The sequence below is a fragment of the Podarcis pityusensis genome (genome assembly GCF_964106645.2).
Source record: "Podarcis pityusensis genome assembly, chromosome: 4".
Lineage (NCBI taxonomy): Eukaryota > Metazoa > Chordata > Lepidosauria > Squamata > Lacertidae > Podarcis > Podarcis pityusensis.
Genome location: NC_138027.1, coordinates 80,797,398 through 80,904,162, shown reverse-complemented (window position 1 = coordinate 80,904,162; position 106,765 = coordinate 80,797,398). Strand labels below are relative to the sequence as shown.

Genomic DNA, 106,765 nt, shown 5'->3' with positions numbered 1-106,765 from the left:
CGCAGGAGATGGGAGGTAGAGCAGTGGGAGAACGAGAAGAGAAGGGCTTGATAGGAAAACAGAGGGAGCATGCAGTGGCTGAAACCATGGATCAGGAATGCAGGGGACAGAGAAAAGATTCTCTCATCTTCAGCCGATTAGGTATATAGATGTATTTCTGACCTTAAATAAATAGGCAACATGTTTGCTGTGGGGCTCTAGAAGTTTCAATTATAACGCAAGCTTCCCATCAGCCTTATCTGGATGCATGGAGGGCATTAAGCTTGTCTGACAAAAAAACAAAACAAAGGGCATTTCCAGACAACTTACCGTATTTTTCTCCCTATAGGGCACCCCGGCCCATAGGGCACACCTAGTTTTTTTTGGGGGGGGATAAAGAAAAAAAAATATTTTTCCCCCCCAGGCCGAGCTTCCCCCGACCCCAGCCCCCAGAACAGGCTGCTATCCGCAAGTTTGGGGAGCCCGGCGGGAAGTCGTGTCAGGCTCCCAAAGCTTGCGGAGAGCTGCCCAAAGCCCGGGGTGCGCCCCGCTGCGCTCCCTGGGTTTCGGGCTGCAGGCTGCTGTCTGCAAGCCTTGGGAGCCCAGCGCGACTTCCCGCCGGGCTCCCAGATAGCTTCCTGAAGCCTGGAGAGTGAGAGGGGTCGGTGCATTCGCCCCATAGGACGCACACACATTTCCCCTTCATTTTTGGAGGGGGGGGAGTGCGTCCTATAGGGCGAAAAATACAGTATTTATTCTGATTTGTTTGCAGGGTGGCTGGCTATTCAATGGGCATTTGTGCTGATTTGCTTGTGGAGAAGTTAGATGACACCTCAAAGCAGGTGTTATTCCACACTGCCTGGTGCATTTTCCTGTCACTTCCCTTATCACAAAAATGTCCAAGCTTTTGGGGAAGCTGGGTTTATTGCAGGAGACCTCCCAATCAGCTCTCATTGCACAGCCTGAATTTGCTAGTATGACGGACACAAAATGCACTAGCTATGAAGGAGGCATCTGTTAGTGGTTTTAGGAATTGGGCAGGGGGAGAAGCCTAAAACAGGAAGAGCCTGGATTTAAGACAGAATTATCCCCCATCCTTCATGTACATGGGCAAGATGGTCAGCCTCTTTTTGAAACAGGTTAAGAAGAAAGTTGAATTATGATGGAAAGTCTCCCTGCCAGGGCAATTAATTCCATAAAATTCAAAGGCACAATCCTGCAGCTCACACAGCGAAATGAAATCCTCAGTGACTATTAAGCTAAGTGATTCATGTAGAGCAGGTGATCTGATTTACAAAGGAAGATCAACTGATTAGGCAAATCTCCAGTCTTTCTTTCTTTCTCTCTCTCTCTCTCTCTCTCTCATTCATTGCTACTGGGCTAGGCTTCACCTTCTTTCCCCTTTCACATAACCGCTGAGCAGTGGTTTCTATTTATATTTCTTTTAATAATGCCATCCAATGAAAGCAATGGGTCTCTTTAAAAAAAGAACAAGTGTCCTTTTTTGTTGATGCCAGCAGTTTGTAATTTTTAGACATAGACACTTTTATTATGAATAAGCAGAAAACCATCTATAAAATAAACACAATGGTGACGGTCACCTTGATAAGACACTAAGGGTGCTGCTCTTGGTTGGCGTGCGATCAGTATAGCTTTGTTAAAGCTAATGAGGTGGTGCAAAAATATGCTAATAGCTTATAATGAATGAATTGCACATTATGTTGTCTATTGCTTTAAAAAGTATCCTGAGGATAAAAAGTAACATTTAGACGGTGCTAAGATAGTAGTGGTCATATTTAATTCATTTCATGTCTTTGATTAAATCTTGATACTGAGAAAAGTAATTTCTTACAGAGCTTGTTGCTCTGGGTAATATATATACACATAAATATAATAGCTGCAGTTAAGCCTTTTTTTAAATTTCCACAAGAGAGAATCAAAGATCTCAGTGTGAACCGAGCCATCATAAGCAGTTTAAGATGGAATGGGAAAGAGTCATGTCTGAAACCTTGGAGAGCCATTGTCAGCCAATGTAGACAGTATTGAGTTAGATGGAGCAATGTCTGATTCAGTATAAGTCAGTTTCCGATGCTCGTAATTTCTGAAAGGCAATATCGACAAAATCACACGGCTCCAAATCTAATGCCATAAATTTTGTCAATCAAGGGAACCCAGAGATCCTTGCTTGCATTTGCCAGCTCAACAGGTAGATGACTTTCCATCCCATTCCCTACTAGATGTGACCCAAGAGATCCGTTTTCAGGCGGTCCCAAGGTTGCTACTGTCAACTAAGGAGCAGCACCACAGTTTCTTGTCAAGATCAGTGTGGCAATGCTCTGAAAGAGTTTATTTAACTTCCTGGCAGTTTCCCCAATACAAATCTGTTATTAGACCTTTGAGGCAAAAGAGGGAACCACTTTGCTTTGAGGGAAACTGGGCCTGCTGGGCAGGCCGGGTCGTCCTGTTATATACCTGCTGGGATTGACAAGGCATTTGACCATCACCTGAATCTCATAGCTCTCCTGACAGGGAAGGTTTCTGTGTGTACCTGTGTGCCCATTGACACCATGCTGGTGACCGCTGCTATGACCTCTTCAGAAGCATCAGGTGGGTAACGTCAGGAAACAGAATGCTGAACTTCTAGCAGGTTTAAATTTTTATCATATCTATGTATACAATTGATTTCTTGTCGTTGAATAAATTATGTATTTACTTTGGAAAATATTGTTCTTTTGTTTTGTCTTGGCTAAGGGGTTAGGTGGGAACTGCCCTCCTTTTCTTATCTTACCAAAGAGTTCTGGCGGCCCATTTACTTTATTCATTTATTACTTTTACATCTCCCCATTTGATCAAATAAACTTTAAGGGGGTTTACCACAGGTGAGTTCAGGCAAAGTATGGATTGGGCAGTGGAAGGGAGCATGCAAGCCCCACACCCAACATCTTCGCACACGCCATCTTAAACATGAGCAGATTGAGGGCCCTTGCTTTAACATGGGGAAGGTCAAGCATGGACAAGTGGCGAGAATTTTGGAGATGGGGCTTACATGCGCCCGCCCACGCTTTGAACAGTCACATGTTCAGGCAAATGTCTGAAAAGGCCATAGCTGTCAAGCGTCCCTTATTTGGCGGGACAGTCGATTATCCCAGTGCCATGTCCCGCTGCTGTCCCTTATTGATGAGGCTTCATTTGGCTGCTGGCTGGGCTTTCTGCCTTTGGCTTGGAGGGGCTCAGAAGTTGAACATACCTGTGCCTGGAAAATCCCTTATTTTGGCTGCTGATCCCTTATTTTCGAGGCTGCTGGTCCCTTATTTTCAAATCTGTAAGTTGACAGCTATGGAACAGGCTATTGTGGTGAGAAAGAACCCTGTGTTAAAAAATATGCCAAAGTTTTAAAAAATATTACCTAATGCCCATTTTGGATATACCTCACCTTTGATGTGCTGCACATCTGAATGTCCTCCAAATGTGTCAATTATTATGGTATATACATACACACACACACACACTTGGAAGAAATGGAAAGGTTTCCAGGCTGACAGACACCTTGCTAGCATACCTGTTATTTCCCTGCTGAGAAGGGTTGGCTCAGTTTTGAGGGGGGTGGGTGGGATGAGAGGGATAGAAAGTAACATCCTGACATACATTTGTTCAGTATGATCTGGCATTTCTGAAACGAAGAATCCATTTCTGTGAGAAAGGTTAAAAGCTGTTCCTTCACTTGATAAATTAATTTCCTTGGCAAAATAAAAGATTTCGTGTGTGGTGGTTTTTTCGTTTTGTTTTTTTAAAAAAAAACCGAACACCACAAAACCCTCTTATAATCCTGCACATTTTCATGAGTAAATCAGAGACATTTGATTGCCCATCTTCTTCTGGTTGTTGCCATTTGATTGCCTTATGATTGTTCATTTCTTCCCTCTGATTGCTCTAAAAGTATAAGTGGGGGGGGGGCAAACATTTGTGAGCATTTAAATAATTTTGGAATCTACATGATCATTTTCAATGGTGATTGCACTCAATCCTGAAAACTTAGATGGAAGAACTTGAATCAGGGGTGAGAGGATTTATGGCCTTGCAGGTGTTGTTGAAATAAAATTCCCATGATCCTTGTCTGTAGGGATATCGCGGAGTGGGGAGTGGGGTCCGGAGGGAGCACACTTCCCCGCCAGCAGGCAGCCACGTCTGCCTGCACGCGTGACCTTGGGGTGCAGGGAAACCCCCCCCCAGACAAGCCACAGCTGTCTGTACATCGTTCCACCTCTGCCTGACCTTTCACGATCTCAGCAGTTTGCGGTGTCCTGTCTGTAACCCTTTTCCATGAGACTTTTGTCTCCATTCGTCATACACTGTGCAAGGGGAAAATGACGCTGTGGAACAGGTGCCAAAATAGCTTTTTACCACCCCACGATTTCGGGACGGAAGATGTGTAAAGGTCACAGCCCAAAAATGTATTTGCCTAGCTTGCATGTTTGTCTCAATAACAGGAGGCTCCACAGGAATGGTGGTAGCTTGCTCGCTTCAGACCACCTGTGCGCAGCTCACATCATGATCAACACCTGTCTTGGGCCTTCACTTCACTTGTCCATTGGCCATGATACCTGATGCTAATGTGAGATGTAGGAACATCTGGAACAAGTTCCCCATCCCTGATTTAAGCCAAATGTCTATCCAAACAGGAAAACTTGGCATCCTGTGTAAAGTACCCACCCCTCACCCTGTATTGGGGGAGGTAGCAGAGGTTTAAACCTCCCTGTCCTGCACATCGTGGTTGGCTCACGGCATGCACATGGATTAATTTTTTAAGAAACCTGATATCTCTTGAAGCATCAATTCAAAAGAAATATGGAGTTAGTAATCAGGCTCATACTCTGAAACAAACCTCAGAAGGAATGTGTCATCTTTGTCATTGGATCAAGTGCACTCAAGGAAGTACACATTGAACCTATCAAGGCTCTTTGTATTAAGATCGTTGTCATCCCCCCACCCCCCACCCAAATTTCCAATAGGTGGGACATTTTTAAAAATAAATAAAATTAAGGCACACCTTCCTCTTATACCAGAAATTGGTTTCTTTTTATCGTGTGTAATGGTAACACACACACACGCACACTATCAAGCTTCCCCTTTTGTGTCTGCATGAATCAATGTTTGCGATTGCCACGAATGACAGACGAGGCCGCTTCTTCAAAGTGGTTGCCAATTCTACTGCAGTTTTACATTGGGTATGATTGGATGATCCCAGTTTCTGAGCATTGAGAGATCTCAGTGCCTTGGGTTAGGTTTCCTTGGAAGGGAGCTCATTTGAGATAGTGGTGTCTTTATGTATTGTTTAGTTTGTTGATTGCGTTTATATCCTTCGTGCTTCCTGCATCTAGTACCTCCTAGCTTGTCCCCTCCTTGGACTTCTAATACTTCCCAGCTTGTCCCCACCACCAGGATCTGGGATCTAAGTCGTTGCCTTCTGTGCCCTCCCTGTGGGGGGCTCTTGAGCCAGTGATTCCTGCCACTCTTCCTCACCCAGCCAGTCCTTGACAACCTGTCTCTCTCCAGTCCTAGCCCAGCAACCTTTAACAATTCCACCAGGAATGATGATGCTGTGGCAAGGATTAAATTACGCTCAGACATAGTGCAATGTGGGTGCTTGCAAATGATGTGATCCAAAACTGACCTGCACTGATTCATAGCAGAGGGAAGATTCATGCCAGTGACTTTTTAAGTCACATCTTGGTCACTTAGCAACTAAGCTACATCAGTTCTCATAGTTATTATTACTTTATTAACATTGATTATTGTTGGTGATTATGCCAGACCTAATCATAGTCTTAAAATACAAAAGGGGCTGTTATTTTCTGCCAGATAGGGTGTATATACTAGAAATATGTGAAGTGCAATGATAAGCACCAGAAAATTTGAAGCCACCAGTTTGGACCACTGCTGTGAAATCCCATGGAATTGAATACATGCAAGAGAGGAGCCATTAAAACAAAAGATGGGAGCTAAATTGAAACTGTTTTTACTACCTTTCCTCATGTTTGCTTTCATTTCTGTGTGTCTCATTCACATAATGAGTGTATTGACACTTATTATGCAAATGAGATGATCTTGCCAGAATGGTGTCTGTTCCTCCATGAGTCATTTCAACTAGGTTATATATTCATCAACAGAATGACTGGCTATAATAATAGGAATGGAAAACTTCCCAGGAAATGCTGCCAGAAGGTGGGTGGCTGCATCTTAAACTGGCTGACCAGGACACTGTCTAGAAAGCAGTGTTTCACTGCCAGTGTCCAGAAGTCCAAGAATGTCTGCCAGTCCAGCAGGACTTTGAAGGCTCCACCACTGACTCAGCTACATGACCCATGATTAAACCCTTTAAAAATATATAATAATCATATGCTATGTTAATGATGATGATGATGATGATGATGATGTTTCAAGTTGTCTGGATTCAAACTCACAACCACAAAACTGCCAATAGTGCCAAAGCCCTGCTACTGCCTTGCTGACCTTAAATTTTGCAGTTTTTATCTAGGGCCCAATCTGCACTATACAATTAAAGCAGTATCTTACCACTTTTAGCAGCCAGGGGTTCCCCCAAAGAATCCCAGGCATGGACGTTTTTGTAAGGGCGCTGTGAGTTGTTAGGAAACCCCTGCTCCCTGAGAGAGCTGAAATTTCCAGAATTCCTTCTTGAGTTCACTGCCAAACCACTCAGAATTGTAGCTCTGTGAGGAGAATAGGGGTCTCTGGAGAACTCAGCACCTCTAAAAAAAGTACAGTTCCCATGATTCTTTGGACAAACCCATGACTGTATAATGTGGCATGATACCGTTTTAAATGGATAGTGTAGATGGGGCCTAGATAAAAACAAAAGCAGAGACTTAACTGTCTTCAGAAAGCATTTTTATTTGTTTTGGAAACAAAAGCTGATGATAACTGCCAATTTCTCTTTACTAAGGGAAATTATCAAAGTTGGGGGGGAGGGACTCTCAGTTCTGGATATATTCCAAATGAGATTCATGCAACATTTCGCCGGCTAATCCTCTTAAAATAAATAGATAAATAAACAAATTACTGGAGCAACTCCAAGAGGGACAATTAGTAACTAAAGGGTAATTCAGGACGGTGATGCAACCTGGCAAAAAAAAGACAAAATGGAGTGGGGGGGGGGAATGGTGGCAAATTATTAATAGAAATGTTAAGGTGGTTAATAGTGTGTAAGTAGATTGGAGTTAATAGATGCATAGCAATGGATACATCCAACAGCTCAAGACTTCTCATTCTATTTAGAAATATATAAATCATTTCTGCAATATGATTACATTTTCATGTCCAAAAAATTCATAGATAATTTGATATATTTATCCCTCAGGGTGCGAGTGTGATCTGATCATGCCCCTGTGATTTGCAAATTGGAACTGAGATTGGATAACCTACAGCTTTATAGTTTGGAATGGGCAGAGCAATCCTATGGCTTAGTTACACCAGGAACAGAGATTTGCTGCCACTGTGCTGGCAGAAGAGCTGCTGTATCTTGTGCGCTCAGCTCAAGAGGGACAAGAAAAAATACAGAACCAGAAAATCCCCAAACAGCAGAGATGACCCAACATCTGTGGAAATCCCTCCATAACCCACCACCAGCTGCCAATGATGATGCCCACATGCCTCCCCTATGCAGAAGAGCTGATGAATGTCCAGTGAGCGGGACACTCTCTTGCACCTATCCTAACACACACCGTGATTCCACAGCACCCAAGTTGGTCAGTCCCAGCAGTATAAACAACACCCCCTGCAAGTCCCCAGGCATCCCTAGAGACAGGGATTTGAATTCCCTGATGCTCTTCACTGCCAGTCAGTGTAAGCAATGCTGCGGATCCTAGCAGCAAGGCTTTGCTCCTTTGCAGCCATGTCTTTCACACATGACATCAGGTACTGGGAAGGGAAGCATGGTGTGGACAAAATGGCCTCAAGGACTGAAACAGGACTCCTGCAAATGCCTCATTTGGCCCATGGGCTGGAGTTCCTCCACTGCTGCCCCAAAGCATACTATGTTCCCGTTGGAGGAACTGGACGCGGAGGAATTGGTTAATTTCCTTCATGAGCACAGTTCACCTCATAATCTGAGGTAAGTCAACCAGTGCAAGGTCAGCCGAGCCAGTTGCTATGGCAATGGTCCAGTGCCATCTCTATATGTGATTTAAGGCATGCCAGCTCATTGGGTCTAGGGCCTTGTGAAGTGTGTCAGGGTCAGTCCTGAGAAGCGACAGAGTCTGTATTACATTTTGAATTGCTGGAGCAACAGAGATACTTCATACTTGTACATATCTGTATCTGTATATGCAAAGCCTACAAACTGTATGTATATACCAGTGTCTGTAACTGTATTACTGAAGCCTAATCTTCTGCAGCAGTAAATTATTTTGGACCTTAAGTTGCCTCTCTGTGGTGACTAGAACTGGGGGCAACTTCCGCTACGTGAGTATCTCGCCTCAGATTCCCAACAAGATATTTTTTATATTAGAAGCACCGTTTTTTTCTTAGTAATTCATTGGTGATCACTTATCTCACATCCATTGTCTGGGCCAGGATCCAAAATACTATTTGTACTTCCTCTGAAAGCTTCTGGAAGGAAATTGGGGTGGGGGGGAGAGAAACCCTTGAGCTTTCAGACATGGATATTTTCAGAGCCAGCTCTGCCTAATTTGTTACCCCCCCCCCCCGCTGCCTTTGCAGCACAGGAACACAAGTAAAATACTTTTATTATTTCATATTGTAGCCTTAATAAATGGAAATTTCACTAGGAAAATGGAAGAACTGACTGGGGTCCACAAATATTAATGCACCCACCTTGTTTATTTTTACAGCTTCCAGCAGCTACAGCTTTGAATGTATTGTTGCAGCCTTGACTGTAACAAGCTTATCCTTATGCATGCAGGTTATCTCGTTTTTTCCTCTTTTCTTTGGGAACAGTCATTATGTAGCTGATGACTCCACATCAGTATTGTCCGTTTTAAATCACACAAATAGTTTTTAGAGAGTCAAAGCAAACAGTATACCTCCCTTGCCTCGAGCTACAATAATCTGCTCTGGAGAGCTAGAGAAAAATGTTAACGTGAACTCCCCATTTCGCCCACTGCACCCCGCTGCTACCTGCCCTCCTACTGTGTTCTTTTCTAAGGCCTTGCTGATTTGACTGTATTGTAAAACATAAAGAAGAAAAGGTTATTGCATTTAAAGAAAACCATTTCCCTGCTTCTTAACACTGAACCAGAAAACTGAATAAAATATTTTAGCATTTCCCACCACCACGGCCAAGGAGTGTGTTTGAGCTTTGCTTTTCAGCCAAAACTTTCTTGCTTTTCAGTTCCCAAAACAGCTCCCCACCACAATTAACACTCGTGGTTTATCCTAAATGTTACTGGTTGCAAATACTACTCCTCTTTCCCTCTCGACTTTTCTGCCATTACTCCCTGTTCCTCCCTGACCTGCTAAGCTGCTTTTAATAGGAATGAGGCATAATAGATAAAAAGGCCATTTGATTTCTGCGTTTGTCTGAGATTCACGACCTGCTGTTATTCTACGAAGTTCACTGCAGGGGGCTGACAATACTAGATGCGGCATTTAAAGTGGTTTCTCAGGCAAGCACTGTTCCTTTTTCACTGTTAATTCCCCCCCCCCTTTTTTTTTAAAGGTCTAACTAGAGCGAATAGGCCCATAAGGGAGTCAAAATGTGAAGTGCCTACAATTATCTTGCAGGATAATGGGCTTTCGCAAAACAGGGACCAATTTTTAAAAAAAATACTGTTCTTGGGAGAACTTCCCACGAACAGCTTAGTTATCGTTGTTCTCAAGTCACCATATATCGTAATCTGTTTATTACATCACGAATGCTTGCTTGAGAAAAATAATGTTTTCATAATTGTCATTCATTGAGAAGGCAGTATCTAGCATTTGTAGTCTGTCCCTTTCTGTGCTGCTGGGCTGCTTATTTTGGAAACACTCTCTGCAAAGGCAGCAATTGTGAAAATGTTTATTCAGTGCTAATACGTCAGTGCTCTGTTCATCTGTAGCTGTCAGGGGGGAAAAGGGCTTTGGAAATAAGGCTGTGTGCAGGCTTCTATGAGATACATGTATGTTAAAGGTAAAGGTAAAAGGACCCCTGACCATTAGGTCCAGTCATGGCTGACTTTGAGGTTGCGGTGCTCATCTCGCTTTGTTGGCCGAGGGAGCCGGTGTACAGCTTCCAGGTCATGTGGCCAGCATGACTAAGCCGCTTCTGGCAAACCAGAGCAGCGCACGGAAATGCCGTTTACCTTTCCACTGGAGTGGTACATATTTATCTACTTCCACTTTGACGAGCTTTCAAACTGCTAGGTTGGCAGGAGCAGGGACCGAGCAATGGGAGCTCACCCCGTCGCGGGGATTCGAACCGCCGGCCTTCTGGTCAGAAAGTCCTAGGCTCTGTGGTTTAGCCACCCGCGTCCCTACATGTATGTTATAGGCATAGTATTTTGAAGTTAACAGGTTATGTTGGGGGGTTTTATGATTGCACTAGATACTGCGGCACCTGCTCCTTTAGAGCACAACTCACATGTTGCACAAACTTTCTTCCTCAAAATCTCAAAGCCATACCCCCTCTCCTGCCTCCCCACATATTTTGCACTTCCTGGAGCTTACGGAGGCATTTTTGTGGATCTCCTATTCTCTGCACCACTCAGCCAATCCTAATCCAATAGTATAGCTGTCACAAAGAGATCCCTCCTGTGTGTTTCTAAGCAGAAAAAGATCATGTGAGTGATCCAACTGCTGGAAAGTCAGCCCTATGCAGAAGGCTCAGACGCCATCTCTTCTTATGAGACCCGTCCAACACAGCCAGCTTAGCAGATATAGGAGTCTACTTCAAAAATAGCCCCATGTGGTAGCATTAGACTATAGCAGAACCATATATTGGTTCTGAGCTGTTTCCCTGGACTCCTCGTAGATAACCAGAGAAGCAACAGGAAAACTGGAGCCAGCAGGCTAACTGAAATCAGAATGATATTGAACAGCCTTTCCCAACCTGGTGCTCCCCAGTCAGCACAACCCTAAACATCTAGAGTCACCAGGTTGGGAAAGGCTGGTGTACAAGACAACTTGTTGTTGTTTAGTCATTTAGTCGTGTCCGACTCTTCGTGACCCCATGGACCAGAGCACGCCAGGCACTCCTGTCTTCCACTGCCTCCCGCAGTTTGGTCAAACTCATGCTGGTAGCTTCGAGAACACTGTCCAACCATCTCGTCCTCTGTTGTCCCCTTCTCCTTGTGCCCTCCATCTTTCCCAGCATCAGGGTCTTTTACAGGGAGTCTTGTCTTCTCATGATGTAGCCAAAGTATTGGAGCCTCAGCTTCAGGATCTGTCCTTCCAGTGAGCACTTAGGGCTGATTTCCTTAAGAATGGATAGGTTTGATCTTCTTGCAGTCCATGGGACTCTCAAAAGTCTCCTCCAGCACCATAATTCAAACAAGACAACTAACACTTGATAAATGTACAGCAAAACATGGGAGGTTTCCAGTATAGGAGAGCAGCTTTAGACATACAACCTATTTATCACCTAACTGCCTAAGCCAGCAGTTCTCAACCTGTGGGTCCTCAGATGTTGTTGGACTACAACTCCCATCATTCCTGAGCTCTGTCCTTGCTAGCTAGGGGTGACGGGAGTTGTAGTTCAACAACATCTGGGGACCCACAGGTTGAGAAAGGCTGGCCTAAGCTTTTCGCTGGCTTAATTTTCCAAAAAGCCTTGGTTACCTTTGTCTCTAGCAGGGATGGGAAATTGTGGGCCTCCAGTAGTTGTTGGACTATCACTTCCATTAAACCTGATCAATATGCCCCTGGGAAGCCATATACTCACTAACCCTGGCCTATGCAGTTATATGATGATCACGTGTGCAGTCTCCTTGACTAGAAATAAGAGGCGAGCCACACTTATGGAACCACTGTGGTAGCAATATATGCATGGAAAAGTGTTCGAACAGCAATTCAGCAATTTTAAAGGGACCAAATATTCCCCTACACACAAAAAAGTATTTACTTAAAAGATTTCTAACACACTTTTGTCTATAATTTCATAGAGGTGTAAAATGCAAGTTACAAAACATCGTGCAAAACCATCACACATCAACATGTAAATTCCCATGATTATCTCCGTGTGTGTGTGTGTGTGTGTGTGTGTGTGTGTGTGTGTAGAGCATGTCAGACTAGGAAGCACATGAAAAGCTCCAGTGTGGTGTAGTAGTTAAGAGCGGTAGACTCGTAATCTGGTGAACCGGGTTCGCGTCTCCGCTCCTCCACATGCAGCTGCTGGGTGACCTTGGGCCAGTCACACTTCTTTGAAGTCTCTCAGCCCCACTCACCTCACAGAGTGTTTGTTGTGCGGGAGGAAGGGAAAGGAGAATGTTAGCCGCTTTGAGACTCTTTCGGGTAGTGATAAAGCAGGATATCAAATCCGAACTCCTCTTCTTCTTCTTTGTTGTCTATGAAATGCTTTGCAAACTCCTGCAGGTCCGGACAGGGGTGGATTTGGGTGAAAAGAGGAAGCTCGTTCTACATCAATAGGGCCTGCTTTGGCATCCCATAGACAGATCTAACTTTCCTAAACAATGAAAATCAGCACAGGAACTCCGTGACTGATTTAGTGGGCTGGTGGGAGGGATGTGCCTCCAATTATCATATCAGCACATGCCATAAAATGTTAACAAGGCCATATCTTGGCGAGTGGCAAGTACATATGCTACAGCTTCTGAGTAATGTAAATTCTTAAGTACAGGAGCTCATTGTGACAGCCCCCTATTGCCACACACCTCAAGGAAGTGAAAAATGCAGTATTAATACACAAACAGAGAGAGAGAGAGAGCATTCTGTATCATTGTGTAGCATAATATCCCATTTATTAGGATCAGCAGACTACAGTGGTACCTCGGGTTAAGTACTTAATTTGTTCCGGAGGTCCGTTCTTAACCTGAAACTGTTCTTAACCTGAAGCACCACTTTAGCTAATGGGGCCTCCTGCTGCTGCCGTGCTGCCAGAGCACTATTTCTGTTCTTATCCTGAAGCAAAGTTCTTAATCTGAAGCACTATTTCTGGGTTAGCGGAGTCTGTAACCTGAAGCGTATGTAACCCAAGGTACCATTGTATTACCGAATAGTGAGCTGCCACCTGTTAGTGTAGTGGTTAGCATATTGGACTTTAGCTAAGCAGACATGGGTCCATATTGCTTATCCGCCATGAGGTAATTCTGACTTCAGATAACTGAAATGCACCCCCTGGCTTTTTAAATAAATTCAGACCAATCTCGCATAAAAGTGTCACCATTTCAACTGCTGAAGTGAAGTGGGAACCCCATCAAAGAAAAAGAAACCAGTATCCAGCCTCTGCTCTACTATTATTTTCTTCTTTTCCTCACTTCCTCTAGGACAGTGTTTCCCAAACTATGTCTCCAGCTGTGTTTGGACTACAACTCCCATCATCCCTAGTTAGCAGGACCAGTGATCAGGGACGATGGGAATTGTAGTCCAAAAACAGCTGGACACCCAAGTTTGGGAAACCCTGATCTAGGATAATCAGCTGCAAACAATATTCAAACCTGAAAACCTTATTATTACATTCATGTACCAGGGCAAGCTGGGTTCATCAATTACTCTGGTGATCTGGTGGGTGATGTAATCACTGCTGCTCTGGGGGGAAAACCCACCCAGAACTGTACACACACACACACACACACACACACACCAACTATATTGGTTCTGAGGCTTGGAAATCACAGCCTTCCCAAATTATTGACATAGTCACAGCTCTGTCCTGGATTGCAAAATGCTACTTCTGAGCAAGGGTATTTGTCTTGTTGTTGTTTAGTTGTTTAGTCGTGTCCGACTCTTCGTGACCCCATGGACCAGAGCACGCCAGGCACTCCTGTCTTCCACTGCCTCCCGCAGTTTGGTCAACCTCATGCTGGTAGCTTCAAGAACACTGTCCAACCATCTCGTCCTCTGTCGTCCCCTTCTCCTTGTGCCCTCCATCTTTCCCAACATCAGGGTCTTTTCCAGGGAGTCTTCTCTTCTCATGAGGTGGCCAAAGTATTGGAGTCTCAGCTTCAGGATCTGTCCTTCAGGGCTGATTTCCTTCAGAATGGATAGGTTTGATCTTCTTGCAGTCCATCGGACTCTGTCTAGCCTGCTGCAATTATTTCCATTGTACTGATAAGGGAATGAGACGGAGGACTAGTAACTTGCCCAAAGCCAGGCAGCAGGTCTATGGATTTAAATCTGAGTTTTGAATCTAGGTGTTTTAGACTGAATAAAAGTTATCCACTAAATATTGTGGCTGGAGTGGAGTGAATGTGTTTGTGTAAATGTCGAAGCCCACCTTTTAAAGGAAACTTGAGATGTTACAAAAACTGAGTGTATACAAAAAAATGGAATTTGTCCACTAATGGAAGAAAAGGATGGCAAGAATTTCCTTACACAACTCGGTGTAACTGACATTTTCAAGTCTACTTTCTTTTGAAATTGGGTAACTGCTGAGTCAAGCCCAGCATCCAACGTGTTGATTACAGTTTTGTACAGCCACTTCGACCTGCAGGAGGTGAATCGTTCTGCCATTTATCCTATCCATTAATCAATTCTGGCATCCTCCAAGAAGAAGCATAATTAATCATACCTCCCTGGGCCCTCTGTTTTCACAAACAGCATTGATCTACTGCTCCTGGGTTCAATGAAGTTGGGAAAATGATACCTGTGATTCAAGATTTGTTTTCTTTCCTGACAAGACATCACATTCATGAAGTCTCTCTTTCATTATGCCTGTAATTATACTACCCATTTGTTTAAGATGATGGTTCTGTTTAATGATAATGATCCTCATAATTACCACTCCCTCTATTAGTGAAGTGGGTACTCAGTGTCAGGGAAGCCAAAGGAAAGGAGAATGGACAATGGGAGGGTGATATTGAAGCTATGCAGGAAAGCAGGAAAGGTCTGTAATGATAAAATAAGTGGGAATCAAGGAAAATTAGCTAGCCTCAGTAGAAAAAATAAGGGCAGGGTGAAGAGAAGCTGAGCAGAATGCAAGCAGAATTAAGTCAAAGTCAAAGTTTATTTGTTGTTGTAACCATCCTGGTCATGTCATCCAAAAATGAAATAAAAACATTCTATCTATGCATGCTGTGCTGAATATTCATAAATGCACTGTTAAAATACTGTGATAACCAGTTTCTATATTACATTGCCAATCAGACTTTACAGTTCTTCACTGCAACCACGAATCTTGGTTCAGTGAATAGTGGTGACTGTGGAACCAGAGCTACCTTCGTTCAAATGAAGCTCACTAGGTAAATTTGGGCCAGTCAATGTACAGTGGTACCTCGGGTTACATTTGCTTCAGGTTACGGACGCTTCAGGTTACAGACTCTGCTAACCCAGAAATAGTACCTCGGGTTAAGAACATCGCTTCAGGATGAGAACAGAAATTGCGTGGCAGCAGCAGGAGGCCCCATTAGCTAAAGTGGTCTTCAGGTTAAGAATAGTTTCAGGTTAAGAACGGACCTCCAGAACGAATTAAGCTTCTTAACCCGAGGTACCACTGTATTTCATTCTAACTGCTACTTCACAGGGCAAGATGACAAATGATGGAGACATTGTTGTTCCGCATAACAAGCACACGGTTGCAGAAGCTCAAGTAGCACACAGTGGCCATCTTGTGGCCACTGGAAGGTGGACAGAAAGGTAGAAAGCCATGGGCAACTTCAAATAAACCAAGACGACTTCAATAACACTTAACCTAACACCACTTGCAACAGATGGGAATTATCATTGCAACCAGTCACAGTGAATTTTTATTTACTTTCCCCAATATGGTATAGCAAGACATACAATTATTGAAGTATAAAGGTACCCCTGCCCGTACGGGCCAGTCATGACCAACTCTAGGGTTGCGCGCTCATCTTGCTCAAGAGGCCAGGAGCCAGCGCCGTCCAAAGACACTTCCGGGTCACGTGGCCAGCGTGACAAAGCTGCAACTGGAGAGCCAGCACCGGTGCCGCACACGAAAACGCCGTTTACCTTCCCGCTATAAAGCGGTACCTATTTAGCTACTTGCACTTAGGGGTGCTTTCGAACTGCTAGGTGGGCAGGAGCTGCGACTGAATGACGGGAGCTCACCCCATCGCGGGGATTCGAACTGCCGACCTTATGATCAGCAAGTCCTAGGCACTGAGGTTTTACCCACAGCGCCACCCGCGTCCCTGTAGATAAGGTACTTATTACTTATATGTCTTCAGACCATTTTCTTGGTTTTGTACCTTCATGGCTTATTTGAGATAGTGTCACCATATCAGATTTGGTACTAATATAATGCTGAGGAGGACAGGAATTTACATGGGTGGGTACTGAAGTAATGTTGCCTTTGCTTATCAGAAGCCTCATTCCAAAACCCCTTTTTAATCATGTAAACTTTCTAAGGCTGTTCCTGGCAAACATGTCCATTCTTATATGAAAGCAGAGACTCTTCTAAGAATCTGGCAAATAACATGGAATTTGCCATCTGTTGCATGGTTGCAGCCACTAGAGTTCCTAGATAGAGGTATCGTACTGCCAATAATTTTTCTAGAGATTTGCAAAGTGTAAACAATACCTTAGGAAAGGAATTTTAATGGAACGAGTCAGCATCTTCCTTCTGTTGAAAAGTGGCACACACTTATCCGGATGAATAACGAGACACAGCATTTTCCTACAGGTTGCATGCACACACACTGCAGAAGAGCGGGACTACTCACAGTCAGACCTTCCATACCCAAGTACAGAGTCCCCCTGTTTGGTCATGTGAACAAGGCTCCCAAACTGAAATGACATATCGAGTAGGAATTTGGCTATACCGTATTTCTGTGCACCTCCAGCCTTTTGGATCTGTACTGTGCTGCACACAAAATTATGCTGCCACTTTTTTCCAGCCACAATCCCTCAGACTTTAGCAATTGCATGAAACTCAGCATATGTAGGGACGCGGGTGGCGCTGTGGGTTAAACCACAGAGCCTAGGACTTGCCGATCAGAAGGTCAGCGGTTCGAATCTCTGCAACGGGGTGAGCTTCCATTGCTTGGTCCCTGCTCCTGCCAACCTAGCAGTTCGAAAACACAGCAAAGTGCAAGTAGATAAATAGATACCGCTCTGGCGGAAGGTAAACGGCGTTTCTGTGTGCTGCTCTGGTTTGCCAGAAGCGGCTTAGTCATGCTGGCCACATGTCCCGGAAGCTGTACGCTGGCTCCCTCAGCCAATAAAGTGAGAAAAACGCCGCAACCCCAGAGTTGGCCATGACTTTACCTTTACCTTTACAGGATATGTAGCTTTCCCCAGAACGACAATGGTGAAAATCTTAGCCTGTCGTGTTCTGCTTATTACTCAGCAGTGGATAAACGCAGAATATGGGATTTCCCAAATGCATACCTGTTTGTATGTGTACTTCGGTTAGATTCAGTGGAGCTCTCAGGAGTAGTTTTTACATTTGATATCTCTCATGTGTAAGGACGAACCTTCCTGTCATTTTGCTTGCTTCAATGTGACAACCTTGGAGCCTTATTTCTGCAGGATGTTTTGAGGTTGTTTTTTTAGCATATCACACAGGAATACAGATTCTATTGCCTTCATTGGAATCTGAGCAGTTCAAATGACCTGTGTCGTCTTCTTTTTCTTAATCAGTTTGTGTTTTAATCTAAAATGCTACTTGCTGCTGTATGCATTTATTTCTTCAGCTAAATCTCCACAAGGTGGCAGCAATCATTTTTATAAAGATTAACTGCTTGTAAACAGAAGCAGTGTGCAGTTTTGCTAAGGAAAATGCAATAATGTTACATTTGCATTGCTGTGGGAAGAGAGATGATCAGCTACTTCTGGGAAATAATTCTCAATGTAGAAAACTTCGATTCATCCCTATTTGGATCATCTCCCATAATTTTATTCTGCCTTGTTCCCATCCATGCATCTTACATAATGCTATTCAACTATCCATCATTAAAATCAAATTTCAGCTGTTTTAAATAAATGCAAACTATATGTATTTGTATTTTGTGACAGCATTTTATTTATTTCATCATAATTCTTTTTCATTATGGAAGTGTATACAGTGGTACCTTGGTACTCAAACAACTTTGAACCCAAACACTTCAAACCTGGAAGTAAGTGTTCCGGTTTGCAAACTTTTTTTCGGAAGCCAAACATGCTCCGTTTTGAGTGTTACGCTTCCGATTTGAGTGCCACACTTCTGTGTTTTGTTTTTTTAAAATGATATTTATTACTTTCCAACAATTTGAACATGCATAGAGAAAGAAAATAGACAATACAATACAATACAAAAACAATAACTAGCACTAAACAAAACAAAACAAAACAAAAACAATTTAAACTAAGAAAACAAAACAAAAACCATTTAAAACACATCACGTAATTTCAATCTTTCATTCCCTTATTTCCATGACCTCCTCACACCTCCCTTTTTGTATTCCACTTCTATTTAGTTGTTTCAGCAATTCCTTTCCATCTTCCTCTGCTTTCCATCCTATATTTATCTTAACACATTTTAACCTTATTTTTCCCTTTAATTCTCTGTTAATCTATTTATGCTTAATTCCTTATAACATTTCTACTAAAGCCTGTAGCTTCATTCCAACATTTTTCTAGCATTCATTAATTTTACAATATTTCTGTAAATAGTCTTTAAACTTTTTCCAATCTTCTCTTCTCTTCTTCCACACTTCTGTTTTACGCTGAGGTCTGTCTGTCTTTGCTATTTATTTTGCGTTTTTGTTTTTGTGGCTCTTTTTTTGTGTGACTGTGTGGAACCCAGTTCAGTTACTGATTGATTGTGTGACTGCAGTACAGTGTTTATTGCTTTCATTTTATGGATCAGTGGTCTCGTTAGATAGCAAAATTCATATTAAATTGCTGTTTTATAGCTTTTGCATTACTTTCTATGGGAAAGTATGCCTTGGTTTTGGAACGCTTTGGTTTTGGAATGGCTTTCCGGAAGCAATGACATCTTCAGCTAGAGAGTGACAGGATAACTGATGGATGCTCCAGTCCTGACAAGTGAATGAACTGCTAAGGCTTTCATGCACTTTTATTTGATGATGTTTCTATTTACACTAGCAATTCACCTCATGGCACTTCATTGCAGGTTTGTTTGCATTTCCGATTAAAAGCTTCAGATTACATTAACCTGCGAAGTGAGAAGCAAGCGTCACAAAGTTCAGTGGAGCTTACCCTCAGGAAGCTATGCCCTAGGACAGAAGGTGTCCTTCAAAATAGATGAGCTTTTATGACAACAGGGGGGGAGTCTTCCTTTGTTTTTCAAAAATTCTCTACATGGTTGCTTGCCCCTTGGGAAGCAAGGTCTCCCTGGGGGCAGACAATGGACTTGTAATTAGGGAATTTACCACTACACCACTAGTTAGTATAGCAGAAGCCTTCCTTTCTCTCTTTCTCTCTCTTATTCTGGTGGACCGCAACTGTGCGAAGGCACATTCTTCCTCCTTATGGAAGGGGCAGTTCTTCCTCCTTATGATCTGCATCAACGTAAGACCACAGTGGTCATTGTTTCTTCCTTGGGCACCAGCAATTGTGGGCACAGTGTGTCAGGAACAATAGCATTTTGGTCCTGTCTCTTTCTCCCTTAGGTGAGTATAGGCAAGAGCACATGGAGGAGGAAACTATCTCCCTTCTTTCTGGTGGGTAGCATCAGTATGTACAGGCTGCTGCCTGAAGGTACAGGATGAAACTAAACAGATCTGGGTCTAGGTCAGTAGCTGGATGAGATGCCACCAGAGAACCAAGCTGTACACTGCCTTCGGCACCAGGGTGGAAGAAATGCAGAATACAAATCTAAGAACATGATAATGATGGGGGTGGGGGAGTGGTAACCACCAGCACTGAAAGAGGTGTCAGTGTATGGGCAGATACCTATACATAGATCTGGGTCTAGATTTGATACTGGCTATGGATGCGGGTGGCGCTGTGGTCTAAACCACAGAGCCTAGGGCTTGCCAATCAGAAGGTCGGCAGTTCGAATCCCCGCAACAAGGTGAGCTCCTGTTGCTCGGTCCCAGCTCCTGCCAACCTAGCAGTTCAAAAGCACATCAAAGTGCAAGTAGATAAATAGGCACTGCTTCGGCGGGAAGGTAAACGGTGTTTCCGTGCACTGCTCTGGTTCACCAGAAGTGGCTTAGTCATGCTGGCCACATGACTCAGAAGCTGTACACCAGCTCCCTCAGCTAGTGAAGTGAGATGAGCGCCGCAACCCCAGAGTCATCCGCGACTGGACCTAACAGTCAGGGGTCCCTTTACCTTTACCTTTACCTTTACCTTTATGGATCCCACAACTATTAGTAATATTATTTATCTTAGTAATATCAAGCACTACCGTGCTGCTGCAATTGTGGACACATTCAGTGGGGAGTAAACCTCAATGAACACAGCGGATCTTCCCTTCTCAGTAAGGTTTGCACTGCACAGCTACAATCTTAAAGACGCTTAATTAGGGAGTAGGCTTCATTAAACCCAGTAAAACTTACTTCCAAAGAAACACAGGTAGGGTACATTATCAAAGAGCAGTCCTAGCCACATCAATCCAGAAGCAAGCCCCAATGATTTCCGGCAGAGATAGGAGTGGTTAGAGGAGTATACTAAATTTTGTACTTCTAACACCTACGCTGTTACTGCACTAGCTATGTCAGAACTCCCACAACCTAACCAGGCAAGATTCCTATTGAAACTATGCATATAGTAATTAAAAGCCTGGAGATGAAAGCCACGTATGTCACCTGTTATCTTCATTAGCTCAAATCGCTGCTGCGGTTTTCTTAATCTAACATAAAATTCTTGTTTACCCATTTCATTGGCACTTTTGACATGTCGGAAGATACGCCTCGCTCTGCAGTTTCATGTGATGCATGAACAGGAGATGCTGGAAATTTGGTTGTATTAAAATTGGGAAAGGCTCCCTGCCAGCCAGTCTATTCAAGAGTGGGAGGTTTTGGAAGAACCTTGAAAGACTCTGTGTAGAACAGGGGTCAGCAAATTTATTCAGCAGGGGGTCGGTCCACTGTCCCTCAGACCTTGTGGGGGTATGTCCTGGTATGTCCCACAGAGGAACTTACGGTCTTCAAATAAAAACATCCTGAAGGTCCCAGGCCACAGAGAGGTTAGGCTGGCCTCAACTAGAGCCAGGGCTTTTTTGGCTGCGGCTCCAATCTGGTGAAACGCTCTGTCACAAGAGACTAGGGCCCTGCGGGACTTGACATCTTTCCGCAGGGCCTGCAAGACGGAGCTGTTCTGCCAGGCCTTTGGTCGGGGTTCAGTCTGACTCCCTCTCCCCTTTCATAAGAACTTGCATGAAAGTGGCCTCCCAATTTTTCTCACAGGCCCATATAAGTTCAGCACAAACAGTTGGGCCTGGTGAGCATTTAAGGTCCCCAACCCTAATCTGCGGGTTGCCATCTGATTGGATTTTATTCTGATCCTGATCTGATTTGAGGATGGATTTTAATTGATTGTCTGATTTTATGTTAATGTGTTATAGATTTGATGTTAGCCGGCTTTGGCTGGGGAGGGCGGGATATAAATAAAATTTATTATTATATTATTATTATTATTATTATTTATTATTATTTTGAAGGGAAAAAATGAACGAATTTCTATGCCCCACAAATAACCCAGAGATGCATTTTAAATAAAAGGACACATTCTACTCATGTAAAAAACATGCTGATTCCCGGACCATCCACGGGCCAGATTGAGAAGGCGATTGGGCCGGATTTGGCCCCCGGGCCTCAGTTTGCCTACCCATGGTGTAGAACCTAGAAGAAAGAGCGATGTTCACCATGCTGTTACTCATCCCAGTTACTGCAATTTTATAAAATTGTGATATAATTTGCTTGCTAAAGAGAACAGTGTTAGATAATTCTGTACAGGTTATTTGGAAGGTATGCCTTCCTTTTGCATTGTTTGCTCCTGCTGTAAGAGAGTGCTGCCCAAATTTGAGTCTCCAGCTGCTTTTGGACTACAGTTCCCATCTTGCGAGCTAGGGATGGTGGGAGTTGTAGTCCGAAAAACAGCTGGAGACCCAAGTTTGGGAAACACTGCTGTAATAAGTGCCTGTCTTCCCTTTAGGAGAGTCATACCCAGTACACCTGTGCAGCAATGTCTCTAGAGCTGTTCCAGATGTGTTGCCTAATAAACAAGGCGTCACACCCTTCATCGCTGACATAGATAATCTGGGGATAAGAGGAGCATGTCCTACTTCTGTGACACAGAGATAGCTCATCTAAAGTGTATGCTATTAGTTGCACGTCATATCTTCCTTTATAAAGGTAAAGGGTAAAGGGACCCCTGACCATTAGGTCCAGTCATGACCGACTCTGGGGTTGTGGCGCTCATCTCGCTTTATTGGCTGAGGGAGCCAGCGTACAGGTCATGTAGCCAGCAGGACTAAGCCGCTTCTGGAGAACCAGAGCAGCGCACGGAAACGCTGTTTACCTTCCCGCTGGAGTGATACCTATTTATCTACTTGCACTTTGACATGCTTTTGAACTGCTAGGTGGGCAAGAGCAGGGACCGAGCAACAGGAGCTCACCCCGTCGCGGGAATTTGAACCACCGACCTTCTGATTGGCAAGTCCTAGGTTCTTTGGTTTAACCCACAGCGCCACCCACGTCCCATCTTCCTTTATACCCTGTATTAAATAATAGGTCTTCGTTCTTCACTTTGTTTTTCTCTTTCAGTATGAAGAGAATCCTCATGGGTTCAGAGATAGTCAGTGGTATGGAAAACAAGTCCAAAGTGGAAAGGTTGAAGGAACTGGGTATTTTTAGCCTAGAGACTGAGTAGGGACGTGATAGCACTTATCAAATACCTGAAGGGTGTGCTGCCTGCCCCAAAAGGGCAGGATTAAATCTAGTGGGTTTATATTGCAGGAGGAGAGATTTTGGTTGAACATTAGGTGTGTGTTTGTGAGCCGGGCTATTTATTTGCTAACGTTGCAGGCACTCAATCTTCTCCTTCTCAAATTACTTCTAGGACTGTAATTAAAAAACAGGTTCCTCTTGCGGCTGGGCTGAACTTCGCCTCGGAAATTTAAGATTACAATCCCAAACATAATTAATGGCGCAGGAAATGTCATTGAAATCAATGGGAGAGAGCGACTGCAAGAAAACACCACACCTCTACCGGCGTGTTTGCGACTCAGTAAAAGAACATTTGAGTCTTTTTGAACGGCGGCGGCAGCAGCAACGCGGCCGCTGTTTCACGTGAGCCAGTCTCCAGGTATATAAAAAAAGCACGCTGTCTTTAGCAGCAGTAGCCCCGCCTACTAACCTTTTGCGCGTTTGCGTGTCTACTGTCAATCAGCGGGCTGAGACCGCTCAGATTGGCTTCCCACGAGGGGGCGTTCCCGAGGGTTTAGGAGGCGGGGCGAAAGTGGCCTAAGCGTCCCACTCGCTGCGGGTCGGACCCGGAAGCAGCTCGGATGCATCTTATGTGCCGCTTACGCGCGTGCTTGGCAGCAGCTGGTTCGAGCCCCGCTTGGCGGCTAGGTAAGAGGCGGGAGAGCGGAGTCCAAGCCGCTCGGGCGAGGCAGGGCCCCGCGGTGAGCTCGTGCAAATCCTTTCTCAGGGATGGTTTGGGGAAGGGACACCTGTGTGATCGCAGTACTGATCTCAGCAGCAGCGGTGCTCTGGCTGCAGTATGGAAAAGGTACCCAAAATCGCCTTTCGTGCGCCAGATTTGCTTATCTGCAGTTAGCCACAGGCCAGATATGGAGAGGGGCCTTTTTTGCGGGGGGGGGGGCGTGTTTAAAAGCATTTTAAAATGGAATCTGTTAAGTTATTGTCTGCTTGTAGCTCGCCACGCCTGTTTAAAAATAATTGCCACAGGTGAGGTAGTGCAAGCAGATTCGAAGATAAACGGATAAGTTTGGGTGCATGACATACTGGAATATATAAGCAAGATATGGTTTAGGGCTTGAGATTAAACGTATGGGTGTGCATATTTTTAAAACCTATTGCAGTCATCTCTCTGTAGTCACCGAAAATTTAAAGAAACCCATCAGGTCAGAATGTAATGATCATGCCCGGAGACTGAAGCCCTGGACCACAGAATAAAAAATCGACCAGTCTAGATTTTGTGAAGGGTGACTCGCCACCGAACAGTTGACAGAAAGGGCTGATTATACGAGGTGTGGACAGCTCTTGACTTCTCTACGCGATTTATTGGTAGGTAGGTAGCTTAATCCATCAGAAGGTGATGTGAAAGCAATCTATCCGGTTACACCTGTGATGACCCATTTCACTGGTGCAAGTCATCACAAATTACGAAGTAGTTCATAGTAGTTTGTATGGCGAGAAAATCCTGCAGGGAGGGCTAGAATTGCTTATCTTTCTTGCTTTTTAAAAATATGGCGTTTTAGCCTTTTCAACATAATAAAGAGGGCCATAATTTCTGTATTCTCGTCGTACCTTCTTGGCGCTAACCCAGTGTTTAAAAGGTTTGATAGCAGCAGCAGCATTTCTTGCGACGTAACATCCAACGAAAACGCCCGTAACAAAAAAATACATGCGTGTCTTTGTTGTGGTTTCACGGTGGGGAGGGGAAAAGTACGAGTAGCACCTCTTGTGCCAGCTGATTCTCACGTTCGCTTTAGGAAAGGTGATGGTGGGGAGCACGGCCGGATCAAACTGCCCGTCGCTTCGGATTCGTGGTAGTGTTCGTCGAAAACGACAGCAAGCTGTCAAGCAAAGCAAACGGAAGGCGCTTTCTTTCCTTTTCCACTGCTTGGATTGGCGTCTTATCCCTGTCTGCGCTTTTGGGGAACGAGGATTGGAGAGGAGAAGGGGGGGGGGAGGCCGTCTAGCAATGTTGGTGCTGGCGTGTGCGCGCTCCTTCCAACCCGTTTCCCCGTATCTCTCCGTGGTGTTCCTGGCGCGTGGAGAGAGGTCCCTCCTTCGCATTCCTGCCTGAAACCCCTGTCTCCACCATGCGTTTTTGTTTGAATGCAGCATTCCTCATTGGTTTTTTTTTTTGGGGGGGGAGAGGGGCGCAAGGTACGCGACGCCTTTTCCTCGGGAGGAGACCGTTGCCTATTGTTCTCCCCTTCCCCCCCCCCCACTGAAGTTGTGCGACAAACCCCCTCGCTGCTTTGTGTGTGAACCTGGGCGACTGGCGCGCGCGCGTGTGGATGCGAGTGTGCGCGCACACGAAGGGGAGGGGGCAGCTGGAGCGCAATGCGCGCTGCTGACGCCGGGCCGGCTTGGGCCCGCCGGGGAGCGAGCGGAGGGGGGAAAGAGGCCGCGCCGGTGCTTCTCGGCAGCAGCCGCCGCTTCTTCTCCGAGCTCCGTGGCCTCAGGCCTCCGCGAGGCGATGGGCCTCCAAGCGCAGCCCCCTCCTCTGCCGCCACCGCCACCACCGAGCTCCCGCCGCCTGAGGCGAGGAAGCGACTGCCGCAAACGAGGCTGAGGAAGGCCAGGCCCGTCAGGCCGGCGGCGGAGGCCCCGTTCGTTGCGTGTGGAAAGTTTCGGTTGGCGGACTATAAGGAGAGAGCGCGGCGAGAGCGGGTCGCGTGAGGCGCCGCCGGCGAGGGAAGGGATGGGATCTCGGCCGCCGCAACCGCCGCCTCGCCGGGGCCGCTGAGAGGGGGAGCTGCGGGAGGAGGGGCTGCGGCGAGGCGGGCGGGCGGCCGACCCCCGCCGGCCTGCCTGCCTGCCATTGATCGCCCCTTCCCGTCCGAGCGCGGCCATCGCGGCCGCCCGGGTGGGCGGGCCGCCTCCGCCAGGATGATCACCAACACGCGCGGCTTCCTGTGGTCGGACCTGGAGACCCGGGCTCTGCTGGAGATCTGGGGGGAGGCGGACGTGCAGAGCGCCCTGGACGGCAACTTTCGCAACAGCCATGTGTACCGGGACGTGGCTTGCCGCCTGGCCGAGCTGGGCTTCGAGCGCACCCCGGAGCAGTGCCGCATCCGCATCAAGGGCCTCAAGCGCCAGTACTACCAGGCCCGGGAGGGGCTCAAGAAGAACGGGCACGCCAGGAAGATCTGCAAGTACTACGACGAGATGGACCGCATCCTCAGCGGGAGGGCCGGCGCGGCGGGCCTCGACGACAGGCCTCTGAGCCCCGCGGCCGGCGGGGAGCCCGGGTGCCGGCGGAGGCAGCATCTGCAGCAGCAGCAGCACCCCGGCGCCCTGGCCGCCTCCGCCATCCTGGCCGCCGCCGCCTCCGCCGCGCCCCCTTCCGCCAGGCCCGGCGGCGGCGGCGGGGCTTTGCTTCGCGAGGTGGACGCGGAGGAGGAAGACGAGGACGAGCTGGACGAGGAAGGCGGCGAGCTGCTGGAGTCCCCTCCGAGGGACAACTTCCACGAGGAGTCCGGGGAGTGCTCCTCCTACGCCGAGCACGCCATCAAAGTGGAGTGCCCGCCCTTCGCCATCCCGCTGCCGCCGGCAGAAGGTGAGTGCAGAGAAAGGAAAGAAAGTCGAGGGAGGCACAAGTCTCAGTCTCTGTTATGGCACCTGCCACAAAGAAACAGCCCCGTTATCTCTGCTTTTCTGAACAATGTTGCGCGTTGGGGTGGGGGCATCCATAGAACAATCGCATCCCCTCACAGGCGCACAACACACACGCCCTGTTTTTATTGCCCTTTGCCGATGTCTCTCTCCAAAATATGAAGTGTTGGGGGAAAGCTGGTGTTCTCATGATGACTTCACCCCGAGAGCAGCAGCGCTGTGTATTTCGTTTGCCCTGCTCTTGTCTAAAAGGAAAGGCAATGCCCCACTCCCCACTTTCAGTCACTCACCCAAACAACTCTGGAGATTTCTCCGCCTAATCTTTCCTTTTGGAAAGGGTGAAAGTAGGCTTTGTGTCACCTGGGTCAAAGACCCAGTTTGGCAAAAGAAGAAGAAGAAAAGAGCCCAGGTGTTGGCATACACACACACACACACACACACACAGGCTGGGAGGCTTAACCCAGGGCAAAAAAAACACAACCCTGGCTTGTCCCCCACTCCATCCTCATAGCTGTGGCACCGCTGTTGCCTGTTAACATTGTCAAACGGTCCTTCCTTTGGTTATTGGCAGGTGACTTCTGTTTTAAAATGAATCCCTGTTAACGTATTAGGAGTGGGCTATAAAATATAACCAGGGAGCTTCTTTGTCCTGGATATACCACCTACATAAAAGGCATATCCAGTAGCGACAAAAATACAGTGGCAGATCAAGACTTCCTTTTTGTGTATGGCGACAGTCCAAAGTTCTGAAGACACTACACCACCCCACATTCCACTGTTGTGAGGGTGGGCACATGCTGGGGCCCAAAACCCAGTAAAGGGTCTGCCATCTCAACAGCGCTGCAATTATCACTTTTGCATCCTCTTTTTTAGTTTAGAAGCACCAACTTGGGCCAAGCACACCAGTCCTTAGCTGGCATTGTCCATCCCCTCTTCCCTTCTGTGATTGGGAAGAATCTATGGTCATTTACATATGGTCATTTCTGTATTTAAACACAAATGGCCAGCTCATACACCTAATGCAAGAATACTGCATGCAGTGTAAATCAGGTGTACAGTGCCCCAAACTTGAAATTCTTTTGCATGATGATGATGATGATTTTAAAGCAGGAAGACTGTTAGGCTGACAGGCCTAAAGGCCACCATGCATCTTTATTTGACAACATATTCTATAGTATTTCTCTTGTAAATACACAACTTTTCATCTGGGTTAAAAACAAAAGCCCTCCACCCTCATATTTATTGTTCACATACACAACTCAGGCTAAATTTAAATTTCCACAAACAAATTGAAGTGATATCATGTAGGGAGGTCTGTACTTCCTTCGCATGTAGGTGTGTGTATTATTTTTAGAAAACAATTCTAAAACAGAAAAACTGGAATCTGTGCCTTTGTCTTTTTTCACGATTGAGTTTTATTTGAATTGGGCAGAGCTAATACACATACATAAATCTGCATATATTCCACACAAAACTGGCTTCAAATTGGTGTCCTTAGGCTAATAGTCACACTTGAAACAAACTTTTTACACATAAATAACATCAAAGGGGAGAGGTTTACAGTTGTGACCTTTTGCAATGCAGATCTGAAAGCAGGGCATTAAGGCTGCAGTCCTGTGCACACTTAATCTGGAAGTAAATTCCACAGAATATAATGGGTCTTACTTCCAAGTAAACATGCATAGGCTTCTACTGTAAAAAGTTGAATTGAGCAATTATCTGCAGTACACAAATGCTTGTTTAAAAATTTTGGTTGTTCAAGTTCCATACGTACATACATAAATGTTATAGAAACATATAAATTATGTCAATATGAAAACTACCTGATTACTGGAAATATTTTTGTAACTAAAGTGACATTCTTCACTATTTAATTTTCTCTTACGTTTGGTCAAAACATGAAAAACTAACTTATCTGCTTTTGTTTTAGGTTTTAAACAAATTAATGCTCACACCAATGCACCACCCTTATTATCTCAGGCTAAAAGATCAAAAAAACGCCATGCAAACTTAACACTGGACAAAATGATGGAGAAGTTTCTGCAACAAAGCATGGATACCGAAGAGAAATTTTACAAATATGAAGAGCAGAGGCTTAAAATCGAAGACAAACGGCGTGAAGCTGAGCACGCCAGAGAGCTCCAGATGTTGCAGATGTTGGGACAGATGTTAGCAGGGATTTCTTCCACAGTATCACAAAGGTCCCAGTATATACCTAGCAATCCTTCACAGAGATCAAATCACCGATCATACGGAGATAATTTTAACTTTAATTCTATGTCAACATCACTTTCGCCACCCATAGGTACTACATTCTCTTGTATAAATGATTTTGGGACCCGGTAGCTAAGATTTTTGTGCACATTTGTGGTGAATTTTTCTAAAGCCAGTGAAATAGTACCCGGGGGGTTGGGGTGGCTGTTCATGGGTATATGTGAAAAATGAATCAAAACACTGGGCATGGTTGATAAGTCTACATAGATAATGGTGTTTATTTAATGTTATGCTCTTTTGCAGAGTTATCGTGGAACAGATCATGATCACTGATGTAGTTTACATAGCCCTTTTTTAAAAATGTAGAGCAATCAGTTGTGAATTTAGTGGATTAAAAAGGGAATTTTGTTCATCTTTAAAATAAAATTCATATTGCTTGATCTTTAGTGTTTCATAGAAATTCTGGAAGTAATAGTTTTTGCACTTGAAACAACATCGGTAATTGCCAGGGATGGTCTAAAATCATAATATATAAGTACTTATAGTAAATACTTTTAGAAGGTGGCTGGTTTTAGAGCAGTTTTTATATTTTTCGTATCCAAGTCTACTTCCATCTTACTAGGGAATAGAATTAGTCTTGGATATTCTACTTCTGGGCTGGCAATCAGCGTGAAATCGCATCCTGGTCAGCAAAATATTTTCATTAGTACTTGCACTTCATGGTCCTGAGGCTGTCTTCTGCAGTAGATTTTCCTACCACACTTGAATAGTATTAGGGTAGCCTTAGTTTTAATTTGCAAGGCAAGTGAGTTCAAATGTCAATATAGCTGTTGCCTTAAAAATGCAGCATGGGCACAGTTGACTTTGAAAGAGGCAACTTCCCAAAAATGAGATTGCCTTTCAACTTCTTTTACCCAAGTCAGAAGGGTCACTCCAAAATGCTTTGCAAGCACATTATCAGAAGCTCAACTGGAGTGCATACCACAGATCAGGAACTAGATAGACCTTTGGTCTAAATATGTTTAATACTCCCATCCAACTTCTCATTGAAAACTGAGTAATAGTGCATTTTATCTTTTCTTGTCATCTTGGTATTCACAAGGAACACAGTTTGAAAACTGGCTGCAAGGAGTCTTCTAATGCTACCTACTTGCAGACTGTTTTGGTGTTCTTCAGGACTAGAGGTAACCAAGATGCACGAGAACTATGTATTTGTTAGGTACCAACTTGTGTTTAAATGTAGGTTCTATTCACAAAATCATGCTGTTGTATTTTGGGACCTCAATCGCTAGTGGCTTTAGACCAGGGGTCTGCAACCCGCAGCTCCGGAGCCGCATGTGGCTCTTTTACACCTTTGCCGCGGCTCCGGGGCGGATACTAGCGAGGGGAGGAGGCACATTGTGCGCCCCGACACTCCCCACTGTGGCGGGCGCTGTACTGGCTGTGACGTCGCATGGGGGCGGTGCGTGCGTTAGTCACGCACCGTCCCGCCGTCACCTTCCCGCCCGCTGTCAGATCGCGGCTCCGGAGATATATTTGTTTTAAATGTCGCAATGGTTTTGCGGCTCCCAGTTGTTTTTTCTTCAGAAACGGGTCCAAGTGGCTCTTTTTGTCTTAAAGGTTGCAGACCCCTGCTTTAGACCCTTTTGATGCATGGAGACTTACTTCCAAGTAGGCATACATAGGATTGTGTTCTAAGTAGATAATTTGGAGGAGATCTTTGCCTCTACAATACTACTTCTAAATAAAACTATACTCCAACGTTTAATCCCCTTTATGAGCATAAGGTAAAGGGATCCCTGACCATTAGGTCCAGTCGTGGCCGACTCTGGGGTTGCGGCGCTTATCTCACCTTATTGTCCAAGGGAGCCGACGTATAGCTTCCGGGTCATGTGGCCAGCATGACTAAGCCGCTTCTTGCAAACCAGAGCAGCGCACAGAAACGCCGTTTACCTTCCCGCCGGAGTGGTACCTATTTATCTACTTGCACTTTGACGTGCTTTCGAACTGCTAGGTTGGCAGGAGCAGGGACCGAGCAACGGGAGCTCACCCCATCGTGGGGATTTGAACCGTCGACCTTCAGATCGGCAAGCCCTAGGCTCTGTGGTTTAACCCACAGCGCCACCCGCATTATGTTATGAGCATAACAGGGTGTTAATACGTAACTGATCTATTTTAAGTGATAGTGTTTGCTCACCCTTAATCATATTCTGGGTAAACTGGAGTTTCCTTTCAGGCTTTCAATAGTTGACATTGATCTGCTTTTACTATCACTTTATCTAATCTATCTTATGAATTTTGGACCTTTTATCCAATTATCTAAGAATATGCTATTTTAAAAATACAAGGAAAATGGCAAGAAAAGTTATAAATCTTTAGAAAATTGTGTGTGTGAGAGTGGAGAGAGGGAGGGAGGACACAGTACATAAGTTGTACTGTGAAGGCAGTAGCAGCAATGCAGCTGTTTCCATTTCTTTCTCTGTGCGCATAATCTTTCAGTGGCTCTCACCCTTCTGTCTACAAGTATGGATTTTTTGAATTTCGTCATGATTTGCACTTTGGTCTGAATATCGTAGGATACACTATTGTTTTTTTAAGTGAGCAAGCTTTTCATTCTTGGGATAGTGCAGAAATGTATAAATAAATGTGGGGAGTTTCTGCCATTGATAGAAGCCCCAAAGGAAAGGAGGAGGGGTTTTAGCATTCAGCATGGTTCTCTATTCACTGCAACTGTTTACCGTGACTACAGACTTCCTTTTTGGATTTACGACTAAAATGAAGCAGTTACACCTAGAGTGATCCATGCTGGGGTCTCTAATGGAGTTGGAGATATGTTACAGATGTGTCAACATGTTGTGTAAATAACATCAGCGGAAGCGGAGTGCATTAATTAAAGAATTGTTTCCATTGTAAAGGATGAGATCAGAATATTGACCTGAAAGGACTTAATGTTTACTGGAAAAAAGTAAGTTTGATTGTGGAAGGGGTTGTATTGAGAATGAAGAGATTTTGCTGGTTTTGCAGCCACTGGGAGTTTTCTTGTTTGATGCTGACTTTTGCAGATACGTTTTTCGCCCTGTGGATACTTTGAGCTCTTTGTTAGATTCATCTGACTGTGATAACTAAGCACAATTTGAACGGGCAGTTTAAAAAGTAGACATCGCTTCAGCAGAAACACTAATGAAGAGCAGCAGTCTGATTGGTAGTTACTAATTATGTGATACAATTGTCAATTGGAAGCGTAATTGTCAAAGTAGGGTTTTTTTAAGCTGCAGAAACATGGAAGGATATTTTGTTGCTTATTTTGAACAAATTTTGGGTCTTTTAACACCCATTCATGTCTAGAAAACCAGCATTTTATTTAACTCCTAACCATTGACTCAGTATCTATTAACTATGTGCTTTTTATTACAAAAAAATGTGAGTGTTAACTAAGACCATTTTAATCTTTTTCTAATTTGCAGTTTGAGATATAAGTGGCTTAGGCCCGAGTTCATAATTCTTGTCAGCACAAGTTCTTCTTGCTCAGTGCTGTTCTTCCGGGTGTAGGAGTTAATTACATCCTTGTATGAAAGCTGGCCTGCAACTAATAAAACTGGATGACTGGGAAATCTTGGAGATTATCACATGAAAGTTATTAGGGTGGGAGCTCAGGCACCACCACCTTCCTCTCACTTGTATTCCCACCCCTCATGCACACACACATTGGCCCTTTGACATTGCCAGTTGGCCATACAAGAGAAATAAGCATCTGTATGATGGTTTGATATCATGGCTACTTTGAGTGTGCAGTGCAACGCAGATGCGAAAAACCAAGTTGGTGCTAATACTGTTCTTACAGTTTTCTGATCAGATCTCTGCACCAGGCATGCTGGTTTGCCCTTGCCACCCGACATTACGCAAACAATGTAGCCAGTTGAATCAATTGAGCCTTTGTGTGCACAGCTCTACCTGAAAAGTAGACCTGGCACTGGACCTCGAACCCAGATTTCACAGAGGTGTAGATTGTGGTTTTGTTCATCATGGGAAGGCTAGTGGGGAGGGCTCTTTGGTACGTTCCTGCTCCCTTGTTGAGGAACATGGAAGTATTATTATTTGAATAGGGCTGGTTAATTGAAGATGCAAACAAGAATATTTAATACTCTAATTTATTGGAAATATTAATGTTATCAGTGAATGTTATGAAAAGTTTGAATTTAAAGTAATTATTTAAATGTCTTTATTTCTTTTTCAGTTATAGAAAGATCTTTCTCAGTGCACAAAACACATTCTGTAAAGGAAATGGAGAATATATTTCAACTGGTGCGGAATGTTATTCCTCCTCTAACTGCCAAAAAGCATAAAGGCCAAGATGGACGAATAGGAATTATTGGAGGATGCCAAGAGTAAGTTAAAAGAAAATGCATAACATCCTTGCAAGCAAGTTTTCAAGTATTACTAGGTTGCAACACATTTTACTAGCCCTCCTTGAGCATACCTTTTTTTAAAAGTTCCATTTGCACCTTAAAAGGTAAAGGGACCCCTGACCATTATGTCCAGTCGTGGCCGACTCTGGGGTTGTGGCGCTCATCTCGCTTTATTGGCCGAGGGAGCCGGTGTACAGCTTCCGGGTCATGTGGCCAGCATGACTAAGCCGCTTCTGGCGAACCAGAGCAGCGCATGGAAACGCCGTTTACCTTCCTGCCGGAGCGGTACCTATTTATCTACTTGCACTTTGACGTGCTTTTGAACTGCTAGGTTGGCAGGAGCAGGGACCGAGCAACGGGAGCTCACTCTGTCGTGGGGATTCGAACCGCCAACCTTCTGATCAGCAAGCCCTAGGCTCTGTGGTTTAACCCACAGCACCCCCGTGTCCCTTATTTGGCACCTTACCAACTTGCAAAAAAGATATTTTAATCATTTCCTTACTTTTATTAGGCATGGTTTCCTGCCTGGTTGTCTAGAGGCAATTATTACATTCCCACATTCTTACTTGCACATTTAAATCAAACACCTGAAGATGTCTTAAAAGTCATTTTAATCCTCTTTTTTTTTTTTTTACTTTGAGGCCAAATGTGTGCATATGTCATGTGACCGTAGCTCTTAGGGAAATAAGGAAGGTGTACCATTTGACCCTTGAGAGCTTAGCTCTTAACTGCATCTTCAGCCATAATTCACATTCCTTTTGAGATCCCATCATTGTGCAAATGTTTGGCTTTCATGAGAAGTGTTCTTTGTGCTGACTGTTAAGGAAATGAATTTGTTTATGTGTGTGTGCATGTGTAATACAATTCTGTGAGCGTAGAAAAAGGGCAGAATGTGCAGTTAGGTATAGAATTCAACTTTCCAGGAATCTCAGCTTCCACTAAAGAGAGTTAAGTTGCTTTCCCTTAGGCCTGCAAATACACACTTGACATGTGTGAGCGGAATGAAGAGCCCAGAAGCCAGAAAGAATAACCAGATGAGATTCACAATGCTAACCTAGCTGCTTCCCATTAGTCTAATCAGAATAAAATAGGGGAAATAGGAAAACAGAGTATAGATTTTAAGAGACTGTGATTCAATTTTCAGAATTTATATAAGTAAAAAAACTTTAACTTTTTCCAATGCTGAATTTGGATGCAAAATAAACAAAACCCTGCATCCCCTTGATTTAAGGGTAGGGAAGTTGTAACCTCAGGCTCTTCATCACGGCCTCTGGGTCTTCATTCCCCATTGAAAAATAAATTCCTAATATTCTGCTACAATGTAATACACTAGAATGTATGATGGTAGTATTTTCCCATCTAGTCAGTGCCAAAGATGCGTCCCAGTCCTAATACAGCCCAGCATAGCACAAGGATTTGAAATCTGGAGACTTGTTTGTGTACTTTCATAGAATCACAGAATTGTAGAGTTGGAAGGAACCCCAAGAGTCATCTAGTCCAACCCCCTGCAGTGCAGGACCCAGCATGAAGATGACAGATATTTCATAATGCTAAGAAGAAACTATTATTTTAACATTAGATTTTATATTTAATAATGCCTAATCTAAAAGAGCTTCTGCTTGGCCTAACCAAAAAAAAAAAAGTGCACGTCTGTCTTAATTTGAGCATTCAGTGCCCAGAGTGGTTTCCTCCTGGTTACGTTCAGGTTCCACAGAAGCAGCTGTACAATCACGTTTGTCTCAACTTCAGTGAGAGTCTGGTTATTTGTGAAAAGGCTGACTTAGAGTTGTTATCATAGAATAAAGTCTGCTCATCACAGCTACCAAGTATGAGCCTTGGAAGCAAGCCAATGAAGAGACAAGATCTGTTACTTTGCAGCTACCACATTAACTGAACATAAATGCCCTTAGCTATTAGTAGGCAAGAGTCTTCTCTGCAGGCGCTCGGTTGTGATAGTGTCATAACTCATATTTAAGACTTCAAAATATATGCATAATTTGGTGGGGGGGGTAGAGGGTAATTTTTAGTCAGTTGTCTTTATCCCGATTCAGCAACCAAACTTGTTAGCAAAATAAAGATGCCTCCTAAGTTTATTTTTTTTTTTTTGCCAGGTATACAGGGGCACCGTATTTTGCTGCAATTTCAGCTCTCAAAGTGGTATGTGCTCTCTTAACTTTTCGTTAAAATGGGTAAGGAACATCGCATGGCTAGTTTAAGGTTGATGGGAGTTGTAGTCCAGCAACACCTGGAGGTCCACATGTTCCTCACCCCTATTTCAAAGGCACTGATAATTATCCAACATTTTAAAAAAAGGTAAAGGACCCCTGACAGTTAAGTCCAGTCGCAGACGACTCTGGGGTTGCGGCGCTCATCTCGCTTTACAGGCTGAGGGAGCTGGCGTTTGTCCGCAGACAGTTTTTCCGGGTCATGTGGCGAGCATAACTAAGCTGCTTCTGGCACAATGGAACACTGAAACCAGAGCAGCACACGGAAACGGTGTTTACCTTCCCGCCAGAGCGGGTTGGCAGCTGGGATCGAGCAATGGGAGCTCACCCCATCTCAGGGATTTGAACCACTGACCTTTTCTGATCGGCAAGCCCAAGAGGCTCGGTGGACCACAGTGCCACCCGTGTCCCATTATCCAACAGTTAAGGGTACTTAAACCCGGTGAAAGCAACCTCTTATGTGTGTTGTTGAATCATAGCTTTCTGAGGGTTGTATCTCTGAATTTCAAGTGTACTTAAAATGCTTTGGAATCAGACCGACTCGAGTATGTGGATAGTAACTGATTGTCCCCTTAGAAGGCTGCTTTAATAAATACTAATTGTCATCTTAATAATAAAGTGCAGAAAGCCATCATACACAGCGTAGAATTCCGTCTGTAATGTATTTCGCTACTGTGATCTCAACAACGGAATTCCAGTGGGGAGGAAGCTACCCACGCACATATCAACAAAATGTTTTACTGTTCGAGGTATTGCTAAAGCCAAGCTATCCGTGTTTGAGAAAAGAGATATGAATGTGCTTTTCATTTCGATTGTTAAGGAATGTTGGAAATGGGCTTTTATATGTAGAGAGAGTACTTATATTGGATCCTAAAAAAATTTGTTCCATTGATGTCCATGAGACATGCTCAAGTATATGTATTTAGGACTGGGGTAACTAGTGTGAGAAATGGACCTAAAAATCGCTTTGTTCTGTAAGTCACTAAGTAAGAATGTCACGGGGAGACTCAAGCTAGAAAGCATGGAACTGGCTTGTTTGGGTTGTAATGACTAGCCTTTGCATGATGACGTATTAGTATCAATGGATAACTGTATGTTAACTTTCATAGGGTGCAGACATATCCCATGTATTTTGTACCAAAGACGCAGCAACTGTAATAAAGTCTTATAGCCCAGAGCTGATAGTTCATCCTGTTCTGTAAGTATCCTTTCCATTTTTTGTCTTTTGCTTTCCTCCTATATCTTTCTCACATGACTTAATGGATCATGTATTAGTTGTATTAGGGTAGCAGCTCAGAACTAGGTTACCAGGATCAGGTGAAGGGCGCCAATCCTTTTGTGACCCTACTGGCTTTGAACCTGGGTCTTTGTATCCTATACTCAAGCATTTCATGCTGTGATGCTCGCATCCTGTCCAGAGGACGCGTCTCTGGATCTGTCTTAATGGCTGGAATTTCAAATATGTTTTTTTCTTTTAAAATTGTATATGGGGCAATCCCGCATGTCTGCCACACTTGCCATGCTTTGACTCACACTAGCCAGCTTCTGTTCTGCTGTAACTAAAACCAATCCAGATGCCAATTCTTCTCTAAACTTCGAGACAACATTTTAATGACGTTTTAATTGTATTCACATAACTTGCAAATAGTGCCACCTTCTGCCTTCCAAAAGTGGTGGTGCTGAAAGTCCCAACTGCAGCATTAACCTTTCTATCTACCCAAGCTGTGTCCAAACCATTAGTTAAGTCTCTTACTACAATGTTGTTGTTTTTAAAGTGACACAGTAAAGCTTCAAGAAAGCACCAGTAGAGACACAGAAGGGACTCTTCCACAGCAGCCAGTTGAATGATGCCATATGCTAAAATAAGCCTATGTGCATAGATAGGTATTACACCCAACTGGAAATCTTAAAAGTTTGATTGCTACAGCTGCTGCTTGAAATATATAGTCAGGAATTTGAGATGGGGGGAGGGAATAAAATCAAAACATTGCCAGAAAATAAAATATGAAACAAGTCACATGGCATATAGGGATTGGAACTTGAGGGGACAGGAAGTGTATGTTACCCATGGGAATTCCTCCTTCTTCTAAAACCAAAAAGGAAACATGGCAGCCAGCCATGTGGGAATTTCATCTCCCTTTCCTGCTTTCATTTGTCAGCTTTCCAGGCAGATGGAAGTTCCTCGGGTTCCCCACATACATTCACATAATGCCATCTCCTGTAGAAAAGGAAAAATGATAATTTTTGTGAACCGCTGAGGGTTTTTGCCAAAATGATACATTATCTATATAAATGTATGGATATGGCATGCTTTTATTCAGGAGAAAAATGGTTTAGCAATTAATAATAATAATAATAATTTATTATTTATACCCCGCCCATCTGGGCACTCTGGGCAGCTTCCAACCAAATACTTTGAGAAATTGGTTGTGGTTGTTTACAGAAGGCAGCTTGGGGAGCTGGCACCCAGTACACTTAAGCTGAAAATTGCACTTCCTTGCAAATGCAAGAAATCAGATTTTTGGAAACAGGCCAATCTGTGCTCTACTCTGTCTAGTGACAGCCCTGATGCTGTTCATGAAGTGGAAAAGTGGCTGCCACGTCTACACTCGGTTGTTATCGGACCTGGATTGGGTAGAGATGATGTACTGCTTGAGAATGCCAAGGTAAATTGGACAATACCCTTTTTCACGAAACTAAGTTTCTGTTTTGAATTCATCGCTGTTGGTGATATTCTTGATGTTGGAAATTGAGGGCGATTATAAAATGGCAGGATTAGCAGCTAAAGTTGATGAAAGTTGCCTTTATGTGAAACTCTTACAGATAACTTAATGATCCCCAAGATCCGCAATGCTCCTGTGTTTCTTTGTATGGGAGAGCTCCACCTCCCTTTGGAATAGACACAGAGGCACAGTTGAGCCATTGTAACAAAACAAAATATCAGTAAATGTGGTTTCAAGATGGATCATAATATCCAAGCCATCCTTTGCTTGCTAGTGTTTGATAGAGCTCAGCAACAAAGGCATTGGTTTTATTGCTGACATAGTCCTGGCGGTGATAAAAGTGACCAACGGAAATAGGTCACAGTATTTCCCCCCACACACTAAAAGGTGAGCAAATGAAGAAGCATTTATCTAGAGAACTGTCTTGCTTGTACTTTTGAGTAGGACCAGTCTGCATTATAAAAAATTGAGAAATGGAAATGCAAGGGCAGAAGTCCCATAATAATGACATCATATGATTAGCACCACTTTATAGCTGCCTTCTTCTGGGTAAACTATCAATATCGTCTGGCCATCTCACTTTTAAAAAAGGAACCATTACATGTTTGTAAACCTCCCCAAATCCCTTAATGTATATACCATACACAGATGAACCACATGGCCCAGTGATGACCTCTGCTGTTCTTCTGATGCCCTGAACCCAAACTGCAGTTTCTATTAAATCTGTTTCCAGAACTGGGTGCACAATATAAATCATGACACAACAAATTGTGCCAGGAAGGAAAGTATGGTTGTGGGAGGTTAGGGCTGGAGATGCTGTGTAGTACTAGAGACTGACCTCTCAGGTCAGTGGTCAGAAAACAAATATTCAATAAAGGCAGTGCTTCATTAATGCAGGGGTCCAGTCAGGCCAGCGCCTGGCATATTGGGTGGTGCCTTTTCCTTTAGCAGAGTCACTTCTCTAGTACACCACTGTTGCTCAGAGGTATTAGCACTCAGGAAACAGGAAGGGGTGCTTCTTCCCGTGCCTCTTAACAGTAGTGGTGCACCAGAATGAGAGACACCTTTCCCAGGTAAGTGCTGTTCTTCCCATTGTTGTACGATGAGGAGAGGTTCCTTCCATCAGCCCAGCAATGCTATGGGGGATAAAGTCATTGTCTCTGTTCTTCAGTGATCTCTGAAGAACACAGAGAATGCTATTCCTCCCACTCTTATTTGTTCTTCGGAATGAACTCTGAAAAGCAGAGAGAGATCTCTCCATCACATTGCATTTCTCAGAGGAGAGGTTCCTTTCCTCCTAGCTCAGCACTGTGATAAAGAGAAAAACCCTCCCTGCTGCCTGAACGCTTGTGCATGTGCAAACATGTCTTTGCATGTGCGAGCTTTGGCCGCATCCTCTGCTGGCCTGCAGCCCTCTGAGGTCTGGCTAACAGCAAATGTGGCCTATAGGTTGGAAAAGATTGACCAGCCATCCCTGCATTGGTAGTTTTAAAGATGCAGGGGTATGCGTTTTGGGTTTCAGCCACAATTAGAGTAACCCAGAAGAGAAACAATTTTGTAAGCATGGGGTTGTATTCAACTAGGTCCTATTTGGAGTAGAGTAGACAGCTGTTTTCCGAGTTTTTACTTTGAAACTGTAAGAGTTAATTGAACAACGGGAAGAGGTTTCATTTTCAGTTCTTAAAAGTCTGCTCTTTTTTAAAAAAAACCACAGGGTATCATAGAAAAATCGAAGGTCAAAGGAATTCCTATCGTAATTGATGCTGTAAGTATTATGTTTTCATTAGCTTATTTGCATGATGTTGTTCTTGCCAGTAAATGTTTCTCTCTTGCTGCCCGACGCAGGATGGTTTATGGCTAATTGCCCAGCAGCCATCTCTCATTCAGGGTTACCCTAGAGCGATTCTTACTCCGAATGCCATGGAGTTCAGCAGACTGTATGAAGCTATGGTGAGTTCATACTATGTTTTCAGTGATACTTAAGGAAAGCAAATTAAATCCAAGACCAAATTACATTTATAGCTCAATCCTATGAACAGCACTGGGTTCAGTGGGGCCTACTCCCTAATTATGATGTTCAGGGTTGCCGCCTTAACACTAATATCTATGTTTAAGTAAAACCTGCATGAAACAGCACCCGCCTGTAATAACTGATTAGTCCAGAGGTGGGGAACCTTTTTTCTGGCAAGGGTCTTATTTCTTTGGGGGTAATCTGTGAGAGGTCACTTGCTGGGGGTCTCTGGGGCCGCTTGATAGTGTTGGACAGGTACGGACCAAAAATAGACTCTTTCTATTACCTCTTTTCCACTCCCTTTCTCTCCCCCCCCCCCCCCGCATATGCTGCTGTTGCTGCTAATTCAATTTATAAGATTATTTATAGATTAGCTTCAACCAGAGCCAGGGCCTTTTCAACACTGGCTCCGGCCTGGTGCAATGCTCTGCCTCATGAGACCAGGGCCCTGCAGGATCTGATTTCTTTCCGCAGGGCCTGTAAGACAGAGTTGTTCTGCCTGCCCTTTGGCTTGGAGCCAATTTGATTCCCTCCCCCTCTTTCTTTTTCCTTTCTCCTCCTATGATGAGGCTGCATTTTAACATTTTAATATTTTACTGTTTCAATATTTTAATGTTGTATTTTAATCTTGTTTTTAAGTTGTATTCATTCAACTTGTTTTTATTATTGCTTGTTAGCCGCCCTGAGCCTGGCCTTGGCTGGGGAGGGTGGGGTATAAATAAAAATTATTATTATTATTATTATTATTATTATTATTATTATTATTACCACCCTTTATCAAAAGATCTCAAGGCGGTGTACAGCATTAGAAACACACTGGAAAACGCCAATGATAAAAACATAATAAAAACATAGTCAAAAACCATACTGACAGACACAGCCTATAGTAGTAAAATAATCGTAATAAATGACAATCCTCTCTCACACACTTTCACAGGCCACAGATTATTTAATAGCCAAAGGCCTGTGGAAAGTGGAATGTTTTTGCCTGGCATCTAAAGACATGTAATGATGGTGCCTTTCTGAAAGGAGCATTCCACAATCAGGGAGCCACCACAGATGATAGGAAATGAGACCACAGGTTGCCCATTCCTGAATTAATGGCTGGGTAGTTTTTCTGATAAAATGTGTGCATAAAATGATGGTAACGTACATTATTTTACATCACTGAAAGACGTATTTTGATTCTGTATGATTCCCCACCCCCCTCTGTCTTAGCTTAGGGACCCTGTAGATAGCAATGATCATCACGGATGTCTGCTAAGGCTCAGCCAAGCCTTGGGGAATTTGACGATTGTTCAGAAAGGAGAACGTGATCTTATTTCAGATGGAGAAAAAGGTAAGTGAAGAATAAACACAGCAAACAGAATGATAAATAGAGTTGCTTGGTCCAATTATAGATAGATAATCCTGAAAAACAAAAACTAATGCTGACAAGCATATATTCAATATTTAACATGATAAGCAGGAGGATAATGTTTTATTAGATGGATAAAAATTGTTGACTAGTGAATTTATAGTGAAAGTGTCAGTATTAAATATGAATATTTTACTCAAATAATGGCAGCAAACATTATGATTTAAGATGTACACAGAAAATGTTAGCTACTGGGGTTGTGGGGCACATCAAATGTGTGATAAAATTACATGCTAATAAGAATGTTCATCTAACCACAAAGGAGATTCTTTTGTGTATTTATTTATTTTTCCTAAGTAATTAGTCCTGCAGAATTATACAGAAATTAGTGAGTAATTACAGAAGATAATTACATAACATGCAGCAGCAAACACACAGGGTGCTTTCATATGCAGCTGATGTAAGCTGTTGCCTACAAATCCTTATGGCAGAACAAATCAGTGGTTCCCTCTGCATGTCCTTTTAAAAAGAGAGATTGTGTTGTTCCTCACTTATGCTCACAAAGCATGAGGCTAGCCCCTCTGCACAAAGTTCCTCATAGCCAATTGTGAAAAAGAGGCCAAGAACTGGCAAAATTCAGGAGTTGGACTTTGACAACTAAATGCAGTCGTACCTTGGAAGTCAAGCAGAATCTGTTCCAGAAGTCCGTTTGACTTCCAAAATGTCAAGGCGTGGCTTCCGATTGGCTGCAGGAAGCTACTGCAGCCAATCGGAAGCCGGGGAAGCCACACCAGATGTTCGGCTTCCGAAAATTGTTTGAAAACCAGAACACTCGCGTCTTGGTTTCAATCATTTGGGAGCCAAGGTGTTTGAGATCCAAGGTACGACTGTATACACTGTGCATTGTGCCTGTAAGTTGCTTTGAGTCATTTCCATAAGTGACTAATAAATGCAAATAATAATAATCTAGAATATTTATATGTGTGCACAAATAATGGACCCTTCAGGGATATGGCAGAAATTCTGTTCTAGTCCTTGCAGCTAATAGATGGCACTGCAATCATGTAACAGATAAACCTTGCCACTTCTTAAATCTGGGGTGAGCCCTAGGAACCCTACCCACTTGGTACTACTCATTACATCTCCAGCCTCTCCCCTTTAAAATACAGTTGGAAAACTTTGGTGAATTAGCGAGCAATCCTATACAGAAGAAGCTGGCACTGGTGTGAAAATTTACGCCAGATCCAAACGCTGTTCGGGAGCGCGGCTGCCACTGGCTGAGCCAGCCTAAGCCTGATATTTCCCTCCCCCCTTTTGTAGTGCTTGTATGCAGTCATGAAGGAAGCAGCAGAAGGTGTGGTGGACAAGGCGATCTCCTCTCAGGTTCTCTTGGAGTCCTAGCACACTGGGCCTTTCTTGCTGGACCAGAAAAAACAAACGGGTAAGGTGCTGGTCATACCTGAGCATTTTCAGCAGCCTAGTTCTTCACTGGAATTACACTGGGGGTGGGAGGGAAACTACTGGGGAGGAGGTGGTAGATAAACAATAAAATGTGCATTCGGGCAGCAGAAAAATTAATGAGAGATTCTTGTCTGTTAGGCAAGGCAGTATACTTAAATGCAAATCTCTCCCAAGAAATTGAAGTATGTTTCCACACCGAATACCTAGAGTGAGTTAAGATTTCTGAAGCTCCTTGAAAAATCCAGTCCCATTCCAGTTTTAATGAAGATTATTGTTTCCTTTTTAGTCAGAACCCCTTCCTAGTGGCTGCATTTGGAGCATGTTCACTTACGAGGCAGTGCAACAACCAAGCCTTTCAGAAGTGTGGACGGTCTATGACAGCCTCTGACATGGTTTTAGAAATCGGAGCAGCCTTTAATAAACTCTTTGAAACCTAAGACCAAAGCAGCAGAGGAAGGAGAAATACACAACACGGACAGCAACGGAAATTACAGTAGGATATCCATGCGTAATGCACCCTTTTTCAAGTGCTGTTAGCGGTCTTGGTATACTAGGTAGCTTTTATTTTTTAAAATAGAAAAAAAGTAGATATTTTTTAAAGAGTTTGGAATACATTTTTTTGGCTGAATAAGCTGTAGTTGCAGATGTTATAATATAATAAAACTAAACTGAAAGTATTTCCTCTGTTCTATCTCACAGTTATTGAGCAATAACTAAGAGTGTGCTAGTAGCAAAAGATGCACTTAAGAGACAAATAAAAATAAGGGCACGGTCCAACCAAAGTTAAGCTGTGCATTTCTAAGGCCTGTTTAGTCCTAATGAATTCAGTGGGACTTCCTCCCTAGTAAGTGCATTTGAGTTTGCAGCTGAAGTCTCCTTCGTTTCAGTGGAAGAAGTAGACATTTCTGTCTCCCACTGAAATAAATAGGATTTGAAAACACTTAACTTTGGCTGGATTGTGTCGTAATATTCTTCCACCAGCTGAACTTAGTTCCTTGGTTTGCACCAACTTCATCACTGTTTTGGCTTGAGAACTACTGCAGGGTTTCAATTCTGCACAAGTCTGTGCTGCTTTTGAGACATGCCATCTTCAAGGAGGGACTGCATGAAATTCGCCTCGAGTCCTAGGTACAGAGGCACTGTTTTTCGTTCCTTGCTTTTTTGATGAGGAGGGAGGGGTGGGTATCACTAGTCTTTTAAAAAAAAACAACACAAAAAACCAGCACAAAGAAGCTATAGAACATGGCATGTGAAAAATAGAATTTAGCTGAATGTATTGAAGTTTCATCTACTGAGCTGGGCTAGTTTAGATCATAAAATATTTGCAGAGAAACCAGATTAAACCTGTGATGGAACATTTTTGGGGGGGTCAAAAGGGGAAGGCTTTAGGGAAACAACTAATCAAGGAGCAGCTTCTGCCATAAGACCTGCACGGGAATGGTTTTCAGTAGAAAGCACCCTTCGTGCTTTTGTTTTAACTTTTAAAAGCTGCAGTGGAACACTAATGTGTGGACACACTTAGAAGAATCACCAGCATGTAGTAATTGAAGAATGAAAGGGGAAGGGGCTGCCCTTTTAAAACTGCACAGCATTAATGAACTGGCGGTGCCCAGCAGACTACAGGGTAGAGAATAGGTTGTTCACAGTAGCGAGTTATCCCTACCAGAATGTTGAGCTTCTTTGTAATAGAGAGGGGGCACAAGTATTCCAGAGGATGTGTGTCAGCAGTTATGCTGGTTTACTAGATGCAAACTCATGTTTTGGTAGGATCTATGCATGCAGCATTTCCACTCTAGAAATCCCACCCCATAATGGTTTTAAGAAGGAAAGATTATGGCAGAATACCCTTTGTTTTTACTTGAATCGCTTGCCGCCTGATGGCATTGCATATTTACTCGGAAGTAAGCCCCACCAAATTCATTGGGACTTGCTCCAAAGTAAGTATATGGAAATCTGCAGCCAGAGTTTATCTAGCTGTTTAACTAGCATTCCCATTTGTGTAGGGACAGACTGCTGTTAGGGTTTGCTACATTATATAGTAGTCAGTTGTTGCTTAGCATACACTGTCTACCTGCAACCAGGATATTGCTCTGTATAAATGCAACGTGCTTATAACTAACATTTGGATGCACTGTGACTACTACCTCAGAAAAATACATTTGTTTCCTTTTTTTGGTTTTTTTAATATATATATTTTCCATTTAGTTCTAGCAAAGTTCAGAGCACCAATTCAAACTTTTTAAAGACTTTGTTCGGTCCCTACCGCTTCAGAACACAAGTTGGGGATAGCTTCTCACATTTTCAAAACCAGGAAAAGTGTGTATGCTTTCCCTTTGCTTCCGATTATGTAGACCGTGGCTAGTATGATGTACTTTTTCTTTCTACTGAAATTGGCTCTAAGGAAAGGTTTAAGCAAAATGTATTATCAAGGCATGATTCACTTGTACTGGGCTGAATCCTACACTATATAACCTAGCACTTGGAAGATCCCAATATGGCTCTAGCACCCTGTTCTCCTTGCCTTGCAATGCAAGGGTGCAGGTTTCACAATGCCTGTTTGCAATGCTGCTGGGTTAAAGACAAGGCCGACTGAGACAGACTATAAAGGAGGCAGGCGGCATTTTGTTCCAAGATTTTGGAGCCCTGGGTGGTTGCCTTGTTTGCTCAGCCCTAAGGTCACCACTCCTGGACTTTCTGGCATTAGTCATTTCCGCTTCACTGTGCCTTGGCTCATCCCCCACCCTCTCAAAAGCAAAGTAGCAAACAAGGGTCAATGAATGATTAATTAAAAACTTGGTCCAATAGTAACTGGCAGACCCAGAGTAGTTTGCTTTCATTGGGTGAAGGCAAAATGCCCGTGCTTGAGAATGTAAATAATGGTTGAATTGGTTCTTCTCTGGCGTTACCTAGAAAAGCCTCCTTTGGCTTCATGCATCTGCTAGAGGTACTGATTCAGCTGCAAGGCAAACCTGCTTTTATTCAGATTTAACATTACCCTGACTCTTGGGGAACAGTAAAATTTCCAAATTAAATACATTAATTCAAATAGGCTCGTTTGTGTTAAATTATCCATCCTGATTTTCTTGTGCTTGCAAGATGGGGACAGGAGAGTTGAAACTAGACTGTACTACTTGCAAATGTCCCTGTCCTACAGGGCAGGTGTGGGGAACCTGCGGTGCTCCTGACGTTGCTGAACTGCAATTCCCATCATTCTTGGCCATGCTTGCTGGAAGCTGTAGTTCAGTCACCGTGGGCCACAGGTTTCACGCCTCTGCTACAGGCAGTGGGTAGGAGTCAGCATGACCAAAGCTCTGAACCCTTTTGGGATCTTCCACATGTGTGTCCTGCACTCATGGGGCAAGTGACTCATATGCCCAATAGTTTAAATCACAGCATTGTCTTGGTGCAGTGAGGGAGACGTTAACCATTGGTGTTGTCAATGAACTAACCTATATCCATTTTCCAGAACACACTATCAAATAGCTACCATCATTTAGAACTGAGATACAAATGCTGAACAAAACAGGCAGCAGAATTTTCAAAGCTATTATTTGCAGGGAAGCCAAATAGGGCCTAGGATTTTCAAACTGATCGGAACAGTCACTATCGAGTTGAATTGCTTGTTGTTTTTTTAAACTGTATTACAGAAGTTGCAAATAATGTTGTCCCACTAGTGTATAAAGATTTTACAATTGAAGCAATCTGAAGATGTAGCAGTTGATTTCTTGATGAAATAAAAACGACAGCTTAAACAACTGCTACGTGTATTTATTCAGCGGCTTTTTATAACGGAGCTGCAATGTGCCGACAAACTGTGGCTTCTCCATTTTGTTCAATTTGTATTCCTAACCTGGCAGATTTAAAGCAACAAGTGCCAATCTTTCCACTGACAAAGGGGACATGTGAGGGTTCTCGTGCAGTAATCTGGAATAATATTTTGTTGAACAGCTTATTATACTGCACATAGCACTGTCAGGTTGAAGGATGTAGATTTATTTCCATCTCTCCAGGAGGACAAAAATGAAGGCAACCAGCTGCAGATCCTTCTAAGTTGTAAGAGGACATTTCTCCAGTCAATGCCTTAAGCGTTCATGAAAGGTAGGGGTGATGAGGGCAAGTCCCTGTCTCCCTTACTGTATTACACATTCTTAGCTGCAGGTCCTATTTTCAGTTCAAGGTTGTTTCTCTCTGATGCTGTTGAAATGAAATATGAATACCAGTAGCTTGCACACCTAACATTTTTTGTGGCAGGAATCCGCCAATGCACATACCGTGAATATTATAACCTCCCAGCTCTGAAAACGATCCCTTCCCTCCACAGATGAACATAAGGCAAACCTGCAACTACTGTGGTACCTCGGGTTATATACGCTTCAGGTTACATATGCTTCAGGCTACAGACTCTGCTACCCCAGAAATAGTACCTCGGGTTAAGAACTTTGCTTCAGGATGAGAACAGAAATTGTGCTCCGGCGGCGCAGTGGGAGGCCCCATTAGCTAAAGTGGTGCTTCAGGTTAAGAACAGTTTCAGGTTAAGAACGGACCTCCAGAACAAATTAAGTTCTTAACCCGAGGTACCACTGTATTGTTTACCAGGGTCTTCTCTAACCTGATGTCCTCCTGATGTTTTGGACTACAGTTATTTTCACTGGCCACGGCCAAAGGTTGGGGAGGACAAAACATCTAGAGGGGCACCATTGTTGAAAGGGTAGCTTAGATCATTAGCACAAAATTAGCACAAAATTGTGCAGGTGCAGGACCCTGAGCAAGTCACTCTCAAGGAATGTTTGGGAAGGGGAGCTTATCTTTGTTAGTCAGAACCAACACATTCCAAGCTAAAGCAGACGAGGTTTCATTTTTCTAGTCACAAGTTCAGGTTCCTAAGCTGCAAAGTGAGTGTGTTTGATCAGCCACAACAGACTGACTGGCTTGCAGGTAAAGAATAAAGCAGCACAGGGATGTCTTCCACTCCCAGCTCTAAACTGGCAGCCTAAATCTTAGATCAAGTGTTTTGAAATGGCATTGGTATCAAAAAGCAAAGGTTGCATTTCAGCTGGCACAAGAGCCTTTGCTAATAGTGCATTTTGAAATGCAAACTGCATTTCAGCTGCAGTTCGCTCAAGTCCAGCAGAGTTCAATGGAGTCTAATCCCAGGTCTCTGTGCCCAGGACTGCAAGCTTAAATAATATGGTGACTCTCTGGACACAGTTTCAGTGATTTCATTTACATTTTAACTAGTAGACTCTACTGGATGTTTTCTTCTGGGGGGGGGGGTGTTAGGTCTTTTCCTCCACTTTTTTATTAACATTTTTGCATTACTAGCTAAAATCCATACATCTTATGTCATAAAATAAAAAAATATTTAATAGCCAAACTTTGAATAATGCTTGTGGGATGAGGGACAGAGAGAAGTGCCCTAGATTATAATAGAAGGGACAATCAAGGCATGAAATAAACCAGATCCTAGTAGTTATTAATACATTATTTACATACAGGTATCAGTTTTGAAAATGCATTTCATATTGTTGGGGTTCACAACAGGCTAGTATAAAATGGCTGGTTTCCAAATTCCAAGGCCCTGCCTGGAGTTGGAAGAAAAGTAGACGACTTGTATAGTTTGTAAGTTACCTCAAGTAGAGAAGCAAGTTCCTTTTCTTTTATGTTCCAGCGCTGCTTTGCATTAACTCCCCAGGTCCTATTTCCCTTCTAACGTCCAAGTGTTCTTGTGCACCAATATTTAGAAACTCTTGATACACTCTTGCATGAAACCTGAAATTAGAAACTGCCTTCTAAAGATGGCACCAGTCCCTGCCGTCTGTTTAAAGATTTACAGGTCAGCCAGTCCCTGCGGTCTCGGTTAAATGCATGGAGGCCCTACCATCTCAGTAGAGGACATGCAAAAAGCTTGTTTCTGAATCCACATCTCTGCTACCTTAAATGCCCTGGTCTTCATCAATCCCTTCTCATCTGAACAGCTGGTGCAGCAAATAAAAGGCCATGCTGAATGTTTAAGAGAAACCCAGCAGAAAAGAGATATTTTACTGCAAGGTGTTCTGGATTAGTATTTTATATATTATTTACCAACAAAGACCGATGTGTGTTTCTGGCCTGAAATTAGATCAAAGTCTGTATCTGTAAATCTTCATTCGAACAAAGTCCAGCTCCCAAAAAAATCTGCGAAATGGCATTTTGTTAACCAGCATTGCTAAAAAGAAGCCTTCTACTTCTGAACAATGCTTTGATGCGGTGAAAAATATCTGCCACTGATGTTTCAAGTAAAGGCTGGTTAGCAGGAGGCTGTAGATCAATAGGACACACGCTAACTCGACTGAGCTATATAAGCCAATGCTTTGACTTGGAATAAGGAACCCTTCCATGTTTCTGACCTTCTAGGTACTTCTGGAGATATGAAATCTGCAGAGATTGCTCTCTGCCTGATCCGTAATTCATAAACAGGCTTGTTTGGTGCCAGCTACTTTGAAACAAGACTGAATCTAGTCTGGAACACTTTACACCAATGTGGAAGAAAGTGGATATATAGAAAAACTGTAGCATGGATTAGCACCTAACTGCAACATCAAACTGCAGTTCTTACAATATAAAAGGGTTTATGTACGATTCAGCATCTTGCTAACAAAACACCCTCCCTCTAAACCCTGGAGTTTTTGATCTAAATCCTAGTGCCTTTAAGCTTTAAGTTATTCTCGAAGGGTGTGCTGTTTTTGAGGCAGGGGCCTTCTATCTCCCCGTGCCAAGGGATACCAACTACTTATTGGTAAAAGCAAATTTAAGCCAACTCACCTCTTGTGTCACTACAGTAGACAGTGCTATTTTCACTTAATTCTATTTTCTAGATGGTGCAGTTGAAGCAGTGTTTAAACTCTTGAGGTGCTGAAGTAGAGTCAAAGGATTCCATAAGTGAGAATACAGGAGAGCTGCTGTAATAAATGACAGATTTGCAATTGTTTCTCCCCACCCCACCCCCCAAAAAACACAAATCTTTTCAGAAAACAGGAGAAGCTTCTTGCTTTTAAATTTGAAGTAGACAGTTTTAAGAATTATTTCTGCTACCCAGTAATTCAAGGACGAGGATTCTCTCAGCCAGGGTAATTTAAAATCCATTATATCGCCACAGTATTAAGTCACTCAGTCTGTACTTCTTATTTTTATCAGCTCTTTTCCTGTTCTTTACTGGGCTCTCCAAGTTCCCATGTAGAAGTAGTACTTCTGTCCTGCATAAATACAAAAAAAGGAGTGTGTGTTAAACACTCACATTGCCTTTAAAACGAACTACTTCTAGAACTCAAATATGAATTGGAAAAGCCTCTACTCAGTCCTTTTCATGCTGTGAAGTAATACTATATTGTTCAATAGGCCTGACTTCCAAAGTAGGCCCCACAGGACTGTAACTCTGGCTTCAAATGTGGGCATACTGGCTTGCCCTAGACCAGAGCATTCAAAACTGTGTTGCAACACAGTGTGTTGGTTACAGTGTGCAGGTGTGTCGCACAAATGCTCCCCATGCTCCTCCCGGGACTGGAAAGGGGTTAGTTTAATCTTGGGTTTGCTAGCAGAACTGAATTACTGTGTCACAAAATGATGCAAAACTGAATTACTGTGTTGTGAAATGATGCACGTCTAAAAAGCATGTCACCAACATGGTAAGTTTTGAAAGCTCTGCCCTAGACCAATGGGAGAGAACCTGTGGGGCTTCCAGATGTTCTAACCCCAACCACCATGGCAAATGTGTCGGGGTGATGGGAGCTGCAGTCCAGCAAACATCTGCAGAGCCACAGGTTCCCTCACCCTGCCCTAGACTCATCGCCATCTTTTCACAGGCTCACTTCATCTGAGGTATTGGAATAACAGTCACAATTCATGTTTCTAAGATGCTTCCCTGATGACGGCTGCAATCCTATGTACCCTTTCCTGGGAGTAAGACCCAGTGAACACAATGGGACTTACTCATGAGTAAAAATATATAGGATTGTGCCATAAATCAGCAGAATGTTGACTTGCTAGCAGTTGTTGTTAGTAGTAGCTGTAGTAGTACCCTGTCCATCTGACTGGGTTGCCCCAGTCACTCTGGGCAGCTTCCAACCTATATAAAAACATAAAACATTAAAGCTTAAAAAGCTTCCCTATACAGGGCTGTTTTCAGATGTCTGTTAAAGGTTATATAGTTACTCATCTCCTTGACATCTAATGGGAGGGCATTCCACAGGGAGGGTGCCACTACCAAGAAGGCCCTCTGCCTGATTCCTTGTAGCTTCACTTTTCACAGTGAGGGAACTGCCAGAAGGCCCTCATGCTGGAGCTCAGTGTCCAGGCTGAACAATGGGGGGTGGAGATGCTCCTTCAGTTATACAGGACCAAGATTATTTTTTTTGAAATGGCTTAAGCTTTTCTGAGGCGGTGGTGATGAGACACCTGCTGCCACAGCACCGACTAAGAAGAATAAACCTAAACCAGCATTTGGTTTTTGGGTCCTCCTCCTCGGTTGTGAAACCAGGAGGACCTTGCTACAACAATCCTCTTCTTGTTTTTCGCCTGGTTTGTACCCTCAGCGCGGCATGAGCAAGTCCACACATAAGATTGGACCAAGTACACAAAGTTTTCAACGGGACTTTTGGCCCCCAGTCTGCTTTCGCTGGATTGCAACCCAGGTTGCTTTTGCCATCATCACAGCTCCCTCGCAGAAACCCAACTTACTCATAATAAAAAGGGCATCTCGGATCCAAATAGTATGCAGAAGAACCAAGCACTTTTGCACATTTATTTGCTCTTCTAAAATCTACAACACCCCCCCCAACAAACCCCTTGCATGGCAGGTAAGAAAAACACAGCTAGTACCTATGGGGCAAGTAAACTTTATGGGACACTTTTTCCCAAAGCCAGCACCACTCCTTTGCCTTCACAATGCAACTACAGGAGTGCTTGAATATTTTAAAATCTCCCAAGGGCTCTTTAGGACAAAAGAGGCTCTTTAACGCTCAACAGTTGTTTCCACTGAGGACTGCAAAGGCAGCTACACAGGGCAGTAATAAAGACTTGCTGGCTTGAGCCAAACGTGACGACCATTCAAGTTTAAATCTACTGTTGCTCCTACTGTATTTTAACCATTTAGGGTTCGAGGGGGAAAGCTGCCTGTTCCCAGAGGGGAGTGGGAAGGAGGGAGAAGAGATCACAATAAATCCCTATTCCTAAAACAACCCACAGAGGAGATATGCCACAAATGTTCAGCCAGGAGGATTTGGGCAGAGAAAGAGGCGAACCTTTATGTCAATGCCGTATATGGCTAGATCTCGACGCAGGCTGTCACACGCTTGCAAGAGGGGTGCTCGGTCCTTCAACAGTTGCTGCCTTTCGGTTTTCTTTTGCAGCCGGGCTTCTTTCGACAGAGGGGCACCATCTGCGGACACGCCCCCCGCAGGCTCGGGTGCAGCAAGGGCAAAACTGCGCACTTTGGTTCGGAAGCTCACCAGTTCATCTATCACGTTGGAGAGCATGGCTGAATGTTCGTTTTCTGGAGCTACCTATAAATCAAAAACCCGAATTCAATCCCAACATGCAACACACTTACACAGGAAGCCAGCTATGTGCGGCATGTCCAGAACGGCACCAGGAGTACCCAGACATGTAATTTAACTGCATACAATTGTATTTAAAATAAGTTTTAAATAAGATACAAAATGGGCCGTATTATGCCTGTTTTGATTGCCATTTCTAAACAAATAATAAAATTCTCAATTAAGGGGTATATATATCTTGTTAAAAAGTAAAACAAACCAGTGAAGGCCCTCTTCAAATGTAGCAAAAAATCCTAAAGGAAAGCACCTAGTGCAGAACTTGCAAAGTTCTAAGGCCAGGATGACAGGTGATTTGTATGGGTGTGTATTTCACCCTATAGACCAGGGTTTCCCCAACTTTGGTTTCCAGCTGTTCTATGACTCTAATTCCCATAATCCCTGACCACTGGTCCTGATAGGTGGTGATGATATTATTTAAATGAACGTTTTTACTCCCCCCTCCAAAAAAACAACACACATAACCAAGTAAAGCAATGTAAAACAAAGCACATTCACATTGCAGTAACTAAAACCAAATAGACACCAGGTGCTCATCAACTACATCACAACTAAAATGAATACATTAAGAGATAGTTATTAGGACTTTCAGAAAAGGAAAATACATCCTATTTAGTGTTTCTCATTTTCAGCCTTATTGTTTTTGGTTTCTAAGCCAAAGACTAACACGGTGCTTTGGAATTGTATCAATCCAGATAAATTTCTGAGGATCAGGTAGGAGGACAATTTTAATTTTGATTTTTTAAAAAAGAAGAAGTCAAAAACAACAACAAACTTGACTCTAAATCACCTAGGGACTGCCCTGTGTTAGGGTGAGTATCATATAAAAAATTAAATGCACATAAAGATGGAATCAGCTGGAAACATGTTTCTTCCGAAGGACAAGGGACCAGGCACACAGTTTGTCAGAAGCCTGGTTTTGTGACCCTACAACACCTGACCCTACAACACCTAACTACAGCTCCTCGGAGTCCTCTTGAATTCGATGGGGCTTACTCTCAGGTAAGTGGGGTGCTTTCCTACCTGTCTTTCCGCAAGGGTGATCCCAGTTGTGTGAAGGAATTCCATGATGTAGGAGAGAATGGCTCCAAACACAACAGCGCTCCTAGGCGATCCACTTTCCTGATTTCAAAACGCACAAAAGAGCTGATGTAGCGATAACATCTCTCTGCACACGGACAAAAGATGAAAGCGAACAATACTCTGCGGGAATCTATTTATCTGCTAGATTGCCTAAACCTCCTCCTTTCCAAGAGCGAAGACTTCTTAACCGCAGTAACCAGCCATAGAGCAGAAGAAGAATATTTTAGGAAAACCAAATGCTGCTGGTATGTAAGCCGGGCCGCACTTGTAAGGCCTAGGGGCAAAGTTCGGGACAGCAAGGCATTTCCTTGAAGCCACTCTCCCTCCTGCAGCTCTTGCTACGAGATTTTTTAAATGTACATTATCTAGGAAAAGCTCAGAATAAATACCTTCCAAGGCTTCTTGGATAAACTGATAGGATAAGCTCAGGCAGTTGAGACTCTTAATCTCAGTGTTGTGGGTTCGAGGTCCAAGTTAGGAGAAAAATTCCTGCATTGTAGCAGGTTGGACTAAATAATAATAATAATAATAATAATAATAATAATAATAATAATTTTTATTTATACCCCGCCCTCCCCAGCCAAGGCCGGGCTCAGAGCGGCTTACAAGCAATAATAAAAACAAGTTGAATGAATACAACTTAAAGACAAGATTAAAATACAACATTAAAATATTAAAATGCAGCCTCATCACAGGAGGAGAAAGGAAAAAGAAAGAGGGGGAGGGAATCAAATTGGCTCCAAGCCAAAGGCCAGGTGGAACAACTCTGTCTTACAGGCCCTGCGGAAAGAAATCAGATCCCGCAGGGCCCTGGTCTCATGAGGCAGAGCGTTCCACCAGGCCGGAGCCAGAGTTGAAAAGGCCCTGGCTCTGGTTGGAGCCAATCTAACTTCCTTAGGGCCCGGGACCACTAGGGTGTTGCTATTTATGGACCTTGAGGCTCTCTGTGGGAGATAGCGGGACTCTGATAGCCCCTTCCAACTGTACAATTCTATGATTCCATCCAGTATTTTACATCTACATCTTTTGCCAAATTATGAGGTCATGGTTGTCATTAACAAAGAAAGCTACATTATCAGACTGTGCGTGTGTGTATATTATAAACAGGACTGACTGCGTTCCATTATTCTGCAGTGGAGGCATGGGGAGCCCAGAGGGATAAATGGGAAACCAGCACATGGAAGAACCAAGGGAGAAAGCCCCTTGCAAGTGATCAGTGCAGAGATTTAGCAAGAGTGATCTGTTCTTTCTCTTGTCTGGCACACTGGACGGCGAGAAAACAAGTGGGAAGACAGAAAAGAATTGTGTTCCTCATCACTGACCTTTGCTCTTCTAACTGACTATCCTTAAGGGAATGTAGCTTTTGACCCGTCCCAAAAAATGTTTTCCACCACCATATTATTTTTCCATCTCCGCATTATCAAGCAGTTGGTCCCTTACCTTTCTCTCCCTGATGTGGCCACAGTGATCCATGCGACGGTCACCTCCAGGCTTGATTATTGTAACTCACTCTATGCGGGGCTGCCCTTGAAGCTGACCCAGAAACTCCAGCAGGTGCAGAATGCTGCAGCGAGGCTCCTTACTGGGTCCTTGCCGCGGGATCACATTCATCCAGTGCTTTACCAGCTGCACTGGCTCCCGGTGGAGTACAGGGTCAGGTTTAAGGTGCTGGTTTTGACCTTTAAGGCCCTATGCAGCCTAGGACCCTCATACCTACGGGACCACCTCTCCTGGTATGCCCCGCGGAGGACCTTAAGGTCCACAAATCACAACATTTTGGAGGTCCCAAGTCGCAAGGTGCTTAGATTGGTCTCAACTAGGGCCAGGGCCTTTTCAGTACTGGCCCCAACTTGGTGGAACACTCTGTCACAAGAGACTAGGGCCCTGCGGGATTTGACATATTTCTGCCTGGCCTTTGGTTTGGACTCAGTCTGACCCTTATGTTTCCCTCCCCTTATAGTTTTGATCTATGGACTGCCATTAAAATGAGGCTGCATTTTAAATTGTATTTTAACCCGTATTTTAATAAATTTGTGTTTTGTGTGTGTGTTCCCGCCCCCATTATGTTTTTATTGTAATTTTACTGGTGTTAGCCGCCCTGAGCCCAGCTCTGGCTGGGGAGGGCAGGGTATAAATAAAAAATTATTGTTGTTGTTGTTGTTATTATTATTATTCTGCAGTTCTGTGCAACAGCACTAACATTGGGTTCAACATCTAGCTTTGCCAATCTCAGCTCTCCATTTAAGTGCTCCACACACATTTCCAGCTTTTACTGTTGCAAAGGCCATGCACAAAACTGTGTGAAAGCCTCCTATTTCGTTCAGCAGACAAACAGGGCTTCCCAGCTTTACTCGTCCGTCGTCCTGAACAGTCAAAACACTAGTCTGTACACATTTGCACAATTTATACAAGTTACAGAGGCCAGCTTTTCTCATTGTGGAGCCTGGCTAAGCATAGTGAAAGATTTTTGTATTTTCAATGTTTGTGTGGTGAGTGGGAAGGATAAAATATCTGCAGAGAGTTTTACGATACAGCCTTGGTTACATAACAGATCTCGGGCAAGTCAAGATTTGGAGGGAAGCAACTTCGCCTTAGTGAAGATCATAATTCCAAGAAATCAATTTAACAGGGGGCAAAACATTAGGAAATAATAATAATGTCACAGATGATGGATTGCATGCAGATATTCACTGAGCTAGAATGTATACTGCCAAGATTCAATACTTTTTTTAAAAAACCAAAACACTGTGTTCTTTTGTTAACAGTTAACCGTGTGTGTGTTTGTGCGCTGTACGTAGATAAAACTTTACTTAACGCAATCAGATGGCTCACTAAAGTGGCTTACAGAAAAGGCACTTTAAAAACAGTAAGCATGGAACTAAAGAGTTCAGTGCTCCAGAGGTAGCGGCCATTTAGGACTTTACCCATTAGACTCAAAATGAGAAGGGTATCAAGCAAGTAGGAAGCAGGCAGTTTCTCCCAAAACACACACACACTCACGGATTTCAACATTTTGCCTTGGGCAGAGTATTCAACACTCCCTGAATATCTGGTGCCATTTAATAACTAACTCACCAATTCTAGACTTTAATGGGCATGAAGATAGGCTTAAAAGTAGACCGACCAAAAAACATTTGCTCGTAATTTCTTCCACGATTAGGCCCCAAAGTGCTCCGCACAAGCAGGGCAGCATTTCTGCCTATTCACGGTTGCCTTCCCAACACAGTACATAAATCCCCAATCTTCCTATGGCCTCTGTGGCAATTACATGCCATTCTGGAGGAAAACTTTTGGGGGGGGGTAAATATAATCCTAGCGCCATACTAACAGCGGTCACTGTGCATCATCATCTTGCCCCCATATATTAGCAACGTGTTGCTCTGTCTGTAAGCAAACCAACAGGGATGAGCTGTCTATGGTGGCTTGGAGCCAGACTCCTCCTGGTTCTCCTGCAGCAAAGCCCACCACTAGTGACCAACAGGAGCAAGTCGTCCTCCTGGGGATGAGGACAACTCTGACTTCTAAGTTCAGGATCACTCTGCTCCACCTGGTTGCTATGTCTGTCACGCTACCACCAGTGCTATTTTTCTAGAAAAAGAGGTGCCAGAACTCACCATGAATACCTGCCTTGTTCTCTTATAATGGAAATGGCGCCCACCTGAGAGGTGCCAGAAATGAGTTCCGGCGAGTTCCAGCTGGAAAAAAGCCCTGGTGCCAGTCAGTTCACACCTGAAAATCTTTACCACTACAACAGTGCTGGAAGCTATTTTTCTTTTAAATTCACAACAAGCCAACTTTTGGGCAAGAAAAGGGGAAAGAACAGAATAAACTCAGGAAAACAACAGTTTCTACGAAAGATTACCTGGGTACTCCTCCGTCTCTCTCTCTCTGTCTCTCTCTCATATAAATACAGTTGTACCCTGGAAGTCGAACGGAATCCGTTCCGGAAGTCCATTCAACTTCCAAAACATTCAAAAACCAAACCACGGCTTCTGATTGGCTGCAGGAAGCTCCTGCAGCCAATCGGAAGACACGGAATCCCTATCAGATGTTTGGCTTCCAAAAATAGTTCACAAAGCAAAACAGTCACTTCTGGGTTTGCAACGTTCAGGAGCCAAAACGTTCGGGAACTAAGCTGTTCGAAAACAAAGGTACAACTGTAAATACATAACTGAACGGTGTGATTAGTGAAGAAAAAAGGCTCGTGTAAAAGTTCTTCAGCTGCCTAAGAATACCAAGTAGCAAGAAGGAAATAAAACTTTTGGTGCTCTGAAACACAGCAAAAGAGGTTTCTGATTCTAGAAATGTAGTTTGTATAAATGCCTGTCTTGGGATGTGGCAGAGGGTGGGGGAGAGAATCATTTGTCATTATTTTTCCTTGCAGGTTTCGCCTAGGAAAATGATAAAGCCAACCTGTCAGTACAGAACCGTTTAGACAATGGTCGGTTTCTGATCTTCGTCTCCTAACGGGTTACCTTAGTGACGGCCTTCAGCTGCCTGTTGCCATGGTGAATGAGGTCCATAATTGCACCAATAGCCCTGGGGGTGTCAAAGTCATCGGCACACGCAGACTTCACCGCTGCTTTGGTGTTGGCTAGCCTTGGAGAAGGAGGGAAAAAATTTAAGACAACGGAAGTGTTGTTGTTTTTTTAGAAAAGCCCCAGACGTAAACCGACCGGCTAGTTAAAATGCACTTTTGGCAGGATGTATCCCAGGTTAAGTAGTTTGACCAACAATTTCATCAGGAGGCGGCTAAGTTCCTGCTCCAACTTTTCCATGGGGAGCAAAAGTGCTTCACACAAGCTGGACCAAGTGCCATTTGGTAAATCACTATTAAAGGAGGACGGATACTTCTCTTACAACAGAAGGGACAAATGAATGGGAGATTACAAGACTTCCGGTTGCCTGTTACCTCTCTGCAGCCCATCTTCCAGGCACACTGTGCGTGCGTTTAGGACTGATAAAGGTTCTGGAACTAGCAAAACTGACGGATATAATAAGGAGAAAATCCAAAACTATGGTTATGAAGGAATGGGAGTTCTTAAATGATTATTTACAAAACCAGGGCTCGACTACAAAAATCTGGTTGTGTTTAGAATAATCTTGTGCGTAATATTAAAAATACAAAGTGAGACATTAAGGAAATCCAAAGGGAAAATATGAAGAACAGAGGATCTGACGAACGGATTATTAAAAATGTGTGAGGCAAATGGTGGAAGTGTTTTAAAAAAACCCACACACTTTATTTAAGGTAGATAAGGACAAGATGAAATTATACAATTGAATATAAATATACAGTGGTGCCCCGCAAGACGAATGCCTCGCAAGACGAAAAACTCGCTAGACGAAAGAGTTTTCCGTTTTTTGAGTCGTTCCGCAAGACGAAACGTCTTGCAAGTTCTTGCGAGTTTGTTTCCTTTTTCTTAAAGCCGCTAAGCCGTTAATAGCCGCTAAGCCGTTGATAGCCGCTAAGCCGCTAATAGCCGTGCTTCGCAAGACAAAAAAACCGCAAGACGAAGAGACTCGCGGAACGGATTAATTTCGTCTTGCGAGGCACCACTGTAGATGGGAAACGGCTATGTATAGTGAATACTTATCTACTTTTAAAAATTTTCACCTATGATCTTTTTCTTTTACTTCATTATTTTTTCTTTGTTCTTTTTTCTTTTTTCTGGTATCTTATCTTTCATTTCACTCCTTTATTGTGAATAGCATTTTATAGAGGTATAAATAACTGTAAATATGAAAAGAGACAAAGTATTCTCTAATTTTTTTCCTTGGTTGTATGTATTTTCTTTTCCTTTTGTATTTTCTTTTGTTGTAAATATGTATGTTTTCTAATTTGTACTTAATAAAAAATTTTATTATTATTATTATTTTTAAAAAAGGACAGATAAAGGTTCTGAAAACGTTTCTGCAGCCATCACACCTAGTGGTGGCCCTGAAATCTGCCATTTCTATACCAAGAGTGTGCATCGACAGGGAAGAAAAATCCGAATGGCTACAGCTGTCACCAACCAATGGCAGGGGCCTGCTGGGCAATATTCTGCCACGTAACGGATGCTCTATGAAAAGACTGGGGAAGCCCTCTTGAACAAACTCCCTTCTGCTAATCACTGTTACATTTTCACTGCATTTTTTGAGTGGAGAACGTTGGCATTAATATGTGGGTGTTTACAGTTCCGGATGATCTTTGTGAATGTATAGGTTTATATGTACACAGACATTCTAGTCATTTTAAGACAGCCATTTCTGGACTTCCGGTTTGCTGCGAGGGGAGAAGGCAGCTGGTGCCGCTATCACAGCAACCCGGCGGCTGCTTTTGGGAGTTTGGGGGCAGCTCAGAGGCAACAAGCACCCCAAAGAAAGTCCTGGGGACGGCCAGGACATTACGGGGTCCTGCAGTGACCAAAGCAAGCTCCCAATGGGCTCACTCAGTTCTGTGAGGAGCCGGGCCGTCCCGGCAGTCCTGCCGCGGTTGCTGGGCTCTAATGCACTCCAGCAGCAAGCTGCCTCGTTATTCCTCTCTTAGGAATTTGGCCGGCATGCATGTCTTTGGTATGGGAAAGCTAAAATCTGTAAGAGTTTTATGAACCGCATTCTCAGGAAGAATTTGTAGAGAGTCTGGGAGAAATATAAAAATCTGCTAGAAAGGAAAACACACCTTTATGGTAATCACCCATCGGAGCAATTACAATTAAGAGAGTTAATATGGATAGACAATGGGAATTGCTGGACTTTGCAGAACCCAGACTGAAACCTACAGAGAAGTTAAGGAGCCATGTTACGGATTGGTTACAATACCACCAGATTATGAAACGTTTAGTTTGTTTTTTTTTAAAAAAAAAGGGTTTTCAGACCAAAGCTCACAATTTGAAAAAGAATGGTTGCAAAATAAGGATAAACATTTGTTTAAAATGTATAATTTCTTATTAGAATGGAAAACAAATGACAAGCATCAATGACGCACGGGGCAACAGATATAGGACACAATATAGACCTAAACCTCTGGGAGAAACTTTGGAAAAATGATCTGAAATTTCCTGCGTGTTATTCTCTGAAAGAGAACTATTTAAAAATAATCCATAGATGGTACCTAACTCCCAGTAGGTTGGCTAATAAGTATAAAGCACAATCAGCTATGTGTTGGAAATGTAAAGAAGTAGAAGGAACCTTTTTCCATGTGTTGTGGACATGCAGAAAAGTGAAGTAATATTGGGGAAAGAATTATAACAGGCATAGGCAAACTCAGCCCCTCCAGATGTTTTGGGAGTACAACTCCCATCATCCCTAGCTTACAGGACCAGTGGTCAGGGATGATGGGAACTGCAGTCTTAAAACATCTGGAGGGCCAAGTTTACCTATGCCTGAATTATAATGAGCTGGAAAAAAATGTTTAAATTTACCTTCCCAAAAAAACCAGAGTCCTTTTTGTTGGGAATAACCCAGACACAAATTCCCAGGTCCCGGAAAAGTTTATTTATGTATGCAACAACAGCGGCCCGTGTTTTGTTGGCCCAGAAATGGAAAGTGAGTGAGGTCCCTTGTAAAAGAGGATTGGCAACTTAAGATGTTACAATATGCAGAACTTGCAGGTTTAACCCACGGAATAAGAGAGCAAGAAGAACGTATATTTAGAGAAGAGTGGAAAATATTTATTGAATATATGGAAAATAATTGTACACAGCTCAAAATGCTGGCGGCATTAAAATAAATTCAATGGAAGGAGAAGAAGGGAAGTCATTGGATGTTTCAAAGTTTGAATTTTTTAAAAAATTGATATGTAGAAAAATGAAAACTCTCTCTCTCTCTCTATACATATATATGTATCTCCATAAAGACAGCCATACCTGCGGCTGTATCATTGGATCCCACCAAAACTGAGATTAAAGCTCGGTTAATACTTCTAATCTCCACAAACATGGCTACTGCAAGTGGCCAGAGTAGAAATGCAATTCCTAGCATCCAATTCATTAAAATTTGGAAGACATTAGCATTATTGAAGATAATATACGGTATTAAACTCGGGGAAGGAAGATCTATAAATCTGTTTCTTGAGGAATAGGAAAGATTTATGTGTTACTGGAAAAGAAATTACGAAGCGTCAGAAGCTGGTGTTCAGAGAATATGGCTCTTTTCACTAATACAACTGAATAGATTTTGATTCATGACCATATAATCAATCAATAGAAGAGATATGCGACAGCCTTGTGTTGTGCCTGGACTCTCTTTAAAACTATTAAAAGAGAAAAGTGAACAGGGTATGCTAATTAATCAAAGCAAAGACAACTCAAGGAAGGCTAAACTACAAAATAGAAGGCGTCAAAGTACACACACAGCCGGGAGGAAAAAACAATACTGTACTCTGGAAGCAAAAAAAACCTAACAGGATGAGTTAAAACCTCTTTCTCTGATGTGCTTGTCATTTTTACTTGCAGGGATTATTTTCTCACTTCGTTTATAGGGAAAGCATATAAAGGCACTTGTTGCGTACCAGCTGAAATGGTAACTTCTCAGGATTTTATCACATACCAGGCCAATAACACACAAAACAACAGGCCTTCACACTCACCTCTCCCACAGTAGATCTTCTCTAACGGCTTCACACAAAAGTTGTCCTTTCATGTAGGCATGTGTACTGCTCACAAAAGAACAGATTGTCTGAAGAATGTTCTTTGCATCATTCATGCTGTCATCACTGTATTCAATAGCTAGGAAAATAAATTCAGCTTTATGTTGTTCCGTCAAAGCATCAGCATTATTATATAAACAGAGAACAATGGTTATGCTACTATTAAAAACTATTAATCTCACGTGGCTCAGGTATGGGAATGGATTTAATGGCCCCCTCACTCTTCCTACCACCAGTCAACACAGGGCTACATCTGAAAATTGATTTGACGTTCAAGAGTACAGACAAAAAAAAACCCCTCACGCCCCAAAATCATAGCACTCTCAAAAAAAAGTCCCCAACCCAAAAGACATGCCTTATAAATGTACACACAAAGCATATACGTAATTATGACTTTATGGATAGTCCATCTCTACTCAAAGGAGTTTTCCTTACATGATCTGTATCCACTCCGTAAGCAAAACATCCTAAACTGATCAGGTGAGAACTTCTTCAGGAAATCCTAAAGACAAAGTGAAAAAGAAATACATATTAAGCTCTAGCTCTCCTTATAACTAATAGTTATAAGAGGGTCATAAAGGACATTGCCAGTCTTGGAAAATAGTCTCCATGACAGAATCCGACACGCTGCAAAATCCCAGATTGCATGTAGTGGTCAGAGTGTTGGGCTAGGACTTAGAAGACCACAGCGTCTCAGGCTGACCTACCTTGCAGAGTTGTGAGGATAAAATGAGGAGGAGGCAGGCCACCTTCAGCAACTTTGAGGAAAGGTGTGATAGAAAGGAAATCATCATCATCATCATCATTCAGCCTTCAATACTCACATGAATTAAATTTTTGCGTACAGGGCTGGGATTGCACGTTTGGGACAGACCTTCCAGTTTACAACAGGAAGACCTTCGTTAACAAACACAATCCCAAGTCCTTCCACGCACCTCAAAGCTCCCGACCCTCTGCTATTATATACCTCATAAAGAGGATTATATCAAGGCAGATAGCAATCCCTGCTTCCATGAGCACCGATTGCAGCAGAATCTGACAAGGAATTTTGAGTTTTCATTTAAAGTGGGAAAACCCAAGCTTCTAGTTCTCACTGCTGCAGAAATGTCAGAATGCACAGAAACACAGGGCTGCAAATGGGCCCCATGTCCGGGGATGGAATTTAGGCACCTAAACTACAGTCACTTCCTTCTGGCTATGTACCTCCTAGTTACTGCCTGCTAAACTTCCTCCTAGTACCCATTAGTATTTCACAAAATTAAAAATGTAACCCAAATTTTACAAAAACACAAAGAGCAGGTTCAGAATAAAGTGAATTTTGTGTGTGTATCTAAACACATGACATGTACCTGCATCATTTTACAGTCTGAGTGAAATATCTGAATTTGGCTTCCTAGGTATAAGAAATGCAGATACTCTCACCGCTCAATATTAGAAGCACTATTTTTATGTCCTGTCTTCTGAGCAGGACACGGAACAATATAATAAACTGTTAGCAACTTAAACTAAACTCGGGGTGAGAGTATCAGGAAGGAAGACTCAAAAGAACAAGCACAGCTTGACAGACACTATTCAACTTGAGTCCAGAAAGAGAGGGAAACGACGCCTGACTAGTCCTTTGGAATCTGTTCATTCCTAAAAGGAAAGCAGTCAATCCTGCAGATTTTCAGGGGGGATTTTTCCACATGAGAGTTTTCTCATGAATAAACAAGAGGATGTCTGGGTCAGTGGACTGAAACTCACCTTAAGGAGTTTATTTTTTTCTTTAAGATGAGTGAAGAAAAATTACCCATCAATTACTATGCCAACTAGCCCATCCAAAAGATTCCCCCAGTTACAATATACAACTGATTTGCGAAGGACGTGCAAAAAAATCCACAGGCAAACAAAATGTCGCCTTTGCGTTCCAAAGAATTTATCACGATGTCCTCTTCCCAACAACATGCAGGCATTTTTAAAGCTAGCATGGTGGACAAGATGCTAGCCTTGGGCCATGCTGGCTGAGGCTGAAGGAGCTGAAGTCTAACTACATCTGGAAAACTATGCATTTTCCCACCTCTGCTTTACACTTCCTACCGCTTGTTTACTCAAGACAGCAGGCCTGTTATGTTTAGTGAAGCTTACTACCAGGTAAGCTTGCAGCCTTGGGCTGCTATCCTGAACACAGTTGGACTCACTGCATTGGATGGCGCTACACTGGACCTCAAAAATGTTGCGAGGACAAAATAAGGGAAAACGATGGCCTCCTCTGAGCAAGAGCTGGATATAAATGTTGTTAGACTCAACTCCCACCAGGCCCAGAATCCCATGGTCCAGCAACTAGGGCCCAATGATCCTCACCAATCCCTGTAACAAGTAACACTACATTTTAAAAAGCCTGTTAAACAGAACGTTTTGATGTGGTGTGAAGAATCATGGATACTGTAGAATAACCTCAAGGAGGTCCCCAAGGATTCCTTGGAGGATGAGTGCAATACAACTACAATAGATATACAGAGCCGTGTTCTCTTTGATACCTGTTTAATCCTCCGCCATCTCTGCTTAGACATAAATTCATGAATCAAAGGTAAAGGTAAAGGACCCCTGGACAGTTAAGTCCAGTCAAAGGCGACTATGGGGTTGCGGCACTCATCTTGCTTTTAGGCCGAGGGAGCTGGCGTTCGTCCATAGACACCTTTCCAGATCATGTGGCCAGCATGACTAAACCACTTCTGGCGCAATGGAACACCTGACGGAAACCAGAGCGCATGGAAACGCCGTTTACCTTCCCATGCTTTCGAACTGCTAGGTTGGCAGGAGCTGGGACAGAGCAACGGGAGCTCACTCCATGGTTGGGATTCGAACTGCCAACCTTCTGATCGGCAAGCTCAAGAGGCTCAGTGGTTTAGACCACAACGCCACCTTTGTCCCTCTCATGAACCAATGAAGCTAAAGCAAGTGCAGAGTCAGAAGTAGAGCTGGGCGATGTCCAGAGCTGGTTTGAATTTCATATCATGATACTGTTTTCATAATTTTTGACTTGGCAATAGTGTGTGTGTGTGTGCGCGCGCGCGCGCTATGCAAAATTCACAATGCGGGGAAAACTGTGAAGGCAGCCAATGTCTCTACATAACTCCATCCTCATTTCAGACATCCTAATATCATAATGCTTAGCTGATGATATACCATGATGATGAAAACCAGATATGGCCCAGCCCTAGTTAGAAGATGGGAACGCTCTTCTGTACTGAGCCTGCAATCCTAAATACACTTGCCTGGGACCAAGTCCTCTTGAACGCTATAGGACTTGTGCCCAAGTAGACACGCCCAGGGTGGCACAGGTAATCTCGAATATGAGCTGGGCCAGGCCTCAAGCATTCCTCCATCCCACCCTCTGATCTTAAGAGCTCCTTCTTCAAGTTTCTTCCTGTACAGGCCAAATCCACTGAGAGGAGCTTGATTTAAAAAAAACACCAAAAAACACATTCCCGGTGGTGGCAACTGTTCAGAGGATTCAAGTTAAATGGAAGTGTGTGCCAGTTTACAATACCTTAATGGTAATGTAGTTTTTCAGTGATTTTGACATTTTCTCACTCCCTTTAACATGCAGGTGTCCTGGAACGACAAAAGCAAGATGACTTTGCTTTATTTTCTGAGCAGAGTTTTTTTAAAAAAGACAAAACAAGGTTAAATTATTTTTCAGAATAGCAGGAGCTAAAAACAGTAGACCAGAGTCTATTTCACTCAGTTTGTTGTTCTATATTAAGGAACAGAGAGGAACAAGAATTTTTAAAATATTAAAAACAGTGCTGCTATTTCTGTAACTGATTTGGTCATGTGCCTTGTAACTGCTTTAGGTTTAAATAGTTTGCATATTAATGTAGGGTTTTCCAGATATTGAAGCAAGCAGGGTGTAATATTCAACTAAGTAAGCCCATTACTATTACTCAGTGCTAGGAGGAAAGGCCAATATTTTCATTTTCGTTCCCTATTACAGTAACTAAAATATTCCCAAGCACAACTAGCCCTTTAATTTGCAGCACCACAGATCAAAATCGCCCACCCCCAGGAAATTCTTCAACTAAAAAATTAAGGAACAATCCCAGGGCCCTATCCCAACAGAAACAAATGGGCTGAGACATATGGGCTTTGCTTCATTTGCTATACATGGAGCATTAATAAAACTGGGCCCAATTTTATGGAACCTCCTTCCAGCTGAGGTAACACAGTCCACCTACCCCTGACCCCAAAACCTACCGAAGACTTTTAATCCAGCAGGCATTGTAACTTAAGCTTGATTTAATAGTTTTAACCAATTTTCACCTGTTCGGTATTATATTTTCTGTATACCACGTAGGGACTATTGTAACCAAGTGGTATATACCGTATTTTTCGCTCCACAGGACGCACTTTTTCCCTCTTAAAATCTAAGGGGGGAAGTCTGTGCATCCTATGGAGTGAATGCAGGGGGAAGACAGGCAGGAAAAGCCCCACAAGTTTCACGCGGCTCTTGCGGGCTTTTCCCCAGGAGGGAGAAGGGCCAGTCAGTCCCTTCTCCCTCCTCGTAGAAAAGCCCACAGGAGCCGCACGCTCCTTAAAGGGTGCTCGGCTCCTGTGGGCTTTTGCAGGAGGTGGGGGAATTGCCATAGCTGCGCGCAGCCTCTCCAGCCGGGAGAGGCTGCACAAGGCTAAAGAAGCCAAGGCAGCGAGCGCGATCCATCCCACTCACTGCCTTGGTTTCTTTAGCCACGCTTCTTTAGCCACGCTGGAGAGGTTTAGCTCCCGGCTGGAGAGGTTGCACGGCTATGGCAGAAGCCAAGACAGCCAGCGGGATGGATCCTGCTCGCTGTCTTGGCTTCTTTGCTCTTTGGGGCTGGAGAATAATATTTTTTTTCTTGATTTCCCCCTCTAAAAACTAGGTGCGTCTTGTGGTCCGGTGCGTCCTATAGAGTGAAAAATACGGTAAGCTGTTTAAACAAATCAATAATATTATATAAGCAAAGTGCCACTTTCAAGCCCAAGATGGCTTCCAAGGACCATTTTACCTCATTCTTTTCTGAGAAAAGGCAGAAACAGAAGGAAACCCTATCCATGGACAATACTTTGCAACAACCGCACAGCATGACTCCACTGGGACCTGTATGTGGCAGGAAGTCGCGAATGACCACAGCATGTGTGCGGGCATCGTGTGTGACAATCTGCACATGGCTTTCACACAATTTCTACATAGAAGTGTGCTAGAAACATATACTGTGTGAAGTGATTCTTAGGTTTTGTTTTGCACCATTGTACTGTTAAACACACACACACACATGAGAGAGAGAGAGAGAGAGAGTGAGTTGTGCATTTTCTCCATCAGCTCCTTCTACAAATATTTCAAGAGAGGCAAGCAGTCTTGAATAGAGTCCCATTAATGAGCTTGCCCAAACTCTACAATCTGTTAAGGAACACTAACAAGTTATTTTCTGAAACTCAATAATAATTGCCTATGAATAATTCACATTAAGTTATGGGAAGAAGAAGAAGAGGAAGAAATCAGTTAATGAATGCAACATGCTGGCTTTCACAATAGCGCCACTGAAAGGTAGAGATAAGTAAATTAATCAGATACAGGTAATCTGAACACCCAAATAGCACTCTACATCATTCGAAGCATGCACGTGTAAGAAAGTAATTTTTAAAAGCAACGTCTTAAACATAATGGAGTGAATATCTCTAGTAGAAAAATTCAGAATCTTTCAGCATTTTGATTTACAATATTAAGTAGGCTGTTGCATCCTAAATATATATGCAGTGGTACCTCTAGTTATGAACATAATTCATTCCAGAGGTCTGTTCTTAACCTGAAACTGTTCTTAACTAGAGGCATGCATTCGCTAATGGGGCCTCTTGCTGCCACTGCACCGCTGGCACATGATTTCTGTTCTCATCCTGGAGCCAAGTTCTCAACTCAAGGTAACTCTTCCAGGTTAGCGGAATTTGTAGCCTGACGTGTTTGTAACCTGAGGCATTTGTAACTCGAGGTACCACTGTATATATATTATAGGAACAGGGAAAACCATTAATCAGAAATAATGACTCAACTCTGCAAAAAGAGTAAAAATGGTTTGAACCAGGCTGACTGCTTGTTGAAATTTCACCATTTGGGTATTTATTTGTTTCATACTGTTACAAGAAAAGGTACTACTGAGATACTTAAAAGAAGCTAAATCTGCCCTCGCATCAACAGGCTTAAAATAAACCAATGCCTAAGACACATTCACAAATAAAGACACACATGAGACAACTCTTTTTCAGAAGGGCTTGCCTTACTCTCGTCAATTCATGCGCACATTTTATGAGCACAACTATTCTCCTTACTTTTCCCACTCCAAGAAGAGATGTGATGTGAAAATATCCCAGAATGCTCCTTCCTAACATTTGTGGTAGGACAAAGGCACCTTGGGCCCTGATCTGGTAACGTCCACATGAACAAGGACAGGGATATGTAATTCCCCTTACAGAAGACACCATGCTCCCTCTCTCCCTTCCACTCCCCTCAGAGGGCCAAATCAAATGTCATGTGCCCCATCCGAAGGCTGCTGAAGAGGAGGAGAGCTTCACACAGGAGGGCACAACAGCCTCCATCTTGAAAACCACAAATGGAAAGAAGTCCACCTAAGAGGACTTGTCCTCTTTCTTCTCCCCACCACCCACAGCTTCCAAAAGGGCTATCCAGAGGGTTGGGGAACTTTCCTGAGCAATGTGGGAAAGAGCATAGGGGGGCAGCACTGAAAAGGTGACCCAAAATCAGGCAGAGGAACTTGTAGCTCCATTCATACAAGGTTCCTCTTCAAGATTTTGGGTAAGTTCCCACAACCACCAACAGCTCACCTCCTATCCCACACTGTTCGCTTGGGTCCCCCAACTCCAAAGAGGCATTAATGGGGCTATAGAGGGAGGTTCAAGGGTACCATTGAGAGGGTCTGTTGTTGCAGCTCCCCGATAGTGGAATCCTCTCCCCAGTGAAGTCCACATAGTGCCATCATTAACTTCTCTCTTTTTCCAGGCAGCTGGTGGCTGATGGTGATTTTGCTATTTCTTGCTATTACTTTGCTGCTGAAGATCTGCTGCTGTTTTATTGGGTCTTTTCTATGGGTTATTGTATGCCTTTAAGAATAATAATAATAATAATAATAATAATAATAATAATAATTTATTTGTACCCCGCCCATCTGGCTGGGTTTCCCCAGCCACTCTGGGCAGCTTCCACAGAAACCAAAAATACACTAAAATGTCACACATTAAAAACTTCCCTGAACAGGGCTGCCTTAAGATGTCTTCTGAATGTCAGGTAGTTGTTTATCTCTTTGACATCTGATGGGAGGACGTTCCACAGGGCGGGCGCCACTACCGAGAAGGCCCTCTGCCTGGTTCCCTGTAGCTTTGCTTCTCGCAATGAGGGAACCGCCAGAAGGCCCTCAGAGCTGGGCCTCAGTATCCGGGTAGAACGATGGGGGTGGAGACGCTCCTTCAGGTATACTGGGCCGAGGCCGTTTAGGGCTTTAATATGTAACATACAGAAATTGTTCTTCTGATTTGCTTTATGATCTTAAAATTTTGGAAGTTTGGAGACTCCTTATGTTGCAACTAATAAATGGAATTAAAATCCTTATTCACAGATCACAGGATCCAAGTTCATATTTGTACTGAGCTCGGTCTGTGAGTCAATCCAATTGCACAGGCCACTTCTATGCCGCCACAGCTGATCCCTAGTAGGAAGATGGCTTGGAGAGACTCCAAAATATTGTGCTGACTCATTCAGAAAAGCCCAACATAAACTTACACACACCCCATATTGCAGAGTAGTGCAATACACAAGTAACTTCTGTAGTCTCAATAAGCAAACTGTGTTTGTCAGGCACTGAGAGGTAACAGAAGAACAGATAAAGAGAATCAAAATTAAGTTACGACATGCGGTAATTATGTTCATTAAATGGTTACCTTTAAAAACTTGATTTTGTCCGGATCGGCGTAACTGAATGAAATGGAATGCTAGGGACGTCAAAAGCAAAAAAAGGGTTTATTTAAGCACTTACCAGAGTGTAGAAAATAATTTCCCCATTGTTCACACTGATGATAAACTTCACACTGAGCAATTTCGTTTTCGTGATGAGGAAATGCAAGATCGATTCCACCAGTGTGGATATCCAAATGTCCTCCAAACACCAGACTACAACAAAAGCAATCAATGAGTGGGAGTTTGGGGGGGAGGAGAAAAAAGACAGAGAAAGACATTCCTGTTACAGTTCAGTAAAGAGAAGAATTGGGAGCCAGCTCTGGAATTTATTCAAACCACTACATCAGCTTAAGTTTATCATACAAGGAATCATCTATATATAGGTTTTCTATTAGCCAAATGAAGTGTGTGTGTGTGTCATATTCTTTGATTTATTTTTTTCAGAAGCGCTGAAAAAAAGCACTGTATTTGTGTTCAATCCACAGGAGCAGATCAATAATGGCACTTTACCAATCTGTTCCGATCTCACTCCAAATAAGCAGAAAGATTTTTTAAAACATTACAAGGCAAGCCAGTTTAAGAGGAGCACCTTGCAAAGTGTGGTTTTCCAGGATTCTAAGATTGATTTCAATCGGCCGTGGTGTTTTTTGCAGAATAAGAGCAACAGAGGGACAGTCTGTGCAGCAAGTTTTTCCTCCTATGCAAGAAGTCCCATGCATCCCTGGGTATGCATCAGCAAATGTAATGTTTGACCAAGGCAACCACAGTTGCAACCAGCAGCAATTGTGCACAAGCGTTTCAATAAGGCAGAAGCAGATGCAACTGCAGCACAATAGTTCTGGATGTCGTCATTCATTATTGCCAAATTAACCAGCAAGCTGAGCTCCGTTAACAAAGTGTTTGGCGTTCCATACAGTACGAGGTGCCTGTTCTCTGCTCCCTTGCACACATATAAAGGGATGGCATTAAATTGAGCCACTTACTTGAATGCTGCAGTACTTCCATTTACCTCTAGATGGAAGTGGCCTTACCCTTATTAAACACTGTAATCTCAGCCCCAAAGAGTTTAACTGAGACAGCAGAGGAACTGCAGCCTTGGTCCAGCTTCCAGATTGTCAAAGACTACCTATCTCCATTGTCTCTCAAGACAGACCGAGGACAACAACACTGATCATTATTTTATATTGCTTATAGATATTTTATTGACTAAGCGGTTTACAATTTGTTCTCAGTAAAGAAAATATATTCAGCCAAATGCTTCTTAAAACTTTGCGTGTTGAGGACTACTTGTTCCGCTCCCTTGTTTTCCATGAACTACATTAGAAGGTGTTTTTGAAATGGCTTCTGAGTTGAAGTGCTTTGGGGACCCCAATCCAGCTGAACTGAACAGACAGCATGAAGTGGAGAAGAGGGAAGCACTCCTAGGTCTACAAAGACTTGTCCTAGACCCCTAAGACATTCGCCTATCTGTCACCTAAAAATGATGTCACCTTGTGTGTTCCAAGTACAGATGCACAGACCGTAGGAGCTGCCATTTTGTTCGACATTCACCGCCATAAACTCCAGATAAGTCAAAGTAAGAAGAACCTGCTGGATCAGGCCAATGGCTCAGGATAGCTCAGTATCCTCCTCTCACAAGGGCTAACCAGATTGCTTTGCTTGCAGGAAGCCTTAAGTGTGCCAGCTTCTCTCTCTGTTTCTACTCTGGCTTTGCAGACTGCCTAAAATAACATTGTACAGTCATACCTTGGGTTACAGACGCTTCAGGTTGCTTTTTTTGGGTTGCGGACCGTCGAAACCCAGAAGTACCAGAACGGGTTACTTCCGGGTTTCGGTGGTCGTGCATGCGCAGAAGCGCTAAATCACGCTTTGCGCATGTGCAGAAGCGCCAAATCGCAATCCGTGCATGCACAGATGCGGGTTGCGAACACTGCGGGTTGCGAATATGCATCCCGCACGGATCATGTTCTCAACCTGAACGTCCACTGTAAACCGCAGTTTAGGAATCACCGGCTTGGCTCCCCTGTAGGATCATTGCATCTCTCGTATTGGTGTGCTCTCCTGACTTGCCACAGCGCATCGAAGCAAGCGCAAGATGTGGGCTACAAAGGCATCAGATGTTACTGCCTTTAGTTTGCAGCCCTTCCACTCAGAAGAGCTGTCCTTAAAATGTGATTTCATTATTTGCTTTCTCCCTCAAACTGCAATTGCCATTAATTGTCACTTATTAAAAATTTAAACTGTTTTCAACAGAAACCCTCCGTGATTCACATGTCAATCGCTTTCTAATGCATGCTCATAAAAAAACAAAGACGAAGAAGTCCAGACCGGCTGACCTTGATATCGTTGAACACTCAATGTGCCAGCCAGGCCTTCCGTTCCCCCAGGGAGAACCCCAGCACGTCTCTTGAGGTTTGGCTGCCTTCCAAAGAGCGAAATCCTTCACGTTACGCTTATCGCTGTCGGCTGCCAATAACAAGGGGTGACGCATTAACAAAGATGCTCGGAATGAGTTAAGTGTGTAAAAGAGATCTCTGCTATATTCCGTAAGTAATCTGGACAGCTTCATATGTCTCACTAGCGCGTCTCAAGACCTGCCACTAGGCCTTAGGCCACTTTCAGTGCAATTTTAAAGGCCAAATATTTGGGGAGTGGGGTCACCTGAGGGGAGCATCACCAAATCACAGCAGGGGAATCAGAATCATAGAATTGTAGGAGTTGGAAGAGAACTCGAGGGTCGTCAAATTCAACCCCTTGCAATGCAAGGAATCTCAACACATAGTCCTCCATCCAATTTAAAAACATACTGGACCCTGCTTAACTTTGCAAATGGGCTAGAAGTTTTATGGCTGCACCACTAGGAGGGCATCTCTGTGGGAGCTGTCAGCTTTTGTTTTTAATAAAAATGGACACACATGGGTGCAGGGGTTGTCCAGAGCACCACACTGATGTACTTATGGAAGCAGTTATAAATAACCTGTACAAATTAAATTTAAAACTGGGAGGTTCCACAAAATACTCTTTAGGAGCCAGATGCAGCCCATGTGCTACAGCTTAGCAACCCTGGCTTACACAGAACCAAGTTAAAACAGGGCTACTAGCCTCCTTTCTATGTATTATATACTTTTTGCATAGAATACATACAAAGCCTCCATAATTCATGCAGAAGCCAACACAGCTTTTGTTAACTTACCTGGTTCCTCTTGGGTGTCAGGGTAAACCTGCATTAGCTTTCCGTATCTGTCTCCCCTAGAACGGACATCAAAATAAACATTACCTGTCGGAAATAAACAGTTTGGTCTTATTACAAAGATGGAAGCGATTAGGCCTACTGATTTAAGGCAAGGGTAGCAAATGTAGTGCTCAACAGAAGTTGTTGGATCACAATTCTCATCATCCCTGAAGGTTGACTGTGCTGGCTGGAGCTGATGGGAGTTGGAGGACACCCTGCTGACTATCCTTGGATTAAGGAGAAAATCTACACCTGAGTTTCCCAAACTTGGGTCTCCAGCTGGTTTTGGACTACAATCCCCATCCTCCCTGACCAATGATCCTGCTAGCTAGGGATGATGGGAGTTGTAGTCCAAAAGCAGCTGGAAACCCAAGTTTGGGAAACCCTGATTTACACATTCCTCTATATTTATGCACCCAGCACACCACCACGCAGGTACTGAACAGTGCCAGCAACCATGGGGAGATGGTACCCCTATGCTGATCACATAAACGAAGCAAGCTGCATGTGGAATCATCTGCCAAAGTGGACTGGCCCAAGGTCACTCAATGAACTTCCTGGCTGACTAGGGATTTGAACCCTGCTCTCACAGGTCCTCGTCTGCCACTCTTAACTACTAGGCCACAATGGCTCAAAGTTAATAGTTACATTAACTCTGCATTTGCTATTTAACAGCTGGACAAGACGTATTCAAGGCAACATGAAGAAAAAAACCAGACAAAAAAATTTCTTCTACACTAATTAACATGCAATTGCATTGTTCAGAAGATTTACCTTTCGATGTTGCATAAGCGTGCCCGCTAGCAATGATCTGCTGTATAAAAGAAATGATCTGAGGAATATTTTCAGTCACTCTCATATATATTGTAGGAGGTAGAACCTGAAAATTTAAAAGAAGTCATCAGCTTTGATTAATAAATGTGGACTACCAGCAGCAGGTTTAAGTGTTACCTGGTCGATAGAATAACAAAAAGAACACCAAGTTCACAGGAAGCATCAATGAAGTTGGGGAGACACCTAAATATGCATAGGCAATTAGTTCAACAGACCAAGGAAGAGGTCCAGCACTGCCCAGGCATCTTTTCCAACAAATAAAAGATGTCTTCCATATTAGAGGAAATATCTGTACCTTTAAAGCATCCATGTCTTGCTTGAAGTCCTCCTCATAAAAGCGAGCAAGAGACACTGGTGATATGCCCATCTGTAAGAAAGGAACGCACAGGTAAATTTGTTTGATCAGTTAGTTAATAGCGAACTGAAGGAGAGAAAAGAAATCCAAGATAAAACCAATAAGCCACATTAACTGCTAGCCTGAGGAGCGCAACAATCTTACATATCAAGGGAGAAGGGAACTGATCTTTTTTTGGGGGGGGGGCATCCTTTAAAAAGGTAAAGGTAAAGGTACCCCTGCCCGTACGGGCCAGTCGTGTCCGACTCTAGGGTTGCGTGCTCATCTTGCTCAAGAGGCCGTGAGCCGGCGCCGTCCGAAGACACTTCCGGGCCACGTGGCCAGCGTGACGAAGCTGCAGCTGGCGAGCCAGCACCAGCGCAGCACACAGAAATGCCGTTTACCTTCCCGCTATAAAGCGGTCCCTATTTATCTACTTGCACTTTGACGTGCTTTTGAACTGCTAGGTGGGCAGGAGCTGGGACCGAACGATGGGAGCTCACCCCGCCGTGGGGATTCGAACCGCCGACCATATGATCGGCAAGTCCTAGGCGCTGAGATTTTAACCCACAGCGCCACCCGTGTCCCCCCCTTAATCTAAAGGTAGCTTCAATTTCAAACACAGAATTAAAAATACCCCCATTCATAGTCAAACAGGAATGACAGGTAACAGCTCTCCGGAGCCCTGACAACAACAAAAAGCCCAAACATTCAGGGAAATTCCTTGAAACACTTCAAAACGGGCCAAACTAGACTGGTAATGGAGCGATATGCCCCCCTTGCCCCACAGCACCCCCACTTGTTTTGATTACTGTTTGGGGCTGAGGCCTACAAAAACAAGTGTTTATCATTTTGAAGGAATTCCCTTGGTTTTAACTCCTTTGCATCACCAGAAAGTCAGCCCAGAGGGGGAATCACCACAAAACCAAATTGTATTGTCTATGTGACATCATTATGCTGCCCACAGGATCCCAAATTGTTTGGGACAGTCTTTCCCAGCCAGGTACTCTCTATATGTTTCTAACCACAACTCCCCATCAACTCCAGCCAGCACAAACACCAAGCTGGAGAAGGCTGATCTGGGATCAGGCAGGAAGCAGCCTGGGGATTATTATTATTTGCTTATGTTTTAAAAAGTATTTTTCAGTACTTTGGATCTTCCCCTTCAGAGCTGGTGGGAAAGAAGGAACTATGAGCGACAAGTAAAAATGTTAAGTACTGTATGGACGAAAGCTTGGAGGACCCCCCCCATATGGTACAAGAGGCACCATACGTCAACAACTCAAGTTACTACATTTAAATGTTCCAGAAATTCCCATCATACAAAAACTGAGCTGCTCAATGCCAATATATTATGCCAAATGTTAGGACAGAAAATTGGGCAGATGGGGAAACAGAAAAAAATTACTGAATTGCAAGGATAGAACTGGTTTAACTGCATTTAGGTAGGTTAGCATTTGATGGCACTGGGGTATCTGGGTAGAATTGTGACAGATAACTGGAAGAGAACCTTTAAAATGTGATAATGATTTCCAATCCTTGTTAAGTGGGAATCCTGGTTATTATTTATTAATTTTAAAAGTATACCACAGTACACACTCTCTCTATATAACATATGTATATAAATCTCTAGGTGGTTTACGCAAAAGCTATAAAAAAATGACAATCACTACCACCAATTAAAGTTCCTAACAATGTGGTAAGAACACAAAACTGTATAGCACAAAGAAAAATCAAGCATTGTACAAAACAAAATAAACATTAAGAAGTCCAGGAAAGTTTAGATCAGGCATCCCCAAACTTGGCCATCCAGCTGTTTTGGGACTTCAACTCCCATCATCCCTAGCTAACAGGACCAGTGGGCAGGGATGATGGGAATTGTAGTCCCAAAACATCTGGAAGGCCGAGTCTGGGGGTGCCTGGTTTAGGTGAACATAATCTTAAAGAAGCATTCAAAGGTATTGCCGTTTCTGCCTCACAAATAACCCACGGACGGGTGCTATCGCCAAGAAGACTCACTTCTTAAGCATTGTCAACAAGTAACAACTAACTGGTCACAGAACAACTGGCAGGCTCTTCTTTGAACAGCTTAAAAGATTGACTTGGTCTGTACCTGGGGATGCAGTCTGCAGAATATTATGGTTCCCAAAGTTTTAAATAACAGCAACCACATCCTTCTGAACATGGCTCAGTAGCTAATAGCCACTGCACATCTTTCAACACTGGTGTAACATGTATATAGCTTGGTGTCCCACCAAGCACTATAGTTGCTGCATTTGGTGCTTGCTGCAAATTCCAAACCAGGTACAAGGGCAGCCCCACAAATAGCACATCACAGTAGTCTAATTGTGAGGTTATCCATGCATAAACTACTGCAGCAAGGCTATCCCTCTCCAGGAATGGTTGCACCAGTCAAAACTGGCAATGTGTGTGCTTAACCACTGATGTCACCTGATCCATCACTAGTGACAGTGATGGATCTCAGAGAAATCCCAAAATACACACTTCCTCCTTCAGAGGCATTCCTATCCAGCGCCTTCATTCCTTTATCACAGCTAACACTGCCACAGCTGTATTACTTAACAGAGGTTAAGGTAGGAGATGGAAATTTACTTCAAGAGGGACAGGCATGGGGACAGATCTCCTAACTGCAACTGAGAGAAGCCTCTCTCTTGTTTGGCTGAGGCCTAGCAGAACTTTTCACCTACAAAAAGATAGAGAGAGTCTGCAAATCTCCCAAATTTTGATCCTGCCATGCAATACAGTCATACCTCGGGTTACAGACGCTTCAGGTTGCGGGGTTTTTTGTTTGTTTTATTTTTGTTTTTGTTACGGACCTGCCTAAACCCAGAAGTACCAGAACAGGTTACTTCCGGGTTTCAGGGGTCGCGCACGCGCAAAAGCACTAAATTACACTTTGCGCATGCGCAGAAGTGCCGAATCGCAACCTGCACATGCGCAGACGCACCGCTGTGGGTTGTGAACGCTGCGGGTTGTGAACGTGCATCCTGCAACCCGAGCGTCCACGGTATCCGTTTCATTTCACAGCCTACCCAGACTGGCTATAATGCAAACAGTACAATACAGCACATTTGTAAAATCCACTGGATTGCGAACCAAAAAGCAAGCTGAACTATATACACTTACCTCACTGGCTCTCTTAATTATTTTGTCATCTATATCTGTAATCCCCATCACCATGACGACTTCCTTTCCAAACATCTTTGTCAGTATTCTTCGAATTATATCAAATTTAACATAGGAGCTGAAAGAGAGGGGGAAAGGCACATGTATTACGGGCCCCAGTCGGATATGAAACAGGTTGGTTTTATGTTAAGTAGACATACTGAAGCTAGGATTTTATTTTATTTTTTGCTTCAGAAGCCTCAGCAGAAAGACGAACACCTTGTTAAAGCTTGAGGCACAGTGACCCATCATATTTTGGATCTCAGAAGTGAATTTTTCTCCATGCCAGGCTGACTTTCCCCCCTATCTTTTCTTCCAAGCCTCACTTGGGTGCATTTAACTACACTTCTTATTCTGCAGGATGCTGATAGCTTGCACTTGGCTAACTCCTCAGGATTACAATTCTAGTATTCCTGCTCTCTGCTGAAAAACAGCTTGATGCTAATGTACTCATAAGAAGAGTATCTACTACACAAAATAAGAGTCTATATTGAAGCCGGCTGGTGCAGAACTAATTCCGACAAAAAAAATATGAAATTTTAGCATGTGAAGGCTTACCAAGCATGTCCAAGGTGTGCATGGTCATAGACAGTAGGTCCACAGCTATACCTGTGAATAAAATTAAGATCTACTAAGAAAAACACCAGAAGGCGTTACCTAATGATCAGTTTCAAAATTCACATCAACCATTACACAGCTGAATAAGGAGGGTGAAGCACATGACCTCTGAACTCGGAGCCCATTTTAGGCACAGTAGGGAAAACTACCGGTAATTCCGCCCCCCCCCCCGGGAAAAAACAAGTCTTTGTTAAGCAAACAATACAAGGTTCCTGGACTCGGTCCTTGCCCACGCTCCTTAACTGCTGCCTCCTCTGTCAAGTTTGCCTAAAGCTTTTTGTTATTCTGTTCCTGGCCTTGCCTTGTTTCCTAGAGGTACACAACATCTCAATTTCCCCATTTTTGAACTCACACCTGTTCCATTCAGTGTCCCTGTTCTCCACCATGTCTCAGCCTTCTGCTTACTCACACACCTACTGAGAAATTGCTTCTCTACCTCTCTCAAAGTCTGTATCCATTATGCCATGGTGCAATTCTGGTTTCAACTTTTTAAAAGCGCACGCCACGTATAGCTGTGAGCCGGATTACTGAGCAAAACCCCACAAATAAATCCTATGCACACCTAATTGTAAGTTCCATCCAACTTATTTCCACATAAAGCACCCAAGGATTGTGCCACAACTTTTGCTGGTTTTTAATATTTAGGTAAAGGTAAAGGGACCCCTGACCATTAGGTCCAGTCGTGGCCGACTCTGGGGTTGCGGCCCTCATCTTGCTTTACTGGCTGAGGGAGCCGGCATACAGCTTCCAGGTCATGTGGCCAGCATGACTAAGCTGCTTCCGGTGAACCAAAGCAGCGCACGGAAACGCCGTTTACCTTCCCGCCGGAGTGGTACCTACTTATCTACTTGCACTTTTGACGTGCTTTCGAACTGGTAGGTTGGCAGGAGCAGGGACCGAGCAACGGGAGCTCACCCCGTCGCGGGGATTCGAACCACAGACCTTCTGATCACCAAGCCCTAGGCTCTGTGGTTTAGACCACAGCGCCACATGCGTCCTAATATTTTAATATTTAGCTGGACCCAAATGTACTGCATTACTAATTACTAGTTCCCCTGGGAGCTTCGTTTCTAACAAACTGCAACATCTCAAAAGGTGAGACTTTACCCTCTTCACTGCTGGGGGTGGGGGGCGGAGAGGAATCCATTTTATTTACCTATTTACCTATTTATTATTTACCTATCCATTTTATTGCTAGCTATGAAGGTGTCCCGGCAAGGGGGGGGGGGAATAAATTAAAAGGAATAGGAGCACAATTTTCTAAGTATTCTAACCAAGTCACCACATCCGCGTTTCGCAGGATGAGAGGCTCTTTCCTTCTGCTCAGGCTGTTGTACGCCTGGATCCCGCTGTCCCGGCCCGCGGGCTTGATCCACTTGGTCCCGCGCTCCGGACCACCGCTGCACCTTGCGCTCCGGGAAGCGACGCCCAGAAGATGCTTGCCTTCAGCAGCTGAAGCACCTTCGCCGGCTGATAGGCGGAGGAGGGCCAGTCTCCCATAACGCCTGAAACCCAGACGCGGCGAGCAGGAGGAGCAGCCGGCGCCGGCGCCGGCGCCGGCGCGCCAAGGAACCAAGAAAGCGCGAAACATGCTCCTCGACGGCGGCCCCCGAGCCTGTTTGGGGCGCTTTGGGTTTGGTTTCCCGGCTCCTCTTTACAAATCAGCTGCTTGGCGCCCAGGCCAGCAATGCCACGGGCTGCGGCGCCCGCATGGTCGGGCTGCAGAAATGCAATGAGGAGGCAACGCGCCTCCTCCTTGGCGTAAGGAGGGCGGCGCTGCGCGGGCGCCGGAACCGCTCGGAAGAGGAAAGGGAGACGCGCACAGCCTGCCGCGCCTGTAGCAACAGCCGGCGCCGCCTGTGCAGCTACAGCCAGAAAACCCACCAGGAAAAGGAGGAGCTTTCTTTGCCTGAAGCTGGGAGGGGAAAGCGGAGGGAAGGAGGCGGCATTTGGGTTGCTCGCCGCGCTGGTAGAATAGCGCCTCGGCTGCAATAGCTTTCGCATTCCCTCCCCTCGTCTCTTCTTCCAAATCCCCTGCTCTCCTGGTTCCCACCGACCTTGGAAATAGCGCGACCGTCCTTAGCAGATCAAAGTATAGCTTCCGATGCAATGCGCGCGTGAAGCCCTTCAAGGAGACTGAATTGCTGGGAAAGGGCGCCTGAGGCGCGTAGGCTTCCTTCCTCTCCCTCGCCCCGCGACATCCTTTTTTTTTTGAAGTCGGTGGAACGGATCTGGTTAGCACCGTAAAATGTAAAACCCCCTGAGAGCTCCGAGCGCGGGCGACGGCGGCAGTTGGTTTTAGCAATAGCCTCGCTCCAGATCTACAAAGAGCAAGGTTTCCAATCTGAACGAGCATCGCACGGCAAAGTTATTAAGAGGAACCAGGACCTTAATTTTTGGAGTCAGATTTTTATTTTATTTTTTTACAACGTGCAAGGTATAGGGGAGGGGGATAAATTTGAAAGTGTTATTTTTTATTTATTTTTTTAAACCATAAAATATAATTTTATTTATCGAAATGAAGCAAAATCTACAGTAAGATGGGAAATAAGGCACTCGCTCTCAGTGGAAGACTGAATGGGGCAGCTGACAATCATGTGAGCCTCAGAAAATGTGTTATTTGATTACTGCGGTACTGTATTGCCTTGTAATTATAGGAGAAAAAATAGCCAGGATTCCTACAAATTCCTAAACATTTCCTGGTTATTAGTATTTTACATCAGTCCACTTGTTCCTTGGGAGAAGATCCACAGAAAAGGCTGATAGCTTTTATTGGGGTGGCCAACCTAGAATACATTCTTGTCAATGGCTCATTTACTTCATTTTGCAGCCCTTGGGCCTCTACAGCCGAGCATTTTTTAATTGTTGAGTCATGTAGATGAGTATAAACATGTGTTCTGTGCTGGTTCTTTGTTGGTCCAATTAAGGCTGCAGTTTGAGACACATTTACTAGGGAGAAAGCTCCACAGAACACAGTGTGACATACTTTGGAGTGATCATAGACAGAAATGGATCATGCTACAACAGCCAGAACAGCCTCTGGAAGTCCATTTGTCCTTGGTCTTGTCGATGACAAATTGGCAGTAGGTATTTGCCAAGTGGGGTCCCAACCAGGTGTTCTTGGTAACTCTCCCCCAAGATTGGATTTTACACTACTCCAGCCCCCAACACGCTATTGAAATCAGCATCTCCCAGCAACAATATAGTTTGGTTTTTTTAAAAGGGCACAATCCAGATGAAGGTAAGCGTTTTTATCTTCGATTAAATTCAGTGGTAGTCCAAAATCACATGTACTTTTAAAAGTGCATTTAGTTATAACAAGAGGTTGCACAAGCTGAATTTGCCAGTATGCGATTGAATCTCTCACACACATACAAGAAGCACCCACTGTTCTGCAACCAGACAAGGAAAGGGGCCCACAGGTATCCTATCGTTTTCTTCAGGATTCCTGAACGTAACCTGATAAATTTTCCTGCAGTCATGTCACCCCCCTACCCACCCACCAAAAACTGACATGACTGCAGGAAAATTTATCAAGTTACATTTGAGTTCAATGGGACATGCTCCCAGATAAGTGTGTACAGATTTGCAGCCTTAGCCTGGAACCAATGCTTTATCTTTGTATAATATGTTCTGTTTCATTGCATCCACAACTCTGTGTGCAAAAAAATAACGTTTACTGTAATGCATATAGCAGCTTAAGAGAACACAATAAAAAAATACGATTTATGTTTTGTCTAAGTCAGCAGCATTATTTCTGTTAAACTGGAGTAAATGAGGCTAAAATAAGGGGCTAATCAACGGATCTAATTGCTAGTTGGGGGTGGAGGCCACCCAAGTTGAGAAAAATCTTCCTGCCCCAAACTGTACTGTGCTGTCCAATAGACTCTGATTATAGAAAGGGTATCAGGCTTTGCCCATACAAATACTAACCCTGCAAACCTATACTTCAAAGTAAACTCCACTGAGTTCAATGGAGCTTACTCACAGGTAAGTGTCTCTAGATTTGGAGCCATAGTTTCTCTTGAGTTCCAGAAGACTCTAAAGCACTGGGCATTGTTTTTAGGAAATCCTACTTTGTTTCGCTTTCTACCAGACAGAACTAAGATGTAGGGGGGAGAGAAAGAGGAAAGGAAAAATTAACAAATTACAGGCTGCAGATTCCGGGAAGCGAAAGGCGGGAGAGGAAGGGGGGGAGTGTGTCTTTCATGACTTAACCAATGGGCTTCAAGGTTTTTTTAGGGGGCTGATGTGTGGGTGTTTCTTGCTTCTTACATGTACAGTAATAGCCATTGTTGCCTGGTGCAGAAAATGCAGAAAGGAAAAGTGAACCTTCCTGCTAGCCGGTGGAGACGAGGAAGACAACAAAGCACCGTGTCTTTTGGGAGAGCTCCTCCCCTTCTGCTACCAGCGAGATCCACCACCATTTGATCATGGCTTCAGCGGCGGCGGCGGGTCAGGGAAACTCTTAAACGAGCTTATTGGGGCAAATCCAGATCCCTGTTCTTGGAAACGGGCTATGAAGGACATAGACTAAAAGCTGCTTCCTTTGGAATCTACTCCCCTCCCCCCCGCATCGCGCTTTGGAGAGGGAAAAACCGAGCGGTTTGGAATGGATACAGATCCATGCTTTTAAGGGAAGGCATCTCTTCCCACCATCCTCGCGGTTTTGGCGATGCTATTTCCAGAAGCTGAGCTAAGTAATGAGCAGCGAAGGTGGCTGCTGATGCATCTTCCTGACTCTCCTTTATGGTGGGCGAAGAGTTTGCTGCAGATCGTAATAGTCCCTGGTGATCAAAGGCAAAGACTCCCGTTCCTCGCCTGCCGGATTAGTACTCTCCCCGCCCCCCAAGTGGGCATTGCTGCCGCCACCCCGCTTGCGCAGAGTATGCAGGTATCCCCGTAGTGCCATACAGGAATACAGTATCGCACTTTCAAAAATGTTAAATCCGAGACAGCGGCTGCTGCGCATCGCCCGTACTTTTAAGAGAAGCCGTTTGCAGGAAATCGCGAAAGTTTGCTTTCTTGCTTTGCTTTCAAAAAAACAAATCGTCTTTCTTGTTTATTTTTTATACAGCATCCCAGGCTACAGCGTGCATTATTTAAAACCCTAAGTTTATCCTGCCGACAACTCAGTGTTGTTGGTTTGTGGAAAGTGCTCACAAACCCCAGTTGTGAAAACATTTTGCCTTTTTCGCTCGAGATCTATAGCGGGCGAGAGCAGCCGGCAGCAGGAACCAAGTATGGCATTTGCTACCACTTTCCAGCTGCAGAGGCCTTTTTTATTCTACTCCCCGCTCCCGGCCACATTTTCCCAGCGATCCCAATTCACCCATGTGCCCTAAATCGCAACGCCTCTTTCGAACCAGCAGCACGCCTATTTAGGAATGCTTGCACCAGCTACTTCCATTCCCAGGCTACGGGGAGTGGGTGAAGAATACATCTGAATGAATTAACACCGGCAAATAACTGCCGGGCGCTAAGTAACCTCGTTCCCCACGCGTCCCCCTCCTTTTGTTTTCTGCAGCCGAGTGTGCCTTGGTTTTCAGATCAGGCAACCTTAAAAAGCAGCGGGGGGTTACCCCTATGTCGGGACTGCAATGGCCACAACCCAGGCGCATGCGGCCTGCGGTGCGGGTGAGGAAAGAAAGAAAAGGCTGCTGGGAAATGTAGTTCCCTTTCACCCCCTTCCTCCTCCCGCTTCGCACCCTCCATTTTCTCGTTCCATGGATGACGGTGTGCGCACGCGCCGCCGCCTTCCTCGTCTCTCGCTCTCTTCCGGCCCCCCCTCTACCTCCTCCTCCACCACCACCACCACCATAAACCCGCGACCTCCCATTGGGCGGCCGAAGCGGAGGGGTGGAGCGCGAGGCTGAGCCGCGATTGGCCAGAGGCGCTGCCTTTAACTTGGATTATAGTTCTCGATGCGGTTGCTCCGGTTGTTAGTTTTCAAGGAGGGAAAAGAGAGAAAAAAAAGGCCGCCTCTGTTTCAAGCGCGGGGGGGGGGGGGAGTCCTGCGAACTAAGGGGAAGGGTGCATGTGTGTGTAGAGCATCGTGCCTTTCACAGCCCACCCTCCACAACACAACACAACACGCCTCCCTTGGTCCTTGCGTTGTCAGAAACCGGGGCTCCCTCGCAGCAATCCTGGCCACCCTCGGGAGTTTCACGCGTGTTTCCAAGCACGCGTGCAAAAGCGCCAGGGTTGAAGCCCCCCCCCTTAAGCGGAGGCGAACCCCGCTCGCAAACTCGCTCTCTTGCTTTACTCTAAGTCAAGCAGCAACAAATAATGAAGGCACGGAAGGCCTCCGCCGCTGCCCTAAGTTGCTGCCACCCAGCGATGCAGCCGAGGCACGGCTGGATCCTTCGGCACGCGTGTGCATTCCCGGAAGCCGCAAGCAAGCCCACAGTTCCAACTCTCCCGTCCCCTCCACGCGTGAGGCACGTCTGCATCGGTGGGGGAGGAAGAGTGTTTTGCTCTCGCCTGCACACGACACCCAGGATCCGCGCATCTCAGCAGCGAGCGAGCTGCCTGCTTCCTCCCCCCACCCGCGCCTCCCTCACTTCCTTCTCCGCCAGTAGCGAGGGAGGGAAATGCAACGATTATATAGACAGAGAAGCACATCGAGCGCCTCTGCTGTTTAGTGTCGCGGCGGGGGGGGTTGGTGGTGTTCAAGGTAGATGGGAGTGGTGCGCATGCGCCCTAGGCGGCGGGGCTGAATGTTTCCCAAGTGTTTGAAACTGGTATTTGGGTTTTCCACGTTGGATCAAGTGCGGCGCGTAGAGGAGAGGCTGCATTCATACCCACCGGCGGAACAGGAGCAGCAGCTGCATTCGCCGAGAGGAGCTTCTCCTCCCCTTCTGCCTATCTGTAGGCAGAGCAGAACAGATCGTATTTGTCTTTTTTTTTTTTAAGCTTCCTCTCCTTTCCCCTCCCGTCTCTTGTGTACACACACACACACACACACACACACACACACACACACACACACACACACACACACACATCCCTCTCCGATTGTTCGTACCACCTCCTTGGTGAGTTACCGACAACGACAGCCATTCAATCAGCTGCTACGGCTGCTCTGAGGCTGTAGGGACTCTCGGGCTGTGTGTGTGTGCGCGCGCGCCTGCCTTGCCTTGCCTGCCTGCCTTTCTACTCTGGGAAGAAAAGGACTCAGATGTAGCTCTCGCTCTCTCTTTTTTTTCTTCTTTCCCCCCTTTTTGGAGTGGGTTCTTTTCTCCTTTTTTTGGTGAGATCCGAAGGAACAGGAGGCGGAAAAGAGAAGCGGCGAGGACGGAGACTCTGCCATTGGGGGCTGCTGTGTTTGAAAGGAAAACTCTCGCCCATTTAGGGGTGAGAGGAGGAGGAGAGAGATATATAGATATATAGATATATCTATACTCACAATTTTCGGCCGGATGAAAATGTTGAACCCTGCAAACGGAGAGCAGCTTCATTTAGCGAACTATGTGGAGGATTACCTGGACTCCATCGAATCTCTGCCCTTCGATCTGCAGAGAAATGTCTCCCTGATGAGGGAAATTGACGCCAAATATCAAGGTAAGTGCTTTTCTCCTTTATGTGTTCGTGTGCGGGAGAGTACGTAGAAGCTACATAGATGATGATGATATTATTTTGCCTTTTCTGCAGGGATGATCTCTCTCTCTCTCTCTCTCTCTCTCTCTCTCTCTTCACCACCACCCCCTCTCCCCGGTTTCATCCCGAAGCGGATGGCAAAGCTTTGAAAATCTTATTTATTTATTTTGTGAGAAGGCATTCAGAAAGCAAAAGGAAAGAGGGGCGAAAAGATTCGAGGAGGAGAGGCAGGAGAAGGGGGCTGCTCTGCAGAGATAGATGGAGGGGTGGGTTGTGTGTGTGTGTGTGTGTGTGTGTGTGTGTGTTTTTCCCCTTCCCTTCCTTGGGGCGGAACAAAAGGTCTTCTTTGGGGCTCCTGCTATTAAAGCAAAGACTTTGCTTTTTAGGTTTTTTGAAAAATTGCTGGACAAAAAAGGCGGCGGCAGCAGCAGTAAGGGCAGAGGAGGGGCTGGAGGATCAGGACGCATGGGGCACTGAGGCGGCTGTTTCTCTTTTCTGGTTTGAGAGAGTATGTTTTGTGGGGACAGCGGGACAGCAGTGTGTGTGTAGGGGGGTTGTTGGAAGAAAGAGGGTAAAAAGAAGGGGGCAGCGATCCCAGTTACAACATTGAGGAATTTCTAGCCTTCGCAATGGCTGTAGTAGGAGAGAGGGTGCTAGTAAGAGAGGGGAGGGAGGATTAGATAGAGAGTGGAAGGGGGGGTGGGCAGGGCTTGTTGCCTTCGCTTCTTCTTTTTTTCAATGGGCATTTGCTTTTAAAACAGTCCTCTCCTGTCAAGTATCTGTAAACCGGGGAGCCGGGGGGGGGAGAGACTATGGAAAGGGGAAAAGATTATATAAATACTGTGTGGGTTGGGGATGTACTGCTTTGCTAAGTGACCCCTCCTCCCTCCCTCTCTCTTTTTCTTTTCCTCCCTGTGCTGAAACTCATACAGTATTTTCTAGCTCTTTTTTGGCGGTGAGGGGAGGGGAGGCTGTCTTCTCCCGCACTCAAGTCTGCAGCTGGGGAAATGGTGGGTTGTTTTTTTTAGTTATTGAGGGGGCTCGAAAGGTCCTTTGTCACTTGGTGCTGAGAGAGGTAAAAGGCGTGGGGGGGTGGAAAGAGTGCCACTGCTGCCGGTGGTAGAGGTGACACAGGGGTGCCCGTTACACATTCAGCTCCCCCTTTTTTCTCCAGGGGCGAGGAAGGGGGGTTGGAAACCTGGCAGGCTATTGCTGTGCTTATGAAGCGGGGGGGGGGCGGGGAGAGAGAACGCAGCAAGTATCCATTCGAGACCTTTCGTGCGACGAGTTTTTAATGTGTCGTAAATAGGGAGAGAGGAGAAGCGCGAGATAAAGAAAGTGACGAAACATCAAAACTTGAGGGCTTGACTGCGTGGTTAGGGGATGAGGAAGAACGGGAGGCGGGGGGCTGTTGTTTTAAAGGACAAGGGCGGGCATTTCAACCAGCTACAAGCACTCCGTACTGCGCTAGAGGGAGGCACCTTCGCGCTTCAGCTCTAGAAAGAGTGAGAAGCGCCGTCACAGCGGCTTTTATACTCACCGTCATTACCCTGTTGTGCCCGCCCCGCCTCCATTTTCCCATTATTGGCCAGAACTTCCCTCATGAAACAGCCGTGGCCCCGCCCTGTTGCCCGGTGATTGGTCCCGCTGAATTCTCTCCGAAGCCCCGCCTTCTAGTGGCGCTGACGAAAGCGAACGGTGGAAACCGGGTTGGGGAGGGGGAGAGGGAGCGAAGGAGAGAGAGAAGCAGTGGGAGGTTTGTTGTAATAGTTCGAACTGCCCCGTCCGTTTCTTAGCCTGTGATTGGCTCCTCTAGTTGCAGGAAGCGTCGGAAGCTAATGGTGACTGACAGGTGGATGTGGAAATATGAGGGTCGCAGTAAGCTCCGCCTTTAAACATCTGATTGGAACGTTGGCTTAAAGCGGGTGGAGATTCGCTTGGGGCTTTCCCTTTCGATTGGCGGAGACGCTCTTAAGGCAGAGGGCGGGCTATTGGGTCCGAATCTTTACTCCGTATTGCTTGCATGTGTCTGAGGCGGGCACTGCTTGGATTTGCCGGGTGGTGATTGGCCGGCCGAGCAGATTCTTCTGCTCGCGTACGTTCTGCTGAGGAAGCCGTAAAAAGACGGCGGGGGGAGGAGAGAAACGGCTCTTAACACAGCCACTTCCCTTCTAAGAACAATGGACCCCGAAGACGCATCCCGTGGGGAGGGTGTGGCCTCGCTCCCGAAAAGGAGGAGGCGGGACAAGGGCGGCAGGCGTTCTCTGGTTGGCTGAGGGCCCGGGTAGGTGGGTGTGATAAACAGGACCCTCTTCCAATGGCTCAGTGGGCGCGGAGACCCTTTTTTTTTGTGGTGAAGGGGCGGGACATGTAGTTACTTTTTTTTTTTAACCCTTTCCATCTCTTCGCCCTGTTGCTTTACTCCTCCGGCATTTACCATTAGCAGTTTTGTTTTATTTTATTTCTTCAGGTTTCTCACCGTGTGCGCTTTGGCACCAGGAGGTAACCTAAACCGACACTCTTGTTGTAAAAAACAACTCCCCCCCCCTTTTTTTTGCTTCCTTCCTTTCACACGTTACGTGTTTTGGTACACGCGGGACACCTGTTAAGCGCACGTCTTTTAAAATGCGAAGCAACGGAAGTTGTTGTATATTCCTTTTTTTTAACCACAAGCTTTTTAATTAATTTTTCAGATTTTGCAAATTCTTTTAAACAACATTCAGCATTAATCTCCCATATCCATGACTTCCCACCCAACCATCCATGGTGTTATTTTCTTACCATATAAAGCTGCTATATTACTTCTGTTTTACCCATTATAAACATGAATTCAAACTTATTAAACTACCAATTCTCATATAGATTATATATCTACTTCTACCCCCACCCTTTCCCCTGACTGGGCATAGCGGACCTGGGCTTGCAACCCTGTGCCCAAGACTTACCTGGGAGTAAGACCCAAGATGATGTCAGTGAGGTTGAGCTGCAGCTTGCAATTTGCCCAGAAAGAGGTCTTGTTTACTTAGTAGGCACCATGTTTTTGAAATAAAGCTGCAGTCCTGTGCGTATTCAAATGTTTTAAATGTTGATTAAGCGTTTTAGGTAATTGACCTTCTTTTTTTAAAAAAAGTAAAAAGAGATCTCCAAGGCAGCTCACAAAATACAAAACAAAACACCATAAGCAAAACAGAGGCAAGAACAGCTCATTTGTTAAGCCGCAGATAGAAAACAAGCAGAATAAAATCAGAGCATTCCCACAAACTGTCTTGTCAGCCCTCTGGAAAAGCACAGCTTTTGCTTGCTAGGCAGGGCAGGCCTGTACACAAAGAACCTGGTGTTAAGTTGGGTGTAAAGCAGGGGTTGGCAAAAAAGTTAAGCCGTGGGCCGGTCCACTGTCCCTCAGACCTTGTGGCGGGCCAGGGAAGTGGTACCGGGGGGGGGGGGGCTGGAAGAAGAGGCAAGGGGGGCAAGTAGTCCTCCCCATGCCCCAGCCGCTGCGCTTACCTTCCCAGGGGCTGCCGCCACTGCTGCTTCTCATGGGTAGGCAGAGGGAGCTCATCCGCTCCGCTCTCTGGCCCACAGGAGCACCAGGGCGGCAGTGGCGGGAAGATGAGCGGCACGAAAGGGGCTGCTTAAAATGGTGCTCAGCCAGCTCAGCCCAGCCCCCTTCCTCCTCTAGGCAGGGCAGGGAGAAGCCAGGAGGAGGGAGGAAGTAGGCGCCGCCGTGGTGTGTGTTTAGGGAGGGAATGGAATGGCGCAGGGGGAAAATGGCACAGCCCGAACGAACAGAATCCCCACGCTGATCCACGGACAGTCTGCGGACCAGATCCTAAAGGCAATTGGGCCTGATCCAGCCCCTGGGCCTTAGTTTGCCGACCCCTGGTGTAAAGTATGCAAGAGCCAAACTCCATTCTGGAGCAAGTCTACCACTGGTTGAGCTGGCCTAACCCTAGCGGAGAGGAAATAAACCTTTAAACAGAGCTTGAGCTATGCCCCTTTTTTCCTGACTTAGTGCTGGGCTTCCAGCTCACAGTGAGCATGCTGAATGGGCTTAGGATGCAGCCTAAATCCTCCCACCTGTCTTACCCCAAGCAATGCCCCTTTTTGAGGACTTAATGCCAGCTTGACACCCACCTAATGGGCCCATTCTGAGCTAGGGAGATATGCAGGCCTATCTGGGCTGAGTAGGGGATGGGGCTGCACTAGGAACCTCCCTGCTCAGGCAGAGATGTGTTAGATCCTAGCCCTGCTCATCCCAGAAGATCTTGCTATAAGACTACTGCCAAAGATAGTAAACATAGGGTGGAGCTAGCCTCCCTAGGAAAGGAGTTACATTATTTTGTTCTTACTATAGCTATATGGGACATACAGTGGTACCTCAGGTTAAGTAATTTGTTCCGGAGGTCCTTTCTTAACCTGAAACTGTTCTTAACCTGAAGCACCACTTTAGCTAATGGGGCCTCCCGCTGCTGCCGCGCCGCCGGAGCCCGATTTCTGTTCTTATCCTGAAGCAAAGTTCGTAACCTGAAGCACTATTTCTGGGTTAGCGGAGTGTGTAACCTGAAGCATATGTAACCTGAGGTACCACTGTATTTCAGTGCAACTCACCTCAGAGTACCTGTGTTTAGAATCCACACTTTAAAGTGTGGGAAGTTTTAGGTGTGTCTCCCCCCCCCCAAAAAAAAACTTTTGATGACACATCTGTGACAAAGCTCAAGTGCTGTATTATGCATGAGGTTGAGAAATAATATAATCTTATCCTTTCTTCACAGAGATCCTAAAGGAGCTGGATGATTATTACGAAAAATTCAAACGGGAGACCGATGCAGTACAAAAGAGGAGGCTTTTGCACTTAATACAGAGAGCCCTGATCCGGAGTCAAGAACTGGGAGACGAGAAGATCCAGATTGTCAGCCAAATGGTAGAACTTGTTGAGAACAGAACCAGGCAAGTGGACAGCCACGTAGAACTGTTTGAGACCTGCCAAGAGACCAATGACACGACTGGGAACAGTGGCAAAACTAACCAAGATAAGTCAAAGAACGAGACAATCACTCAGGCCGAGAAGCCCAACAACAAACGGTCCCGGCGGCAAAGAAATAACGAGAACCGAGAGAACGCTTCTAATAATCACGACCATGACGATATCACCTCAGGAACTCCTAAGGAGAAGAAAGCGAAAAAGTCCAATAAAAAGAAGCGGTCCAAGGCCAAAGCAGAGAGGGAGGCTTCTCCAGCCGACCTCCCCATTGATCCGAATGAGCCAACCTATTGTCTGTGTAATCAGGTCTCCTATGGAGAAATGATAGGCTGTGATAATGATGAGTGCCCAATAGAATGGTTTCACTTTTCGTGTGTGGGACTCAATCATAAACCAAAGGGCAAGTGGTACTGTCCCAAATGCAGAGGAGAAAATGAGAAAACTATGGACAAAGCGCTGGAGAAATCTAAAAAAGAAAGAGCCTACAACAGGTAGTTTCTAAATGAGAGGATAATAAAGCAGTGAAAACAAATATTTATTCTCTTTGTCTCACCTTTTGTGGAGGTGCCAGGATTGTAAAATGTATATTTTTTAAGGAGGTTACGAATCAAAGCATTCTTGTCATAGGGATGGCGACTGAGGAAATGTTTGTTTTTTCCTTTGATACAGCTGTCAACAAGAAAACGGTTCTTTGGGCCCAAACATACAGTTAGATGATAAAGAGTTGGCACGTAAAGTCTGGGTTCATCTTTATTAAAAACATACTTCCACAAGTTGGTAAAACTGCCCATGAAAATGTAGATAGTAAACATTTATTGGATAGCATTCCTTTTTTTTTTTCTTTAAATGGGAATGCCGTTGCTCTTTCCAGAAAATTGTTCTATAGTCTGTTAAATAAACTAGCAGTGCATTGCAAACTTGTCCTAAACACATCAATCAAATCCATTATAAGAGTGTAGTATATTTATGCCCATTGATTTCACTGGGCTTAAGTGCACTTAACTCTTGAGTTGGATTATGGCTGTTTACTTGGAAATAAGTTCCGATTTTTTACAGTCCTAGCTACTTCTAATAAAGTGGTTTAGGATTGCAGCCTTACACCCAGTTTTAAACAACTTGCTGGGAATGGAGGACCATTACGTTCAATGGGACTTGCTTCTAAGGGATGTGTTTAGGATCAGGGTGCTCATTTCTTCTGGTGACGATCAATGCAATAGCAAAGAAGAAGTTACAGCATGGGTCCTGTTACATGTCAGACTCTAGCAGCTCAATAACAAATGTTTAACTTACAAGTTACAAGCTTATTTTTTAAAAAAATGTGCAAAAGGTTAAATTTTACACAACATATTTTATATACTGGCCAAATACCACAAGGGCCTTTTTAAAATGATTTAGTATATTTTGTATTTAACCAGGAAGTGATTTAGTAATGAAACTTAACATAAATCAAAGCTTTATACTGTCACAGATAATAGTGTAGCAGTCTTTACTTTGTATAAGTTGTAAAAAATGTACATTTTTCAAGTGGAGTTGCACTTAACTGTATTATAATTGGAAATGCATCCACATGACATGGTGTAGCCAATATGCATTTCTCTCTGTATGTATGAAAATTGTACAGCTGTGATATTAAGGAATAAATTAAACAAGTTGGATAGGCTTGTTCACTTGCTTTCCGTTTTCCTCCCCGTTTCTTGTGTTGTGTCTGCTCAATTGTGAGCCTCCAGGGGAGGGACTGTCTTATCTTTTTATTTACAGACAGGGCTTAGAACAGCCTTGTACGCAAGAATAGTTATTATCATGAACATTTTTTAACAAGTCTGCTAAGAGGCTTGGGGAGGGGGAATACCTTCTACCAAGCAGGCTGGCAGAGGAGGGATGGATCACTTTCGCCAGCACATTAGCTTTCTGTGCTGGTTGCAAAAGATGGGGTTTGCCTTTCTTTTGCAGTCAACATGGAAACACAAAGTTAGCTGGCAAGAGGAGGAGCAGAGCAATCAGTCCCCACCTCTTGGTTAGTCCACTGTATTTCCATGGCGGCTGGAAAAGACAGAATTTCACATCATCCATGACCAGCGTGGAAACCAAAACAAGCTATCACAGAAAGAAGATCACTAGCCTGGATGGAATTCGATATAAAACTGACCTAGGAAATTAATTCCAGGTACGTGACACGCAGGTTCGTAAAGATCCAAAGCAACATTTGTGCAAAAGGTGAGAGAGCTGGCACTGCACAAGCTAATCTTGTTGCACAAGTGATAGTGGTGTGACAATGCAAAAATGTCGTATATTAACACTGCACAATGCTTCTACCAGCCCAAGCAGCCTGTTGGATTTGACTGTTGCACCACATTAAGGACAGGGCTCCCACTAGTGGCGTTGTGCTAGTGGTTGCCACAATTCGATCCCTTACGGGGTCAATATATTTTTCTACTCCAACGCTTTTCATTGTAGGAGTTGTGCACACACTCTGCTGCTACTGCTGCATTTCTCTTTCCCACGTGCCTAACAACTACCACTTTGATTACCCATTCACAGCGCCTTTACCCATCTCTTCTCAATCCCTCCTGGCCCAATTGTATTGGCCAGAATGCAGTCCGTCCTTTTCCTCATCCAAAACAACCTGTAATTGCCAAAAAGTGCAGTATAACTGTCACCACCATGTCAAGGCTCTATTACAGTCAGGGTGTGGAACTGAGGAAGATCAGTTTCTTTGTTTATTCTATGTATAGTTAAAATTTGTAACAAAAATTATGCCTCTGTACCATTTATGGCTTCTTTTAATTCTGTTAAAAGAGTCACGGGTTAAGTCGCCACTCACTGTAGCTTCAATCTGCAGCCAGTAGCTCAGTTTCATATCTGCTGAAGTTAAACACTAGTTTCAGTAATACCTGTTTTGAGACTTTGGGAGTAGAAACTGATACAAGATTTGTGCCTTCTGGATACGGTAAGTGTGACTGTAATGGAGCTTGGAGTGATCTTCACCAGGGTTATCATGTACAGTGTCCACGAAGTCTTATCTCACAATGCTGTTTGGGTGTATAGAGTGCTAAAATAACATGACTGCTATGCAAATATCATCTAGGAAATTAAACTGATGTATGAACTTCATAGTTACTTCACGCTGGTTTATATGCCAAGGGGTGCTCCCCAAAAATATGGCAGAGCTGAGCTGATACTTTTACATGACACTTCATACCTCTGGGAAATTAACAGACTGGAAAAGATCTGAGGGTCTGCTCATATATTTCCCACTTGAAACCTCAGAAGAGGTCCCTGTTGAGTTGAAAGATCTAGTAGCAGCGTAACAACAGCTGTGAAAAATACACTTAAAATAGAAGTCTGCGGGATCTGCCAATAAAAAAATTAAAATATATGCTGCCATCTTTCCTACTTTTCATTGGGGAAGATATTGCTGTTCTGATTTAAGCAACTCTCCTTGCCTAGAGATTGCTGCATATCTTCTCATCCACTTTCCCTAGTAGTTTTTTTGTGTGTGGAACAAATGCAATAACCCCCCCAGCAGACAACATCAACTAAATTTGGTTAACGTAACCTAGCAGCAGCCCCTGCCCCAAAGAAAACACAATGCAACCAATCAGTTGCAACCAGCCATGCCCTCGGCCCTCTCAATCTCTTGCTCTGCCAACAAAATCAAGATACCTACCCACACAATGTTGAAGCAAAAGCATGGCTCATATATTACCAAAAAAAGAGGAAGTTATTGTTGGCCCCCACCCCCATGCCTCTTTCCTCCCCTGTCTCTCCACTTCTCTCGGGAAGTTACCTGCTAAAGCACAATGATCACTAGAGGAAACTAAAGCCATACTAGGCTTAGCACACTTGTTCCAAAGATTGGGACATGGGCATGCTATTTCTGAACAGATACACCTATGGCATTAAATGGCAATATTTCCTTAAAAATATAAAAATAAAGGGAAAGAGAAAGTTGCGCACATTTCAAAATGGATTTTGTAGTCACCTGGGCCACAGTCTTGTCATTGGTGATCAACCTTCATAACGCATGGAAGAATTCAATCTCTAGGCAGACTGCATGGCTCCATAAACAAAATCAGACAATCTGACTTGCAATCTGACTTCCATTGGGTAGCTTAGAAATTTGGTTCAAAGTTAATTTTAAAACTGTCATGCCTTTCTTTGAGAGTGTTAGGCATAGGCGCTCAGCAATTTATCAAACACTGTCATGCTTGAAGTTCTATTTCTCTTCTTAAGAGACGCCAAGTAATTGCCCACTGAAATGTCAAGGCAGCAGAAAACGTAAATGATAAAAGGCAAACAACTTAAAACTGCAGGAAAATGTTAAGGGGATATGAAAACTGTTGGTGATTAAACTGTTGGTGATGTGATATTGTGGAAGGCACTTGAATTAGTAAATTGTTGGTAAACTGCTTGGGGCTGAACCCCAGCCACCTGCAATTGGCCCCACATTAATTCCCTAGAGTTTCCCCTCCCTACCCTATTTCATTACTAAACTCAATTTTCACTTTCCCAAACCAATTTCTAAAGCCACTTCAATTCTGCAGCAATACTGTGCACCCATTTTCACCCCATGCTGATATCTGTTGCTGCATCTTTAGGAAGAATAAAATCTTAAGAGTAAGCCTTTCAGTTAAGTTCAGCTGACAGGTGTTTGCAAAACATCTCCTCCCCCAAAAATGTAAGCTTTGGGGGATTTTCAAAAAGCATTTTTGAAAGAATTGCCCTACATGCCATACATCTGGGTCTTCCCGGACATTTTTACCAATTCGGCAAAAATCTGCCCGGACGTCATTTTTAACACAATTTCCAGGAAAACCCAGACATTAGGCAGCCCTAAATTATTACATTGAATAGGCAGCTTAATGTTGAAGACAGCATGTGGTACTAGGAGTGAAATACAATGTGTGATAGGGTATGGAACATGGGTTTGAGACAGAAATATCAAAGTTGGAAAAAGATTTACTTCAAAATAAAAATAAAATACTATCCAAAATGTACATATTACTGCTGGACTGGGAGGTTAAGGATGAAGAGGTCAAAGAAGTGATGATCAAATGGTCAAAGAACTTTGGTTATTCCATCCAGATGGATGATTGGGGGAAATTATGGCAAAAAAACCTTAAAATTCACGGCTTGCTACACAATAAAGGATTTTTTTTAATGAAAATACTATATTGATGGTACATGACCCCCAGCAAATTGGCCAAAATATATAAAACAAACTCAAATGCATGCTGGAGGTGTAAGCAAATGGAAGGAACAATGTACCATATGTGGTGGGGTTGTAAAACCAAGCACTATTTTTTCAACACTGCTTCGAAATTAAAGTTGTGCCCTCACTTCTTTGTGTTGACTTGCAACTGTTGTGACTTTGTTGCTGCGTTTATCTTCCATGCAAATTCATTTGCATTGCTTTTTCTTCATTTTCCTATGACGGCTATAATTTCAGTTATGATCAAGTATGATAATTATTATTATTATTATCGTAATTTACTTTTGTTGGCAGTGTGCAAGAAAAAAATCAGCTTGGTCACTGCACAAGAAGTGCTATTTCTTCTGCCAAATGAGGCATCAAATATATTTTAATATCCACATGTTTCTCAACGTGTTAGCCTTAAATCAAGCATGCAGTTGCTCAAATTGTTGAAATACACATTGAGTAAAAAGTGTACTGTCGTTAAAAAAATTGGGCTAGGGTCTCTATAGCATGGGTAGGCAAACTAAGGCCCAGGGGCCAGATCTGGCCCAATCGCCTTCTCAATCTGGCCCGCGGATGGTCCGGGAATCAGCGTGTTTTTACATGAGTAGAATGTGTCCTTTTATTTAAAAAGCATCTCTTGGTTATTTGTGGGGCATAGGAATTCGTTCATTCCCCCCCCAAAAAAAGTCCGGCCCCCCACAAGGTCTGAGGGACAGTGGACCGGCCCCCTGATGAAAAAGTTTGCTGACCCCTGCTCTATAGTAATGTATTTCCTCCAGAGGGACTATATTAGTGCAATATGATCTCCCCACTCCACTGTACTGAGAGGTAGGATTGAAGATTTAATTAAGCAGATATTTTCTAAAATACTATTTACTGACTCATGTCCAATTTCATGGCATTTAGTAAATGTGCTTACATTAAAATTTAAATGATTTCCCCCAAACTGTTTGTTTTGAAAAACATGTACAGTATTTTTAACCACATTTCTTTCTGGTTTTGTGATATACAGTGGTACCTCGGGTTACAGACGCTTCAGGTAACAGACTCCGCTAACCCAGAAATAATACCTCGGGTTAAGAACTTTCCTTCAGGATGAGAACAGAAATCGTGTGGTGCCGGCATGGCGGCAGCAGGAAGCCCCATTAGCTAAAGTGGTACCTCAGGTTAAGAACAGTTTCAGGTTAAGAACAGACCTCCAGAACGAATTAAGTTCTTAACCCGAGGTACCACTGTCACACTTACCTGGGAGTAACCTGCATTGAACTCAGTGCGTAGACAAGCAGAGGATTCTGACTGCAGTCAGTCTTTTTGTTCTACTTCCTGGCTGGAGGGACATTATTTTCTACTCTTGGGTATCCTAGCAACACCACCTACCTTTGCCATGCTTTGTGGGGCTTCCTCGGGCTACCAAAGACACCCCCAACCCAAAAAAGGGGCTGGTATGTGGAAGTGGCCAGTGGCACATTTAGCAAATGTCCAGAGTTGCGTCCCCATTTCCACCATTTAATGGTAGACAATGACCTGCGCTCTGGCAAAGGCAAGCTCTCCACGTTTCCCTATTTTACAGGGACAGTACTGGATTTATGCAAGCCGTCCCGGTTTCTGATTGATCCCAGAATGTCCCGTTTTTCCTTAGGACATCCCTATTTTCATCAGAGAAACATTGGAAGGTAAGGAGTTATGCGACCCCCAGCCCCAAGCCAAGGAGAGAAATAAACAACCTTAGGAAGACATCTGGAGAGAGCCCTGTATGGTGAAGTTTCTTTAATGTTTTGTTCTGTTTTTTATATATGTTGGAAGCTGCCCAGAGTGGTTGGGGCATTCCAGTCAGATGGGCAGGGTATAAATATTATTATTATTAATCGTAGAAATGTTGGAGGGCATGCCAAGGGTTGCCTAGCTGATGCTGACATTTCCAAGTAAACCATAATATTTTCATAAGCTCATTTCCTATCATACAATAATTTCCCCCCTCGCAGAACCTAAACGTGTCTTCCAAATGCAAGGGAATGGGGAACCTCCAGGATTTTCTAGAATCATAGAATCATAGAGTTGGGAGAGACCACAAGGGCCATCGAGTCCAACCCCCTGCCAAGCAGGAAACACCATCAGAGCACTCCTGACATATGGTTGTCAAGCCTCTGCTTAAAGACCTCCAAAGAAGGAGACTCCACCACACTCCTTGGCAGCAAATTCCACTGTCGAACAGCTCTTACTGTCAGGAAGTTCTTCCTAATGTTTAGGTGGAATCTTCTTTCTTGTAGTTTGGATCCATTGCTCCGTGTCCGCTTCTCTGGAGCAGCAGAAAACAACCTTTCTCTAGTTGTACTTTGGACTCTTCCTAGGTCCCCTTCTTGCCCAGCCCCACATCCTTCCCTGACCTTACTGCGTGCACTTCTCAAATGCTTTCGTCCGGCAGGAATGTGTCCTTGGACGATCATATTTCATGAGCTGGAGAAAGGAGCATGTAGAAACCTAGGTTAACAGTTGCACAGGAACATAGGAAGCTGCCTTAAACCAAACAAGACCGCTGGTCCACCTGACTGGCAGCAGTACTCCAGGGTTTCAGGCTGTCTCTCCCAACCCTCCCTCAAGATGCCAGGTTTTGAACTTGGGACCTCCTCTGCTTGGAAAACAGATGCTCCACCACTGAGCTGCACCCCTTCCCCACTTTTGCATCTTACTCCACCCACCCACTGGTAAGCAGCCCAACCCCCAAAAAGCCTGTCCATGAGGGAATGAGGCCTGGAAATGCCACACACACATACTGTGATTTTGACCCTGAGTCGGTTTTTACAACGGATGGAGAGTGGAACAGACCATCTCCTGGCAAGGGGCAGGTGGTCAGGAGCATCTTCATGGAAAACTTAGAAGAACACAACAAACAGGAAAGCTAGTCAATGCATTTATTGTCTCTCTTGAACGAGGAAAGCACCTAACTCCACCTAGATACAAAAAAGTCCAGCACCACTTAGTGATTGAGCTATATAATGGCACTAGCCACAAAAGCTCATTATATTAGCCTGTAGGCCAGTGCATAGGGACCGTCTAAGGAGCCACTTTGAGCAAACTTGGGTACCATTCAAGAGCAACAAATTGCAGGTTATTTATTTTAGTTACCAAACCTGGCTGACCCACCCTTTAGTTCCAAAATGAGCAAAGTCTCCAGGGACTGAGGAGGCGCTAAGGGATGCTCACCAAGCCAAAAGTTCCGTTCAGTATATGAAGACAGTGTCAGGAACAGAACCAGAGTGGGCCTTGAACCTCAGACCTGAAAGGCGGCAGGCATGGATTCACCTTATGCACCATTTCTGAGCTTTAACTGAAAAAGGAGGCACTGCAAGGGCAGAGGGAGCCAAGGAAATATCCCTGGTTCCCCTTCCAAATTCATTGGCATATAGATGCTTCAAAACCTCAGCTCTAGGAAACAGCCAGGAAATGTATTCCACACAGACCCCGGGCTCTCACAGCTTTTGCTCTCACAGAAGTCAATTTCAAAATAATTCCTTCAACAAATTTCTCTTCTTTTCCGTTACGGTTCCCACCAGGTTGCAAATATATTTATTGGAGGTGCAGACATCCCTTTTATTTTTAATTAAAGCTCTCTTTCATACAGTGTGTTTTGTTTATAAAGTGTGTGATTCCCTTCTAAGTTTGCTCTGAGAAGCATATATAATTAGGTAATTGTCATCGTGGATCCTCTTTCATCTAGCATCCAAGCAGGTTTTGTTTCCATCACCTCACTTTGACTTAAGGTTTTGTTCAGTTATCATTCAATCTATTTCTGATGCTCAGGCTGTGAATGACGTTGCTTGTATAGCCAAAACATCACCACGCACACGTGTTTGAACTCACATGCATGTCCAGCACTCACGTGTCGTAATATACACACTAATGTTTAGATTCTTTTGCTAGAGTGTCCGTTATGAATATGTGTTTTATCCTTAACCTCGACACCGCTTTACCATAGAAGAAGAAGAAGAAGAGTTTGGATTTGATATCCCGCTTTATCGCTACCCGAAGGTGTCTCAAAGCGGCTAACATTCTCCTTTCCCTTCCTCCCCCACAACAAACACTCTGTGAGGTGAGTGGGGCTGAGAGACTTCAGAGAAGTGTGACTAGCCCAAGGTCACCCAGCAGCTGCATGTGGAGGAGCGGAGACGCGAACCCGGTTCCCCAGATTACGAGTCTACCGCTCTTAACCACACACCACACTGGCTCATAGAGTATGTCTTTCCTGCCATATGTTTTCACTTGCCCTCTGAGCATGCCATTCTGCAGGCTAGAAATGCTGTGGTATCTCCTCTACAGATCCCGTTGCTGGATCCAGGATGGGGCTGTGCAGGATGTGAATATGTGGGCTACTTGACCAAGCCCCTCCCCCACCGTTTGAAGATAGCTTAGAAATAGATTAAGAACAAATACAAATATATATCCAATGAAATCACCGTATTGCAATGAAACAAAAAGAACTGAGAGTTAAAAACCAGAGAAATGCTAAAAAATAATTTGTAGTGGGGAAGTTGCAGAAAGCAGCACTGTTACCCTGGCTCTAAGACTATGGAGGCTTGCTGTCACTAGAACAGCAGAAGCAGAAATATCCTGCTAAATATAAAATTGCTTAAGGCACATTTGTTCTGGGAATGGGGGAATGGGGGAATACTTTAAAACAGTGGTTCTGAAAGGGTGTGGCAGGAAGATTCAAGGACAATCAAAGAGACATGTAAACATTTCAGTGTAGTATAGTATAGTAATCAAAATGTTTGTTTGTTTGTTTGCAAAATATGCACAGATATCTTTTCAAAATGAGAGCAAGAGCCTCAGGTGATACTGAGGACAATCCTAGTTGTGTTTTACAATGTATTTCTCATCAATAAAATATTCAGTGTACCACAAGCAAACTTTTATTCTGAAAGTGTGGCCCAGAGAAAAAGCTTTGAAAAACACTGCTAAAATATACTATAGTACCGGAATTAGGATGAAAACTGGATGGAGCATGGTTTCCCTTTTATTTCCACTAGGTGGGGGTGCAGAGTTAGGAACAACTTCTTTGCTTGCATGACTACAACAAAACAACCCTTGAAATTATGTTAGGAGTTATAATACTTTCTTCATTTCACAATCTTTTGCAACAGATTAAAAAATTTAAGGTTGCTTATGCAAACTTCTCACTAGAGTTTTCATTGTCTGGCCTTTGAATGATAGCATTTGAATGCCTAGTTTGCAAACTCCATTAAGAGGCACCTTGGTGCAACCACATTGACAGGCTGTAGTTCTTCGAAACTGGAATATGGCTGGACCATGTGGCTACACTAGCTCACAGGTTAACTTCCTCTATGTGGAGGAATTTAAGCCATCAGAAACTCTGTATGCAAGAACAATAGCTCTGAAGGCTCCCATCTACAAATTGGTAAGCCTGATAAGAAAACAAAGAATGTAATAAAGGGAACATAGTGGCATGAATTTGACTGTCTTGATTAATATAATTGGGCCTCTCACCTTGAATGGCCCTTGATGAAAATGTCACGCCCGCCCCCCCCCCCCCTTGGCATGTGAAACTCTCTAGGGGGGCAGAGGAACTTCCATTGCAGTTTTGAAACTGGACAGAAGCAGAGTTTGAATAATTTTGAGCTCTAAATTTAGCTGGGTGGAAGCAGCTCACGTACGTGTGACATGTGTGCAGATCTAGACTGTTGCTTTGGGAAACTGATGCCATATTAGGAGTTTTGCTGTAGTTCTTGCTTCCGTTAGGTTCCACTGTGTATTTGTAAATACAGTAAAGCTGATATTACACTGAATGTGCTCTCTCATTCTCCCCCCCCCTCTCTCTCACCCACCCACCCACCCACCCTATCTATCCAGGTAGTGACTACTCCAGCACACTTCATCTTTTAGAGAAGTGAGGAGTAGCCGACTTTAGCTGAAGTCTCACTGGAGTGGAAAACGGATCCGGTGCACATGCCAAGATAAAGTAAACAGAGCTAACAGCAATCAGACAATTTCACCAGGAGAAGATAGAAGCCATTATAAGAAAGAATGGTGAAATCAAATTAGTGATTTCCCAAGGAACTTAAATCAACCTTGAAGGAGTATTTGATCAGCAGCCACAAGGAGTGAAAGTTGATGTGAGAGCCCAGCTGCAGAGCATCCAGACAAGATGGGTTGAGGATATCTATTTATTATTATTATCATGTTTATATACTGCCCTTTATCCGAAGATGTCAGGGCGGTTCACAAGATGAAAATACAGGCTAAAACACAGCCATTAATGAGATAGCTAAGTACTTGATAGTTGGATAGATAGATGATAGATAGATAGATAATATGCAGCATAACAACATTAACTTATAAGAAAGAACAATTATGAGTAAGCACACACTTAGTGTCTTTGTAAACACTCGGGTTGTGTACTGCCAGCTGAGAATTGAGAGACTTTAGGTCAAAGTAGCTGTGACATGGGAGGTCAGATATATGGCTAGGATCTCTGAATTATTTTTTTAAAAACAGCCCAAGGAAAACACTCTGCTTCAGCTAAGGAAGTCTTAATCCCATCAGTACACAGATGCAGGATTTCCTGGGAACCCTATGTACATCATCTTGCATTCCATGGAAGCTGATTTGATCACCAAATCCAACAGCTGCCATAATACCAAGGGAGCCCTTTTCTCTCTATGCTGGGAACCAAGGGAACCCTTTTCTCTTTATGCTGTTTTCCCAATTAAAATGGCCTCCTCTTCAACAAGTTATTTTCCCCAGTGTGGTGTAGTGGTTAAGAGCGGTAGACTGGGTTCGTGTCTCCGCTCCTCCACATGCAGCTGCTGGGTGACTTTGGGCTAGTCACACTTCTTTGAAGTCTCTCAGCCTCACTCACAGAGTGTTTGTTGTGTGGGAGGAAGGGAAAGGAGAATGTTAGCCGCTTTGAGACTCCTTGGGGTAGTGATAAAGCGGGATATCAAATCCAAACTCTTCTTCATCATCTTCATTATCATCTGTGGTGAACATACAAGAACCATAGAGCAACCAGTATGTGTTCCTTCACAGATCAAACTGGTGGACAGGGAATTTTTAATTGGGGTTGACACACGTACCTTTCTTTCTCTAGTATGATTTGGTCGCACACAGCTGCCACTTTGATCTTTGGAAACAAACTGTGGGAGAGCCTACTGAAAACGGGCTGATGAGTTTCAGCCCATCAGCAATGACCACAAGTTGCCCACCCTGCTGCCGGTAGTAAATCACACCATGCAAGTTGGAGTCAACTCTTTATTAGCAAAAACACCTTCTGTCCAGGAGTGTCAGGCCTAATGAGTACAGCAGCTCACCCCCAGGAGGTCTTGCTACATGGATCAGTTGCCAAGATGGAAAGTCCCTGCCTCCCCACAGCCGTTTTAAGTCCTCTCCTCTCCAGGGTTTTTTCCCAAGCAATCGGAGACTGCAGACCAAGAGCTATGAAGTTTGGTACTGGAGAGGGTGTGACCCGGTGGAATGAAAAGAACAAATGAAGGAGTGTGAGAAGGAAAACATTGGCAATGGCCAAATGCTTCAGAAGAAAATTGCATGATTTGAAACAGCCGGCCAAGTATTTGCTATAGGCCAATCGTAACAAAACAACAACAAACCAACCTATGGTCACATAAAGCATTCTTAATAAACACACAAAACATAACCGGCTGTGTTCTTAGATAAATAAGGTATACTATTCATTGTATCAAATGATGGACCTTATGCATGAACTGACTAGAGAATGATCTGATCCACTGGGTCTTCTGCTTTGTTCGTTTGTTGAACTTTATGAGTTACTTCTGTTGAAATTTACAATTTGATACAATGAATAAAGTAAAGGTAAAGGGACCCCTGACCATTAGGTCCAGTCGTGGCCGACTCTGGGGTTGCGGTGCTCATCTTGCTTTACTGGCTGAGGGAGCCGGCGTACAGCTTCCGGGTCATGTGGCCAGCATGACTAAGACGCTTCTGGAGAACCAGAGCAGCGCACGGAAACGCCATTTACTTTCCCACTGGAGCGGTACCTATTTATCTACTTGCACTTTGACGTGCTTTCGAACTGCTAGGTTGGCAGGAGCTGGGACCGAGCAACGGGAGCTCACCCCGTCGCAGGGATTCAAACTGCCGACCTTCTGATCAGCAAGTCCTAGGCTCTGTGGTTTAACCCACAGCGCCACCCGTGTCCCTCTGGATACAATGAATAGTATCTTATTTATCTAAGAACACAGCCGGTTACGTCTTGTAGGCCAATCGTATACCTCTAATGTGCAAATATATATATATATTTCAGGGTCCCTTCCAACTCTACAATTCTTTTTAATCCAGGCCTTTCCAAACAAATATACAAGAAGCAACTAAAACAGACTTCCAAAAGTGCTTTGTTAGCCCAGAGCAAAGAAAAAATAACATTTTGTGGTGACAAGCCAGCTCTAGGGTCCTCCCACCCATGGAGTGGCCATTCTAGTCTATTAGCTATTCAAGCTTTTAACACCAAGTAGTGTTTGGCTGAACTTACTTTTGACATTTCCACATGGAATACCAGCTTCAACTTCCAACTGGAAAGGGTTCAAGAGTTTCATTACAAAGACTTTAGGCTTACTGTCCTATGTGGGGAATGCGGCTGTGTATCTTGAAGTGACTATGTTTCTTGAAATGATTGTTGAATTTGCTGTTGTTGGCAGGCCATGATTAAGCTGAGCATCTCCTTTGGGTAATCAGATTCTAAAGGTTCAGCTCTCTTGTATCCAGGGCAAATAAACCTAGATTTGCACCACCTATGAATTTAATCTGACATGTCTTACTCACCACAATTTTAAAGAAGTTTCCAAAAAATGGCATTGCCAGATCCTGTTTACAGATACAGGATAACATTAACACTCGAATGAGTGTTCTGCCTTGAGTTTTGCTACCTGGCCAATTTAACATAATTCCGTAATTCTTGTCCCTGTGGAATTGGAGAAGAGTCTGTGGGCTATGCTTTTTAAATATTGCAGTTGGGAGTCAGGAATCCAGAGGACGGCTGCTGCTTCTTCTTTAACAACTGTACCTGCAAGACACTGATCTCTTACTGTTTGAGTGATGAGTGGTTCTTAGGTTATTGAACAGGTAGCTGTTGATTTTTTCTTTCATCAAAATTAATTAGGAAGCAAGTGGTCATTTTTTTCTGCTGGTGCCTCTGTGAATCTTAGATTACCCTGTGTGTTACTTTTCATTGGTCGGCGATCATAATAAATGATCTATGTTACAGTGTGATGCTCTAGTACCTGTTTCCTCAATATGTTCACACAGATGGGAGCAGTAAATTTTGGCACAAAGGTAGTTTCTTCTTCTGAAAATTGTGGGTTGATACCAGTCTAGAGATGTTCCATTCAAATTGACACAGCATTTACTTCTAAATAAGAACACTTTAGTCTTAACAAAAGCACAACTCATGCCCATTAGGTGCAACACCTTATCACAGGGGTTGGGAATGTTTTTGACTCCACAGGCCAGTTCCTTACTGGGATCGGCTTTGCAGGCCAAATCTGACAGGTAGTTGGGGCTTCCCAACTGTTAAATCACATGGCACCATTATGTCACAAGAGGGGGGGGGTGTCAAACTGTTTTGCAAGTCTCTTTGCCACTTCTCAGATAGAAGTCCTGCCTGCCCATCCCACAGGCAACAAAAAGGTGTGCAGGGTTTTTAGGAGCCAGCCATACCCTCCAGTCTTCCATTCCATTTACCGTATTTTTTGTTCTATAAGACGCACCAGACCACAAGACGCGCCTAGTTTTTGGAGGAGGAAAACAAGAAAAAAAATATTCTGAATCTCAGAAGCCAGTTCAGCAAGAGGGATCGCTACGCAGCGAAAGCAGCGATTCCTCTTGCTGTTCTGGTTTCTGGGATAGCTGCGCAGCCTGCATTCGCACCATAAGATGCACACACATTTCCCCTTACTTTTTAGGAGAGAAAAAGTGAGTCTTATAGAGCAAAAAATATGGTACTCCACCTATCTGGTTTTCTGCTTCACCCCTAGTAGTTAACCAGGATTCCATGCTCATTGAACACGCAGGGTCCCCACTGCAACTCCCCAGCCCCCTCCGGCTTGCTACTTCCCCTATTGTGCATGAATGGTGCTGTTTTGGTTATATAAGGATCTACATTTGGATAAAGGAATTCACCTTTTAATATAGAGAGTAAACTCAGTATGAAATGATCCCAATCAGCATTCTTTTAGTGATACACTAGATAGCTATTTACGTTGCTTGTTTCAAGAATGATACAAAGGACCAAAAAAGAGTGACAGAACACACTAATTTTTTAAAAAACTTATGCACTACACATGTGCAGGCCATGTTTATGGCCAATTAGGACCTTTTAGCCCTGCTGCTGTCATTTCTTCCTGCAACAGCAAAGAGCTTGCATGTGGCTATCTGCAGAGAAATTCCAATGCACAAGCACCTCTTCATATGCAGGGGCTCCTGTGAATCAGTCAACTGTGAAACAATGTCCTAAATGTGTAGAGCCTGTATACTTGAGCAGGTACAACTATTACATGAAGTA

At 44.1% G+C, this 106,765-nt stretch overlaps 3 protein-coding genes across 11 annotated transcripts; 2 read left to right on the top strand and 1 right to left on the bottom strand.

The window, feature by feature from the left end:
* Positions 1–23,451: 23,451 nt before the first annotated feature.
* Positions 23,452–43,629, top strand: NAXD (NAD(P)HX dehydratase). Of its 4 annotated transcripts, XM_081003062.1 has the most exons (11): positions 25,312–26,499; positions 28,486–28,860; positions 33,004–33,154; positions 35,287–35,332; positions 36,510–36,598; positions 37,958–38,066; positions 39,838–39,888; positions 39,969–40,073; positions 41,353–41,473; positions 42,812–42,932; positions 43,239–43,629. In XM_081003062.1, the coding sequence occupies exons 1-11, from the start codon at positions 25,830–25,832 to the stop codon at positions 43,387–43,389; spliced, it is 1,989 nt and encodes a 662-aa protein (XP_080859188.1). In that variant the 5' UTR covers positions 25,312–25,829; the 3' UTR covers positions 43,390–43,629. The 4 variants fall into 4 exon arrangements, with proteins under 4 accessions (XP_080859190.1, XP_080859189.1, XP_080859188.1 ...); XM_081003064.1 differs by lacking the exons at positions 25,312–26,499; positions 28,486–28,860 and adding an exon at positions 23,452–23,594; XM_081003063.1 differs by lacking the exons at positions 25,312–26,499; positions 28,486–28,860 and adding an exon at positions 23,606–23,754.
* Positions 37,206–80,279, bottom strand: CARS2 (cysteinyl-tRNA synthetase 2, mitochondrial). Of its 5 annotated transcripts, none has more exons than XR_013985377.1 (16): positions 79,711–80,279; positions 78,377–78,427; positions 77,780–77,897; positions 74,594–74,665; positions 74,239–74,344; positions 73,426–73,509; positions 72,569–72,698; positions 70,312–70,445; positions 65,784–65,848; positions 62,690–62,756; positions 62,195–62,333; positions 58,098–58,221; positions 53,563–53,661; positions 52,228–52,488; positions 49,754–50,184; positions 37,206–37,618 (listed from the first exon to the last, which is right to left on the bottom strand). XR_013985377.1 is itself a non-coding variant. In XM_081003072.1 (15 exons), the coding sequence occupies exons 1-15, from the start codon at positions 80,025–80,027 to the stop codon at positions 50,122–50,124; spliced, it is 1,830 nt and encodes a 609-aa protein (XP_080859198.1). In that variant the 5' UTR covers positions 80,028–80,279; the 3' UTR covers positions 44,157–50,121. The 5 variants fall into 5 exon arrangements, 2 of the variants coding, with proteins under 2 accessions (XP_080859198.1, XP_080859199.1); XR_013985378.1 differs by lacking the exon at positions 37,206–37,618 and adding an exon at positions 44,157–48,721; XR_013985379.1 differs by lacking the exon at positions 37,206–37,618 and adding an exon at positions 44,157–47,146.
* Positions 80,280–84,744: 4,465 nt separating this feature from the next.
* On the top strand, positions 84,745–92,688 carry ING1 (inhibitor of growth family member 1). Of its 2 annotated transcripts, none has more exons than XM_081003253.1 (2): positions 84,745–85,999; positions 90,808–92,688. In XM_081003253.1, exons 1-2 carry the CDS (start codon positions 85,858–85,860, stop codon positions 91,509–91,511), a joined length of 846 nt encoding a protein of 281 aa, XP_080859379.1. In that variant the 5' UTR covers positions 84,745–85,857; the 3' UTR covers positions 91,512–92,688. The 2 variants fall into 2 exon arrangements, with proteins under 2 accessions (XP_080859379.1, XP_080859380.1); XM_081003254.1 differs by lacking the exon at positions 84,745–85,999 and adding an exon at positions 87,859–87,913.
* Positions 92,689–106,765: the final 14,077 nt, after the last annotated feature.

Bases quoted from the DNA above. Each gene is read 5' to 3' on its own strand.
- NAXD (XM_081003062.1), top strand. From the start codon at position 25,830: ATGATCACCAACACGCGCGGCTTCCTGTGGTCGGACCTGGAGACCCGG. The intron at 36,599-37,957 runs GTAAGTATCCTT...TACTCTGTCTAG, and splicing joins CTGATAGTTCATCCTGTTCT to TGACAGCCCTGATGCTGTTC. The intron at 42,933-43,238 runs GTAAGGTGCTGG...TTTCCTTTTTAG, and splicing joins GGACCAGAAAAAACAAACGG to TCAGAACCCCTTCCTAGTGG.
- ING1 (XM_081003253.1), top strand. From the start codon at position 85,858: ATGAAAATGTTGAACCCTGCAAACGGAGAGCAGCTTCATTTAGCGAAC. The intron at 86,000-90,807 runs GTAAGTGCTTTT...CTTTCTTCACAG, and splicing joins AATTGACGCCAAATATCAAG to AGATCCTAAAGGAGCTGGAT.
- CARS2 (XM_081003072.1), bottom strand. From the start codon at position 80,027: ATGTTTCGCGCTTTCTTGGTTCCTTGGCGCGCCGGCGCCGGCGCCGGC. The intron at 58,222-62,194 runs GTGAGTGTGAAG...TCCTTCTCCAAG, and splicing joins GAAGATCTACTGTGGGAGAG to GCTAGCCAACACCAAAGCAG. The intron at 53,662-58,097 runs GTAACCCGTTAG...TTTTGAAATCAG, and splicing joins AGCTGAAGGCCGTCACTAAG to GAAAGTGGATCGCCTAGGAG.